This window comes from Pinus tabuliformis, chromosome 7, assembly GCF_031772625.1.
Source record: "Pinus tabuliformis cultivar Carrire ecotype Pingquan chromosome 7, CPIR1, whole genome shotgun sequence".
NCBI classification, from domain to species: Eukaryota; Viridiplantae; Streptophyta; class Pinopsida; order Pinales; family Pinaceae; genus Pinus; species Pinus tabuliformis.
In genome coordinates, this window is record NC_142293.1 from 1,837,004,308 (window position 1) to 1,837,148,486 (window position 144,179).

Sequence of the window (144,179 nt, forward strand, 5' to 3'; positions counted from 1 at the left end):
CCTAGGTGAAATCCTGAACACTTTGTCCTTTTCTTTGTCACAAATGTTTCCAATCAATTACGGTTTGTTGCATATACCCTAAAGGATAAAATTTCTTTCTAAGGGCTTTCAGAAACTTGGTCCATGAAGAAATTACTTTACCCTTATGCTTTAAATCTGACTGAGTATGACTTTCCCACCAAATTAGGGTTGTACCTCCCATCCGAAGGGTAGCTAATTGTATCTTAGTTTTATCATCAATTATGTTTTGTATTTGACAATAAACTTCTATGCTTTACTCAATTATCCAATTTCTCAAGACTCATTTCTCCATTATAAATAGGAAATTCAAATTTAATGTCAAGTTTGAAAGAGAAGTTTTATGAGGCTTCTTTTCTTCACCTGACTCTGAACTGGAAGAAGAAGATGAAGAAGATGATGATGGAGATGACGGCGGTGAAGGAGGTTTATTGGCCTTGCCTTTACCTTTGTCCTTCTTCGATGTTTTTGAAGAAGAAGCATATCTCGTCTTCTTATCCTCGTACAACTCTCCCAAAATTTGCTGCATATTCATGAATTCCTGCTAAAACTGTTCTTCACTCATCTTAGTTTCAGTGTGTTCACCTGCATTAGGCTCTGACATGGTTGATTTATGAACAGTCCTTCGCTTTCCCACTTTGGGATCGCCTTCTTCAACTGTTCCTTCTCCTCGTCGTGACCTTGACCTGGTTAACATTCACTGATTAACTTTGCTATCATAACCTGCTCTGATACAAATTATATGATCTGATTGACTATATTAAAACTTAAGCAGAAGTTATTAGCGCCATATAGTGAATTGAATGAAACCAAATGTGTGTTAAGAGAGAAGGCATAAACAATGACGAAGGATATGCGACAGAACTTAAATCTTTGGATGCATGAGAAATAAATCAATAAAATGTAAAAACACAGTTATACCAGATAGTGAGGTTGATGACGGAGTTTGTCCCTGACAGACTATGTCTCCGGGTCCACTTTCAAGATGAGCGACCATTTTTATTAGGAATGAAAAGAAGGCGATGTTTACACATCAATTCTGTCAGACTGAAATTGAACATAGTAAATTTTGACCTCTATAACCAAAAAGCTCTCTGAACTAGCTTTCCAACACCACTTACGGTTTCTAATTCTGCCTCCAAATGCCCAAGATATGATCAAAACATTGACCGCCTCTTTGTCTCAGCTTCTGAATAACAAGTACAAAAACACTCAAAAATCCTCACTAACTGCTCTCAAGTCTGCAAATGTACATTTATACAGTGGTTAGATGCATCATAACAACTTTCTTTCATTCAGAATGCATCAGCTGACTTAAGGGGTTAATTGATGATTTATTGGTGTGTCACATAGTGACATTACAAGTTTGTTTGAACAAATATTTAATAAAAATCACACAAAATCCATTTTTGGACTTTGGTTTAGCCCACCAATCATTAGCTGTTAGTTAACTGAGTGGAACAGGAATAGTCTACATGTAATCAGGCGCTGACTATTTACCATAGTGGTTGGAGGTGGTGGTTATCATGGCACTCACATAGTGTTGCCACTGCCTAATCATAACCATCCACCGAAACTGTGGAACTAACCCTGGCGGCTACCTTACAGTGTTCACATGTCCAGACACCTCCAATACGGTTTGCTGATGGTTTAGCATTGTGGTGAACTCTAACCTCTGCCCACTGACTCGATCACATGAGCCACGGTCCCGCTGTGGTTAAGGATGGCAGTTTGACTGTTTAACTCCGATGGTCATAACATGTGATGGTCACATGCTTCCCCGATGCAGTTTAGGCAACCTCGCGGTTAAGTCTAATATGTGTTTTGTTTTTATATTGTTTTAACAATGTTTTATTTAATACATAGGCTCGAGAGGTATTAGGTGATAGGTTTTTTGACTTAGGGTTTATGTTTATAGTTTAACACATAGCATGGTGTGTTTTTTTGTTAGGTTTTAGATTAGGTTTGGATTTTAATGTAGGAATACAAGCCTTCTGGGCCCAATACATGAAATTTCAACACCTTTTACCATAAATTATCATTGTGTGACATCACCCATCGACCATATCTGCCACTGACGATGTAACTGGAACCATACTGATCATGTGTAACTGAATCAACAGAATCCTCCTCGATCATACTTCAACAATATTCAATATGATCAGTAGTCACATTTGGAAAAGCCTATGAACTTCACGCAGTGGAGGAGCATGCCTTCTAGGATTTTAACCTGGGTCATTGTTACAACAACTGCTCCAAGTTGCTACTAGACCACAGTCTGGTGGGGATCACAGGCTCATTTTATATAATCCCTCTTGGTGAAACTACACATCAACCACTACTTCAAGGTGATCCCATCACTCTAAGAAAATCTCTCATGGGAATTGAACCTTGTCCAATGGTGAAAAACTCCCTGCTCCTCATCATTGAGTTGAACCCCTTTGGTATTTTCTATAGGTTTATATGATTTGGTTTATTGAATTATTCCAGATATATGGAAGTCCACATAGTTTCACTACATATTTATCCCTTCATATATGCATTTCAAAATGTTCTTGGAATTTATTTCCATTGAATTTTCACCTTAATACATGGAAATATTTGTAGAAGGTCTAATTTGTTTCATAACATATGAACACATTAGTGGAAAGTGAGTTTCACTTGATGATGTTGTGGGTAATAGGTCTAAATGGGTGTTTTATTTTTACTTGTAGGTTTGGCTAAGAAAGAATATTTTCCATACGTAACATATTACTGCCCACACCTCCATGCACTAAATGGTTCACGTCAAGCAATATTTGCTGATATGGTAACTGGTTCAGGAAGCTCTAGTTTAGGGACCAATGGAATTAAATTCAAGGTTGACGAAAATCAATCCCCTAGCAGTGATTGAAAGAATATATCCAATTCTGAAGTCATCAGAAAGTTGGTGAATGCCTCAGTTTCTGATACTTGCAAAGAAACTGAGTGAACAAAGTCCAGAGAGCCGACCAATTGAAGATAACACTTTGTAGGTTGTAAACTTGCCTTGAGCATGAATATATCATTTCACATGTATAGAAAATTGAGGGTTTATTGTTAACAAGAAAGCTTTATTCAATTACGAGTTCAGTTGTGTGTGTTAATAAGGAAAAGCTAATACAGACATGATGTAGGAAACCTTGAATTTGATGATCAAAATTGATTGTTTTGATGTAGTATAACATCTATGACCAAAATATGAATCCAAAGATTCATTTTATCTACTAGATGATATTTGATGTTCAATTTCTAGTTTCTTCAATTTAAGAAACTAGAATGTCTGAAAGCTTTTAGATTTCTTTGTCTATTAAGTTCAATCATGTGTACACTATTTGAGCTTTTAGTGGAGTTGTGATTCATTTATACAGGGAGATGTGTAACAGTGTACTTTATGATCTTTCATTTTTTAATGAAGAGTTCCATGAGTCGATACTTCTTTATACATATATCATAGATGAACTCATGAAACAATATTTCATGTGTAAATTATAGTCCAACCAATATTAAGTTGGAAACTCATATTGTAATAATTGTCATTTAATATAATATAATTTATGTGGTTGATGGAATTTATAGTTTTACATGATATTATTTATAATTGTAATTAACACATGTAACTTTGCGTTTTCATATTAGATGAGCATGCACATTGTATGACATTTTTTTTTTTTTGAAAATTCATACTAATTAATTTATGTTGATTAATCGTGGACACATAAAATCAAACTAAAACTACTAAATTAGTAGTTTATATTGATTAATGATGAAAACAAATAAAATGAATATACAATGACTAAATTAGTCATTTATAATGATTATCAATGAATGTAAATTAACTAAATATAAAATACTAAATCAGTCATTAATATAATGAATATGAAACTATCAAAAAATGACAAATGACTACTATAAATGATAAATTTGTGATTACAAGTGATTACTAAATTTTGCATATATATGACTTTTAGTAGCTAATTTACAGTATCTTATAACTCAACGGAATTTTTGCAATATTTCTTTGGTCATTAATTGGTTTTAAAAAATGATTAAAAATTACATATTTATGACTATTAGTAGCCAATTTATAGTATTTTATAACACGACCAATATTTTGGTCATATTTCTTTTGTGATTAATTGGTTTTCTCAGGTGATCATGTAGTAGTATATTTTGTTGTATATTTGGTCATTGATTGTGACAATAATGACTAAATCAATTACTAAATTAACGACCAAATTTATGACTAAATATACTAGTAGACAATAAAATTGAGAAAGCCAATTAATGATTAAGCTCAATACGACTAAAATTTGGTCGTGTTGTAAGATACTGTAAATTAGCTACTATTGGTCACCGACTGAAGAAATGTTGTTTATATGAAAATTTTAGTTGTTTTTTTAGTAACTAATTAGCTATTTTGTACTAGTGTAGGAAGATCCATTGTTGTTGTGCGAGAAGACCCATTGTTTCTTTTTGCTTGAGCCCTGATTTCTAGAAAGAAAAAAAGTTGACACAATGTGCACCTATGTGTTGAGTTTCACACAACTTCCAAAGCATCTAGAGGATTATTTAAAGATTATATTGGATGGTGGTCATTGATTCCGCCATTCGATGCATAGATCATTGAAGACACAATTTTCATTCCCGTGACATCTAATTTGATTGTTTTCACTCTTAGAAGCCTAAGATATAGAGTGGGCACTGCTGTAAAAAGGAATGAGGTTTATTCCAAAAGTAAATTGTCATGGCACTCAATGAACCAAAAAATATCAACTTATTCTTCTTTTATGAAGGATGTGGCCATAATTGCATAGGTTAGATTAGAGGATGGGCATGTTCATGTGTTAGATCAGGGTTTTAAGCTTAATTACAAATTTTAGGCTCCTAACAATAATATATAGTTCTTTTTGTGGTTGGGTTGGTCAATATACTCAACTTGGGTTAGGTTATGGAGAATGTGAGATGTTGGGAGGTCATGCAGTGAGAAAAACATTCGATGGATAGTAGTCACTAGGTCTAAATGAAATTGAAGCACTCTAAACACCCAATAATCATTGAATTTACTTTAATTTTCATTGTAATGTGTTAATATATTAATATAAAAAAAATACAGGTATAAGAAACCATATCAAATGGATTTCCCTATGACTTTTTCAAGGTACACTCTACTAGTTACAAACATTGTTAAAATTAATACCTCTATTATCATTACTATTTCCATTTGTAACATGGATTTAATTTTTACATTCATTTCAACAATCATATAGATGGACAAGTTGTAAATAAAATAAGAAGCGTGATGTTGGGGATTTAAAAAGAGAATATAATGTTGCAAATTGTTTGGCTCTTACATTCTGAAAATATGATTGAATATAATGAGGATTGTCATGGCAAAGGTTTGATCAATTCTAGGTTGCACCACCAAGCTGAGTATAACATCTCCTAACATGATTTTTGTTGTTACTTTTTTTCATGTTTCCTACACCATAAAACATTAATTATCAATTGAACTTAATTCTATTGTAGCTAATTTTGTATATGAGTGAAGTCAATTGTTTGAATTAGGTCCTTTGCTTTGGATTCAAAAAATAATCTCAAAATTTGTAATAGAGATAAAAATGACATTTTGCTTTTAACATTTGGAATAATTAAGTTATATTGGATGAGAAGAAACCTTATCTACAGTTTCTCTAGAGGCACTGAATTATGTGAATGACGATCTTGGCTTGTAGAAGGATCCCTCAATTTGATAATACCAAAAATTCATCTTCTCCACCTTTAATGGGTTTAACACTACAATGGAAAAGGTTTTTCTATAGATAAGTCTGCAAGCCAACTTCTTAACACTAATAATTGGCTTAATCCAAGAACCATGGCCATATCCTCTAAATTATTCCCATGTGTCCTCAAAACTCAATATTTGGTGTAGCCAAATAACTAATCGATATAGCCAAATCTATGAAATATATATTATGATGGTGCAGTAAATTTTAAGATTTAAATTGAGTGTACTTGTGGCGTAGTTTGAGCACAAATTTCCCCATAACATCCATGAGAAATAATTGCTTTTTGGGATGAGATGCATAATTATCAACTCTCATGACCACATTTCTAGATAAATCAAAGGTTTTGAAGCCAACGTGATTGAAGAGGATAGATCTCTTCCATATGGTGAAGGTAGAGGGAGAGGGGGAGTTCATTTCATAAATTTTATTATCATGGCCAATGGATACTAAAATTATCGTGAGAGAGGAGAAGATGCGAGGATGCACTTGAGACATTGTTATAGCTCCAAAGAAAATGCAAGAAACATCAAAAATAAAAATAAAATCAATTTGAAGTCATAATGATTATTGGTTTTGAAAATACTTTCAAGTTTTTAATCTTCAAAGAAAATATTAACTGATTACTTAAGAAAACCTTACCTAAGAACAAAGGAAATATGATTTATCACCTATATAAAACTTTTTTCATTCTTGATGAGCATTAATACTGTAAAACCAAGAATTTATTTTCTCTACGATACCTCCACCCAAATACCCTGAATGGTTTCACAGTTTTAATCATCATAAAAAAAAAAATTATAACAAAAACCCTTCATAAGATTAGCTATTCAGGAAGAGAGAGTAGTGAAAAAAAATGAAGAAGTATTTACCTAGTAGAAATTATTTAAAATTTGGAAAATGAATGACACTAATAGAGAAGGTTTTCTTCTATCTGTGTTGTTTCCACTAAAACTTGAGAAGATTTCGAGCATAGAAACCCACATTTTACTTGTAAATCGAAGGAACCCTCGTGTTAATTTTTAATTGGAAACTAAAAGATACTATAAGCAAGGAAACCTCTTTAAAGGAAACAATCAAATGAAACCAAAAGACTATTCTTACCAGCGATGTCATAGGATCAAATCCAAGGGGTGGTTGTGCTTCTAAATACTTAAGCAATGAAATCTTGATTGATTAGTAGAGAGAGGATGACACTATATCGATAAAATATTGTTCAAAGGGTAATGAAAAAGAGATTTGTTTCTTTAAAAACCTTAAGAAAACTATGAAAACTCTAAAAACCTTGCTAATACCCATTTGTTGCCCTTTTCTCAACACTCCAAGGTGTTTAAGCCGAGAAATGTGGTGGGTGATGCCAATATTAGTTTAACCTCAGAAAACTAAAGAACATAGAACCATTTTGGGCCCTTTCCTTCACTTCATTCACTGGGTGAGTGAGAAATAAATTGGGGTTCTCATTCTAATACTGAACTCATTCATTCCACTCGAATTTCCACAAATTACTGCATAGTCATAGAATTATCCCTCAATAGCCGGAGCCAATAGCCTAAGTTGTGAGGAACCTAACTTCCTCAACCTCTTTCTCTGGCTAACCTCCTAATACCTCAACCACCTTATTTTTCTTGCCTCCTAACACCTATACCTCCCATGCAAGGTGAGTTCACATAATAGATTTCAACAATGAAGTGATAGATGACTTGAGCTCACCGATGAAAGTAAAAAGAGTTAAACCCACCGATGAAGGTAAAAATGGTTTCTTTGCCATTTTTCCCTATTTAAGACAATTATATAGTACTTTAGCCTTCCATATGAGCTTACAAAATTATTATAAACTATATCACTATTCGGGGGGTGGGGGGTAAATCAATAGTGAATGCAGTTATAATTTTTTCTTTAATTAATTAAACCTTTAAACCATGCATGAACTAAAGCACATAAGCAAATATTATAGCATCAAACACACGTGAAACCATGCAATCATTCAACACAAGATACACAAATATTTCTGGTGGAAAACTCTCCTCCTAGGTCAAAAACCACCCTGTTGTTGTTGCGCTGCTAAATAAATTTTATTATGTGAAGAAAATTCTTTACATAGAGATTCATATGGCTACTATCAAATAGATATCTCTTTCTCATGTGGATCTATTAGACTACCAGCTATTGGAAGGCACCACGCCCATTGCCATATTACTTCTAAACTATCAAAAGTCTCTACAAACTCCTATCTACTGGAAGCCACCACGACCAATGAGCCTCACCCAATTTGTTCCGAACTATCAGATTGAGGAAATTTTACACTTATATTAATTTCACTAGATTCCTCCAACTCCACTCCTCTATGTGGTTCTCATTTCATACATTTTAAGACTGGAACCAAGAACTTCTCAACATGAACAATACAACAACAATATCTTCAAGGAATAAAATCAAAACTCCAAAATAAAATGAATCAACACAAACACTGCATAAAATCTAAAAAGTTCATGAACAAAAACCTCTTTGCAATAGATAACACTGCTCACAAAACAAATGTTTCTCTCAACAACAAACAACAACAATAAGATGCTACTACCAATTACCAAAAAGACCTACAACAATACTCTACACCATTTCCTCGCTCAATGCACAAAATTTTGGTCGAAACATACTTCTTCTATCTACTGCTACACCTGCAAACTGCGTCAAATAAGCTACAACACAACCCTCACACAACTTGCACACCATCTACTGCACTCTCACTCTCACTCAACACATAACTCTTCAAACCAATTTATTTATTTATTTTCATTTTTTTAACTCAATTGAAAAATATCTTCATCAATCTTGAATCCAATACCCAAGGAAAAAATTAAGTTAATACTAATACCAAGTTTAAATACCATGGTAATGATGTTCAAGCAAAAATACCAAATGAAAAGACCATGATAATACAAATACCAAGGGCACCTATAATATGGTAATACTAACACCAAGTGCACTTGTACCGTGGAAATACCAATACCAATGGCACCTGTACAATTGTCAAAGAAACAAGCCAAAATACAATGTGTGAATACCATGGTAATTCTAATACCAAGGGCACTTGTACCATGGTAATACCAATTAGATTCCATACCAAATACCATGGGAACCATCCTTGGTAACATTGTACAACCAAATAATCATATGCATAACCAATACATAGCCAAACACCTCCAAAACTTCTAGCAACATCATCAAGCCATCAAGAAGTCTCCAATACCTATAAAAACATGTCCAACACATGTAGCAACATCTCCAATGATTCTAACACGTGTACACGCATATCCAACAAATGTATCAACATCTCCAACACCTGTGACAACAACATCAAGTCACCCAACTGCTCCAACATCTATATAGGCACCTCCAATACTTGCAGCAACATAAAATTATAATAAGATATAAACATGCCCTGCATCCATATCTACTCAACCTACAAGTCCTGCACTACGTTCGTCACTAAATTTTAACACAACTAAGTTGACATCAATGTCAATCAACAAGCCCAATAATCTGACCACTGCTACAACCCAACACTCATCGCACCCATCGTGAGGAGGACTACCAACATCATCATATTGAAATAATACATATGGAAAGCAGCACCATGACCTTGTTTACATCAAAGCCAACAAGCTGCCCCTTTTCCATTGATTTCAACCTCAACGTGATATCCAACATCTATGGTTTATCTCCATACACGCTCCAACTCTGAAGCTACAACTGTGAAGTTGATCTCCACAATATGAAATATCTCCCCCTTTGACATTAATGCAAAAGGGCCATACCAACAATAAATAACAATGCCAATAATGTTTCATATGAGAGAAGTACTCCCCATTTCATACCCAACACCATGTAAATGCAAATTAAAGAAGTCTCTCTTGTAAGATAAGCATGTAAAACAAAGAAACTAACTGCCAAAAAGTCTCTAACCAATGTCATGAAATCTCTGAAAATTGAACATGCTCCCCCTTTAAAGCATGTAATGAAGCTGTAATCACACACTCTTTGTTGTTGTAGAAACACATGCACTACACCACTTTGATATACAATGATGTACATCAAAGTACTATACAATACAATGTTTCATGGAGAAAATACATGGTTATAATAGGTACATAGGACTGACATATAAATCCTTTATAAACACACCTTTCCCCAACCAATGACTCTATGGACTCATTATTACATCATTCACCCAATGTACTAGGGCTATATTAATGGTATACAAAATTAAATATGACATGGACACCCATTGCCCATACATAGCTAATGAAAATACATGGCTTTTACAAATGCACACAAACATGCTCTCCTCTATGCATGCCCAAAATAATGAAATAACATGAGTACATGGCATATCTATCAAATACAAGGCCTCCATGAGAAATTGCATAAGCTCTATATATAGCAACAATAATAGAAGTACTATCCAAAACATATGCTAGTGCATGGCCACTTAACTGCTTGGCCATCACCATCACAACGATGAAGATCCTATAGCAATATCATGATAATCACTAGAAACTGCCATGCTCCACATAGACATTAGCAACAAAATAAACTAATAGGAGAAAACTGGCAATATGACATAGAAGTAGCGACATATGTATATTCATATCATCACAAAGCATCCATGAGGCTCATCAATATAATAACATCAACATAAGCTCTGAGTGACAAATGAATCAGTATGCATTGTATCCAAGAAGCATCAACTAGGAACTAAATATCAACAACAAAAATATAATATTTGGAAATATAACACCATCAACAACACATACTCATCATATCCTTTACCTCATGTCATCAAAACACACTCTCTCTCCTCATGAGAGCAGAAAGCAATCAGCAATGTATTCTCTCCATGTATGAGTAGCAATATAAATCATCATGGCTCAACCATATGAGTGTATAACATCCAATAAACCATAGGCAACAACATATTCTCTCTCCATGCAAACAAAAATATCACAACTCATCCATCCAAATACATGCCACTAGCAGCATGATACATCTAGAATAAATATCATGAGCAATAAAGTGCATACTCTAGAAGAGCCAACTCCAACACACCATATGGTCTTCATAGTAGCAACACACATGCATGCCAACAAATGATATATATATATATATATATATATATATATATATATATATATATATATATATATATATAACATATAATATTATAAAACTATTTCATGCTATCATATCACCATCCTACTAACAACATGTATGGCGGAAACATCAAAAACTAACTCATCATCCTTCCTGCAACAAACTCATATCAAGTAAGCACAACAATCTCTTCAATGCTAGCACTCATGTCCATTTGGAAGCACTAATTATCCCCTTGAATTTGTGACCCTCCATCACAACTTTACCATGCACATAAGACAAACATGTGGTTGTCATACCTCCCAAAACATCAACAACAACTCAACGTGAAGCTGCTCCAAAATCATCAATAATAATAAAGGATAATCCAACTAAAAACATAACGTAAAAGAATAGATCAGAAATAGAAACAACACTTCAAACCTTATAACCTCCCCTGAACACGTGCATCTCTCAATACACAGATTTGTCTTCATGCACTCTTTCTAATATGGTTGAACATCCAAAAATATTCATGCAACTCAAGATGTAGCCATATGCTCCCCCTAATACCATGCATGCCTTAGTTATTAACTCGATAAACGTATGAATAGGTCCATTTAAATAGAGGGAAAAAAATCCAATAATTGTGAAGTAATAGATATGATATATTCAGGCATCAATGCAATATTTCTTACACATAGAATCTTGGTAGAAAAAATAATATGATGTTTATTAAATAGGAAAATTAGTATGAATTAGTATTCCTTGAAAATTTCAAGATGACTTTGATTGGGTAATAATGGAGGTAAAATTAAAAATTTCAAAATATGAAAATTTTAAATATGTAAATGAGAGCATGTGTCATGTAGGAATTTTGATTTATATTATAACTATAATAGACATAAAACTTTCAGTTAGTGTGTTGTCAATGTTTTTCAACAATCTAAATTTGGTACATTAGAATGCAATGAGAAAAATATTTTCAACACTTTATTTCAGAAAATAGGGGGAGTTCACAAACTATGGGAAAATGAAACCTGTTTCAAGAAATTCAATAAGAACCTTAATCTCATAAACATCCAAACCATATATGGCCTTGATACATGAAAAAATAGAAGAAGAAGACATCAAACAAAGGAAGTATGTTTGGATAATTTCTTGGTATTTAAAGTATTTTTTGAAATGGGATACAAAGTAGCAATATAACTACTGCAAAGAACTCTTTTTTAATATTGGCATGTTTCTTATAATGAAACAATATTATATCCTTGAGTCCAACCCCCTGTAGTTTGCAAAAGTTTTGGTTAATGAACGATACTTTAAGGAAGACGTGTGGCTCTAGTGATAATAAAACATCAATATCATGGGAAAAAAAATGTACATTTCCCAACAAATTCTCAAGAACATCAAGGCTAACTTTAAGGAATCACACAAATGAGAGTTTGGTAACACCTTCTCGGACAAAATGTAGTTGGAAAAATAAGTAGCCTCAGCACAATAGGAAATAATGAACACTATAATAATGGAAATATAAAATGAGGAAAATATGATTTGTGAAGAAATTATAGCTCATAATATTCAAGAAGAATGTTTACGGAGGAAAAAATATATACTCTAACAGTTGAGAGAAGGGCACAAAAATACTAAATTATTTCTCAAACCATTATGCAAGGAAGAAACCACAACAAAATAATCTTTTGTCATGCACAAGGGGGAAAGTTATAGGCATGTTAATGCACAAAAAATATATATATAAACACATGCTTTAGCACCTTCTTAATGGATCCATGTTATAAATCACAAAAAACGTTTGCAAACTAGTTTTGAGAAGAGAAAACATCCATTCTTATGTAATAATTTTCACATGAAGAAGTAAATCATTACCTAACAAACCAAATATATATATACATGCACATGGATACCTTAATGGTATAGGATGTTGTGTTTAAATATCTAAAATCTAAGAAATACATTTGATATAGTGAATACATTGAGCCAAAGTATGGTTGAGCCTCAACAATATCATTGTAAAGATGGTAAGCACGTACTCAAATATCTGAAGGGTACAATCCACTATATCATGAAGTATTCTAGAGGCTTCACTCCTCCATATATCCGGTCACTGATTAGAAACTAGCATAGGTAAGGGGATTATGAGCCCAACAATACGATACAAGGGGATTCTCATCCTAGCAAAAGAAGTATGAGGTAGGGCCTTAATTTCCTTTCCCATGTGGGTTAAGCATTCTAAGATATGTAGGTAGATGGGTGAATGGGTTGCGAGTTCATCCTTGTTTCAAACGGTATTTGAAATTTCCATCCCTCTCCATTAGAAGGAGGAGGTGGTGAATAGAATTCAATCGGAAAAAAACAACTTACCAAACATGCATAGAGAAGGAGAAAGAGGTTGTGTGACTCTGCAACTTGTTAAAATTAATAAACATTTTTCATAGTTGGGACTTAATGTGATAGGTTTCCTTGTCAAAGTAGTAAATTAAAGAGTGAAAGGGTTGAAGCGATGTTCTTGAATGTGAATTTACGGGGACACATTTTGACAAGCCACCAACACTTTTCAAGTCCAGTGTAAGGACGAATGGTCCTATGCATATGAGGTTCAAACTATTATGTTGTTTATTCAGAGTTTTTTGGAGAACCAAATAATCAATCTCCTCTTAATATCCACGCAAAAGAAATATGAAACAATTGAGAAGAGTTTAAAAAGGTGGTATATAAGAAATACGAGGAAGCAGATGAGATAGTTGGTCAATAATTTCAATTCATGCCATTTTGAAGCCTAAGATACCTTTCATTTGGTGCAATCAAATTATGCTAGGTGCTAGTTCTACAATTTTTTTAAGACATTAGATTTACAGGTGTTCAAGAAGGAATGTAGACTTACCATTTCTTAACCTTGATTCCCAAACTTTCTAGCTACTATGGATTCTTAAAGGAGTCCGAAAGTGACCACTCTCCCTTCCCCGAACCCTTTACTGAGGCTTTTTCCTGATCCTATAGGAAGAATACACAATAATTGAATGTAGGGAGGAGCCACCAAGAAACACTCAAGGGAGCTTCGAATTTAATGTATGGAGGAGCAACAAAGAAACACTCAAGGGAATGTCAAATTGAATGTAGTGAGAAGCCACCAAGAAACACTAAAGTTAACGTTGAATCAAATGTAGGGATGAGCCGCTGAGAAACCCTCAGGTCTAGAAGAATCAAATGGAGTGAGCATAGCCACTAAGAAACCCTCAGATCTACAAGAATCAAATGTAGGGAGTGGAGCCACCGAGAAACACTCACGGTCTATATATCTCTATGTCTATGCGATGACATGCCAAAACCACATATTGAGACGAGCTAGGAATTCTACATTTTTGGGTATATGGGTTTTGATTTAATAATATAATTTATATTGTAATTGTTAGTTTCAAAAAAATAAAATCAACAACTATGTGATAGATAGTATTTATTAATTTTATTAAATAATAATTAATTTACACTAATGGCTACATTTAAAAAAAAAAGTCATGTAAGTTGAATTAGTAGAGATAGAATTTACTTGATAATTTTATCAATTGTTATAGGATGTCTTAAATAGCTATCATTAATACACATTCAATCCATATTTTTGTGAGTATAAGAGCATCTTGAAACAGATAATGTCAATTCATGGCATTCAATACTCAGTAGAAGGTGTTAGCTAGCCATAAGAATCCATGAACCATAATATGATAATCTTCATGTATTGTCTTGTGATTTTATATATCAACCTCTACATTAGCTTTCAAATATCAAGATAGTAGCCCTCAAACATATCTTGCATCCAAGCCCTACAATGTATTTTCCAATCATCCTAAAACTCGAAATTCACTTGGATGATCCCTTCTCATTCAATCACAAGGTTGGTTTCCCACGTGGTATAGAATAGATGGTGATGGGATGTATTGTTAAGTCAATCTATGATGTGAAGGATATTGATTAGAAACTCTATGGGAAAAAATCCAATCATGTTAAGCGCTAGTGTGGCCCAGGTTGGGTGCGATCCCGAGTTGATTTTGATGGCTTAGATGCCCATGGGTCGCAGTTTCTCAAGCCACAGGTTAAGCCTAATGTAATCTTTGGAGAACTCAAACCACTTGACAAAAAAACAAACAAAAAACCAAGGTTGGTTAGTGGACAATCTATCAAGATTCTTGTGAATGTAGAAATCCTTTAGAAGAGAAGTCATCTTTACAAATTATAAACGTAGGTTTATTTATTGGAATGCATTATGGGGGAGATTTAACTTGAGGTATTATTTTTTTTATTTTTTATTATTTTCGATTTTAGTAAGATCTAATAGATTGATACAATTTGTACTTTGAAACATTTTTCATTTTGTGGAGTTGAGAAAACAAAGAATTTATATTTGCATGAGTTATAGGCATGCAATATCACAAGTCATGGCATGATAGAATTAAGAATTTTATGCATTTGAAAAAACAATATTAAGGAAAGATCACAAAATCTTTCTTTTAGAAACAGTTTGATGCAATGCATCACAAGCTATTCATTTCAAGGGTAGTATGAAGCCACTACAATGGTATACTCATTAAAATCTCAACATGTCACTTGTAGGAATTGAACATAAGTGGGGTGATAACAATCATGCCTCCTAGCCACTAAGGTAAATCATATTAACAACTAGATTGTTTTAATTTATTGATTCTAAGAAATATTTTGATTAGAATTATGTTTGTAGAATTCCAAAATTGTTGAAGAAAATATTTCTACCTTAATGAATTTCCAAATTCATTAAAAACTTATACACTTTTCGAAAAGTCCTTCTATACATTTTACAATAGGTTTATAATTAATTGCTTGAGTAATTATATACAATTCAATAATTTGATTTTCATTTGATTGTCGAATTGTTTTTGTGAGTCGTATTTGAGTCTCAAAACCCTCCCATATCGTCAATGCATTCATCTACCATAACCATGTCAAATTTCAGTGCATACGAGCACAAACTGAAAAAATTTATGTTGGCTCCATTCTCAAGTCACGTCATGACAATCTCAAGGGACTTCTCTAGCCCTCTAGAAATTGATTCACTGAAAATTGCAAAGAATAGATAGTGCAAAAAAAAAAAATTAGACAATCCACGAATAACAATTTCAATTGATAATTATGGCGATGAGAATAATGGTGAAGCCTCCTGGTAGTAGAGAAACAAATATATTAGTCAACCCAAATCATTAGCTCATCAATGCCAACAGAATATTATCATTTGTTAGTACCATGCCACATAATCAATCAATTATAAACTGACATAAGTAATCAATTATAAACTGGATTTTAACACCTAAACATTAATTTAGTCAATTTTCTTAAAATCATTATGAGACCCTCTTGTGGGAAATTTTTTCATGGGAATTCATGGCCCGTCCTTACTTTTTTTGTGTGGACACCCATTTCCAAGTCAGTTCGACCCACCAACTCATCACATGGGCACCCCTTCCATGCGGGCGTCCCAGCGTTCCCAACACGCTACGACCCCATGGGTTCCTGGGTTCCCCGCCTTCATGCAGACGTGCCTAGGGTGCGAGTGTTTACCCTGTTGTGGAAATAAGTCAACATAAATCATTATCTCATCAATGAAAACAAAGATTTATCATTTTTTAGTACCATTCTACATAATCAATCAATTATAAACTGACTTTTAACACCTAAACATTAATTTAGTCATTTTTCTAAAAATCATTATGAGACCCTATTAAGTCCCTATACTACTAGTGTAACCCCTTATTGTTATTAGTGAAACCCCCTTATTATATTTTTGTGCCCATGTAGTCCCCATATTGTTATTATTGTGTCCCATAGAAGCCCACTATTGTTATTGTTGTGCCCTTACATTATTATTGTTATGTCGACTCTAATTATATTATGACACCTTAGACTGCCATATATAGAAAGGAGGTCTTGTCATTTGTATCATCCAAGGATTGTTCATTTCTATAATGTAAAAGGAGGTTTTCTCCTTGAAGAGGCTGATTTTGAAGTCGTTGATCTATTTTTTCTTCTATTTTTTTGAGCTTGTTACATAACATTTGATATCAGAGCTTTGGATTCTAGGGTTTCGCTGCTCCAAACAAGTCAGCGTGGAATTTTTGCTATAACTTTTTCTATACAAAGTTTCATAAGTGTTGAGTCACGGAAAAGGTATGCATTTACTATTAATCTCATCATCCTTTTCCTTTATTCTTATCTTTCCTATATCTTTTTTTTTTTTTTTTAACTGTAACGGTTGTGGTTTTTATTTATTGCAAAAGGGATAGTGGGTCTTTGCCGTAGCGACCCCTATTACATGTCCGTTTTCCTTGTTTGCAGCCTTTGAGATATTACAATTTCACAGTTTTTGGAAGAAGCTTTCCCCATTTACAATTAAACTCCCTTTCCTGAGAGTGCATCCAATGTTCGCCATCTGGTCCGCTTCGCTGTTGGAGTTTCTGAGAATATGGTAGAGCTTGTATGAGTTGAAGTCTTGTAATACTCTCTTCAGTCTATCCATAATTTTGTTGAGGCCAACGTTGTTGAAGAGTTCACCATTGATTAAATTTTTTATTATAATTTCTGAGTCTCCGAAGACTTGGAGATCTTTAACACCTTTCTCTCTAGAAATAAGACAAGCTTTGAGTAACCCAAGGATCTCAGCTTGATTGTTAGTTTTCAGGCCAAGGCCCCATGCAATAGAATCTCTTTCAGTCCCATCCATGGAATAGATGACCCCACCAGCACCTGCGACTCCGAGGTTCCCTTTGGATGCCCGTCAAAGAATATGGTAGTTAATTTTTGGGCCCTCCACCATTTCTGGAAGATGTCATCTGGTTCTCTTTTTCGCCAGTCCGGATTAGCTTTCTAGGGAGGCAGTAGATACTTTCGGGGATGTGGCTCTAGGGCCAACCACCTCTTTTCTTCCAGCGTGAGTAGAGGATCATCTTTGTAGTATTGCTGTTGGGCCATTTCCAAGAGTAGAGACTTTGCTTTTGCTGCAATTTGAACCGGGGAGTGTTGTATGTCTTTGAAGATCTGCTGGTTACGAGCCAGCCAAAGCTGCCAGTAGAAAAATTTTGGTATCGCTATCCATGCCTTGCACCAAAAGGACTTGGGAGGGATACGCTGAGGGTAGCAGGCACTCCAAGTAGCAAAGAAGTCTGGGACAGAATTCTGAGAAGGTATAGACATCTGAAAACCTTGCAGAATGAGTCCCCACACCTCTTTGGCAAAGAGGCACACCAAAAATAGATGCTGGGCAGTTTCAAGATTATTTCTGCATAGCACGCATCTATGAGGCCCTTCAATCTTCCTCTTTACGAGATTGTCTCCTGTTAATAGTTTGTTGTGCACCAAAGTCCAGAAGAAAAAAATTATTTTTGGAAGAGCTAGCGGCTCCCAGACCTGTTTCCAAAATGTGGGAGGATGATTACTGTTCTTCGATCCTTGAAGTGCTCTATATCCCTCAGCTGAAGTGTAAATACCTGTCCGCCCCCAGCCCCAACTGTCTCTCATGTTTCTGTTGACCGGCGTGGCTTCTTTGAGCAGATCTTCAAGGTGATTCTGTTGGTCAGTTAAATGCGCCGGGGCTCCATGAAGATTCCAACCTGCCCATTCAGCACATCTGTCCCAAATTGACAAATCATAAATGTTGTTTATGCCTGCTATTTCTAACCAGTCCCTGAGCTACAATTTCTTCATTTTCAGCGAAAGGATCACACCCCATTATGCGATCTTTCCACAGGTGCGTGCACTTGCCATTTCCAGGGATTCTGTACAAGTGTTGCTTGAAAAAATTGCTACTTTTGCAACAGAGCCTCCAGACCTGTGTGCATGAAGTTGTGTTGTCTAATTGCATTTTCCTGAGGGTGGCGATGTCTGCGTATTTGGACCGTAGAGTGATGCTGATGGGGTGATAAGGGTCATGGATCATTTTCCACAGAAGCTTGCCTCCCAACGCTGTGTTAACTAGGGAGGGGTCACGAATTTGTAATCCACCCTCAGTGATCGGCCTCTTGACCAAGTCCCAGTTTACAAGATGCATTTTTTTTTCGTTGCCTTTCCCTCCTTGCCATAAGAAGTCCCTGAGGAGTGAAGAGATCTGTTTCATAACATTTTTGGGAGCCAAGAGGAAAGCTGCTTGATAAATAGGAAGGGCTGACAGCTGAGTTTTGATTAGAATGTTTTTTCCACCTTTTGTTAACCAGTGGCCTCCCAAGGCTTTGATTTTCGATTTGATTTTACTGATGATATCAATCCAGAGGGACCTCTTATTTACACCTGAGGATATTGGTAGTCCAAGATACCTGAACTTATCCCATTGTGCATGCCCTTTGAACCCTAAGATCTTCGTGATGTTATTGATCTCATGCTATTCTGTATTCCAGCTGAAGATTTCACTTTTACTCTCATTGACAAGAGCGCCAGATACCCTGCAATAGCTTCTCAGGACTTTGTCAAAGGTTTTCGCTATAATGGAGGAAGCACCACCAAGGAGAAGGGAGTCATCTGCAAAGAGTGCGTGATTCAAGGGGGCTGATCTGTGGGAAGGTTTGAGACCTAGAAGGGAGCCAACATTTCTTTCAGCTGATAGTTTTCTACTAAGGGAGTCCGCCATGAGAATGTACAGAAAGGGAGAGAGGGGGCATCCCTACCGAATGCCTCTCCGAGCTTGGAAGAAATTAGTTGGACGACCATTGATAAGGGGAGCGATCCACGGGGAATCAATACATGCTTTTATGAGCTGAACAAATTGCTGAGAGAAGCCAAAAGACAGCAAAACTTTTCAAAGGAACAAGCGATTAACTCTATCGAATGCGTTTGCCATATCAAGTTTAATCAACATACCTTTCTCCCCTCGTTGTTTGCTTGTGTGGATGGTCTCCTGCACCTGAATGACGTTGTCCAAAATGTACCTGCCTTCCACGAATCCGCCTTGAGAGCTGGAGATCAATCTTTTGAGCAGAGGCTTGATTCAGTTAGCTAAGAGCTTGGCTATAATTTTGTAAGATGCATTGCACAACGAAATAGGCCTAAATCTTGCAAAGGATTCAGGGTTGGTTTCTTTAGGGATTAGAGCTAAATAGGTGGAGTTGGTTCCTCCTCCTATCTTAGCTTTTTTCATGAAGCCTCTTATCATTCTAAGGAGATCAACTTTGACGACTTCCCAGCATGCTTTATAAAAATGGATTATGAATCCGTCAGGCCCAGGGGCCTTATCAGCTTCCATGGACAAGATTACTTTGATAATCTCCTCCTTTGAGATGGGTCTACAGAGAGCTATGTTATCTTCAATGTTAACAAGAAGAGGGATTTTGGTGATGAAGTCGGCTGTTTCCTCATCGCTACCTTGGGTTCCATCATTGAATAAGTTCCTGAAATGGTTTTCAGCAGCGTCTTTAACCTGGTTGAAACCTTTGCAAACTTGGCCCTCTGTGGTTTTGATTTCAGCTATATAGTTCCGGGACAGTCTAGCTCTGTATTGTCGATGGAAAAAAGAGGTGTTCTGGTCCCCAGCCTTTAACCAAAGACTTCTGGATTTTAGCCTCCAATGTTCTTCTTCAGCTCGGAAGGATTGGTATGTGGAATGTTGAGATTTAACTTCCTTATCCAATAGTTCTGTTGTAATGTCTTTATTTTCCATATTTGTTTGCAAGGAGTGCATCATCTGGACTGCCTCTTTTCTTTGATTGGTTGGGGTGGGATCTGGATTTTTGATCCAATCCTTCAGTGCTTGTTTTGTGGCCTTCAACTTTTGTTCCCATATATAGCTGGAGGAGCCTGAGAAGGGTTTAGCCCAGGCAGCTTTCACAGTTTCCATGAATCCCTCTTTCTCGAACCAAAGCGGGCTGAAGCGAAAGGGAATGGGCCCCAGGTCTTCTTCATCTTCCAATAGGAGCTGAATTGGTTTATGGTCTGAGGTTAATTTAGGCAGAATTTTTGTAATGATGATCTTTTTGTTCATCATAAGAACGCTTTGGACCAGGAACCTGTCCAAACAAGCAGCAATATGTTCCATCCCAGCTCGATTATTTGACCAAGTGTACCACCCGCAGATTGGGTTGAAGTCTAGAAGGTCCCAACTCTGGGAGAGCTCCTCCACAAATTCCAGCATGGGGTCTCTATTGCCTGATCCACCCCTTTTCTCTTTTGGTTTTAAAACTATGTTAAGGTCTCCCGCTAAGATAATGTTACTTGGGGAGTGCTGCTCTAGAAAAATTGAAAGCGAATTACAACATTCTCTTTTCTTAGAATAGTTTACAGGAACATACATATTGAAGAGAGAAATATTCAACTTAGTTGCTTTGTTCTTGAGATCTATGAAGATCCAGTGCTGGGTTTCTTTGAAATTTTGAAGTTGGAAGGTGCAGTCTGACCAGAGAGTAGCCAGGCCTCAAAAAGTGCCCCTGGCACTGATTGCCTTGCCTATATTTTTATTCCATTTTGAATTACTGATATCTAGAAGGGCTTGCCCTTCAATCTTGGTCTCTTGGAGCATGAGGATATTTGAGGGTTCTGTTTTGAGTAAATCCTTGACTGCTTCTAGTTTAGAGGGGTTCCCCAGTCCTCTGTAGTTCCAAGAGGCAAACTTCATTATTTACTAAGAGGAGGGTTGGGACCTAATGTGTTAATCTATTAAGGAATTATGGTAAGAAATGAAGGAATTATCTGCAGTTACGACTTAGCTAATTATTACCCTTCTTTATGAAAGAAAACAACAAAAGGGACAAATGTTGTTCCCTAATGAAGGAACAAAAGAAATCGGCAAGCTAAGAAAGGAACGCAGCGGTTGCGGATGAGGCCAAAGCAAATCAAAAGGATCGGCGCGAGAAAGGAAAGGATGGCTGAAGTTAGAAATCTGTTGTGAATCCCTCAAGATTGAGAGATCCTAAGGGATCGCATTTACCATTTATCTTTTACCCTTTCTAATTATAAAAGGAGATGATTGTAAGAAGAAAGGGAGGAATCTCTGTTACTATTGAAATTGTAATTTTAATTACAGACTCTCGCTATCGAGAAGAACATGAATATATTGTAATGCTCATTCAGTTTGATGATTAATATATAAGTGAACTTGTTGTTCCCTCGTGTTATCTGAAGTAGCTTAGCAGTGTTCGCTGGCAACTAAGGGCCCGACCTCTGGTGGATTCAACTTCTTTCTTTATGTCATACATTTCCAATTCTTGCAAGTGTGATGGTTTGATAGTATTCTTGCTTTCTGTGATTTTATCTCCTTCGTTGTTTATTGTTTTCCAGTGTTGACAGAATATCTTTGCTTTATATAATTTACATCTTTGTTGTTGATTCAGTTTACTTTCATTTCAGATCGAGTTACTTAGATAAATATTCCACTTGATGTAATCAACTGTAAAGAGTATTAACTATGATTGTTAGACTCTCAAATTGATATCATTGTTCTCTAGATTATTTACTGAAGAGTAAGTTTGATTTAGATTAAATCAGTTCTGAAGAGATGAGTTATCACTATTGTACTCTCAACTGATGCTGATGTTACTTGAATTGCTGTAGGATTTGATTTCGTTAGAGGATTGAGTTTTCTTTAATTGCAATTGGAATTTAGTAGATGCATCCATTTAATCTTGTATTAAAATATCTATACTGAAATCTATGAAACATTACTCTTTGAATTAAATAGCAGCCACATACTGTGTACGCTCTTGAAATAAGAGGACTTGCCCGGATTGATAATTAATGTGAAGATAATTAGGAGTTTTAAAAGGCACATTTTATTAGTGAACATTTTTGTGTCGTTTCCACAGAGAGTGTAGCAATTTACAAAGAGTGATGTACATTTGATTATTGGTGTTGAAGAATAATTGGGTATTGAAAACGGAAGGTAAGAACCTACATAACGAGCAAGTAAAGTGCTTACTCCTCTGCCTGCTTTTCAGCACAATTACAAAAAACTAAGGTAGGTGTTTGATGCTTTTCTGTTGAGAGAGAACTGGGTATTAAAAACGAAAGGTAAGAACCTGCGTACGGAGCACGTAATGCCTACTCCCCCACCCACTTTCCAGCAGAATTGTTAGGAACCTTCGGTAGAGATAAACATTTGAATTGTTTGCATGAATGAATAAGAAGAAAAAACCCGAAAACAATCCAATTCCACTACCCAAAATTGACAAATCTAAGGGACCAGTGACCCTTGGACGATCAAATTTCATAGACAAAATCTTAAAGAAAGCTAAATCTCAGCCATCAATAGGTCCTTGAAACGTTGCCTCTAGACAACCTATTGTCTCCCGTCGGGCCATAGGCTCACCATCTGTAGCCTGCGCTAAGGTCCACAACAAAACAGTAGAAACTGAGCAGAGTTTTCAAGAAATTGAAAATTTGTGCCCAATTTCCTCACAAGAAGGGAATTCTTGTAATATTTGTGAACGAGGAGGAGAAGCAAGGGAAACAGAGGAGCCAAGATATCCTTAAGTAGTAATTGAGCAAGGAACACCTAGTATCCCAGACTAAGGGAGTGTTGTTAAGATCATTCCCACCCCTTCTAATCACCCTAGGAATAACTCTCTAGAGATCCCGGAAGGGTACTGGCATATATTTGATCAAATGGCCAACAACCCACAAGCACCCCAGACCTCTACATTACAATATCCCATCGTTGACACCACTGTCAATGCACCCATGAAAGTTATCCCTTTACAAAATATTCCCACCTTTCATGGACTTACATCAGAGGATCCAGATGCATTTCTGTTTGAATTTGATGTATTATGTCGGGGTTATGATTATACCACCGATGCCCAAAAACTAAAGTTTTTTTCCCTCTACATTAAAAAAAGCAGCCCTGCATTGGTTTATGGGACTAGGTGGGGGAACCATAAATGATTGGGATCAAATGAAAAATGTTTTCCTTAAGAAATATCAGGATTATTGCAAATTTAGGGAACTGAAAGATGAAATATTCCAAATGGTAGCAAGACCCAGTGAAACATTGGAAGAGTATGTGGAGTGCTTCCAACATAACCTCCAAATGTCTCCCTATGAAAATTTGTCTTTGCTTGATAATGTGCTAAAACCTACACTGATTAAAGGGATGAAAGAACAATGGATAGGGACATGAAATATTATGTGTAAAAATGATATATATCAAGAAGACTATGCTGATATTATTAAATTGTGTATCAGGTGCACAAGAGGCAGTACGAGATTGAAACCAACAGAACACAACATGACCACCAGGGACAACAAAATCTCTAGCAAAAGTATAACTCATGCAGAAATTGGCAACCTGCTAGAGGATTTTAAAATAGATATCTTGGGAACTTTGATGATGCAATTAGACATCATGCAAGCCAAGCAGAAGCAAGATAATGCAGAAAAAAACTTGGTGATATTTTGTCCTAGATGCAGGAAAAAGCATAGTCATAAATAATGCCCACTAGATATGGTACAAACCTATGCCATATGTACTAAAGATCACACCACAGAAAGCTACCCATCACTCCCAGGGTTAAAAGCAGTCTATAAGGAGGCAAAAGAAGAAACAGAACCAGTCTACCTGCTAAATCAGTGTCGCCAATGGCAACCATGAAAAATAGGTACGCCTACTAACCCATCTTCTTTCTTTCAGCCTCACAATATAATTCACAACAATACCCAGGAGCTATGTGGCAGAACCAGCCACCTTTTTCCAATTGATCACAGCAACCATTCTCTATGCCACCTTGGCCCAACCAATTAAATAAAAATAAAAATTGGCCAAATTCCTCTTACTTCCCACCATTCTGGCAGAATAATGCATATCAATCTCAATGGCCACCCTCCACTTCACAAAACCAGGGTTGGCAGTCAAGCTGGCAAAGTCCTACAAACCAGCCAGCAGGAACAATCCCCCTACATCAACATACACTACCAACACCCTACACATTACAACAGAACCCTCAGACCAACCTATGACCATAGCTGCTAGCCCAACCCAATCCAAACCCCAACAATAGACCAAAGCTAGAAACCGAGTTGAGGGAGTGTAATGAGCTTAAATTAAGGTCTGGACAGATAATAGAATCAAATTGAGATAAAAATATACAAATTGAAGATCTGTTACTTGTAGAACAAGCACCACAAGTGGAGAACATGGTTAAACAAAAAACTCACAATCAAGCTATCACCTCTTCTCCACCATTTCCAGAAATATTAATCATACCCTTCCAAATCAAATATCCCGATTTTGATCTTCTGGGAGAATTAAAAAATTTGTGTGTAAAAATATGTCTCCTCCAGGCTATTTAGGACATTCCAATTTATGCAAAAACCACTAAGGAATTGTGTAAGAAAAAGCCGAAGAGAAAAATGAAAACAACCCCAATTGTCCATGTAGTCGGTACTTTGTCTGATTTATTATCAGGCAGAGAAACACTGATAAAATATGAGGACCTAGGAAACCCTATAGTCATGGTACAAATAAATGGATGCTCTTTCCCGAATGCATTAGTTGACCTAGGAGCAGTAATCAATATTCTCACAACAACAACTTGTCAAAAGCTTGGCATTACATACCTGGACCCAACCATGACCTTGTTGGAGTTGGCACATTACAGGATGTAATGGTGTCCATAGAATCTTGGGAATACCCAGCAGGTTTCTTGATCATCAATTCTAGAAACCGGATAGATGGACATCCCCTAATTCTAGGATGACCTTGGCTAGCAACCAAAAATGCTTACATAAGCTGTCGAACAGGCAGCATGACTATAGCAAGAGGAAGTAATGTGAAGAAATTAGCCTTATATCCTCCAGCTCAGCCAAGTTTAAAAATAATAAAAACTAGAAAACAACCTGTATCATATCTAACTGAAAACATTAGATCACCACTAACTATAGAAGATTCTCTTCAATTCAAGGATCAAACAGAAGACGACATCGTTAACACTTACATTAACCAACCAGATGTCATATCCCATCCAAAATGTCACCTGATCGAAGAAGCTCTGGATAACGAAATTGAAGAAGACCCCTTAAAAGACATTAACGACCAGTCAATACCAACAACTCCTGTTTGTAACAGCAAAACCATAGAAATAGAGCCAGGGAAAACCTTAAATATCAACAAAAACCTGACTGATGACCAGGAGTAAAGCTTGTTCAACTTTTAAGAAAATATAAAGAGGCTTTGGCATGGGATTACCCAGACATGAAAGCGATTGATCCCCAATTATGCATGCACCACATCTATACAGAGAAAGATGCCAGGCCTATTCGACAACCTCAACAGAGGTTAAACCCTCACCTTAAAGATATTGTTAAAGCTGAACTACAAAAACTATTAGATGTAAATTTCATATATCCTATATCTGATAACAAATGGGTCTCTCCATTAGTAGTGGTGACTAAAAGAATGGAAAGTGGCGTATATCTGTTAACTATAGAGAGCTTAATAAAGCAACCCAAAAAGACCATTTTCCCCTTCTGTTCATTGACCAAGTCTTGGACACATTGTCACGAAAAAATTTATTTTATTTCCTAGATGGCTTCAGCGGCTACAATCAAATTCAAATTGCCCCTGAAGACCAAGATAATACTACCTTTACTTGCCCTTGGGGGACATTTTCTTACAGGGTCTTACCTTTCGGATTGTGCAACACACCTACCACATTCCAGAGGGCTATACTCAACATTTTTCAGACTTGAAAAATGAAGGGCTCGAGGTGTACATGGATGACTTTACACCTTATGGAGATGACTTCGAGCTGGCATTACAAACTCTAGAGAAAGTTCTGCAAAGATGCATTGCTACTAGGCTCTGTCTAAGCCATGAAAAATACCACATGATGATGACCGAGGGCCTCATCCTAGGTCACTACATCTCAGCAGCTAGAATTCAAGTAGATCCAACAAAAATTCAGATAATTCTTTTAATACCTACCCCCTCTACACAAACTGAGGTACGCAGTTTCCTGGGATTTTCTGGATATTAGAGGAGATTTATAAAGAATTTCTTTCAAATTTTTGCACCATTATATGCATTAACAGGAAATATCGATTTCATTTGGATTGATAAATGTGTCATTGCTTTTGAAGATTTAAAATAGCTTGTATCAACAGCCCCAGTATTACGGGGCCCAAACTGGGATTTGCCATTCCAGATTTCATCCGACGCTTTAGATATGGCCATTGGAGCAGTTCTCAGCCAGGAGGAAGATAAGAAACCTTATGCGATATATTACATCAACAAGAATCTATCTCCGGTTGAGTTGAATTACACTATGACCGAAAAAGAATTTTTGGCTGTAATCTATGCTATTAATAAATTCAGACATTATATAACGGGATGCCCTGTGGTTTTGTATACTGATCACTCTACTATTAAATATATAGCTAATAAACTTGTTACAAATGGAAGAGTGACAAGATGGTTGATCCTTTTGTAGGAATTTGACATAACAATCAAAGATCGACCAAGAAAAGAAAATCCACTAGCATACTTCCTTTCACGTATGGCAAAGACATACGACTCGGTAGCAGTAGAATACCAGTTACCCAATGAACATTTATTTGATGTAACCGTGAAAACATCGTGGTACATGGATGTCGCAAAATACCTAGCAGTGGGAAAATTACCCAAGCACCTGATGCCCAGTGAAAGAAAACAAATAGTACAGTGTAGCACTCGGTTCTCCTAGATCGGAGGATATTTATTTCATATAGGGGCTGATATGCACATTCAAAGATGTGTCAGGGAAGATGAATTCTTCGACATCCTAAAAGCTTGCCATGATGGGCCTTGCGGTGGACATTTTGCAAACCGCAGGACTGGTCACAAAGTCTTACAGACGGGCTATTATTGGCCCACCATTTTTAAAGACGCTAAAAAGTTTTTCCAGGCATGTGATAGTTGCCAAAGAATTAGATGCCCTGGGTAGTCTGATGAGATGCCCCTACATCCGCAGTTAGTCATTGAACCTTTTGAGCGATGGCCGTTAGACTTCATTGGTCCAATAAACCCATCATCTAACAAAAGACATACATACTAGTCGCAACAGAATATGTGATGAAATGGGTGGAGGCAGAAGCATTACCAAGGGCAATGGAGGACTTAGTGATCCAACTATTCGTGTGATATGGCTTGCCTAGAGAAATAATCATGGATGGAGGGCCACAATTTATAGGCCATAAGATTGCTGCGACATTAAAAAATCATCATATCATGCACAGAATCACAACTCCATACCACCCGCAGGAAAATGGCCAGGTAGAAAGTACCAATATAGTAATCGAGGCAATACTCACAAAGACAATTGCATCACATAGATGTGACTGGGCTACCCAATTGCCAGAATCCCTGTGGGCATACCACACGACATGGAGAAATACCACAGGATATTCCCCATATCAGCTAGTGTTTGGCAAAGAACCTATCTTCCCAATCGAATTTGAAATTTAGACATTGAGGATAGCTCAGGAGGTAGGCTTGGACTTAAATGAAGCATAGATTAATAGGCTACATCAAATCAATGAATTGGATGAAATCTGGCTATCAGCTCTTCAGCATACTGCACTGATCCAACAACAAAGAGCGAAATGGCATGATGCCCTTATCAAGAAGAAGATCTTCCACGAAGGTGATTGGGCACTTTTGTATGATTCTAGGTTCTAGGATTTCCCGGGAAAACTCCAAACTAGATGGTTAGGCCCCTATGAGATACAAGAGGTGCGTGATAATGGCACCCTCACATTAGCCACCATTGATGGGTCTGGCTACTCTCTTAAAGCAAATGGACATCGAGTACGACTCTATCACAAACTGCTTACCAGGGAGTCCTTTTGCCAACAATTACGGGAAGATTCCACTATACAAATTCTTGTTGAGGAGGGCAACCCGTCCACAACATCGGTCCTGTGAAAAATTTATTTGTTTTTTAAATTTGTACATAAAATTTCCTTTCTATTTGATTGAATTTGCTTGTATAAATTTTATATAAGTTGTTTTTTCTATTGATGTTCCCTCTAAGGAACAGTTGTTGTTCCCTCTAAAGAACAACAATGTTTGTGTGGATTTTCTTCTTTCCGTTCCCTCTAAGGAACAGTTGCTGTTCCCTCTAACGAACAACAATTTTGTGTGTAAATTTCCTTGTTGTTCCCTCTAAGGAACAATTGTTGTTCCCTCTAAGGAATAGTCGATGTTCCCTTTAAGGAAGGGCAATTTCGTGTGTAAATTTTCTTGTTGTTCCCTTGAAGGAACAACAGTTGTTCCCTCTAAGGAACAGTTGTTGTTCCCTCTAAGGAACAGAGTTGTTCCCTTTAAGGAACAACAATTTTGCGTGCAATTTTTTTCTTTTTTTTGATGTTCACTTTAAGGAAAAATTGTTGTTCCCTCTAAGGAACAGTCGTTGTTCCCTATAAGGAACAACAATTTCGAGTGAAATATTCTATTTTTTTTCTTTTTGTTGTTTCCTTTAAGGAACAGTTGTTGTTCCCTCTAAGGAACAGCTGTTGTTCCCTCTAAGGAACAACGATTTCTTGTGCAATTTTTTCTTGTTGTTCCCTCTAAGGAACAACAATTTCACATCTAGTTTTTTTCTTTTTTCTTGTTGTTCCCTACAAGGAACAACTATTGTTCCCTCTAAGGAACAACTGTCACTCCCTCTAAGGAACAGCCGATGTTCCCTCTAAGGAACAACTGCTACTCCCTCTAAGGAACAACTGTTGTTCCCTATAAGGAACAATAATTTTTATATGTATTTTCTTCGTTGTTCCCCACAAGGAACAGTAAATTTTTGGCGTGTATTTCCCTTGTTGTTCCCTACATGGAATAGTTGTTGTTCCCTCTAAGGAACAACACCTTGTTGTGTGTTTTTCCTTGTTGTTCCCTATAAGGAACTATTCGGTGTGGAGCCTAATTATCTTCTGTATTCAAGGTTTCAGCCGGATGTACACCCCAGGAAGACTATACACCCCTCCACGTTGGGGGGGACTTGTCCCCCAGCGGGGGCCCGAGGGCCAGCGATCCCTTGGCAGGGGTTCAGGGGCAGCGCCCCCGAAGCTAAAAATAGATGTAAAATTGCCTTGTAAAAGTCTAGTAATTTCTAGTCAATTTGGGTCGTTCATTAGGTGGATGATCTGATGGTAGAAGTTATGTTTAATTTAGGGTTTTTTTCCCTAGAAAGCAACCCCTCACTATATATGAGGGAATTGTATTGTGTCTATGTATATCTGTATTTTGAGTGAGGAAGAGAGGAGATTGAGAGCGAAGAGGGTGTTATAGTGGATCTGTTGGAGGTTGTATCTCTTTAGTTTGTTGGATAATATAATAAAACAAGGATTGGCTATTTCTTCGTGGACGTAGCCCAAACTGGGTGAACCACGTATATCTGTGTCTCTCTTGTTTTATGCATTTTCTGTGTTTATATTTATGCAATATTTTATGTGTTCCATCGCTCCATAATATATCATTTTCTAACAACTGGTATTAGAGTCGAAGGTCTATTTGGATAATAAACTCACAGGAGAGAAGGGTTCCTAGTTCGAGTGGGAGCAATGGCGGAAGATGGTAGGTTTAGGGTCGAAAAATTCAATGGCCAAAACTACCAGCTGTGGAAGATGCAGATGGAAGATTATCTGTATCAAAAGATCTGTACCTACCATTGAGTGGAAAGACAAAGAAGCCAACGAGTATGATAGACATAGAATGGGATATTCTAGACAGAAAGACAGTTGGAATAATACGGCTGTGCCTAGCAGCATCGATAGCGTTTAATATTTCAAAGGAAACGACAACACAGGGTTTAATGTCGGCATTGGCCAAACTATATGAAAAACCCTCGGCCTCAAATAAGGTATTTCTTATGAAGCATTTATTTAATATGAAGATGTTAGAAGGTGGATCTATTGTAGATCATTTAAATGATTTTAATACAGTTACAAGTCAGTTAAGTTCTCTAGGGGTAAATTTTGATGATGAAGTTAGGGCTCTGTTATTTCTATGCTCATTTCCAGAAAGTTGGAATGGTTTAGTTATTGCCATTAGTAACTCTGTCTCTGGATCTAGTACTTTAAAGTTTGATGATGTTGTCGGTGCATTCCTCAACGAGGAAATGCGACGGAAAAGCTCTGGTGAGACATCAGGTAATGCTTTGAATGCAGAGACTAGGGGAAGAAAAATGGAAAGAGGAAAGAGCCCAGGATATCACAGTAAGTCAAGAAAAGGCAGATCCAAGTCCAAATCGGGCATAGTGTGCTGGAAATGCGGGAAGAAAGGACACCTAAAGAAAGACTGCAAGTCTCGGAAGGGAAAAGAAGCAGACGCGCAACAAGAAGCTAATCATGAAGCCAATGTAACAGGTGATGTGTTGCAAGATGCTTTGATTCTTTCATTAGAAAATATTATTGATGCTTGGGTGGTAGATTCAGGGGCCTCATTCCATGCCACACCTGATAAGAAATATTTTCATGACTATGTTCAAGGAGATTTTGGACAAGTCCGTTTGGGTGATGATAAACCCTGTAACATCATTGGAATGGGTACAATTTTCATAAAACAAAAAAATGGAAATCAGTGGCTATTGAAGAAGGTAAGGCATGTTCCAGATCTAAAGAAAAATTTGATTTCAACAGGGCAGTTGGGAGGTGAAGGTTGCGCAACTACTTTCACAGATAAAACATGGAAGGTCACTAAAGAATCCCTGGTAATAATGAAAGGAGAAAAGGTTGGTACATTGTATTTATGCAATGGTATTTCTAATTCTGTTAATGCTTTAGCCTCTACAGGAGAAGATACGGCATTGTGGCATCATAGGCTCGAGCACATGAGTGAGAAGGGGATGCAGATACTTCACTCAAGAAATTTGTTACCAGGTTTGAAGCATGTTGATTTAAAATTCTGTGAGAATTGTGTTTATGGAAAATAGAAGAGAGTCAGATTCCTTAGAGTTGGAAAGGAAAAGAAGAGAGAAAAATTAGAGCTTGTGCATACAGATGTATGGGGACCTACTCAGGTATCATCTCTTGGTGGCTCTCGTTATTATGTTACTTTTATTGATGGTGCAACCAAAAAAAACCTGGATTTATTGTATTCGAAATAAATCTGATGTTTTTGATACTTTCAAGAAATGGAAAGCTTTGGTTGAAAATGAGACAGGGAAAAGGTTGAAGTGTCTCAGATCAGATAATGGAGGTGAATATTGTAGAAAAGAGTTTGATAGGTACTGTTCAGAGAATGGAATTCACAGAGAGAAGATAGTTCCAAGAACACCACAAGAAGATGATGTGTCAGAAAGGTTGAACAAGACAATCATGGAGCGTGCAAGGTGCATGAGATTGCATGCATGATTGCCTTTACAATTTTAGGCAAATGCTATAGATACTGTTGTTTATCTAATAAATAGAGGGCCTTCAAGTTGCTTGGATGGTGGTATTCCAGAGGAGACATGGATAGGTAAAAAGGTAAGCTACTCATTTTTAAAGACTTTTGGTTGTGAAGCTTTTTTCCACATTAACAAAGAAAATAGAACAAAGCTTGAGGAAAAATCAAAGAAATGTACCTTTATTGGATATGGTGTTAATGATTTTGGTTATCACTTATATGATTATGAAAATTACAAAATCATTAGGAGCAGAGATGTAATATTCAATGAAAAGGTCTTGTATAAGAATCAGTTACAGGAAAAGAAACAAGAAAAAGAAAACAGAGAATACACAGTGCTTGACAATATCACAGAAAAAGTGATGGTGCATGAAAATCATAATTATCAATAGCTTGAACAACAACCACAATAGCAACAAGCACTTCAAACACCTGAAAGTGGTGTTAGAAGATCTACCAGGATAAGTAGACCCCCTGAACGATACTCTCCTTCATTATATTATGTATTGTTGACTGATTCTGGTGAACCAGAATGTTATGAAGAAGTAGTGCAGGTAGAAACCAGGAAGAAGTGGGAGCAAGCCATGAAAGAAGAGATGGACTCCTTACCACATAACTAGACTTGGGACTTAGTCAGGTTGCCTGCAGGTAAAACAACATTACAGAATAAATGGGTTTACAAGCTGAAGGAAGAAGATGGAGGAAAACAGAGGTACAAAGCTAGACTTGTGGTGAAGGGGTTTGCACAGAAGAAAGGTATTGATTTTGATGAAATATTTTCTCCTATTGTTAAAATGACTTCAATCAGAACTATTTTAAGTCTAGTAGCAGCTGAAGATTTGCATCTTGAGCAGTTATATGTAAATACAACCTTTCTCCATGGGGATTTGGAGGAAGATATATATATATATATGTAGTAGCCACAAGGATATGAGGTAAAAGGGAAGGAGAAACTAGTGTGCAGGTTGAATAAGAGCTTGTATGGCTTAAAACGGGCTCCAAGGCAGTGGTATCTAAAATTTGACAGGTTTATGTCTAAACAAGGTTATACTAGATGTCACTCTGATCATTGTGTTTATCTCAAAAGGAAAAATGATGGCAGCTATATTATATTGTTATTGTATGTAGATGACATGCTTGTTGCAGGTTCTAACATGCAGGAAATAAATGTGCTCAAAAGAAAATTGGCAAACTCATTTGCAATGAAGGATTTGGGTGCTAAAAAACAAATCCTTGGTATGAGAATAACTAGAGACTGGAAGAATCACAAATTAACATTGTCTCAAAGTGAGTACATAGAATAGGTGTTGAAAAGGTTTAATATGCAGAATGAAAAACCAATTGGTATACCTTTGGCTAAACATTTCAAATTAAGTAAGGAGGCATGTCCCAAGACTTAGGAAGAAATGGCTCATATGTCTAAAGTTCCATATGCATCAGCAGTTGGAAGCTTAATGTATGCAATGGTCTGCACAAGGCCTGATATTGCACATGCAGTGGGAGTTGTAAGAAGGTACATGAACAATCTAGGAAAAGAACATTGGATGGCCATGAAGTGGATTCTCAGGTATTTGAGAGGTACCATAGATCAAGCATTATGCTTTGGTGGTTCAAACATTGCTCTACAGGGATATGTTGATGCAGATATGGCAAGTGACAAAGATAACAGGAGGAGCACTATAGGATATGTATTTACTGTAGGTGGAACAATTGTTAGTTGGGTTTAAAAAATCCAAAGTGTTGTTGCACTTTCAACAACAGAAGCAGAGTATGTTATTGCTACAGAGGCTAGTAAAGAAATGATTTGGTTACAAAGGTTTCTGGATGAATTGGGCAAGAAGCAGGAGTTGGGCAGGTTATACAGTGACAGCCAGAGTGCCATACATCTTGCAAAGAACTCTGCATTTCATTCCAAGACTAAACATATACAGGTTAGGTACCACTTCATACAGTCAGCATTGGAAGATGGACAGTTGAAGCTGTAAAAGATACACACTAACCAGAATCCTGCAGATATGTTAACAACAGTTGTAACCAGGGAGAAACTAAGAATCTACTCAATTTCAATTGGTCTTCAAGTATGATGAAGAAGATGAGAAATAGCTAGGTCCAAAGTGGAGTTATTGTCTAGCAAATGAAGCAGCGGTGGAGTTGCTATAATCAGTCTCCAAGTGGGAGATTGTTGGGTGTGGAGCCTGATTATCTTTTGTATTCAAAGGTTTCAATCAGATGTATACCCCAGGAAGACTGTACACCCCTCCACTCGGGGGGGTGCGAGCGGGGACTTGTCCCCCCCACGGGGGTCTAGGGGGGCTAATCCCCCCTGACTGGGGGGTCCAGGGGCCAGTGGTCCCCCGGCGGGGGTTCGGGGGGCAGCGCCCCCAAAGCTAAAAGAAGATGTAAAATTTCCTTGTAAAAGTCTAGTAATTTCTAGTCAATCTGGGTCGTTCATTAGGAAGATGATCTGATGGTAGAAGTTATGTTTAATTTAGGCTTTTTTGCCCTAGAAGGCAACCCCTCACTATATATGAGGGAATTGTATTGCGTCTATGTATATCTGTATTCTGAGGGAGGAAGAGAGAGGATATTGAGAGCGAAGAGGGTGTTATAGCGAATCTATTGTAGGTTGTATCTCTTCAGTTTGCTGGATAATATAATAAAAGAAGGACTAGTTGTTTCTCCGTGGATGTAGCCCAAACTAGGTGAACCACATATATCTGTGTCTCTCTTGTTTTATGCATTTTCTGTGTTTATATTTCTGCAATATTTTATGTGTTCCATTGCTCTGTAATATATAATTTTCTAACAGGAAAAACACTTTTTGTGTGAGGTTTTCTTTTGCTGTTTCCTTTAGGAAATAACACTTTGTGAATATTTGTTTGAGAACATCCTTTCTTTCCTCTATAGGGCACAAGTGTACAAATATATATGTCAGGATACAAATCTAAAGTTTACTGGAACAAGCAAATCGAATATTATCATCTTTAATAAGATTGCTTTGTATTGATCGAAAAAGAAAGGACACAACCATCCATATCACTTCACTGTCCTTATTTCCACTATAAATCAAACTGATTGATTATTTGTACCATGTTGGTTCTCCCCTAACCCCTATAATTCTCTCTTTTCATTATCATCAAATAAGGTTAATGGCATACTTTTTTTTTCTATTGATATGTTCAGACTTCTTCTGCCATTCCTACTCGTAAGGAGTGTTGAGCCACACTCTATATATAAATAGGAAGTGTTGTTCCAAAAAAAAAAATATGAAATAGAAACATATACATATGTTTACTGATAATTCTATGATTTTTACAGATGGAGGATAGGGGATCTCATCACGAGCCAACCTACCATGATCATAAGGAAGCATCGAAGTGGCATTCTGACTATGGCCACTACACCAGGGATATGATCCAATGGATGCATGAACAAATACAAGTCCTTGGAACATGAGGTCTCATTACGAGTTGGCATGCCCACCTTTCCCTCCTTCCCAGTGAATGGCAATGTGTTCATCTGGTTAACAAGCCAGCACGTTGGTCTCTAATTTAATATCATAATGCAGTTCCCCAATTATACATAGAGGATGATGGTTCCAAAAGGTGAAAAAGCAACTCTATCGAGGCTATAGACGCCTGCGGGCAACAAAAGCTCTACTGATGGTATTGAAGTAGTATTTTCAATACCAATAGTTATTATAATTCCCTTTTCTTATTTTTTACCTTTACTACAGAGAGATTATGTTCCTAATCTATTTTTGAACCTTTATGCATGCGATATCTTTTAAAAATCAATCATAATAGCTTTAAGTGGAATGATGATGGCAAAGTATCTTTCTTGTGTTAGTTGTCATTTTTCCTTTTCGAATCACCTCACGGCATCTCCTCACTTATTGATAATTCTTGTTATATGCATTGATTTCAACACTCTGATATATTTTGGGATCCTTTCATTAATATGTGTACCTTGCCACTTTTATCATCCATGTACTTCACTGCCAGCATGTTATTCCTTCACTCATTCGGTCGAAGGTGACCTATTATTTCAAAGGGGGGTGAGAAGCAACCTCTAGTGTACTTATGAATGTGTGTTAGTTCTTTATTTGATTTTGCAGGGCAATACGACATTCCATGATTACGGAGTATGTGGTATAATAGCAAGTCCTAGATAACAGTATTTATGCTTGTAAAGTATCATTCGATATAACCATTATAACAACTTGTTGTTCCATCACTCAACTCTGTCTATTGCTGTGATATCTCTGCTACACTAACTGTTTGTAGAATTCAGGTAGTATGGGAGGAAGAACAGTGCGTAGGGAGCCCCTAATACTGACTATTTCTGATGCAGCTAGAGAAATTCTAGCCCGAGCTAGGTAGATAACATACTTCACATGATTTCAGCAACCCAACGAAGCAATTACCATTTAATTCCTACAAAATTTACATAACAAACAATCCATGATAAGAGGCAGACAAATCACAGTGTCAGATGTTGTGATAGTTGAAGTATCCAAGTTACCAGCAGAAGGAACTGTATGGGCTAATAAAATATTGAAGTTGCAGGATGCTATTGCACTCTTTAAGGATGAAGGACAGGAACTGATCATCAAAGGCAAAGGAGTTCGACCATCATCCCTTGGAGAACCATGGGGAGAGCTAGCCAGATTCATCCAAAATTACATTACATGTGATATGTGAAAAGATGTGGTAAGGCTGCATCAACTTAAACTCTTAGCAGTCTTGAAACAAAAGTGTTCTATGAATTAACCTACATATTTGAATTTTCTACTGCATGATACCGCTGAAAGGATAAAAAAGTCCCAACACATAGAAACCATCATAAGCCACCATTGTTTGATTAGGGTGATAGTTAGTTACAACCTCGCCCAATAGCAATCAAGTTGGGAGGAATTAATATTTTCTATTGAAGGGGGTTTAGCTCTATCTACCCCTAACCCTGTTCTGAAAAGGAAGAGGACTACCCTTACAGCGAACATTCCCCAAAAGCACAGACATTCCACGAGGCTGAGGACAAACTTCGGAGCAGCTGAGAATCCTCAAGGTAGTGTCAGCCAACCCATAGAATTTTCTAGCCTAGGAAATGAACAGCACTTGAAGATAGAAGGCTAGGATAGCCCTGAATCAGATCATGAGGAAGAATCAGGGCATTCTGGAGATGAACTAAGAAATGAATGGGGACTTCCCTCAACACCAAGCACGAGTCCCCAAGCTGATTTACTGCACAATATTGAATTGGCCCAGATCCTGGCCAACATGGATGATTTCATACAGCGCGAAAGCCTGCTCAATTTTAACATTGGAGCAAACCAATCTGTAGAGAACTCTGGCCATGATAGAATTATATCATAAAATGTAAGCTACGAAGCAGAAACAAGGGCAAAGGCCACTCAAGATGAGGTGAACCAACTTGGTGATATGCCTCCAGGAGAACCCATCTAGGTAGGCCTAAATACGAAGAATATATGCCAAACAGAAGAAATAGAAATAAACCAGGAATACGACTACCAATCTAGGGACACGGTTCTTTTAAAATAGAGCCAAGATGAGAAACCAGGATCATTAGGAGCAAAGACGATTAACAAAATAGTTGCTCCTCCTAAAAATCATAGAGACAAATTTAAAAAGCTTAGGAAGGAACAACAAAGGCTATAGAAAATGGTAAAAAGGCTTAGATGAAAGATAAGAAAATTATCAGCAAGGAATGTTCTAGAAAAAACCCCGAAGACAATAAACACAGTAGTTCAAACTGAATTATATGAAACAAAAGCTACAGGGACTCAAACTAAGCCCACAAAATAAAAATTTTACCATTCTAAAACTTATCCTAATGCCTAATATTACCATTTTGAAACTTTTAATGATGCAGTAGTTAACTATCATACATATGACAAGGAATTGTATGCATTGGTGCAAAGTGTTAAAAAGTGGACACACTATTTGATGGGAAAGGAAACTATCATTCACACAGATAATCAACCATTTCAATGCTTGCAATCACAAACTAAGCTACAACAAGCGAGGCACTTCAAATGGATGGGTTTCTTGTAGAAATTCCACTTGGTGATAAGGTATAAGAAATATATCTATAACAAAGTTTCTAACATAATTTCTAGACCAATTGTTAGTGCTTCAATTATTATTCAGCATAATTATATCATGCATGAGAGCTATGTTGAACAATATTCTTTAGATGGTGACTTTAATTATGTATATGCAACTTTGTGTGAAGGAAACCAAGTATGGGAATTGGATTACCATGTGCATGATAAAATTTTGTATAATCTTGGAAAGTTATGCATTCCACATGGTGAAAGATTCAACATCATAAAGGAGACACATACTTCTCTTATTGTTGACCATTTTTATGTAGGGAAGATGATGTCACAATTACAAAGGAATTGTTATTGGCCTAGAATGAATGAAAGGGTGTCATGATATGTAAGAGGATGTCCTTTATGTGCTACAAGTAAGCCTAGAAATAGAAAGTTAGGATTGTATACACCACTTCTAGTCTCTTCTCGTCCTTGGGAAAGTGTTTCTATGGACTTTGTAGGAGGACTGCCTATGTCAAAAAAGAATCATGATTATCTTTATGTTGTGGTAGATCGTTTCAACAAGATGTGTATTTTGATGCCTTGTAAGAAGCAAGTTACAGTTGAACAGACTGCACAAATGTTCTTTCAACATGTATGGGTACATTTTGGGTTTCCCAAACCCATTATTTCTAATCGAGATTCTTGATTTGTTGAAAAATTTTGGTCAATCTTATGGGGACTTGTGGACACCAAGTTGAAAAAGAGTACAACATTCCATCAACAAATCGATGGTCAGACAGAAGTGGTGAATAGAATGATAATACATCTTCTTCATGGTTATTACAAAAAACATCCCAAGCTTTGGGATCAACACTTACACTACACTCCACACACTTATAATTTGGAAAAGAATTCATCGACTCAAACATATCCGTTGAGGCATGATTTGGTTACTTACCAAAATATCCTTTAGATTTATCTTTGGGAAATATGTTGTTATTGATGGTCATAGTGATGTTCATATGGACAAGTGATTCGTTGAACAAGTTTAATTGGTGCATTGGATGCTTCAAGAACAGTTGGAAAAGAGCCAAGCCAAGTACAAGACAAGGCATGATAAGCATCATGTTGACCACAATTTTTAGGTTGGAGATGAAGTTTTGCTTTACATTAGCAAGGAGAGGCTTAAAGGAGAAGGTAAAAAATGAAACTAATAAGGTATGGACCTTTTAAGATTCTAGAAAAGATTAGTAACAATGCCTTCCACTTGAATTTGCCTCCATACATGCAAAGGTATGCAATTTTTAATGTTGATTATTTTATATTTATGAGCCTCCTTTGATTGATGATCAAGATGATCATGTTTAGATTCCTTCAATAGAATATTTCTCTCTAGAATTTCTTGAAGAATTGCAACAGAATATTATCCTTGACACATTGAAGAACTTTCAAATGAGGGAATATGGAGTACCTTCATGTTGGTATCAAAGGCAAAAATCCAAGCAAAGCTAAATGGATTGAGGTTGGAAGGGTGAGGGAATTGTACCCTCATATAATTTTTAACTAAAAGTATTATTTTGTAGGTCCAAAAGCTTCCATTGGGGAGGAGTGATCCAGGGGATCAATTTAGTGATCAAAATTGAAAAGTGCGTGACAGAGCTCGAAACCTGTACCAGTGTGTATATCTTGGTGACCTGAATCCAACGCAAATTGAATAGTTTAGAATTGATATCATATCCTCCCAATATTGCGTTCTGATCAAATTATCAAACAACTAAAAAAATTACAGATTGACAGGTTGACTATGCATTTTTTGGCTAGTGGCAGGTTGCCATTTGGCCTCTTTAAATTCGTTAAAAAAAATGTTGGAATTTTATTGGTTGGAATTTTTTTAATATATTTTAAGGTTGACTGTGAAATTTAGTGACCAATTGTTGGAGGCCACGTGGGCCAATGGAAGGCTACCACATGGCCTCTAGGTGGCATTTAAAATTTTGGGTTAAGGTCTATAAGACTGCACTGAGGTTTGAAGACAAAACATCTTCCAAAGCATCAAGACTCTTCACCACTGCATTGCATGATATGACTTAACCTTATTACATCTTAGCATCAATTTAATGTTGGTACTGTTATACTCCTATACCAATAGGTGTCATATTTCATGATTGACTGGTTGAAATCCCTGATATGTTCATCCTTTCCTTGCTGCAAAGGTTTCTCATATTTTGAAAAAATTTAAAAATCTAAAAAATGTAAAGAGGGTATACTCTAAAATAAAAATCAAAGGGTGAAAAGATAAATGGTCAAAAAGAAAAAAGGAAAAGAAATGAACCCCAAAGAAAAAAGGACCAGGAAAGTGTGCAAGTCCAAATGCCACTACTATTTCATTTCCTGTAAATAAAGTATCATGTGCAGTTTGTTAAACTTCATGCTGTAGTTGATGAATGGCCAAACAGATTAATCTTGGCCAGTTTTTTGGCATTATGATACATATGTTGTACTTGATGGAAACCCACTCATCTCAGATGATAAATTATAGTGCGGAAAAGTTCACGCACTTTCATGCAGAGAAAATTTCACACACTTTCATGTAGAGAAAAGTTAACGCACTTTCATGCAGAGAAACGTTCACGCACTTTCATGCAGAGAAACGTTCACGCACTTTCATGCAGAGAAAAACGACGCACATGGGAAATCTTATGGTTGGTTCATGGTATTAGTCCGATAGTTTTTGATCCTATGGTTTTGGTCCGTGGTATTGCATCCAAAAGAATTGAACCCAAGTATTGGGTCCGTGGTATTGTTTCTCAATGGTTTTGGTCCATGGTTTTGAGTGAGGCCTAGCCTATAAAAAGGAAAGGAGGTCATTTGGCTAATCATAAGTGTTGAAAATATTAAGAAGAGAAAGATATGAATTTTTGATAATCGGTTGGTGAGACATAGTTGAATCGGCGAATCAGGTGTGGAGGTGCGTTGAACAGTAGACAGTGCAGGTGCGGAGTTGCGCAGACTCATCACGGAAGAAGTGTGGATATCCGCAGGTTTCCTTCGGTGAAATTGCAAACCTTTCTTGAAATATATTTTAGCTGTCTTTTATCTGTTTTTGCAGAGATCTGGGTTTAAATTGGTGTCTGGTTACTGGTGTTATTTTCTGGTTACTGCATTCTAAGAAGTTATTTGTTTAAAGGAGATTGGGTGATGCACATGTACATGATGTTTTGGATCCAGTTTGAAAATTGATGAAACGTGGTCCCTGGAAGGAAAGAGAAGGTAGTGGCCTTCTGTAGGTCAGCACCTATGTTTTAGTATTTCAGCTAGTACAAGAGCTAAGGGGGTTGTAGCTCCCTTCCAGAAGAAGCTGGAAAACGAGAGAGGGTTGTATCTCTCTGCAGGTTGCAGTCTGCGTACTGGTAAAAGACTGTACTAGTACGAAATCATTGTAAGAAGAAGTTTCTAATTAAAAGAAGATAGAGACATATTGCAGCAGGTGGTTTTCACCCACATTGGGTTTCCACCTTACATCTTGTGTTCCTTGGTGTGACTGTCTATTTTGTGTTCCTGCCCATTATTCTATGGTTCTCACATACAGATTAATGAAAAACATCTGAAGAATAAATTAAATTATGAGTTTGGAAGGTATATGCAAGTTTCAATTATCAGATCTGAAAATATTTGTATAAATTGATAAGAGTTTGATAATACTGATTCACCCCCCCCTCTCAGTATTATTTCCAACAATTGGTATCAGAGCAGGTCCTTCAAAAGAAACTTGATCGCTTGAAGGAAGATCTATCATCATGAGCAACTACGAGAGAGAAGCATCGATCAGGCCACCAATTTTTGATGGGACCAATTTCGTCTATTGGAAGGTAAGAGTCACTGCCTATCTTCAATCTCTTGGTACAGAAGTCTGGGATATCATAGATACAGGGTACACTTTTCCATCAGCAACTCCCATAGATCCGGCTGAGAAGAAGCAGTTTGAAACAAATGCAAAGGCTATCAATACTCTATTAGGATGTCTATCTCAATCAGAATTTGTCAAGGTTATGCAGTATAAAACCGCAAAAGAAATATGGGACAAGATCGTTCTGAGCTATGAAGGAGATGAACATGTAAAACGAGCAAAACTTCAAACCCTCAAAATTCAGTATGAAAATCTTAGAATGTACAATGATGAAAGTGTGGCTAACTATTTCCTACGAATAGATGAGATTGTTAATTGTATGAAAAACTTGGGTGAAGAAATAAAAGAGGCGGTTGTGGTTGAAAAGGTTCTAAGATCTTTGTCTCCTAAGTTTGAATCAAAAGTTTCTGCAATAGAAGAAAAGGAGAATCTACAGAAAATTACCATGTCACAGCTACACAGAATTCTAACCGCTTACGAAATGAGGAAAGGAGGACCTTCAGATAGGAGAGAAGCTGCATTCAAGGCTTCAGGCAAAGGAGATTACTATGAGTCAGGACATATGTCAGAAGAAGAGGAAGAATCAAATTTTGTCAAGAACCTTCAACGGGGTGCTGGAAGTTTCAGAGGTAAGTTACCCTTCAAATGCTTTGCTTGTGGAAGAGTCGGTCACTATGCTACCAAGTGTCCTCAGAAAGACAAGCTTGACAAAGGTAAGGAACCTATTAGATGGAACAAGAAACAGAATGTAAGTAAGAAAAGCTACTACACTCATGAAGACAGTGATGGACTCTCAAATAGTGATGAAGATGAATAAGGTAATAATTATATACTTTTAATGGCTTTTGAAGATGATGATTTCATGGATGCTATAGATGAAGAAGGTCTTTATGAAGAGATTTCTTAACTCAAAATTTGTTTAGAAGAGAAAAATATGATTATTGATACTCTGTAATTTCAACTAGCTGAAAGGGAAAAACATCATGAAAAGTTAGAATGTGAAATTGTGGGACTTAGAAAAGAGATTGAGAAAACAAAAGCTCTTAATCTTAGATTTTTTAAAGGATCTGAAACTCTAGATGAGATTATCAATGTGCAGCGTTCTCCCATAATCAAGATAGGTCTGGGATATAATCAAGAAACATCTCAAGCGCAGAAACCATCCACCTCCAAAAGTTATCTTGATGCAGCAAGGAGGAGTGAGCAAAGGCCCAATGGAGATCACCAGGTAAATCAGGGACAATTTACCTCAAGAATGAACAAAGACTACCAGGTAAATCGGGGGCAATCCACCTTAAGGATGAACAGAAGCTACAATCAGCCACAGGTAAAATCTTCTCAATCTACGTCAAGAATGGATGACAGTAGAAACTAAAATCATTTGGTTGGTAGATTTGATAATCGCAGGAGTTTCTTCAATGGCCAATGCTTCTCTTGTCATAACTTTGGTCACAATGCAGCTCAATGTGTTGCCTATAAGATAATCATGAATAGAGAAGCTCAAAAACAAAGAAGTATGACTGGGATCATGAAAAGAACCTACAATAACTTTTCTGCTCTTGAAAACGAAATTGAATGTTCTATTTGTAACAACTTCGGTCATGAAGATTCTGAATGCAGGAGCAGGTTTCAGCAAAAAACTCAGAAGGAACAAGCCTCAAGTGCCAAAACATGGAGAATGAAAGAACTACAACCAGAAAGATGTGTATAGCCTTATATGCGGAAGGGCAGGAAAATCAATGGTACATCGACAGTGGATGTTCAAAACATATGACGGGTGATAAGGAAAAACTTCAGTCGTATAGTGCCTTAGAAAAGGAGAAGAAGATCTAAAAGGAAATGACACCCCTGCACTCATAAAAGGTAAAGGTTCTGTTTTGTTGAAAGAAAAGGTCAAAGCTGGAAATGTTATGTATGTTGATGGCTTAAAGCATAATCTATTGAGTTTCAGTCAGATGTGCGATCAAGGAACTGAGGTAATATTTCGATCAAATGGATGTAGTGTTCGTGATCTTGATACAGGAGAAACAGTGATCAAAGGCATAAGAACTCCAAATAATTTATATATATTCAAATAAGGACAGCATCAATGCTATCTAAGCAAGAATGATGAACACTAGCTATGGCACCGGATATTGGGGCACCTAAGCTTCTCACAAATAAGGAAAGCATGCAAATACCAGGCAGTTCGTGGTCTTCCAGACATAAGAATTCCAAACAATACAATATCCAAGTCATGTTAGTTTGGTAAGCAAACCGGAACTAACTTCCCTAAGAAGGAAGGATCAGCTAGCAGGCCACTTGAGCTTGTCCATACTGATGTATGTGGTCCGTCTAGGAAAAGGTCACCTCGGGGAGAAGAATACTTTATATTATTCATTGATGACTATTCAAGGATGGTCTGGATAGGACTTATGATGCACAAAGATGAAGCCTTCGAAAAATTCAAATCCTTCAAAGATTTGGTTGACAACGAATCAGATCACAAAATTAAATGCCTCAGATATGATAGAGGTGGGGAGTTTACCTCAAATGAATTTTTCAATTTTTGTGAAGAACATGGAATAGGAAGAGAATTCTCTGCAGCCATAACTCCTCAGCAAAATGGAGTAGTGGAAAGGATGAACAAAACGGTTCAACAAATGGCTCATGCTATGCTTGATGAGTCTGGAACTCCCGCAACTTTCTGGGGTGAAGCCGCATTTGCTGCAGTTGTTATTCTCAACAAAACAAACGTCCGGGTGAATAGCACTCAAACCCCTCATGAGTTCTGGTATGGTGAGACTCCTTCGGTAAAATATTTCAAAATTTTTGGGAGTAAATGCTACATCAAAAATACTGATGAAAATCTTGGCAAGTTTGAACCCAGAGTAGATGAAGGCATTCTTCTCGGTTACTCTCCCCACAGCAAAGCATACAAGTGTTACAATAAAAGGCTTGGAAAAATTGTTGAAAGTATTGATGTAGTGGTTGATGAAGATGAAAACACTCCTAGGCAAGTAAGATCTGAAGATTTTGAAGATGAAGAGGACTATCCATCTACATCAAATCAGATTCATGATGAAGAAGAAGAGACCAATGAGGCACCAGAAGAACAGATAAGGATAGAAGAAAAGACTCCATCCAGGTACGTTCAGAAGAATCATCCAGAATCTCAGATTTTGGGGCAGAAAGAGGCTGGTATACAAACAAGAAGAGAAATAGTAGAAGCTTCAAGCTATTTGTCATTACTATCCTCCACTGAGCCACAAAATGTAAAAGAGGCATGCAAAGATGAATGCTGGGTCAAGGCAATGGATGATGAAATTGAGCAGATTGAAAAGAACAACACTTGGGAATTGGTTCCTAGACCAAAAGATAAGAATGTCATAGGGACAAAATGGATATTCAAAAACAAGTTGAATGAAAATGGGGAAGTTGTTAGAAATAAGGCCAGACTTGTTTGTAAAGGGTATGCTCAACAAGAAGGAATAGACTTTGAAGAAACTTTTGCTCCCATTGCTAGACTTGAGGCCATCAGAATGTTCCTTGCTCTCTCTAGCTTTCAGAAATTCAAAGTATTGCAAATGGATGTGAAATCTTCCTTTCTGAATGGAGACTTAGAAGAAGAAGTGTACATTGAGCAACCAAATGGATTCATTCTTGGAAATGATCCAAAACTTGTATGCAGACTTAAGAAGGCTCTCTATGGTCTTAAACAGGCTCCAAGGGCTTGGTACTATTGTCTGGACAAATACCTTCATCAACAAGGTTTTTCAAAAGGATCGGCAGATAGCAATCTCTATATAAAAATTGAAGATGACAAATTGCTAATACTTGTTGTGTATGTTGACGATATCATATTTTGCAACAATGAAGAAGCTATGAGTCAAAATTTTGCCTTGGTGATGTAGAAAGAATTTGAAATGTCCTTGATTGGAGAGCTGACATATTTTCTTGGTTTACAAATCCAACAAAATGAAGGCGGTATCTTTTTATCTCAAACCAAGCACCTCAAGCAGATCTTGAAGAAATATGGGATGGAGGATTCGAAACCTGTATGTACCCCGATGGTGGCAGGATGCAGCCTCAGGGCAAATGATGCCTCAGCAGCAGTGAATCAACCAACCTACAGATCTATGATTGGTAGTCTTCTCTATCTAATAGGAACCTGACCAGACATCATGCATGCAGTGGGAATAGTTGGAAGATTTCAGGTAAATCCAAAGGAAACTCATCTTCAGGAAGTAAAGAGAATTTTCAAGTATCTTCAAGGAACTCAAAACTATGGTCTATGGTATCCTAGAGATACAGATCTCACTCTTCATGCTTATATAGATGCAGATTGGGCTGGAAGCGTGGATGACACAAAAAGCACTAGTGGTGGTGCATTCTTTATGGGTTCTAGATTAGTATCTTGGTTCAACAAGAAACAGAGTTCTATTGCTTTATCTACAGCTGAAGCAGAATATGTGGCCGTTGCATCTTGTTGCACACAACTCCTTTGGATGATGCAAACTTTTCAAGATTTTCAAATCACTTGTACTCCACCTATCTCCATCTTATGTGATAATACAAGTGCAATCAACATTTCAAAGAACCCAGTCATGCATTCAAAGACCAAGCACATACCAATCAAGTATCATTTTCTCCGAGAACAAGTGATGGAACAAAAGGTCAAATTGGAGTATGTTCCCTCCAAGGAACAAGTTGCTGATATACTCACCAAACCATTGCCCAGGGAGACATTTGAATACCTCAGACAGAAGCTGGGGGTTGTTGATGCATCATCCTGTTGTTGAATCTTGTCTATTGTACGCAGGTGGATACACGTACATTTGCCGGTCTATGTGGGTCGAATGGGTCTATCAGAGATCATCTGGCATAGGTTCAGGGGGAGCATATATTCTTCTAATGATGCATTGTTGGCATTATCTTAAAAGTCCTTGGTTTGATTTCTCAGGAGTTTTCTGGTGGAGTAGATCAATGTGTGCTGGTTTGAAGGTTGATTCTGCTGATAGTTGTTCTTGTCTCTATATCACGTACTTCTTTTCATATCAAGGTCATGTAATGACCTATTTTGGTTTCCCCACTATGCCTGGGATGAATGATTTTTGTCTATCTTGTGTATTCCCACTTGGATGGGAGATGGATGTATGTATGAGTCTTGATGATAGGAAGGTTACTTATAATGTATGGAGTCATGTTCTTTCTTGTAGAACATCTTTTTGCAGACAACATTTCAGCACAGAGCATATACAAAGGGGGAGCTCGTTCAGAGTTTTCAGCAGGTACTCAGGGGGAGTATGGTAGTCCGCCCCTTTGCCCTTGATGTCAAAGGGGGAGAGTGATTGGTTGTTGTTGCCATCAAGTCCAAAGGGGGAGATTGTTGGCATTATGATACATATGTTGTACTTGATGGCAACCCACTCATCTCAGATGATAAATTATAGTGCAACAAAGTTCACGCACTTTCATGCAGAGAAAAGTTCACGCACTTTCATGCAGAGAAAAGTTCCTTTCATGCAGAGAAAAGTTCACGCACTTTCATGCAGATAAAAATGCACGCACATGGGAAATATTATGGTTGGTTCATGGTATTAGTCTGATAGTTTTTGATCCTATGGTTTTGGTCCGTGGTATTGCATCCAAAAGAAATGAACCCAAGTATTGGGTCCGTGGTATTGTTTCTCAATGGTTTTGGTCCATGGTTTTGAGTGAGGCCTAGCCTATAAAAAGGAAAGGAGATCATTTGGCTAATTACAACTGTTGAAAATCTTAAGAAGAGCAAGATCTGAATTTCTGATAATCGGTTGGTGAGACATAGTTGAATCGGCGAAGCAGGTGCGGAGGTGCACTGAACAGTAGACAGTGCAGGTGCAGAGTTGCGCAAACTCGTCACGGCAGAAGTGCGGATATCCGCAGGTTTCCTTCGATGAAGTTGCAGAACTTTCTTGAATATATTTTAGTTGTCTTTCATCTGTTTCTGCAGATATCTGGGTTTAAATTGGTGTCTGGTTACTGGTGTTATTTTCTGGTTACTGCATTCTGAGAAGTTATTTGTTTAAAGGAGATTGGGTGATGCACATGTACATGATGTTTTGGATCCAGTTTGAAAATTGATGAAAGGTGGTCCTTGGAAGGAAAGAGAAGGTAGTAGCCTTCTGTAGGTCAGCTCCTACATACTAGTATTTCAGCTAGTACAAGAGCTAAGGGGGTTGTAGCTCCCTTCCAGAAGAAGCTGGAAAACGAGAGAGGGTTGTAGCTCTCTGCAGGTTGCAGCCTGCGTACTGGTAAAAGACTGCACCAATACAAAATCATTGTAAGAAGAAGTTTCTAATTAAAAAAAGATAGAGACATATTGCAGCAGGTGGTTTTCACCCACATTGGGTTTCCACCTTACATCTTGTGTTCCTTGGTATGACTATCTATTTTGTGTTCCTGCTCATTATTCTATGGTTCTCACATACAAATTAATGACAAACATCTGAAGAATAAATTAAATTATAAGTTTGGAAGGTATATGCAAGTTTCAATTGTCAGATCTGAAAATATTTGTATAAATTGATAAGAGTTTGATAATACTGATTCACCCCCCCCCCCCCCCTCTCAGTATTATTTCCAACACAGTTCATATTAGAATTTCCTATTTTAGAGATAGAGGGTAATATCTGTCCAAACTGTTTAAACTTGGAAAATAAGTAGATAGGTAGAGAAGCAAAGGAGCTCAATAGTCAAATCTGAGCCCTTGGAAGAAATAAGTGCAGATTTAGGTAGGCTTACAATGTAAAGAAAATAAAATTGATGAGGGTCTTCCAGTCTAAGTGCACCCAAGGAAAAGAAGAAAAAATGTCAGGTACAGTAGGCTGGGTAGGAACTTTTGGTGTTGTAGAAAGAAACTTGTGATAGGTCTTGTCTCTCAAGTTGTTCATCTTACTATTATCACAAGTACCATGGCAGTTTTATATTTTGGATACAGGTCAAGCAAAGCATGATTAACTCCCCTCCATCCTTTCCCAAAATCACTTATTAATCTCCCCCAGAGATATTGAGATCTGCTCAATATTCCCAGATCACTCCATCTCATTTCATAAAAAGCCTAAGTAAAGCCCTTTTTTACTTAGGAAAATGTACAAATATCACAGAAAACCCCTCTTTTCCCTATAGCTAAGTTTATAGCTTAGCGCGTCCCATTTCATAAATCATATTAATTAAACTCTAACTTTATTATATAAATCCCTTGTGAAATAGTACCCTTCCCCGTAAAATTGTATATATAACAAAGACCCTCATACTTTAATATCCCCCCCGATTTATTATAACCATAAAATTGTTAAATCGCTGTTCAAATATGGATTAGTAGGTTTATTCGAAACCCGTTAAGAACCATAACCCACCGCGCGCAAATCATGGGATTAATTAACCTCACGTTAATTAATAACAAATCACCCCGCCAACCAATAAACATAGCCCCGATATGGTTTATTAAATGTATTACATCGGGCCCCTCCACGCATTAACCCTCTGTCACCTCCAACGAGCACCCACTGCCCGATCGGTGCCCTCCCATCGGACAACCAATATACATATTGCGACCCCCTCCACCGTAGCAATTTAAAGCCCAGGGACTTTGCGGTATTGCTCCCATACCGTGGACGCGTGTCGATCGCCCGCGCTGCTCGTGGCCCTCCCCACCAAAACCACTTTAGCCCATAACCGATGTGGGGTAAACCACTTACCGCCCTCCCGCTGACCCTTCACTGACATCATCCCCCCATGTCACTGTCCCGTACCCCCCGCTAAACGACAAGGTGTCCCGTCATGCTGACGTCATCTGCTCAATAAATGCCAAAAATTACCCGCCAAACCGAATTTTGTTAAAAAGCGACGGAATATCATTTTCGCTATAATTCTCTTCATTCACAGTCCCATGCAAAAGAATGACTGAAGCCACTGTACCAGTTTTTCAACCACTACCCGGCCAAAGAGACCACAACAGCGCGTTCTGCACTCCAACATCCACCTACAGTTACTCAATTTGCCTCCGTAGTCCAGGTATTTATCCATTTTACTGGTAACCCTGTAAATTCCACTTTTTCACTGAAAGTTCTACCTGTGAAAACCAAATTCGAGTCAAGAGTAGTCTGTTTAGCCCACAAAAACACTCCTAGACCTGTTGTTCAATCCAATTTTCCACAATAATCCCAAAATTCAAGTTTGAAAACACAAGAACCAAACATGGAAGCCCCCGCAGCCCTGAATGTCGCGCCTGTAAATGCGCCTCACAAAGACTTGAATTATTTACCTCTTGCAGACAAGGACTTTCAAATAAAGGATTTAACCACTGATTACAATCACCTTCAGGCCTTCTACCAACTTAGTGATAGTCATCTAAGCAATTTTGATATTTTTGGACTGTGGGAATCAAACCTTCCCATGTACTTCCTCCCCTCAGTCCATGTTTTCCCAGATATCATCCACCAATGTTGTGCTAACTATGACCCTATCCTTAGAGCAGTTATGTCACCTTCCCAAAATGTTCTTTTCTCCATAACTGCTGAATCCATCAATGAGATGTTACAATTTTATTCCACTGAGCCTTTGGGTCCTCTTTCCATGGGATTTTTGCTGGAAAATATTCTCAATTGCCTAGCTCAGAGATAACCCGAATTACTCAGATGTTCATGTCACCAAAGCACCAACCTAAAGACCCTCCTCCTTATCTGCATGCTTTTTTCACTGAAACCGGTAAAATCATTCTGGACATGATATCCTCAGTCTTGGGATTTAGGTCCAGTGAATATGTGGATGATATCACACTGGTTTTATTATCAATATTTACTCCAGGACATCCCCCTGCTGTCAAATATGACTATGCCACATTCATTTCCAACAAAATCCATGCTCAGTTCATGAATTTGGAGAGGGAAGGAGTGTTCAAATACACATCTTATATATACCATCTGTTGTTATATTATCAGCCAGACAGCTTTCCATTTCCCATCAGGAAATTAAATTCAAAAGGAAATCGGAGATCTGTAATCTTTTGGAGCTCAGTCTTCCATGATACTTATGAGTGCCCTTATACTTATAGTGAATTCATTGACTTGTTTATACACCCAGCCTCTACTCTATTGATAGGAGCTCCTCCTCCTAGAATTACTGGTGATATGAGGAAGATTTTGCAGCTGTCTAAGAACTATAGAATAGGTGATTGGTACCTCTACCAGAATCACACTGAAATCAGAATATATGGACGTGAACTATGCCCACTCAAATTGCCCAAATATGTGCCTATGAGGTTATTCGCATTAGAATATTTTAGGCAGATCATCAATGCAGATTTAACCCATTTTTGTAATGTAAATAAGAAAGCTCAGCTAAGAATCAAAAACCAGTTAGGCCCTTATGTTATCCATGATAGGGATGTGTGGAAAGACGCTGAGAAGATCTTAGAAGACCACCTTAGATTGAAGAAGAGTTTTGGGTGGGTGCCATATGACCCATGTAGTTTCATAAGTGATATAAGGGTAAAGTACAGGTTGTCAGTGTACATACATCATAGGATCCCAGAAATTGAGCAATATGCAAATCAAGAAGAATGGGTAGAAGGGACCTTGATAGAAGAAATTTGTGAGCAAGAAAAGATGGAAAAAGTTATGAAAGATCTTGAAAAAACCTTTGACCTGGACTCTTTTGGACAGGTACCTTTCAAGCTACCTCAACAATCAGTAGTTGGAACATCTTCTGCTAGAACTTCTCAGCAGCCTGCACAGAGAACCAGCACACCAATCACAGGGACTACAAAGGGAAAAGAGGTAGAAACTACAGAGAAACCAATCATCACAGATCAACCGGGGGGGTCCAAAGAATAGGAACAAGTACAAATTCCTCCTGCTCAATCTAAAACACCATAAATTCCAGCACTACAAACTCCTCTAAATGAAGACAGAAGCAAGAAAAGAGACTGAGAAGAGGCTACACCTATTAGTGGACCTGCAGAACAACCAGGTGCCAAGATGCAAAGATTGACTCCTTTGTTAGAAGAGGAAATCATTGAAGAAATGACAGATAGCCTAAGAGGTGAGAGGGTAGTTAGCCACCAAACTTCCCCAGTGGTAGATACATCAACTAGCTCACACAGGCAAGAGCTAGAAAGGCAGCATAGTGTTGAAGTATCATCTTCCAAGTCACAAAATAAACAGCCCTCTGACATTAAACGGACTTTCACAGAAATTAAGGCCAGAAATGATCCCGTGAGAGTTCAAATGTACAATCAATACTTGAAGATGGCCCCCTCAAATCAGTAAAGGTTAATGTCTGCCTATGACATTAAAGAATGAAAAATGATAATGAGTTACTTTAAGCCTAAAGTACAACAACACCAGTCTGCAGTAGATTATATCAGAACAAACTTGGAGGTCCTATCCAAAGACATTCATTCAATGGACCAAATTGAACTTCACAAGCAGACTGGGGAAATGGTTTACTCTACACTGGATAACAAAGCAATGTTGGCCCATTAGTTGCAAAACTCCTTGGACAACACAACTGCTCAGTTAGATTGGGAAAAAGATTCTTCCTTGGCCAAGGATAACAGAATCAAATCTCTAGAAGAGATTATCATGGAACTGGGACATGACCCCAAAGATGCCAAAGGCATAAAGGCCCTAATCAAGAAGAAGGAAAAGGACATTGTTTCCCTGAGGAAACAGCTAAAGCTTCCTCCTTTAAGGCACCCTCAGACTGCAGAAGTCATAGAGCAAAAATCAGAGGAAGACATGATGAACCTGCTCATGAAACTCAATGAAAGATTAACCGAGACAGAACAGGCACTTGAAAAGGAGTTAAAAGAGAAGCAGGGAGAGTCGACATCCCAGCCACCTGAACTGATCCCTACAGTCACGACTACAGTCCCCTAAACAACTGGATCAACACTGACCCCAAATGTCCCGGCAGCCACAACTGAAGTAATCACAGGTACAACATTAGCAGGAGCAGCACCAAGCAGCAGTATAGGTATGAGCACGGAAGAATTGATAAAAGCCATGGATGAATTGAGACTTCAAGTCTCAGAGCTGAAGCAAGTAAAGGAAAAATTGGTAAAAGTAGAACAGATTATGATAAATCCAAAATAAGTGTGGTAGAGAAAACAACAGAGGTTAAAGCATTACAGAACAAAGTCAAAACATTGGAGAAAGATCTCACTATGGATAAAACTCTGGCAGAAATCAAAGGAATTATTTGGACAAACATCACTCAATCATTAAGTAATGTTTGACCATCTATCCAGGCAATTTATGAGCAGATTGACTTGGTAAATGCAGCACATGGTGAAATCCAAAAGACAAGAGATTTACTAGGACAAATGCCTAATCAGGCCAACCAGCTCATACATTTTTTGAATTACAGAAATAGAGAACAGCTGGAACAACTCGGCATCTCAGACAGAACAGGCACCATTTTGGATATCAAAAGAGTTCTAACCAAGAAAACTTTAATGCAGAATTTGGAAAAAAGATGCCAGGATATGCAAGTGGAAATAAATTCTTTCATGCAAAGATTTACAGTTTTGCAGAACAAAGGGCTGCCAAGTCTTTTAGGAAATAATGATAGGCTTATGAAACATGCAGATTATGTACATAAGTTGAATACATATGCTGTTGATCAGGTTAATTCATCAACAAGTGCTTCAGGAGAAAAATCACTCCCCTCAGGCCAAAATCTCTATGATAATTTAGAGAACTTATTTTATATTGAACATGAAGCAAAACATCTGTTTCACCTCCAGCCTAATTTTGTCAGATATACAGAAGCTGATGAAACCCTGAGGAAACTTCAAAGACATAAGTTGCCAGATCAACAATGGTGGGAAGACATGCTGCGAATTTTGTAAGTTTCTCTTGAACAAAGCAGAGATTTTGGGTTATTGTTCCACGATAAGATAAACGGAGATGAACGAGGATCAAACAGGTCAAAATGTATTGAAACACGATTGAAAAACATCTAACTGAAGACGGAACAGCCAACACACAGTATCAGAGAAAGACAACTGTAAACCGACTTACAGAACCTAGCCCCAGTATGTCTAATAAAGGAGCGGCCAACACATTGTTAAATTTATTATCTCCCTATTTCCAAGACTCTTCGTCTCTATCTTTGTAAAAGAAGCATTAATTATTACTAGATATTATCTCCATCAGATATTTTGTAAAATATTTTAACATTTTATATAAATACCCCCAAAACGAAGTATTTGGGGTTGGTTGATTAGGAAGTATTCTCAGACTTTTCTGTAATATAGAATTTTGGAAATTGAAAAGGCTGCTAGAACCCTTTTTGTCTAGCTTACTGGATGACGAATTGATGCTGAGGACCTGTTACAGAATTCTTGAATCATTTTATGGATCAATAAGTCCCTTCTAACTTGTGTTTTACAGTTTCTACGTTTAGTATATCATCTATGTTTCATGATCTAAATAATAGAGAGAAATAATAACTCAGAATTTGCTTGATTGCACTCTGTGTTCAGTCTTTGTTATTATCAATGTTTTCTTCAGAATTAGAATAAACAGTGAATTCTTAATTGCTCTTGTTTCCCCTAATTTTTTCATCCTGAATATTTGCTAAGGAATTCTTAATTGCTCCTTAACAGTAATCAACCATTTTCCCTCTGTCAACATGATGAAGGATTCTTAATTGCCCTTCATCCATTGACTCCATTCCATCTTATTCCAGCTTATGAATTGTTACATATTTGAGTACCTTGCTCTGTGGTGCCATCCTCAGTCAGAAACCGAATCCAGGAAGCTATCCTTCTTTGACTCCATCATGCCCAATGGACTGAAACTCTTTAGTTTTACCTCACTGTTCTATTGAATCTCCATCTCTCCAACCAAACATAAAACAAAACCCTTGTACTTCATAACTAGCCTAATACATCTCAAAACAAAGCTGAATTATAAAGAGAAAGCCCTCTCTGGATGTGAATTGGCTAGAATCTGTATCTAAAAGATTGGTCTGTGGTTATCTCGGCTGTATTCCCTTTCTTACAAATTTAGGGAACAACTTGAGTGATAACATCATTGGCAACTCCACTGGGGAGCTGAATAATTGTTTGTTATTGTTGTTTATTTCATAAGCTACAGATGGAGCCTAAATTTAGCCAAGTACCCTTTAAAACTGCTATTGCTATGTAATTGCAAAAGTAAATAAATGCTGCTTCAGTCTATCTCCAGCCTAGTTTATGTTTTGAACATTCATTTCAATCTTTGATCAGTCCCTTGTTTCAATAAGTCCTTAAGAAAATTCAAAGCCCTTACATCTAAAACTTCCTAGAAGATACTATCAAAGTTGTATTGTTAAAATATTCCAAGAAAAAACCAAAAAACATACTCAGAAGATGGCTCCGAAGAAAAGGATCTATTACACCAGATCAAATCCTGATCCAGATCCCCCATCCGTGTTTGAAAATCCTAATCTGATTTCTAGGATCCTTAGAAGCCAAGAGAGCCAAGAACATTCTGCTAGTTCACACCTTGACACGCATCAGCATAACCCTACCCAATCTGAGCTTACTTCTGGAAAATCACCAATCCTTTCTATCATTACTGCAGCTTCTCGAAGTTCACCATCAGAACCTCAAACCATCCTTCCTACTCCTCCATCTACAACATACATTTCCACTGTTATCCATGCTCTTCCAGCTGTCACACTTGTCCCTGCAATCATGGCAAACCGATATGCTCCCCTGTAATTACCTGCAAATCCAGGGGCTATGCTTCAGGATTATCAAAGTAAAATCACCTATTTTGATGGTATTGATACTTACACAACTCAATAACACACCAAGAAAATGACAGACTATTTTGAAAATTATGAGATTGATGTTGATGATGTGAGAATGAAAGTCTTTGTGTAAAGTCTAACTAGAGAGGTTAGGACATGGTTTAGAGCACTCCCTGCAAACAATATCGCCGACCCAGAAGCCCTTTATCAAACATTTTTGAACAGATGGGAAAAGAAGAAAGATCCTCTTCACATTTTATCAGAATATGAAAACTTGAAAAGAGTCCCACAAGAAACTATTCAAGATTATTGTACCAGATTTAACAATGTATACAATGTTATTCCTCAGAATCTCATACCTCCTCCAGATTTGGCCTTAATAAAATTCCCTGATGCATTTGATTCTGATATGTCATTTCAGCTTAGAGAAAGAGCTCCTCGTAACTTAGAAGAGATGCAGAGTATAGCTGTCAGCGTTGAAGCCAACCTGATTTCTAAACGAGCTCAAGCTAGAGCTGAAAGGAGGACAACTTTCAAATAAGAACCTTCTGCATTTGAAAAGAAATTAGATGCTATTATCAAAGGAATGGATAGACTGGGTGATAGAGTAGAAACAATTGAGAGAAAATCCTCTTGGGATGGTCAACCGAGCAACACTGGGAGAAATCCAAATTTCAGAAAAAACCAGAACCCTAATACTGGAAAGGTTAGTCCTGACCAAAACATTAGGCCCCCATTCTAGGAAAATTATGTTGAAGCTTCAACTGCTAGTGAACCAACAGAAGATACTCAAATTAACTTAATGGGTCTCAATAGTGAACAACAGATTTTCTTGCCCCAAGATGACCAAGAAGCTCACACTCTCAATCAATTCCAAACTCAATCAGGTGAATCATTTGATTTTAGGGAAGGATATGATACAACCATTTATGAAGTCCACAAGAAATACAATCTTAGGAGTAGAAGAATAGATGTCCCAGAAATCCATAAACAGAAAGATGCCAAGCAATCTAACAAAGCTAAGATCAAGAACCCTCTTGTACAAGCCTTTCCTAGAACTGGTCCTAACCCTAATAATCCAACAGTTGAAGATGTATCATACAATCACCAGCCTAGTAAACAACCTTCCACTTCCAATCCTCCCAAAGGAAATGTGGAAGAACCTCCAAAAATTGACTTAGAACCAGCTTCAGCCCATAACACCACTCCTAAAAAAGAGAAATACACAGAAATACAACAGAAAATGAGAATCTCACTATGCGAAATGCAAAAATTCAAACTGAAAAACCTTTCAATCTTGAGACTGAAATAGGTAAACTAAAGATAGCCATTCCATTTTCAGAATTGGCTAAGCATGATATCTACAGAGATCAAATTGGCAGATCACTCCAAATTTTAGAGAACAAAGATTCAGTAAATGTCCTTGATGACCAGCCTGAATTAATTTTTGGCCCTGAGGTAAACAGAAAGTCAGTAGATGGGGGGGTCCCTCCTTTCTATGTAAGTTTGAACATTCATGATAAAATACTTCATAATGCTACGTTTGATTCTGGTGCTTCCCATAGCTTAATGCCTAAATCTGTAATGGAGAAGTTAGACCTAGATATCACCAGACCATACAAAGACTTATTCTCTTTTGATTCAAGCCAAGTCAGATGTCTAGGATTGATCAAAAATTTATGTGTATCATTAGTTCAATACCTTGCCAAGACCATTTTAATGGACGTAGTGGTAGCTGATATCCCACCAAAATATGGCATGTTGTTTTCTAGATCTTGGGGTGCAAAGCTCCAAGAATCTTTACGGTTGGACATGTCCTATGCTACCATTTCTGTATTTGGTCAACCAAAGAGATTGTATCGAGAAGCTCTAATGAAGTATGTGGTAAGTAGCCATGAGAAACCCCAGAATTTTCCCATCTACTCCATGCATTCTGACATGGACTCTTTCATTCTCTATAATGCTGAAAATGATCCTCCAACTGATATCAAGGTCTTAACACTTGAACCAGAAGAAATAATAAACAAAAAGTCCACTGTTCAAATTCAAGAAATTTCTGAGAACAATAATATATCAAACACTCAAGAAAAACCAGATGAAACTAAAGAAACATATTTTCCTATCAACCAGATTACTCAAACTCCTGATACCAATTATAAACATGACATTCTCTGGTACTTGGAATTTGATGGTTCAGTTAATAAATTAGGGGCTGGAGCAGGAATTTGGGTACACAATCTAGAAAATGATCATGCTGAAGGACATGCTTACAGATTGAACTTTAGATGTACCAATAATATGGCTGAATATGAAGCCTTGTTGCTAGGACTTAAATTGATCAAAAGTTTAGGGGCAGTTAGGGTATCAGTTTTGGGAGACTCTGATTTAGTTATTCAACAGATAAAAGGGAACTTCCTCACAAATGATTCCAGGTTAAGATCGTATAGAGAAGCAGTGATTGAGATCCTTAATTCATTTCTGGAAACACAGCTTGCCAAAATTCCTAGAAAACATAATCTGCATGCTCACAGCTTGGCAACATTTGCTAGCACTTGTAAATTGCCATTTGAACCCAATCATTAGTTTATAGCTGAGATTAGACACAGGCCAACCATACCTGACAATGTTAAGAACTGGCAAGTGTTTGACAATGATATTCATATCAACAATTTCTTGACCCTTGCAGAAGATTTTTGTAACACTAACATAGACACAGACACTGTTAGTGAGGTGGATCAAATGGATAAAATTGAAATAGACATTTCAGCAGAAAGTGCAACTCAAATACTACACCCAACAACATTTACCAATGAAAAGTTGCAAGATCTTAGAGAAGTAGACATCGATGAGGTTATTGAAGGAGATTTTGAAGTTATTGATTTAAAAGACAATTATTTACCCACGGGATTAACTCCTTTGGAAGATTCCTTTGACTCTAATGATATTCCAAACAAACCCAAGATGCAACCTCCAAAAGCAGACATTGAAGATGTTAACATAGGAACTGAAGAACATCCGAAAATGATAAAACTATCCAAAACTTTGCCACCTGATCAAAAGCTCAAATATGTTGAACTGATCAAAGAATTCCAAGATGATTTTTCCTGGAGCTATGAAGATCTGAAATCTTATGACACTTCTGTAATTCAACATACAATACCCCTTAAAGAAAATCAAAAACCATTTAAGCAAAAGCTCAGAAGAGTAAATCATGTACTACTCCCCTTAATTGAAAAAGAAATCAAAAGAATGTATGAAGCAAGGATAATTGCACCTATCAGGTTTTCAGAGTGGGTGTCTAATTTAGTACCTACTAGGAAGAAAACAGGAGAAATTAGATTGTGTGTTGATTTAAGGAATGTGAATAAGGTCTCTTTGAAAGATCACTACCCCTTACCTAAGATGGACCACATTTTACAAAGGGTAGTAGGTGCTTCTAGGATTTCACTTTTGGATGGCTTTTCAGGCTTTAACCAAATTCTAGTCCATCCTGATGACCAAGAAAATACTGCTTTTACAACACCATGGGGAACTTTCAAATATGTCAAAATGCCATTTGGACTTAAGAATGCAGGGGAAACCTTCCAACGAGCAATGGACATAGCTTTTGCAAAAGAAATTCATGATTTTCTAGTCATATACCTAGATGATATTACTGTGTTTTCCAAATCAGATCAGCAGCATTTAGATCATCTGAGACAAGTGTTTTTAACATGCAGAAAGTATGGTATCTCATTAAACCCTAAGAAGTCGTTATTCGGCCTAGAGGAAGGCAAACTGTTGGGCCATATAATCTCCAAAGATGGCATCAAAATTGATCCTGACAGAATAGAAGCCATTCTGCAAATACCCCATCCCAGAAATACCAAAGAACTTCAAGCTTTTTTAGGGAAAATTAACTTTTTAAGAAGATTCATACCCAATTTGATTGAATTGATTAGATTGTTAAACAATATGCTGGAAAAGGATTCCAAGGTTAAATGGACATTAGAAGCCAAACAAGCATTTGAAGAAATCAAAATGGCTTTGACCAGAACACCAGTCCTAACAGGTCCTAAGTTTGATAGGGATTTCATAATATTTTCATTTGCATCAGAACACATCATTGCTGCTGTTTTACTACAAAAAGATGATCAAGGATGTGAAAAACCCATAGCCTTTTTTAGTAAATCACTTAGAGATGCACCACTAAAATACCCAATCATGGAAAAACAAGCTTATGCACTTGTGAAAGCTATTAAAGACTTCCGAGTCTACATATTGTACTCCCATGTAATAGCTTATGTTCCAAGCACTGTTGTCAAAGATATCCTGACCCAAGAGGGGATTGAAGGCAAAAGAGGCAGATGGATAGCTAATATCTTGGAGTATGATATTGAAATAAAGCCCACAAAGCTTATAAAAGGATAGGGATTAGCCAAACTCATGATTGAAACAAACTTTCAAGCCCTAAATATCAATGAACTGGATAATGAACAGGAGATGGCGACTCCACAAATCAGCCAGGCCTTCCTAGAATCACCTTGGTATGCCGATATATGCTATGTATTATTAAACCTGCAAGCTCCTCCAGGGTTATCCAGAACAAAGAAAAGGTTTTTAAAAATGAAAGCTTCAAAAAAATTTTATTTTAGATGGTGCTCTTTTTTGGAAAAATCATGAAGGTATTCTATTAATTTGCTTAATAAAAAATGAAGCTGACAAGGTACTCAAAGAATTTCATGCAGGGGACTGTGGTGGACATCTTTACTAGAAATCAATGATAGACAAAATCCTAAGGGCTGGATTCTACTGGCCAACCTTGTTTGCTGATGTCAAAAAGTTTGTTACTGCTTGCCACAAGTGTCAAATTTTTTAAGGAAAGAGGAAACTTTTACCTCTACCCCTTAGACCAATTTCCACTGAAAGACCATTTCAACAATGGGGTTTAGACTTCATTGGGGAAATCCATCCTCCCTCCTCTAGCCAACATAAATGGATCCTTACTGCCATAGATTATTTCACCAAATGGATAGAAGCCATCCCTTGTAGACAAGCCAATGATACAGTGATCATACAATTCTTAGAAACCAACATCTTGTCTAGATTTGGCTGTCCTGAAAAGATCATAACTGACAATGCTGCTGCTTTCAAATCTAAGAAAATAATAAGTTTCTGTCACAAGTACCACATTACCTTAGGCCATTCCATAGCTTATTACCCTCAAGGTAATGGTCTAGCTGAGTCCTCCAACAAAAGCCTGATCAATATTATTAAAAAACTGTTGGAAGAGAACAAGAAAAACTGGCACAAGAAACTTACTAATGCACTATGAGCAGACAGATTAACTACCAAGAGATCCATTGGAACTAGTCCTTATGAGCTAGTCTATGGTATGGAGGTTGTATTTCCCTCATCCTTAGGGGTCCCTGTGATGAAATTACTGCAAGAAGCTCAGGTGGAACCAAATGACATTCAGAGAAGAATTAATCAGACCATCCACTTGAAGCAGACTAGGGAAGAAGTATACCAAAGATCCCAAGTGTTACAAGAAAAACTCAAGAAGATATTTGATAAGAGGACTAAGGCAGAAGATTTTTACATAGGGGACAAAGTTTTAAAATGGGATTCCAGAAGAGAAGACAAAGGAAAAAATGGGAAGTTTGACTTCCTATGGAAGGGGCCTTTTATTATCCAAGCCTCACAGGGCAACAATACTTACTTTATCAAAAGCCTCTATGGTACAAAAGCAGAGGAATGGCCAGTGAATGATCGAATGTTGAAACACTATTTTGATCCAGTTTTTTGATATATCATGACTTTGACTTGTACATAAGAAAGTTCAGTTTCTACAGCTTTTTACAGCAAAAGGAATGAGGAAGAATGTGCAGAAAATTTTGAAAACAGTGGAGAGACTTTACCATTTGTGTTATGCCTTATTTCAGTTTATCAGAAATTGCAGAAGAAGACTTGGGAGCAGAAAAAAATAAGAGCAAAAATCCAAGCAGATTATCGAAGACAACTCTACAGTTGTTTGAAATCAGTTCAAGAATAATGTGTATGTTTTACATGATCCTTTTTGTACAGTTTTCAACTTTCAGCAAAGGAAAATTCAGAGCACAACAAGAGTTGTTCATAAGGCCATCTGACCTGTTGTTCTTGACTTTCCACCAGGGAAAGCCATCCCCAAGTGGAGCCAGTGTTATGCTCCTATTGTTGGAAATAATACTGAGAGGGGGGGGGGTGAATCAGTATTATCAGATCAATAAAAATTTTTCATTTCTATATTCAAATTCATATATGCTACTTCATTCAATTAAAATCGTGTGTATACGCAACTATGATTAATGAAACCTGCGCATATCCAGTAACCTTATGTTTCAGTTAATTGATCCTTAATGAGTGCATCAGAACATTATTAACCATTTGAACAGTAACCAGAAGCAGTAAATAGAGCAGATCATCACACACAAGAAGCACACATGAACACCATGATATAAGGTGGAAACCCAATGTGGGTGAAAACCACCTGCTGCAATTCGTTTCTATCTTCCTTTATTAAGAAAATTCTTTTATAATGTATTGGTGCAGTCCTTTACCAGTATGCAGGCTACAACCTGCAGAAGGCTACAACCTTCTCTCGTTCTCCAGACTCTCCTGGAAGGGAGCTCCAACCCCCTTTGCTCTTGTACTAGCTAAGATACTAGTACGTAGGCGCCGGCCTACAATCTTCTCTCCTTCAGGTACCACGTTTCATACATTTTCAGACTGGATACTCCTAAAGCACAACACTACAATCTGAAGACCACGATTCATCCAATTTTCATACTGGACCCATAAAGATCATTGAATCACAAAAACAATCAATACTAGCATCATCAATCTTTGAATCACTGAAACACTGAAACCCCATCAACAACCCAGTCACCAGAACACAGAGCAGACTACAGAACTCTGCAAAAACAATCAGATCCAACTGCAACTTCAAAAGGTATACGCTACTACAATGAATCAAACCCGTGGGTATAAGCTCTTTTTCCAAGGCCAACCTGCGCACAGATCTAAAAATATTTTCTTATAACTTTGCAGTTGTATCAGACATCAGTCATACTCAGAACATAACATGCGTCAGTATGCAGATCTAGAATAAGCATAATCAACCATATAAAGATAGTTCATTTCAAACCATTTGATCCCGATCTATCCTTAGATCTTGTCTTCCATCAACCGGTGAGATCCCTTCTTAGCTCAGATCAAGCTATGCATCATCAACCCAGAACCTGCATCCTAGATCTCTTTCTTCATCAGATATTCAAGACTTTTTCAATACTCTTGCCTAATGATCTTCTTCTCCTTTTATAGCCTTAGGCCCTTCACAATACCACGGTCCAAAACCATAGTAACACAATACCATCAACTCAATACTAGGGATCAACACGTTTGTCGAGATACCATGGTCCAAAACCATAGGTTCAAATTCCAAGGACTAACTACCATGGACCAAAGGTAAGTTTTCCAACATATATGTTCTTTTCCTTGCATGAAAGTGCGTGTATACGCATACGCACTTTTATAAAGTCCAACCTGCGTGTATACGCGACTTGATCTTAATGAACCTGCGTATATGAATTTTCTCTTCATTCTTGTAGTCTAAACTGAGATCTGTCATCAAAGAGAGTTGCCATCAAGGACAACACTTGTACCATAGCGCCACACCTGTGCCAAAATGCCAACAATCTCCCCCTTTAGACTTGATGGCAACCCCAAGATCCTCAAAGGCATTCTCCCCCTTTGTCATCAAGGGCAAAGGGCTGTGCTCCCCCTGAGTACATGCTGATATCTCTACTCTGTTGTGCTCAACATGCTCCCCCTGACTGTAGGCAAGCTCTGCAAAAAGATGTTCTTCAAAAGAACCATGACTTATTATAAAAGACCTTCCTATCACCAAAAGACTCAATACATACATCCATCGCCCACTCAAGTGGGGATCATCCACCCAACCAAGTGGGGATACATTAGAAATTTACATATGACAACCAATTACATTACATCAATCATCCCAGGCATAGTGGGGAAACCAAAATATGTCGTTACATGACCTTGACACAATAAAAGAGATACCACAAAAGAGATATGTGACATAGAGACGAAATATCTAGACCAAGACTTATGAAAGTCATCAGCAACATCTGTTAATCACCATTTAGATCAGCAACCAAGATTTCCTTCTATGCTCCTTCTGCCTCTGCTCTACCTGAAACCAACAACAGTTGTGAACTAGAACCAAAAGCTTCTAAGGTAATGCCAACAATGCATTATTAGAAGTTAATCTGCTCCCCCTGAAGCTGTGCCTGATGGTCTCTGACAGACCCATCTCAGACTCTCTCCAACCAGAGTCTGCCCTTGCTGATTTTCTTCAGAACTCCATATACGCAACTGCACCTGCATAAATCGGCGTATGTACGCGAATATCCCTTATCCAACTCGCGTACACCAACTTTTCTTTAGAACAGACAAGCTTCAATAGCAGGATGAAGCATCAACAACTCCCAGCTTTTGTCTGAGATATTCAAAAGTTTCCCTGGGCAGTGGTTTGGTGAGAATATCAGCAACTTGTTCCTTAGAAGGAACATACTCCAACTTGACCTTTTGTTCAAGCACTTGTTCCCGGAGAAAGTGATACTTGATTGGTATGTGCTTGGTCTTTGAATGCATGACTGGATTCTTTGAAATGCTGATTGCACTTGTATTATCACATAAGATAGAGACAAGTGGAGTGCAAGTGATTTGAAAATCCTGCAAGATTTGCATCATCCAAAGGAGTTGTGTGCAACAAGATACCGCAGCCACATATTCTGCTTCAGCTGTAGATAAAGCAATCGAACTCTGTTTCTTGCTGAACCAAGATACTAATCTGGAACCCATGAAGAATGCACCGCCACTTGTGCTCTTCCTGTCATCCACGCTTCCGGCCCAATCTGCATCTGTGTAAGCATGAAGAGTGAGATCTGTATCTCTAGGATACCATAAGCCATAGTTTTGAGTTCCTTGAAGATACTTGAAGATTCTCTTGACTGCCTGAAGTTGAGTTTCCTTTGGGTTGGCTTGAAATCTTCCAACTATTCCCACTGCATGCATAATATCTGGTCGGGTACCTGTCAAATAAAGCAAACTCCCAATCATGGATCTATAGGTTGGTTGATGCACTGCTGCTGATTCATCATTTGCACTGAGGCTACATCCTGTAACCATGGGGGTACATACTGGTTTTGAATCTTCCATGCCATACTTCTTCAAGATCTGCTTGAGGTACTTGGTTTGAGACAAGAAAATACCTCCTTCATTTTGTTGGATTTGCAATCCAAGAAAATATGTCAATTCTCCAAGTAATGACATTTCGAATTCTTTCTGCATCACCAAGGAAAAGCTTTGACTCATAGCCTCTTCATTGCTGCCAAAGATAATATCATCTACATACACAACAAGTATTAGCAATTTGTTATTTTCAATTTTTATATAGAGATTGCTATCTGCTGATCCTTTTGAAAAACCTTGTTGATGAAGGTATTTATCCAACTAATAGTACCAAGCCCTTGGAGCTTGTTTAAGCCCATAGAGAGCCTTTTTAAGTTTGCATACAAGATTTGGATCATTTCCAAGGATAAAGCCATCTGGTTGCTCAATGTACACTTCTTCTTCTAAGTCTCCATTTAAAAAGGCTGACTTCACGTCCATTTGAAATACTTTGAATTTTTGAGAGCTAGAGAGGGCAAGGAACATTCGGATGGCCTCAAGTCTAGCAACCGGAGCAAAAGTTTCTTCAAAGTCTATTCCCTCTTGTTGAGCATATCCCTTACAAACCAGTCTTGCCTTGTTTCTAACTACTTCCCCATTTTCATTTAATTTATTTTTGAAGATCCATTTTGTCCCTATGACATTCTTATCTTTTGGTCTAGGAACCAACTCCCAAGTGTTTTTCTTTTCGATCTGCTCAAGTTCTTCATCCATAGCCTTGACCCAACATTCATCTTTGCATGCTTCTTTTACATTTTGTGGTTCAGTGGAGGAGAGCAATGCCAAATAGCTTGAGGCTTCTGCTATTGTTCTTCTTGTTTGTACACCTGCCTCTTTCTGTCCCAAAATCTGAGATTCTGGATGATTCTTTTGAACATACCTGGATGGAGACTTCTCTTCTATCCTTATCTGTTCTTCTGGTGCCTCTTGAGGTTCTTCTTCTTCATCATCAATCTGATTTGGAGGGTAGTCTTCATCTTCTTCGATATCTTCATGATTTACTTGCCTAGGAATGTATCCTTTTTCATCAATCACTACATCAATGCTGTCAACTATTCTTCCAAGTCTTTTATTGTAACACTTATATGCTTTGCTGTAAGGAGAATAACCAAGGAGAATGCCTTCATCTGCTCTAGGTTCAAGTTTGCCAAGCTGTTCATCAGTATTCTTAATATAGCATTTGCTCCCAAAAATTTTGAAATGCTTTACCGAAGGAGTCTTACCGAACCAGAGTTCATGAGGAGTTTGAGTGTTGTTCACTCGTACATTTGTTTTGTTGAGAATCACTACCGCGGCATATGCAGCTTCACCCCAGAAGATTGCGGGAGTTCCAGATTCATCAAGCATGGCATGGGCCATTTGTTGGATTGTTCTGTTCATCCTTTTGGCCACTCCATTCTGCTGAGGAGTCCTTGTTGTAGAGAATTCCCTTCTTATTCCATTTTCTTCACAGAAATCGAAAAATTCATTTGAGGTAAACTCCCCACCTCTGTCGGACCTGAGGCACTTAATTTTGTAACCTGATTCATTTTCAACCAAGGCTTTGAAGGATTTGAATTTTTCGAATGCTTCGTCTTTGTGCTTCATAAGTCCCAACCAAACAAACCTGGAGAAATCGTCAATGAATAATATCAAGTATTCTTCTCCTCGAGGTGTCCTTTTCCTAAATGGACCACTTACATCTGTATGGACTAGCTCAAGAGGCATGCTAGCTGATCCTTCTTTCTCCGAAAAGTTAGTTCTCGTTTGCTTTCCAAACTGACATGATTTGCATATGGTGTTGTCTGGAATTTTGATATCTGGAAGACCACGAACTGCCTGGTATTTGCAAGCTTTCCTTATTTGTGAAAAACTTAGATGTCCCAACCTTCGGTGCCATAACCAGTGTTCCTCATCCTTGCTCAAATAGCATTGTTGTTGTCCTTCTTCAAATATGTACAGATTATTTGGAGTCCTTCTACCTTTGATCACTGTTTCACCTGTATCAAGCTTACGAACGCAACATCCATTTGATCTAAATATTACCTTGGTTCCTCGATCGCACATCTAACTGACACTCAGAGGATTATGCTTCAATCCATCAACATACAAAACATTTCCAGCTTTGACCTTTTCTTTCAACTGAGCAACGCCTTTTCCTTTTATAGCTACAGAGATATCGTTTCCAAAGGAAACTTTCTTTCCCTTTTTTAATGCAGTATATGATTCAAGTTTTTCTTTGTCCCCGGTCATATGCTTCGAACATCCGCTGTTGATGTACCATAGATTTTCCTGTCCTTTTGCAAAAAAAGCTATCCCACATCTTTCTGGTTGCGGTTCCTTCATTCTCCATGTTCTGGCACTTGAGGTTTGTTCCTTCTGTGTTGTCTTCCAAAACCTGCTCCTGCATTCAGAGTCTTCATGACCAAAGTTATTACAAATAGAACATTCAACTTCATTTTCAAGGACCGAAAAGTTGTTATAAGTCCTTTTCGAGGTACCAGTCATATTCCTTTGTTTTTGAGCTTCTCTAGTCATGATTGTCTTATAGGCAACACATTGAGTTGCTTTGTGACCAAAGTTATGGCAAGAGAAACATTGGCCATTGAAGAAACTCCTGCGATTATTAAATCTATCATCCAACCGATTGTAGTTTCTATTGACATCCATTCTTGAGGCAAATTGGGAAGATTTTACCTGTGGCTGATTGTAGCTTCTGTTTGTCCTTAAGGTATCTTGTCCCCAATTTTCTTGATAGTCTTTATTCATTCTTGAGGTAAATTGTCCCTGATTTACCTGATCACTTCTATTAGGCCTTTGCTCGCTCCTCCTTGCTGCATCAAGATAACGTTTGGAGGTAGAAGATTGAGATGTTTCTCCATTATATCCCACACTTGTCTTGATCAGTGGAGAACACTGCACATTGATAATCTCATCCAAAGTTTCAGATCCTTTAATAAATTTAAGATTAATAGCTTTTGTTTTCTCAATCTCCTTTCTAAGACAAACAATTTCACATTCCAAGTTTTCAAGATGTTTTTCCCTTTCAGCCAGTTGACCTTGCAGAGAATCAATAATTGCATTTTTCTCTTCTAATCAAACCTTGAGATTAGTTATCTCTTTATAAAAACCTTCTACATCTATAGCATCCATGTAGTCATCATCTTCAAAAGCCATTAAAAGTTCATATTCATTACCTCATTCATCTTCGTCACTATTTGAAAGACCATCACTATCTTCATGAGTGTAATAGCTTTTCTTATTTGCATTCTGTTTCTTGTTCCATCTAACAGGTTCCTTTCCCTTGTCAATCTTATCTTAAACGTAGCCCCGATATGGTTTATTAAATGTATTACATCGGGCCCCTCCACGCATTAACCCTCCGTCACCTCCAACGATCACCCACCATCCGATCGGTGCCCTCCCATCGGACGTCCAATATACATATCGCGACCCCCTCCGCCACAACACTTTAACGCCCAAGCACTTGGAGGTATTGCGGCCGTACCGTGGACGTGTGTCGATCGCCCGCGCTACTCGCGGCCCTCCCCACTGAAACCACTTTAGCCCATAAGTGGTGCAGGGTAAACCACTTACTGCCCTTCCGCTGACCCTTCGCTAACGTCATCCCTCCACGTCACCGTCCCGTACCCCCCGCTAAATGACAAGGTGTCCCATCATGTTGACGTCACCTGCTCAATAATGCCAAAAATTACCTGCGAAACCGAATTTCGTTAAAAAGCGATGGAATGTAATTTTTGCTGTAATTCTCTTCATTCACAGTCCCATGGAAAAGAATGACTGAAGCCACTGTACCAGTTTTTCAACCGCTACCCGGACGAAGAGACCACAGTAGTGCGTTCTGCACTCCGACATCCACCTACAGTTACTCAATTTGCCTCCGTAGTCCAGGTATTTATCTATTTTACCGGTAACCCTGTAAATTCCACTTTTTCACTAAAAGTTCTACCTTTGAAAACCAAATTTGAGTCAAGAGCAGTCTGTTTAGCCCACAAAAACACTCCTAGACCTGATGTTCAATCTAATTTTCCATAACAATCCCAAAATTCCGGTTTGAAAACACAAGAACCAAACATGGAAGCCCCCGCAACCATAAATGTCGCGCCTATAAATGCACCTCACAAAGAATTGAATTATCTACCTCTTGCAGACAAGGACTTTCAAATAAAGAATTTAACCATTGATTACAATCACCTTCAGGCCTTCTGCCAACTTAGGGATAATCATCTAAGCAATTATGATATTTTTGGACTGTGGGAATCAAACCTTCCCATGTACTTCCTCCCCTCAGTCCATGTTTTCCCAGATATCATCCACAAATGTTGTGCTAACTATGACCCTATCATTAGAGTAGTTATGTCACCTTCCCAAAATGTCCTTTTCTCCATAACTGTTGAATCCATCAATGAGATGTTACACTTTCATTCCACTGAGCCTCTGGGTCCTCTTTCCATGGGATTTTTGCTGGAAAAAGCTTCTCAATTGCCTAGCTCAAAGATAGCCCGCATTACTTAGATGTTCATGTCACCAAAGCACCAACCTAAAGACCCTCCTCCTTATCTGCATGCTTTTCTCACTGAAACTGGTAAACTCATTCTGGATATGATATCCTCAGTCTTGGGATTTAGGTCCAGTGAATATGTGGATGATATCACCCTAGTTCTATTATCAATATTTACTCCAGGACAACCCCCTGCTGTCAAATATGACTATGCCACATTCATTGCCAACAAAATCCATGCTCAGTTCATGAATTTGGAGAGGGAAGGAGTGTTCAAATACACATCTTATATATACCATCTGTTTTTATATTATTAGCCAAACAACTTTCCATTTCCCATCAGGAAATTAGATTCAAAAGAAAATCAGAGATCTGTGATCTTTTGGAGCTCAGTCTTCCATGATACTTATGAGTGCCCTTATACTTATAATGAATTTATTGACTTGTTTATACACCCAGCCTCTACTCTATTGATAGGAGCTCCTCTTCCTAGAATTATTGGTGATATGAGGAAGATTTTGTAGCTGTCCAAGAACTACAGAATAGGTGACTGGTACCTCTACTAGAATCACACTAAAATTAGAATATATGGATGTGAACTATGCCCTTTCAAATTGCCAAAATATGTGCCTACGAGGTTATTCGCATTAGAATATTTCAGGCAGATCATCAATGCAGATTTAACCCACTTTTGTAATGTAAAGAAGAAAGCTCAACTAAGAATCAAAAACTAGTTAGGCCCTTATGTTATCCATGATAGGGATGCGTGGAAAGACGCTGAGAAGATCTTAGAAGACCACCTTAGATTGAAGAAGAGTTTTGGGTGGGTGCCATATGACCCATGTAGTTTCATAAGTGACAGAAGGGTAAAGTACAGGCTATCAGTGTACATACATCATAGGATCCTAGAAATTGAACAATATGCAAATCAGGAAGAATGGGTAGAAGGGACCTTGATAGAAGAAATTAGTGAGAAAGAAAAGATGGAAAAAGCTATGAAAGATCTTGAAAAAACCCTTGACCTAGACTCTTTTGGACAGGTACCTTTCAAGCTGCCTCAACAATCAGCAGTTGGAACATCTTCTGCCGGAACTTCTCAGCAACCTGCACAGAGAACCAGTGCACCAATCACAGGGACTACAAAGGGAAAAGAGGTAGAAACTACAGAGCAACCAATCATGACAGATCAACCGGGGGGGTCCAAAGAACAGGAATAAGTACAAATTCCTCCTGCCCAATCTAAAGCACCATAAATTTCAGCACTACAAACTCCTCTAAATGAGGACAGAAGCAAGAAAAGAGACCGAGAAGAGGCCACACCTATTAGTGGACCTGCAAAACAACCAGGTGCTAAGAGGCAAAGATTGACTCCTTTGTTAGAAGAGGAAATCATCGAAGAAACGACAGACAACCTAAGAGGTGAGAGGGTAGTTAGCCACCAGACTTCCCCAGTGGTAGATACATCAACTAGCTCACACAGGCAAGAGCTAGAAAGGTAGCATACTGTTGAAGTATCATCTTCCAGGTCGCAAACTAAACAGCCCTTTGACATTAAATGGAATTTCACAGAAATTAAGGCCAGAAATGATCCCGTGAGAATTCAAATGTACAATCAGTACTTGAAGATGGCCCCCTCAAATCAGCAGAGGTTAATGTCTGCCTATGACATTAAAGAAGGAAAAATGATAATGAGTTACTTTAAGCCTAAAGTACAGAATCCCCAGTCTGCAGCAGATTATATCAGAACAAACTCGGAGGTCCTATCCAAATACATTCATCCAATGGACCAAATTGAACTTCACAAGAAGACTGGGGAAATGGTTTATTCTACACTAGCTGACAAAGCAATGTTGGCCCATTAGTTGCAAAACTCCTTGGACAACACAACTACTCAGTTAGATTGGGGAAAAAATTCTTCCTTGGCCAAGGATAACAGAATCAAATCTCTAGAAGAGATTATCATGGAACTGGCACATGACCCCAAAGATGCCAAAGGCATAAAGGCCCTAATCAAGAAGAAGGAAGAGGACATTGCTGCGCTGAGGAAAAATGCTGAAGCTTCCTCCTTCAAGCCACCCTCAGACTGCAGGAATCATAGAGCAAAAATCAGAGGAAGACATGATGGACTTGCTCATGAAACTCAATGAAAGATTAACCGATACAAAGCAGGCACTTGAAAAGGTGTTAAAAGAGAAGTAGGGAGAGTTGACCTCCCAACCACCTGATGTAATCCCTACAGTCATGACTACAGTCCCCTCAACAACTGGATCAACATTGGCCCCAACCAGTTATTATAAATCCAAAATAAGTGTGGCAGAGAAAACAAGAGAGGTTAAAGCATTACAGAACAAAGTCAAAACATTGGAGAAAGATCTCACTATGGATAAACCTCTGACTGAAATCAAAGGAATTCTTTGGAAAAACATCATTCAATCATTAAGTAATGTTTGGCCATCTATCCAGGCAATTTATGAGTAGATTGACTTGGTAAATGCAGCACATGGTGAAATCCAAAAGGCAAGAGCTTTACTAGGACAAATGCCTGATCAGGCCAACCAGCTCATACATTTTTTGAATTACAGAAATAGAGAACAGCTGGAACAACTCGGCATCTCAGACAGAACAAGGACCATTTTGGATATCAAAATAGTTCTAACCAAGAAAACTTTAATGCAGAATTTGGAGAAAATATGCCAGGATATGCAAGTGGAAATAAATTCTTTCATGCAAAGGTTTACAATTTTGCAAAACAAAGGGCTGCCAAGTCTTTTAGGAAATAATGATAGGCTTATGAAACATGCAGATTATGTACATAAGTTGAATACATATGTTGTTGATCAGGTTAATTCATCAATAAGTGCTTTAGGAGAAAAATCACTCCCCTCAGGCCAAAATCTCTATGATAATTTACAGAACTTATTTTATATTGAACATGAAGTAAAACATCTGTTTCATCTCTAGCCTAATTTTTTCAGATATACAGAAGCTGATGAAACCCTGAGGAAACTTCAAAGACATAAGTTGCCAGATCAACAATGGTGGGAAGACATGCTGGGAATTTTGTAAGTTTCTCTTAAACAAAGCAGAGATTTTGGGTTATTGTTCCACGATAAGATAAATGGAGATGAACGAGGATCAAATGGGTCAAAGTGTATTGAGACACGATTGAAAAACATCTGACCGAAGATGGAATAGCCAGCACACAGTATCAGTGAAAGACAGCTGTAAACCAACGTACAGAACCTACCCCTGGTACGTCTAATAAAGAAGGAGTGGCCAGCACAGTGTTAAATTTATTGTCTTCCTATTTCCGACACTGTTCATCTCTATCTTTGTAAAAGAGACATTAATTATCATTAGATATTATCTCCATCAGATATTTTGTAAAATATTTTGACATTTTGTATAAATACCCCCAAAACGAAGTATTTTGGGTTGGTTGATTGCGAATTATTTTCAGACTTTGCTGTAATACAGAATTTTGGAAATTAAAAAGGCTATTGGAACCCTTTTTGTCTAGCTTACTAGATGACGAATTGATATTGAGGACCTGTTATAGAATTCTTGAATCATTTTATGGATCAATAAGTCCCTTCTAACTTGTGTTTTATAGTTTCTACGTTTAGTATATCATCTATGTTTCATGATCTAAATAATAGAGAGAAAGAATAACTCATAATTTGCTTGATTTCACTCTGTGTTCAGTCTTTGTTATTATCAATTTTTCTTCAGAATTAGAATAAATAGTGAATTCTTAATTTCTCCTTAACAGTAATCAACCATTTTCCCTCTGTCAACATGATGAAGGATTCTCAATTGCCCTTCATCCATTGACTCCATTCCATCTGATTCCAGCTTATGAATTGTTCCATTTTTTAGTACCTTGCTCTGTGGGGCCATCCTCAGTCAGAAACCGAATCTAGGAAGCTATCCTTCTTTGAATCCATCATGCCCAATGGATTGAAACTCTTTAGTTTTACCTCACTGTTCTATTGAATCTCCATCTCTCCAACCAAACATAAAACAAAATCCTTGTACTTCATAACTAGCCTAATACATCTCAAAACAAAGCTGAATTATAAAGAGAGAGTCCTCTCTGGATGCAAATTGGCTAGAATCTGTATCTAAAAGATTGGTCTGTGGTTACCTCAGCCGTATTCCCTTTCTTACAACTTTATGGAACAACCTGAGTGATAACAGGTGCAAAACATGTTTAGAGTTAGGGACAGGGCTAAGCACCAACCCTTGTCATCGCGCACTCAAAACCAAGGGGTGGTACCATAGTCCAAGGCTTAGCCCCATCCCACAGGTGACAACCCAACACCCCGTTGTAATAAAACCACAAGCGGGAACTTAAGGTGGGGACTAGCCCCTAGGGCGCCAGCTCTAGGGGACATGCGCCCTAATATGACCACCAACCTTCAGAAATTTGGTCCGTGTGGAAATATTGACACCAAGCTCGGTCATATGCGCCATTATATGACTCTTATCTAATTTGTTGGAGGTAAACCAATAGGGGTGGGCGGTTAGCCCCAACCCCTGGGCATGTGCCCCCATAAAAGAAAAAAATTTGGAAAATAGGGGTTAGTGGATATTTTAAGTGTCCGATAATTTCATCGGATAGGCATGATTGTAGGCCAGATTTGCATGTCGGTTCTACATTTGGGGCACTAAAGCTAGGTTTGGGTCGAATTGGAGGGAAATTAGTTGTGGAAAATGGGGAAAACTTGATAGAAGCATAAATTTCTCAATTTTTGGCCAAATGAGGTGCTAAAAGATCCCAGATGAGGTTTTCTATAGTTCTTGATCCATTGGAGACATTTTTTTGTGCATTTTGAACCTTTTAAAGACATGAAAACACAATTTTGGGCACTTAATGAAAGAGGCCCTACATTGGAAGGTGGACCAAGAGATGTAGCCCTAGAGAGGAGTGAACTCCTTTATCATGTTTTTTTTTTATTTGTTTCTGATATGATATTTTGTCTTTCTTTTGGCTATTAACTAAGTTTAAAATTCATTTGTTTATGTGTTTTGTAATTTGATCCATTACCCAAAATACATATAGTTTTCACTTGCAATTTGTTCAATACTTTCAAGTTTCCATTACATATCACCTACACAATTTCCCTCTTCCAATCTACATTTGAAAAACATCATAACTCTATAACAACCCACATGTATCACATTGAATCCTCATGCCTCGACTTGAACATGCAAACCCAAGTTCTCATACTTGAAGAAGATTGTGAAATTCATCAATGTTAATGCAAATATGACCTTCTAATTGGTATTTATCACTATAAAAAATAACAATATAAAATTGTTACTAAAAAACATAAAGTTTTATGAATTTGGTGAATCGTGTAGAATGAAATTAAAACCACATTGAATGTGTCCCATGACACACATATGCAAGGAAAAGGACAATATTCCTTTATCCTTTTGTTAGGTTAAGCTTAACTCAATGAAAGAGTCAAATTTGTTAGGTCAATAGTGGTGGTTTTGGAAAAATAGTTTTGGTAGCTCATGGTATTAGAACCCATATATTACATGTGATGAATCCTTTAAAAGGCTTGAGGATTTTCCCTTGTCATGTGTCAAAGTTGAGAAAAAGGATCACTTAGTTGGGGCCAAGGTGTTAGTCACCTTGGTTGCTTTTAAGTCAAGGAATATCTTATTTTTTTGAAATAAAATAATAATCTGTTGGATGGTTTTTCCCTAGCAAGGGTTTTCCAAAATAAATTGTGTGTGCTGTCACTACTAGTGTAATTTTCTTTTAATTATTTTTTTCTCATGTCAATTTAATTATTAAAAAGTGGTATCAAAGCTAAATGAAGGGTAGAAAAGGAAAGGGTGATAGCTGGTGAAGAAATAATTGTACTATTATCAAGCTACAAAGGGGAAGAGTACCAAGCAAGGATGACCCACCTGCAGATGATATGAGCTAATTGGTGTAGTAGGGATATGCAAAGACAAATACCAAAGTCAAAATAAATGGTAACCATATTAATATGTTGGTTACGATGAAGTGGCATGAATGTTGTTGAAATTATAGCAAGAAAAGACTTCATTTGACTAGTGCCTTAGTCAAATGGAGAAAATTTGATTTTCCACATCAGTAGGATGTCTTGGGTTGCAGTTAGCTATATTTACATGGCCTTGTCTACTAGTTAAGTCAGTAAATTTGAGTTTGTAGGCTAGAACTATATTTGGCCATGAGTTGATTGATAAGATCTAGAAATCTAGTTGAATAATTGTTAGTTGAACTCAATTAACTGATCTCTAGTCATTAATTGAATCAATTGAAGTTCATTTGAGTAGTTATAACAGTTGTTAACTCACTGATCTCTTAGTTAACTGATCAAATTACTAAAAATAGACCTCGCCATGCATGGAATTTGAATTTCCTAGTTGAGTGGATGTAAAAGGCTCATTTGTATTTATAATTGTATACTGCTGAGTGTACAATGTTTTTGCACTATGTAGGTGATCAATTCCCCTTCACTTTGCGCAAGGAAATAGGGAAATTCCTTATTTTTTAGGAGCTTAATTCCTACAGAATTGCACAAGGAATTAGGAGGTTGGTTGAGGCTTAAATTGGTTGTGTGTTGGCCAGAACAGGTCAAGAAGTAGAAGAATAGCTTTACAGTGCATGGTGTGCTTCAGAGTGGAAGCAAGACATTGTAATTGTTTCTATTTATCATCTGAATTAATGCAAAGTAGTGGAGGGGTTTTTCCGAGTTGGTTTGCCCTACAAAATCATTGTGTTCCTTGTGTTTTGATGGTTTCATGTTATTGCATTTGTTTCTATTGTGTTCTTTCCTTTCCACAGAATAGTAGAATAAATTTATGTCTCTTGATTTCAGTTTGCTTTCATTAGAACTAGAGAATTTATTACATTTTTTGCATGGTATCAAAGTTTCAGAAGACTACATAAAAACCTTGTTCCAGATATTTTCTCATAGAAATTTCAATCTACATAATTTTTGGTGTATATTCTCTTTAGTGTAGGAAAAATGTTTTTCAATGAATTGAGGCTTGAGTATGCATTAGAGGGAACCTCAAATTTTTGTGCTTGGAAAGACAATATGGACGTTGTCCTGGATGATAATGGAGTATGGGGATGTACTCAAACTAATATTCCAAAACTAAAAGCATCATATCCACAAGCACTCACTTAGTGGAAGAAAGACACAACAAGAGCCAAGAGGATTATTCTAGATGGTGTCAGAGATCACGTGGTTTCAAACTTGCATGGAAAGGGGACTCCTTTTGCAATGTGGAAAAATCTCACATATCTATTCCAGAGCAGTAGTGATTCCAAGAAACTAGCTTTGAGAAATAAACATAGGAGCATTCAAATGAAGAAAAATGAAACCATTCCTCAGTCCCTGTGCAGATTCATTCCTGTTTGAGATTAACTTGGAGACGTAGGAGACAATTTTCCATCATCTAAACTTGTGAGATTGGAACTCCTTGGCCTTCTGAAATATTGGCACAACTATCAGGATTCAGTTAATGGAAGAGACAAGCTACCAGATTGGGAGAGACTTTGGTATAATTTGGTGTAGGAGGAGATCAAAAGAAGCATTAGAGATGGTGTCACGTCCATTGCAGATGAGGAAGAAGACTATGCTCTAGTTGGCAGAGGAAATAAGGACAAAGGCATGAAGGCCCAAGGTGAGGTAGAATCCATCCAAAACAATGGCAAGAAGAAGAACCTCAGTAAAATAAAATGTTTTCAATGCCATGAATATAGAGACTATGCAACCAAGTGTTCGTATAATAAATCCAGCAAGGAGCCTACAACAAGAGTAGGAGGATTGTTACACTAAAAAATGTCACCATGACTATTTGCAGTTAGTATGGCTCCATCAACTGTCATACTATCCTCCTTGGCAAGTCTCATGCCTCTGCTTTCCATGTCAAACTCCAAGAAAGAGAGAAAAGTCATTTAAAGTCAATTATCTCTGGTACGCAGTTTCTCTTAGCCTTACCTGCGTGTACGCAACCCAAGTTCACAATACCTGCGTACTTGTATGCTCTGTCTGTAAAGAAATGGGTGCATACTCCTGTAAGGGTCAAAAGGCGCAAGTTTCACTCCAAAAAAGTTACTTGTGGTCATTTGTAGAGCATTCTAGAAGCTTGTTTGACGTGTATGGAGCGCCTCCAGATGGTTCATGTATCCCCATGAAAGAGGAACTTATCCCATCAAGAGGGGAGCTAACCCACCCAAAGAGGGGCTTATCCCATTGATGGTGGACCTGATTAACTTCCTCTACAACACTATAAATACATGCATTGGGCCAGAGGGAGGGGAGGTTGAAAGCTAAACATTCCTAAGGGTAGATGCTGCTGAGATTAGGACTTCCTTGTAGAAGCTTGTGAGGAGAGATTTTCATCCTTTCTTGTTTCATTCGGAAGTGGGTGAGCTGGTCAAAGTAAAGGAAAACTCTTGCTGGACCCTGGGAGGAACTTGCACAACACCAAGGCTCAGGTTGTAATGGTTTCTTTTGTTTCCTATTAATACAAATAAGTCCATTCTTCTCAACAATTTGTTATTTATGAGTTGTTTCATATACTCCTTGGTCTGTATGTTAAATATGTTTTATTTTATGAGATATTCAGGTGCTATTTAATCGTTTGATTGTTAGTGAATGCAGGTTTCGAAGAGAAGGAGGAGCTCATCCGAATCGACGAGGCTGGACTACTACAACAGCGTTGGACTACAGGTAGGATCTAAACACTTGATTTCTTATATGGTAAATGCATATTTAGAGAAGGATTGTTCTTAATTGTCTTGTTTGTCACTAGAAAGCCTTAAGCTTCTAGGGAGGTTGGTTTTGTCCACAAAATTGACTCTTTCCACATGACAAAATGGCGACTCCACTGGGGAACTCCATTGATGTGAATGTTTTTTCCTTTGTCTGAAACTTTGATCTGAGAAAAGTCTTTTTCTTTCTGGTTTTTGGTTGTATGACTGTGTGTTTGGGTGGGCTAGCTTAGGGTTAAATTAGATTTTAGTTTTTCTTAGTTTTTCTAGAAGTACGCAGCCTCTGAGTTCAAAACAGTGCGTACTTGTACGCACTGTGACTGTGTGCACAGAGCGTACCCGTAGCTGTGTAAACAGGTTGCCTGCGTACCCTATCAAAATTGAAAAAATTTCAATTTTCTCCTTTTTGCCTCTTAGATTTTGCTTTTAATTTGTTTTTTACACCCAGATCCACTGGTTACCTACCAGAGATCTTCATCTGAACTTGTTTCGTCAGTGTCAAGTGTTTTAGTGGAATTCATAGAGATTTTGACTTAGGGTTTGATTTTTGCATTGGTCCTGTAGTGATTTTGGCTTTAGAAGTCGCAAAACCTTAGATCTCCCTGGTATTTGCAGTCTTCTTAGGAGTCAGACCTTTCATAGAATCTACCCTTGTGAGACATTTATATTTGTTTTGTCTCTTTGCCGAATCTCGGAAAAGTTTGTTGATTGAACTGTGAATTTCATTTTACAAAAAAGGACAAAAGATTTTATGTTTGTTTTTGACTAGTTTTTTATTCTGCATTGACTAGTCCTTAGTTAAATCACGACTGAGTAAAACATCCTGGGATCATACTTTGTAGGTTTTGACCTCATTAGATTTGCTTATTAGGTGAATTTCTTTTGATTTGCTTTTAAGTAGCTTTGATTTGATAGATTTGTAAAGGTTTGTTTTTAGATTTTTAAATGCTTTGTTAAGTAGGAAAAAATCGAAAAATCTCCTTTGCAAGAAAAGTTTGCTTAGTGGCATTTGAGTCTTTGAATGAAAAGGGAATTTTTGCAAAATAATTAGTGGTCATGAGTTGCATGTTTTGGAAAAGATAAAGAGATTGTTTCTTTGATTTTCATTGCCAAGAAAGTTGTTTTTATATACATTTTGCATTCTCCAACTCTCTTAGCTAAGGAATTCATAGAAAAAGAAAATTAGTATAAATCATCCTAAGTGCATCTTTGTAGTGGTTTGAGTCGAGTCTACACACCATCAGTTTCATCTCTGCCACCTTTTGTCTTAAAGAAAAGCCATAAAAATTAACACTTAAAGTAAAATCAACTTAGTAACTTTTTATTTACTAGGGCTCTGAAACACCAATATAGATCAGGCTAGTGTCTTGGAGTAGGAGAGTAATTAACTCTCCAAGACAACAAAACTAAACAAGTAGCTTATCTTGTGGTAGGATAAATCCAACTGTTTCATTTGTACTCTGGAAAAGCTCCTCTTAAAGGAGAAGCACGAAACCGTGTCCGAACCAGTGAGGGGATCAATCCTCCTTCATTGGGAAAGACGCTAGATACGCACGTATTACAAACGGTAAACCTCGGATTATTGTCGAGGAGCCTGGGGTCACTTGTCGGTAAACCTTGGATTATTGTCAAGGAGTCGGCAAGGGGATTGAGCTTGTTACTCTGCCCTTGCATGCTATCGGGTCGTAGACTGTTCCCCCAGGTATATTTGTTGCTGTTGGTAACCTTAGTGACCATTATCTTTAGGATTCTACCCGAGGTGACGGTGGAGGGAAGATCCCACTGTACCTGGAGCAGACGTCGGCTAGACTCACTTGGATTTTCCGGGGGGTTCACTTCACTCGAGACGGTTAAAGTGGAGGAACTTGTGCCGGTCTATTCATTAAGCAGGTTGCCAGGGTAACTGTTCCACCCACCACTTCTGTACTGAATTCGGCGATGTTGGGCTTCATCACCAACTAGTGTTTTCGGTCCGGAAGGCTACTGTTTGTGCATGGTTTGACGCCCTAGATTCTTTAGGCATGTGATTCAAATTTGTTTGGTTCTTTAGAGACTTTAGGTGGTTTGTTTTGAGATTTTTACTTTGTTTGCGTGTGCAGTAGTTAAAAGTTTTTAACTGTGGCAGAATTACCGAGACAGTCCCATAGACTTCGGGGCCAGTCTCCTGAGATTGTTACCGTGGCCGATTTGTTGAGGAAGTCCCGTAGACTTCGGGGTGACCCTCCTGAAGACGTCCCGGGTCATTACGAAGGTTTGAAAGTCCTTGTAACTCCTCCTAGTGGCAGTAAAGTAGGTTCACCTGAAGAAGGAGAATCTTCGTTGGTAGTCCATCCAGATTACCAAAGTCTAGAAACAGGTTATAATCCTGAAGCTGTTGCAGTTTCTGAGCTTGCTGGTAGTTTTTCATCTACTAGTGATATAGGCGAAGAACCTGAAATATCTGAACCTGTTACTCCAACTTCTAGTGTTCCTGATTCACCTAGGGTAGAAAGAGTCATCACCGAAAATATTCCTTCTGGTTTGATAGCTATTGAAGAACTTGCTCCAGAAAAAGAAGTAGGCCCTATTCTTGAAGATCAACCTACTATTGATCTAAGAGAGCGTGAATCTATCTTTTACAGTCCACCTAGAAGTACTACTTGGTATCTTTCGTTAACTAATTACTTAGACAACTCAGGCATAAGTTTTTCTCCACCTTGTACTCCTTATCCACCCGGAGGTATTTATACTCCTGTAAATATGTCTAGTCAGTCGTCCGTGTTTAATCAAACCCCTGAATCTTTCTTGTATGGTGGTCCTTCTATTCCTGTTGGGTATCAGTCACTTTCTGGCACTTTTGCAGGAGCATCTCCTCAACCCATTGGACATGGGTCATTAGCTGGAAACAATGGTAATAAACCGTTGGGTGTAGGAGACATTTATATGATGTCAGGTTCAATTCCCGGTTCTCAACCTCAAGGTGGTCAATTACCGCCTGGGGGGCAGCCTCAGTTAACGCCTGGGGGGCAACCTCAAGGTACACAAATTGCGTCTGGGGGGAAACCTCAAGGGCAGTATGTACCCATGGTACAGTACATTCCTCAAGGTCAACCCCAGCCTCAATATGTACCCCAGGGTCAACCTCAGTATCAATATATGCCTCAAGGTCAACCCCAGTATCAGTACTTACCTCAAGGGTATCTACCCCAAGGTCAGTACTCGAGTCAAGGTTATCAACCACCTCAAGGTAAATCTTATGTTCAAGGTACGTGAAATGTACCTTTCAATTATCAATCCTACCCTCAATCCGGTTATGGATCTCAAGATCCTCAACCTGTCATGGGTCAATACCCCGGAATGAATGTAGTGTGGGATCCATCGCAAGTTCAACAAGTGTTGCAGCCAAGCGTACAGTTGTCATCCCAAACTAGACAACCTGTGGTTTCTGGTCAACCCCAGCAATCATTCCAGTCTAATGTTCAAACTTCTGTACCTTCGGTAGTTACTCAGTCGCCAATTGCACCTAGTACTCCATCTCAAACGACTGCTGCAACTACCGCAACATCTGTTCCTTCCACCACACCTACTTCTGGAGTATCGACAGCTCCGGTTTCTACTGTCTTTGCCACGATTCAAACTACGGTTCAGATGCCTGTGGGGCAGCCAGGTTTAAGTACGGTTGTTACTTCTCAACCACAATTTGTTTATCAACCGTACCAGGGACAGTACCAATATGGGCCTGCTGTCCAACAACCGGTTTACCAGTATCAACCGTATCCTGGGTACACTTATCAACAACCACAACAACCCCAGTACGGTCCGGTTAATCCTGGTTTTCCGGGAGGATACAATATCCCGAATGCGATTCCTGTTCCAAGTTATCCTGGATATCCTCCTCCTGGGACTGGTCTTGTGACTCAGAGTTTTAGGGATCCTAATCGGAAATTGCCGTTTATCGCAACTTTGCATTTACCAGACTTGACGCGCCTAACGAACGATCCAATAAATTATCTTCCGTTCTGGCCGCCAATTCCAAATAAGTTGCCCAGCGACATACCCAAGTTCGAAGGTAAGTTTGGAGAGGATCCATCAAATCACGTGATGACTTACCACCTCTGGTGTGCTTCAAATTCTATCTCGGATGATTCGATCCGTTTACGTCTTTTTCAGCGTACGCTCATTGGTCTCGCGGCCAAGTGGTACATTGAGTTACCACGGGCCTCTTTTTATAATTTTAGTCAGTTAGCTACCTCATTATTAACATATTTTCAGTTGCCAGTCAGATATGATAATGGCACCGAGTTATTAACTTCATTGAAACAGTCGACGTCTACTTATATTTCCGACCATATTCATGAATGGAGACGTCGAAGGCGTTTAGTGAAAGTTTTTATCCCGGACCAAATCTTAGCTGAATGGTTTGTTAAATCATTATTACCGAATATTACTGAAGATGTAGGTAAGGCCGGAGTAGTTACTGAAGAGCAATTCATTGCTCAAGCACAGTACCTTGACTTAGTTTATACTCAGTGGGGTACGTTACACGAAAAGATCCCAGATCTTCCAAAGACGAATCAAATCGCTGCTGCTCCTTCGGGATCTCATGCTGCTGATGGCATGATTGGTACGGTGAATACTAAAAGCAAGAAGAAGTCTTCAAAGAATTCTTCGCCCATTATCACCTTACCAGATTCCCCGACAGGAGAGTCTTCTTCTGAAGTTTCCGCTGATATCCACGCTGTAGAGACATCTATGGCCAAATCAAAGAACGGTGGGAAGAAGAAAGGCAAGGAGAAGAATAAAGCAGACAAAGCTCCAAAGGAGAAAACAGAAAAGTCGGAAACCAATGACGAAAAGCACAAGCCCCGTTATCCTTGTCTTATTTTTGAAGAAGATCATTTTACAAGAGATTGCCCTCATCGGGCCAAGGTTGCAAAATTAGTCAAAGGTTCCCAAATTCCTACTGTTTTGAAGGATCCATTTCCGAAAGATAGCAAAATGATAGGTTCTTCCTCGAGTGCCGTCGAAGAACCCATATTGATGATGTCTCATGTAAGGATTGCGACTCGGTCACACGATTATGGTAGTAAAAGTCCTGTTGATGGATCGAAAGAAGCAAAATCTTCTCAGTCAAATCCATCAACCTCAGCTCTCGGTTTCGATCCACTGCAGATCGAGAAACCTAACCCTGACTTAGTAATTAAATCGCCCGCCAAGGGTGTACTTCGAAGGTCTGCTTTCAATCCACATGCGAGAGCGGCCCAGAATTACAACATTGTTGAGGATTTAGATGTTTCACCCTCAACAATGTCGGCTTTGGAAGTGCTACAATCATGTCCAGCACAACGAAAATTACTTTTGTCGGCTATAGGAGCTGTTGATGTTCAGGACCCGAACCTGATAATATTTGATCTAGAAAATAGTACACCGCGTTTACCTCATCAGATGGCTTTCCAGATTCCAATGATAGTAAAAAACAGGCCTATTCATCGGACTGTAATTGATGAGGGAGCTTCCACGTGTATTATGTCGATTCAGTGTTGGAGATCGCTTGGTTCTCCCTCACTTAACTAATCCCCGACAATTCTTAAGGCCTTTGATGGCCGTGGGTTCCATCCGTTTGGCATTCTACAGGATTTGCCTATAGGGGTTGAAGGAAAAACTGTTAGTCTGGATGTGGAGGTGGTTGATGCCCCTCTAGACTACAACCTTCTCTTGGGTCGAAGTTGGTCTTACGCTATGATAGCGGTCGGCTCATCGGTCTTCAGAGTAATAAAATTTCCACATAATGGCAAGATCGTGACCATAGACCAGCTGGCTTATTTTTCATCCGACCCAGCCTCTTCAGAGAGTATCCAGCATGTCGGTAAAACGACTATCCCTTATAAGGATGTTGGTGTAGGATTAGTTAAAGATGCCGGTTTACTGGGAACTTTTCCTTTTCCTCCAATCAACGCCGTGTCTTCGTTCGCATCCATTCATATGATTACATCAGATACCATTGTTTATGACGATCCTTGGATCGTTCCTTCCGAATCTGAAATAGACTCATTTGGTGATGCTATGCCTTTGAGTCCGTATGAAATTGCTTACGAAGCCGTGCAGTCTTTTACCGACTCGCGTTCAACCAAAATCGACCAAATGAATGTGGTCCGTGAGGAATCACTTTTCACTTCAACCTCGGAGTTAATAGCGTTTCCCGAAGTTGTGTCATCTAACAAACAACTTTGTGAAGTCCTGTGTGTAGACGATTTACCATGGGAAGATCTCCATCATAGATCTTCGTTTTTACCTGAGGATGATCGCTTTGAAAATGATTTCTCATTAGTTTTTACAGCTGAATATGTCAAAGAAGCTCAGAGTCCACTGAAACATCTTGATTCAGAGCTGAATTTGGGAAACATCTCTCGCACTGTTCCCATTGACATTTCAGTCAAGCCCGGAATCATTAAAAACATTCATATAGGTGCCTCATGTTCAGATGATGAGATTCAAACATACAAGGCCCTATTTCAAGAATTTCGCGACGTGTTTGCCTGGTCCTATGAGGAAATGCCAGGAATTGATCCCTCAATTGTTGTCCATGAGATTAAGACTTACCCGGACACTAAACCCGTTCGGCAACGTTTGCGTCAGATTCACCCTCGAAAAGCAGCTGCAATTAAAGCAGAAGTCGAGAAGCTGTTGAAAGCAGGTTTCATTTATCCGATCCCCTTAACGGATTGGGTATCGAATATTGTTCCGGTTAACAAAAAACAAGGAACAATAAGAATATGTATCGACTATAGGGATATTAATCGTGTTTGTCCCAAAGACAACTATCCAACGCCCTATATCAATCAAATAATTGATGATTGTGCCGGCAATGAAATATTTTCCTTTATGGACGGTTTTTCCGGTTACAATCAAATCAATATTCTACCTGCCGATCAACCAAAAACGGCTTTCATTTGTCCATGGGGGACATTTGCTTATTGCAAATTACTTTTTGGGCTTAAGAATTCCGGAGCCACTTTTAAAGGGCGATTTCTTATGCGTTTCATGACATCAAACACATTGTGCAACCGTACCTCGATGATTTGCCTGCTCATTCATTACATCGAGCTGAACACCTTGTCCATTTACGAGCAATTTTCATGAGGTGTAGGCATTATCGTATACGTTTGAACCCACACAAATGTGTCTTCTGTATAGAAGTGGGATGATTGCTGGGATTTGTAGTTTCAAAAGCCGGCATTCGCGTCGATCCCTCGAAGGTTGAAGCTATCATCAAATTGCCTCCCCCTTCGAGTCTTCGCCAAATCCAAAGTTTGCAAGGGAAAGCAAACTTTCTACGCCGATTCATTCCTAACTACGCCGAGATTACAAAAGGCTTTACACGGTTGTTGAAACAGAACGCTCAATTCTCTTGGGATGAGATAGCTCAGCAATCTTTTGATGCACTTAAACATGCGTTGACCCATGCACTGTTGTTGCATCCTCCCAACTACAACCAAGACTACTTTTTGTACCTCGCTGCTTCTTATTCCACGATTGGGATGGAACTAGTTCAGGAAGACGAATTCGCAACGGAACATGTGATATATTATCTTAGTAGGACGTTAAATCCCACTAAGCTAAAATATTCGCATGTGGAGAAATTGGCCCTGGCAGCCGTTCAGGCTGTCCAACGTTTTCGTCATTACATTCTTCTCCGTAAAACTATAGTCATTTCAGATTGCAACCCTATGATCTACATTTTGACTAAACAATTGCTAGGGGGCAAGTACTCTAAATGGATCATTATCCTGCAAGAGTTCGACTTAGAGTTTGAAAAGTCTAAGTGTAAGAAATCTTTAGTCTTTGCAGAGTTGATGTGTGACTTCCCGCGTGCTGACACAGAAACTGTGTAAGAAGAGCCCATTGCGGACGAATCTTTGTTTCTCATCAGCACTTTATATCCATGGTATGGGGATATAATCATCTATCTCCAAACCCAATCCTTTCGGCCCGAAGCTTCTAAGACGGAACGTCGAAAAATTCGATTCCAGTCCCAACAGTACAAAATTATTGGAGATACTCTTTATCGCCGTGGGGCGGACTTGGTTTTCCGACGTTGCTTAACTCATGAAGAGGCAGAAAGGGTTTTGAATGACTGTCACTCTGGGGCATGTGGCAGTCATATGTCTGGGTATGCCACAGCTCAGAAGGTGTTGCGTGCTGGCTATTTCTGGCCGTCCATGTTTAAATATTGCATCATTGCGGTCCGAAAATGCCACAACTGTCAAGTGCTTGATCGCAAGATGCATGCACCACCAGCTCCTCTCCACCCTATAATTGCCGTTGGTCCTTTTGCCAAATGGGGTATCGACTTTATTACATGTAACCCTCACTCGGCCGGGGGGCATGCGTATATCATCCTTGCGGTTGATTATTTTACTAAGTGGGCCGAGGCGATGCCTACATTCGAGGCAGACGGCAAGACCGCTGCAATTTTCGTATTCAATCACATTATTGCTAGGTTTGGTGTCCCACAAGCGATAATCACTGACCATGGGCGCCATTTTCGAAACATTATGATGACAGAACTTACAGGCCAGCTTGGTTTGCACCACGATAGCTCAACTCATTATTATCCACAAGCCAATGGTCTGGTTGAGTCCATCAACAAAGTTTTGGTCATCATGATCCGACGAATCATTGGGATTCATCGGTCGAATTGGCACAACATGTTATTTTCCGCGCTTTGGGCATATCGAACTTCGGTGAAAACATCAATAGGGTTCACTCCTTTCCAACTAGTTTATGGTTTGGAAGTCGTGCTACCCATTGAATGCGAAATCCCATCACTTCAAATGGCTGTTGAATTACTTCCATCTACTTCCGAAGAGGAGAAGCGTTTATTGTATTTAGCTCAATTAGATGAGACTCGATGCGATGCTGCACTAGCAATCGAGACTCATGCAAAATGAATGAAAGCTCAGTATGATCGAAATGTGACCCCTCGAAATTTTTCGGAAGAAGACCTAGTGCTATTGTATGATCAAGCTAATGATAAATTAGGTGCTGGAAAATTCATTCCTATGTGGCATGGACCCTACATTGTTAAGCGAAAGCTAGCAAAAGGGGCCTATGAGCTGGTTGACTTTGATGGGGACTCTTTGGGTAAACCCAGAAATGGACTTTACCTAAAGAGGTACTATGCTTAAATGGTGGGTGTGAAGATTTTCGTTAGGATAGTTAGGTTAATTTTCTCTTTCTAGCTAGTGTGTTTGTTAGAATAGACAGTGTGCTTAGTTTAGAAAGTGTGTTTTTCGTCGTTATTCTGCTTATCTTGGTTTTACCCTTGATGTTTGCAGATGTCGATGCCTCTCCAAACGTACATTGGATTTGCTGATGGTGCTTGTCGTAGTACACGGAATATCTCTTCCGCAGCTTGGGTTATCTATTCGCCCTCTGACGAGTTAGTTTCTATGCATGGGGTGAGCCTTGGTCAAACAACAAACAACATTGCAGAATACAGTGCAGTGATTGAATTATTATCTGAATCCATTTCATTTGGGATTCGGAGTTTGATAGTGAGGTTAGATTCTGAACTCGTTGTATTACAGCTTAATAGAGTTTATGCCATTAGAAATCCAGTGTTATTAAGGTTATTTTTGAGAGTTTGTCTTTTGGAACGTGAATTTGATTACATCGAATATCAACATATTCCAAGGTCTTTTAATACATTAGCAGATGCAATTGCTTCTCGAATGTTAGACAGACATTTGCGATAATCATACATGTAAATTTAAAAACATTAACATTTAATCACACATGTTTAACAAGATAAGCCGGTAATAATGATATATATAAATAGGAGTGTGTCAAAAATACATCGTCTTCGATCATAGGTTGTAAAACACCTTATGATCGGCAAAAATGATAAGTATAAAAAACCAAAATGTCACATGTGTCTACAAAGTGACCATCCAATCACTGGTGGTGCTCCCTATACGACACCACTGCACGGGCTACCCTACATAAAAACCTCCTAAAAGGTCCTGGGACTGCGACTACATAGCGCTGAAGTCTGATAGGAATATCATCTATAGTAGTCTCTGGTATATCCGCCGTCAGACGCTCTAGATCCTGCTCCAACTCAGCTAAGGTCTCTGCAGCCGCATCCTGTGGGACTGGTGCCGATGCAACTAGTTGTCTCCTCTCGAAAGGGCAGAGATTGGCTGGACGCCGTGGACCCACATCTGCATTTTGAAAATTTTTACTGTCAGTTTTGAGACGATATATAAAAACAAAAAAAAATATAGATAATTTAAAAACTTGTGAAAAATGAAGTACCTCTGTCGTCCCATTGTTCTCCCTGTGGAAGAACCATGTCCGGATCACCGCGAAAATCTACTCCGGCATAAGGAAAATCCTGGTTCGCAAAGACCTGGTCCTCCAACCAGTGAAAGTAACCCGCAGGAAATCGGACAACTCCCGCTCCCTCATCAGGATGCCAGGCCATCACCGCAACCCATCGCATCAACTTTGGCTCCCGAGGTGGCCCAACCACAACAGTGAGATGCTGAGGGATAAGCATCAGAACTCTCTCTAGGGCAAAGCTCACAACTAAAGGCCCATACCCAAAGGTCTTTAATTGCCCGTTCTTTGCCCTAATCGGTTGGCCCTTCATATTGGCCAACACAGCATCGCACCAGTTGAAAATGGTGCCTTGAAAGCAATCAATCGCCATCCGCATTTGGGACCCGGTGGCAATGTGCAAAGCGGCTGCGCCGCAGAGTCTGGTAACTGTAAAGGTAATTGCCATAAGTTCAGGTCGAGATATGTATTTGATTTCTATCCCCTTCTCCTGGTTTTGATTGTTGCACCACTCTAGCCAGAGACTAGCAAGGGATTGGTCACCTAGTCTAGTCCCGAACAGAGACAGTTGCTCGCCCCTATTAGGCAAACCAGTGAGAAAATATATGTCTGAGGGCTCTATCTCGAGCTGGTGCCCTCCAATGTAAAAACATTGTTCCTGGATGTTCCACCTTTCAACCAGCCACTCTAAGAATGGTACCTGGGCCCTCATGCCAGGTATGGCCCAGTATTTGTAGAGACCGCATGCCTTCAAAGCATCAATGGAAGGTTGATGATCTATTGCGGCCAAATCGACATCTTCGTGTTCTCTTTCGCGCCAATCAAGCATGGTGGGCAATCTACACACCAGAAAACACCCATTAGAATTCATTAAATCAAAAAATAATGGTTTAGTTTTAAGACTTGGGGTTTTGAAATTACTTTGCGCGGAGTACGCACCCCGCGTTCAGAAACAGACCGGCGGTACGCAGTTGTTCTGAAGGTAGGCTGCGTACTCCGGCCATTTTCCCATTAACGAAAATGTCAGGGTACGCAGGTCTCCCATGGGGCACCTGTGTACCCTGAAAGGCGTATCTTAAAACCCCAAAGCCCCCAAAAAATCAAACTAGGGTTTAAAATGAAATTCTAAACGGATGAAAACAAAGAGGAGGATGTTGTGGAATACCTGAAAGAGACGGCGCTCGATTCCGACGGTCGGATTCTCTGCAAAGTCCACGAGAAGTTTCTTGCCAAAAGCCCTTTTCTCTCCCTCAACAGTAAAATGGTAAAAATGACATGGTAAAAAGTCTTTTTATAGGTTTTTTGGATAAATGAATGCTAGGTTTGTTTATTTTTCACCATGGAGAGATGTTTTTCAATGTATTTTTGCCTATCTTAAACAGGTATGAGTAATGTGTTGTTTTTGTGCAGGTCAAAAGAACTTTCAGAGAAAATTATCATTTTTCACGAACCGAAACATCAGAGTCATCTTTTAAGCCATTTTCTGACTCCTAAAACATGAAAAGATTGCCGAGCGTTTCTTTTACACTCGTTAAAACGGAATTAAAAGACGGTCCCCTTATAGCCCTTTTCTGACCGTAAAAACAGGAAAAAATTGCCGGGTTTTTGTCGTTTCAAACTCGATACTGGAAATAAAACGACGTGTCCTTGATCGCTTTTTACGTTTCAGGTCAGAGGCACTAATCATGAAAGTACTCCTTGGTCGCAAGATCAAGCGGTTCTCTCAAGTATTATTTTATTCTTTTTCGGGCTTGAGAGACACAAATTTACGAAAAAGGTTCAACCCTGGAGTCTTCTTTAGTTTTTTTAGACTCTCTAAAATTGAAAAACGCCGAGTTTCTCCTATACTGGACTTGTTAAAATTTCACAGTAAAGGACCTGTTCGATTACAAACAGGAACGAACCACTCCTTCTTAGGGTTCGAATCTAAACTAAGTTGGACTCATCCGAAGGATGAGCTTATAATCAAGCATATGTTATCCTCCTCAAGCTTGTAAAAAATAAAGAGGTACTTGCCAGAAATGGCCGGGGAAAAGAGAGAAGAATGAACCTATTTGTTATCCTTTGTCACAGAAGAACCTTACTACCACTCTTGAACATGACACTTTTCATTCACTTGGGTTGGGAAATCCTTTGTCTTAAAGTTGATTAAAACCGCATTGAAAGTCTTCAACCGTTTCTAGGTATTAACTTTGGGTCAATCATCGCCAAGCCATCTGTCGTGTCGTTATGTGTTCAAGAGGTCTCTGCAAATAAACCATTCATATGCAAAATACTTGTCATCCATCTTTGGCCATCCCTAAGTCAGTCCTTACAGCAACATTTCTTCAACTTGAACTATGATTTCGAGTTGTGGGCTTGCCTGCAACAGGTCATTTTCTATCGACATCAACACATTATCTAGAGAGATGACTTAGAAATCGTCAGTACCTTGAAGTCTACATGCAATAATGGCAGGTTTCTCGCCTTTGATGACAGTTTACATCATTGACTTTCGATCAAGTGATTCCGTGACATGTTCGACATCAACTCATTCATTCACATCTCATGGATTGTACTGGGTACTTTGAGAACCATTGACATCACTGGTGGTCTCTCTCACACTTGTTAACAGTTTACATCATTGACTGGTAATCAAGTGGTTTCTACCATGTTCGACATCAACTCATTTATTCGTATGGATAGAATCGTACCAATTCGGGAAGTAGAAATCAAGACCCTGGATCTAGTTTCCACCATCCAGGCTGCGAGGAGTTTTGTATTCATTGTATAGTAGACTAATCATAAACAGATGGTTGCGTCCATACTGTGTCTACATTTGTCTATGATTATAATGTACTGCGAAATCATTCCTGTATCAGAGCAGTAGTTTATTTTGTTAGTTAAAGTTCTCAATCTGAGTATGGGAATGCCTACCTCAGCGATGATATCATCTTATATATGTATTTTGTGTTGAATATTTGCAGGTTCTGACCAGGCTCTCCACAAGATAATCCTTGAAATGATAAAGTACTTCACCCTTCCTAGATGATTTGAAACCCTAAATCTATTTCAGGCTTCGCACTTTAGGGGGTAATCTGTTACACTAAAAAATGTCACCATGACTATTTGCAGTTAGTATGGCTCCATCAACTGTCATACTACCCTCCTTGGCAAGTCTCATGCCTCTGCTTTCCATGTCAAACTCCAAGAAAGAGAGAAAAGTCATTTAAAGTCAATTATCTCTGGTACGCAGTTTCTCTTAGCCTTACCTGCGTGTACGCAACCCAAGTTCACAATACCTGCGTACTTGTACGCTCTGTCTGTAAAGAAATGGGTGCGTACTCCTGTAAGGGTCAAAAGGCGCAAGTTTCACTCCAAAAAAGTTACTTGTGGTCATTTCTAGAGCATTCTAGAAGCTTGTTTGACGTGTATGGAGCGCCTCCAGATGGTTCATGTATCCCTATGAAAGAGGAACTTATCCCATCAAGAGGGGAGCTAACCCACCCAAAGAGGGGCTTATCCCATTGATGGTGGACCTGATTAACTTCCTCTACAGCACTATAAATACATGCATTGGGCCAGAGGGAGGGGAGGTTGAAAGCTAAACATTCCTAAGGGTAGATGCTGCTGATATTAGGACTTCCTTGTAGAAGCTTGTGAGGAGAGATTGTCATCCTTTCTTGTTTCATTTGGAAGTGGGTGAGCTGGTCAAAGTAAAGTAAAACTCTTGCTGGACCCTGGGAGGAACTTGCACAACACCAAGGCTCAGGTTGTAATGGTTTCTTTTGTTTCCTATTAATACAAATAAGTCCATTCTTCTCAACAATTTGTTATTTATGAGTTGTTTCATATACTCCTTGGTCTGTATGTTAAATATGTTTTATTTTATGAGATATTCAGGTGTTATTTAATCGTTTGATTGTTAGTGAATGCAAGTTTCGAAGAGAAGGAAGAGCTCATCCAGATCGACGAGGCTGGACTACTACAATAACATTGGACTACAGGTAGGATCTAAACACTTGATTTCTTATATGGTAAATGCATATTTAGAGAAGGATTGTTCTTAATTGTCTTGTTTGTCACTAGAAAGCCTTAAGCTTCTAGGGAGGTTGGTTTTGTCTGCAAAATTGACTCTTTCCACATGACAAAATGGCGACTCCACTGGGGAACTCCATTGATGTGAATGTTTTTTCCTTTGTCTGAAACTTTGATCTGAGAAAAGTCTTTTTCTTTCTGGTTTTTGGTTGTCTGACTGTGTGTTTGGGTGGGCTAGCTTAGGGTTAAATTAGATTTTAGTTTTTCTTAGTTTTGCTAGAAGTACGCAGCCTCTTAGTTCAGCATGGTGCGTACTTGTACGCACTGCGACTGTGTGCACAGAGCGTACCCGCAGCTGTGTAAACAGGTTGCCTGCGTACCCTGTCAAAATTGAAAAAATTTCAATTTTCTCCTTTTTGCCTCTTAGATTTTTCTTTTAATTTGTTTTTTCCACCTAGATCCACTGGTTACCTACCAGAGATCTTCATCTGAACTTGTTTCGTCAGTGTCAAGTGTTTTAGTGGAATTCATAGAGATTTTGCCTTAGGGTTTGATTTTTGCATTGGTCCTGTAGTGATTTTGGCTTTAGAAGTCGCAAAACCTTGGATCTCCCTGGTATTTGCAGTCTTCTTAGGAGTCAGACCTTTCATATAATCTACCCTTGTGAGACATTTATCTTTTTTTTGTCTCTTTGCCAAATCTCGGAAAAGTTTGTTGATTGAACTGTGAATTTCATCTTACAAAAAAGAACAAAAGATTTTATGTTTGTTTTTGACTAGTTTTTGATTCTGCATTGACTAGTCCTTAGTTAAATCACGACTGAGTAAAACATCCTGGGATCATACTTTGTAGGTTTTGACCTCATTAGATTTGCTTATTACGTGAATTTATTTTGATTTGCTTTTAAGTAGCTTTGATTTGATAGATTTGTAAAGGTTTGTTTTTTGATTTTTAAATGCTTTGTTAAGTAGGAAAAAATCCAAAAATCTCCTTTGCAAGAAAATTTTGCTTAGTGGCATTTGAGTCTTTGAATTAAAAAGGGAATTTTCGCAAAATAATTAGTGGTCATGAGTTGCATGTTTTGGAAAAGATAAAGAGATTGTTTCTTTGATTTTCATTGCCAAGAAAGTTGTTTTTATATAAATTTTGCATTCTCCAACTCTCTTAGCTAAGGAATTCATTGAAAAATAAAATTAGTATAAATCATCCTAAGTGCATCTTTGTAGTGGTTTGAGTCGAGTCTACACACCATCTGTTTCATCTCTGCCACCTTTTGTCTTAAAGAAAAGCCATAAAAATTAACGCTTAAAGTAAAATCAACTTAGTAACTTTTTATTTACTAGGGCTCTGAAACGCCAATATAGATCAGGCTAGTGTCTTGGAGTAGGAAAGTAATTAACTCTCCAAGACAGCAAAACTAAACAAGTAGCTTATCTTGTGGTGGGATAAATCCAACTGTTTCATTTGTACTCTGGGAAAGCTCCTCTTAAAGGAGAAGCACGAGACCGTGTCCGAACCAGTGAGGGGATCAATCCTCCTTCATTTGGAAAGACGCTAGATACGCACGTATTACAAACGGTAAACCTCGGATTATTGTCGAGGAGCCTGGGGTCACTTGTCGGTAAACCTTGGATTATTGTCAAGGAGCCGGCAAGGGGATTGAGCTTGTTACTCTACCCTTGCATGCTATCGGGTCGTAGACTGTTCCCCCAGGTATATTTGTTGCTGTTGGTAACCTTAGTGACCATTATCTTTAGGATTCTACCCGAGGTGACGGTGGAGGGAAGATCCCACTGTACCTGGAGCAGACGTCGGCTAGACTCACTTGGATTTTCCGGGGGGTTCACTTCACTCGAGACGGTTAAAGTGGAGGAACTTGTGCCGGTCTATTCATTAAGCAGGTTGCCGGGGTAACTGTTCCACCCACCACTTCTGTACTGAATTCGGCGATGTTGGGCTTCATCACCAACTAGTGTTTTCAGTCTGAAAGGCTACTGTTTGTGCATGGTTTGATGCCCTAGATTCTTTAGGCGTGTGATTCAAATTTGTTTGGTTCTTTAGAGACTTTAGGTGGTTTTTTTTGAGATTTTTACTTTGTTTGCGTGTGCAATAGTTAAAAGTTTTTAACTGTGGCGGAATTACCGAGACAGTCCCGTAGACTTCGGGGCTAGTCTCCTGAGATTGTTATCGTGGCCGATTTGTTGAGGAAGTCCCGTAGAGTTCGGGGTGACCCTCCTGAAGACGTCACGGGTCATTACGAAGGTTTGAAAGTCCTTGTAACTCCTCCTAGTGGCAGTAAAGTAGGTTCACCTGAAGAAGGAGAATCTTCGTTGGTAGTCCATCCAGATTACCAAAGTCTAGAAACAGGTTATAATCCTGAAGCTGTTGCAGTTTCTGAGCTTGCTGGTAGTTTTTCATCTACTAGTGATATAGGCGAGGAACCTGAAATATCTGAACCTGTTACTCCAACTTCTAGTGTTCCTGATTCACCTAGGGTAGAAAGAGTCATCACCGAAAATCTTCCTTCTGGTTTTATAGCTATTGAAGAACTTGCTCCAGAAGAAGAAGTAGGCCCTATTCTTGAAGATCAACCTACTATTGATCTAAGAGAGCGTGAATCTATCTTTTACAGTCCACCTAGAAATACTACTTGGTATCTTTCGTTAACTAATTACTTAGACAACTCAGGCATAAGTTTTTCTCCACCTCGTACTCCTTATCCACCCGGAGGTATTTATACTCCTGTAAATATGTCTAGTCAGTCGTCCGTGTTTACTCAAACCCTTGAATCTTTCTTGTATGGTGGTCCTTCTGTTCCTGCTGGGTATCAGTCACTTTCTGGCACTTTTGCAGGAGCATCTCCTCAACCCATTAGACATGGGTCATTAGCTGGAAACAATGGTAATAAACCGTTGGGTGTAGGAGACATTTATATTATGTCAGGTTCAATTCCCGGTTCTCAACCTCAAGGTGGTCAATTACTGCCTGGGGGGCAGCCTCAGTTAATGCCTGGGGGGCAACCTCAAGGTACACAAATTGAGTCTGGGGGGCAACCTCAAGGGCAGTATGTACCCATGGTACGGTACATTCCTCAAGATCAACCCCAGCCTCAATATGTACCCCAGGGTCAACCTCAGTATCAATATATGCCTCAAGGTCAACCCCAGTATCAGTACTTACCTCAAGGGTATCTACCCCAAGGTCAGTACTCAAGTCAAGGTTATCAACCACCTCAAGGTCAATCTTATGTTCAAGGTACGGGAAATGTACCTTTCAATTATCAATCCTACCCTCAATCCGGTTATGGATCTCAATATCCTCAACCTGTCATGGGTCAATACCCCGGAATGAATGTAGTGTGGGATCCATCGCAAGTTCAACAAGTGTTGCAGCCAAGCGTACAGTTGTCATCCCAAACTGGACAACCTGTGGTTTCTGGTCAACCCTAGCAACCAGTCCAGTCTAATGTTCAAACTTCTGTACCTTCGGTAGTTACTCAGTCGCCAATTGCACCTAGTACTCCATCTCAAACGACTGCTGCAACTACTGCAACATCTGTTCCTTCCACCACACCTACTTCTGGAGTATCGACAGCTCCGGTTTCTACTGTCTCTGCCACTACTCCGCAGACATCTTTACCATTGTCGGGATCCACGATTCAAACTACGGTTCAGATGCCTGTGGGGCAGCCAGGTTTAAGTACGGTTGTTACTTCTCAACCACAATTTGTTTATCAACCGTACCAGGGACAGTACCAATACGGGCCTGCTGTCCAACAACCGGTTTACCAGTATCAACCGTATCCTGGGTACACTTATCAACAACCACAGCAACCCCAGTACGGTCCAGTTAATCCTGGTTTTCCGGGAGGATACAATATCCCGAATGCGATTCCTGTTCCAAGCTATCCTGGATATCCTCCTCCTGGGACTGGTCTTGTGACTCAGAGTTTTAGGGATCCTAATCGGCAATTGCCGTTTATCGCAACTTTGGATTTACCAGACTTGACACGCCTAACGAACGATCCAATAAATTATCTTCCGTTCTGGCCGCCAATGCCAAATAAGTTGCCCAGCGACATACCCAAGTTCGAAGGTAAGTCTGGAGAGGATCCATCAAATCACGTGATGACTTACCACCTCTGGTGTGCTTCAAATTCTATCTCGGATGATTCGATCCGTTTACGTCTTTTTCAGCGTACACTCATTGGTCTCGCGGCCAAGTGGTACATTGAGTTACCACGGGCCTCTTTTTATAATTTTAGTCAGTTAGCTACCTCGTTCTTAACACATTTTCAGTTGCCGGTCAGATATGATAATGGCACCGAGTTATTAACTTCATTGAAACAGTCGACGTCTACTTATATTTCCGACCATATTCATGAATGGAGATGTCGAAGGCGTTTAGTGAAAGTTTTTATCCCGAACCAAATCTTAGCTGAATGGTTTGTTAAATCATTATTACCGAAGATTACTGAAGACGTAGCTAAGGCCGGAGTAGTTACTGAAGAGCAAGTCATTTCTCAAGCGCAGTACCTTGACTTAGTTTATACTCAGTCGGGTACGTTACACGAAAAGATCCCAGATCTTCCAAAGTCGAATCAAATCGCTGCTGCTCCTTCGGGATCTCATGCTGCTGATGGCATGATTGGTACGGTGAATACTAAAAGCAAGAAGAAGTCTTCAAAGAATTCTTCGCCCATTATCACCTTACCAGATTCCCCGACAGGAGATTCTTCTGCTGAAGTTTCCTCTGATATCCACGCTGTAGAGACATCTACGGCCAAATCAAAAAACGGTGGGAAGAAGAAAGGCAAGAAGAAGAATAAAGCAGACAAAGCTCCAAAGGAGAAAACAGAAAAGTCAAAAACCAATGACGAAAAGCGCAAGCCCCGTTATCCTTGTCTTATTTGTGAAGAAGATCATTTTAGAAGAGATTGCCCTCATCGGGCCGAGGTTGCAAAATTAGTCAAAGGTTCCCAAATTCCTGCTGTCTTGAAGGATCCATTTCCGAAAGATAGCAAAATGATAGGTTCTTCCTCGAGTGTCGTCGAAGAACCCATATTGATGATGTCTCATGTAAGGATTGCGACTCGGTCACACGATTATGGTAGTAAAAGTCCTGTTGATGGATCGAAAGAAGCAGAATCTTCTCAGTCAAATCCATCAACCTCAGCTCCCGGTTCCGATCCACTACAGATCGAGAAACCTAACCCTGACTTAGTAATTAAACCGCCCGCCAAGGGTGTACTTCGAAGGTCTGCTTTCAATCCACATGCGAGAGCGGCCCAGAATTACAACATTGTTGAGGATTTAGCTGTTTCACCCTCAGCAATGTCGGCTTTCGAAGTGCTACAATCATGTCCAGCAAAACGAAAATTACTTTTGTCGGCTATAGGAGCTGTTGATGTTCAGGACCCGAACCTGATAATCTTTTATCTAGAAAATAGTACACCGCGTTTACCGCATCAGATGGCTTTCCAGATTCCAGTGATAGTCAAAAACAGGCCTATTCATCGGACTGTAATTGATGAGGGAGCTTCCACGTGTATTATGTCGATTCAGTGTTGGAGATCACTTGGTTCTCCCTCACTTAACCAATCCCCGACAATTCTTAAGGCCTTTGATGGACGTGGGTTCCATCTGTTTGGAATTCTACAGGATTTGCCTATAGGGGTTGAAGGAAAAACTGTTAGTCTGGATGTGGAGGTGGTTGATGCCCCTCTAGACTACAACCTTCTCTTGGGTCAAAGTTGGTCTTACGCTATGACAGTGGTCGTCTCATCGGTCTTCAGAGTAATAAAATTTCCACATAATGGCAAGATCGTGACCATAGACCAGCTGGCTTATTTTTCATCCGACCCAGCCTCTTCAGAGAGTATCCAGCATGTCGGTAAAACGACTATCCCTTATAAGGATGTTGGTGTAGGATTAGTTAAAGATGCCGGTTTATTGGGAACTTTTCCTTTTCCTCCAATCAACGCCGTGTCTTTGTTCGCATCCATTCATATGATTACATCAGATACCATTGTTTACGACGATCCTTGGATCGTTCCTTCCGAATCTAAAATAGACTCATTTGGTGATGCTATGCCTTTGAGTCCGTATGAAATTGCTTACAAAGCCGTGCAGTCTTTTACCGACTCACGTTCAACCAAAATCGACCAAATGAATGTGGTCCGTGAGGAATCACTTTTCACTTCAACCTCGGAGTTAATAGCGTTTCCCGAAGTTGTGTCATCTGACGAACAACTTTGTGAAGTCTTGTGTGTAGACGATTTACCATGGGAAGATCTCCATCATAGATCTTCGTTTTTACTTGAGGATGATCGCTTTGAAAACGATTTCTCATCAGTTTTTACAGCTGAATATGTCAAAGAAGCTCAGAGTCCACTGAAACATCCTGATTCAGAGCTAAATTTGGGAAACATCTCTCGCACTGTTCCCATTGACATTTCAGTCAAGCCCGGAATCATTGAAAACATTCATATAGGTGCCTCATGTTCAGATGACGAGATTCAAACATACAAGGTCCTATTTCAAGAATTCCGCGACGTGTTTGCCTGGTCCTATGAGGAAATGCCAAGAATTGATCCCGCAATTGTTGTCCATGAGATTAAGACTTACTCGGATGCTAAACCCGTTCGGCAACGTTTGCATCAGATTCACCCTTGAAAAGCGACTGCAATTAAAGCAGAAGTCGAGAAGCTGTTGAAAGCAGGTTTCATTTATCTGATCCCCTTAATGGATTGGGTATCGAATATTGTTCCGGTTAACAAAAAACAAGGAACAATAAGAATATGTATCGACTATAGGATATTAATCATGCTTGTCCCAAAGACAACTATCCAACGCCCTATATCGATCAAATAATTGATGATTGTGCCGGCAGTGAAATATTTTCCTTTATGGACGGTTTTTCCGGTTACAATCAAATCAATATTCTGCCTGCCGATCAACCAAAAATTGCTTTCATTTGTCCATGGGGGACATTTTCTTATTGCAAATTACCTTTTGGGCTTAAGAATGTCGGAGCCACTTTTCAAAGGGCGATGTCTTATGTGTTTCATGACATCAAACACATTGTGCAACCGTACCTCGATGATTTGCCTGCTCATTCATTACATCGAGCTGAACACCTTGTCCATTTACGAGAAATTTCCATGAGGTGTAGGCATTATCGTATACGTTTGAACCCACACAAATGTGTCTTCTGTATAGAAGTGGGACGATTGCTGGGATTTGTAGTTTCAAAAGCCGGCATTCGCGTCGATCCCTCGAAGGTCAAAGTTATCATCAAATTGCCTCCCCCTTCGAGTCTTCGCCAACTCCAAAGTTTGCAAGGGAAAGCAAACTTTCTACGCCGATTCATTCCTAACTACGCCGAGATTACAAAAGGTTTTACACGGTTGTTGAAACAGAATGCTCAATTCTCTTGGGATGAGATAGCTCAGCAATCTTTTGATGCACTTAAACACGCGTTGACCCATGCACTGTTGTTGCATCCTCCCAACTACAACCAAGACTACTTTTTGTACCTCGCTGCCTCTCATTCCACGATTGGGATGGAACTAGTTCAGGAAGACTAATTCGCAACGGAACATGTGATATATTATCTTAGTAGGACGTTAAATCCCACTAAGCTAAAATATTCGCATGTGGAGAAATTGGCCCTGGCAGCCGTTCAGGCTGTCCAACGTTTTCGTCATTACATTCTTCTCCGTAAAACTATAGTCATTTCAGATTGCAACCCTATGATCTACATTTTGACTAAACAATTGCTAGGGGGAAAGTACTCTAAATGGATCATTATCCTGCAAGAGTTCGACTTAGAGTTTGAAAAGTCTAAGTCTAAGAAATCTTTAGTCTTTTGAGAGTTGATGTGTGACTTCCCGCGTGCTGACACGGAAACTGTGGCAGAAGAGCCCATTGTGGACGAATCTTTGTTTCTCATCAGCACTTTAGATCCGTGGTACGGGGATATAATCATCTATCTCCAAACCCAATCCTTTTGGCCCGAAGCTTCTAAGACGGAACGTCGGAAAATTCGATTCCAGTCCCAACAGTACAAAATTATTGGAGATACTCTTTATCGCCGTGGGGCGGACTTGGTTTTCCGACGTTGCTTAAATCATGAAGAGGCAGAAAGGGTTTTGAATGACTGTCACTCTGGGGCATGTGGCGGTCATATGTCTGGGTATGCCACAGCTCAGAAGGTGTTGCGTGCTGGCTATTTCTGGCCGTCCATGTTTAAAGATTGTATCATTGCGGTCCGAAAATGCCACAACTGTCAAGTGCTTGATCGCAAGATGCGCGCACCACCAGCTCCTCTCCACCCTATAATTGTCGTTGGTCCTTTTGCCAAATGGGGTATCGACTGTATTACATGTAACCCTCACTCAGTCAGGGGGCATGCGTATATCATCCTTGCAGTTGATTATTTTACTAAGTGGGCTGAGGCGATGCCTACATTCGAGGCAGACGGCAAGACCGTTGCAATTTTCGTATTCAATCACATTATTGCTAGGTTTGGTGTCCCACAAGTGATAATCACTGACCATGGGCGCCATTTTCGAAACATTATGATGACAGAACTTACAGGCCAGCTTGGTTTGCGCCACGATAGCTCAACTCCTTATTATCCACAAGCAAATGGTTTGGTTGAGTCCATCAACAAAGGTTTGGTCATCATGATCCGACGAATCATTGGGATTCATCGGTCGAATTGGCACAACATGTTATTTTCTGCGCTTTAGGCATATCGAACTTCGGTGAAAACATCAACAGGGTTCACTCCTTTCCAACTAGTTTATGGTTTGGAAGCCGTGCTACCCATTGAATGCGAAATCCCATCACTTCAAATGGCTGTCGAATTACTTCCAGCTACTTCCGAAGAGGAGAAGCGTTTATTGTATTTAGCTCAATTAGATGAGACTCGACGCGATGCTGCACTAGCAATCGAGACTCATGCAAAACGAATGAAAGCTCAGTATGATCGAAATGTGACCCCTCGAAATTTTTCGGAAGGAGACCTAGTGCTATTGTATGATCAAGCTAACGATAAATTAGGTGCTGGAAAATTCGTTCCTATGTGGCATGGACCCTACATTGTTAAGCGAAAGCTAGCAAAAGGGGCCTATGAGCTGGTTGACTTTGATGGGGACTCTTTGGGTAAACCCAGAAATGGACTTTACCTAAAGAGGTATTATGCTTAAATGGTGGGTGTGAAGTTTTTTGTTAGGATAGTTAGGTTAATTTTCTCTTTCTAGCTAGTGTGTTTTTTAGAATAGACATTGTGCTTAGTTTAGAAAGTGTGTTTTTCGTCGTTATTCTGCTTATCTTGGTTTTACCCTTGATGTTTGCAGATGTCGATGCCTCTCCAAACGTACATTGGATTTGCTGATGGTGCTTGTCGTAGTACACGGAATATCTCTTCCGTAGCTTGGGTTATCTATTCGCCCTCTGACGAGTTAGTTTCTATGCATGGGGTGAGCCTTGGTCAAACAACAAACAACATTGCAGAATACGGTGCAGTGATTGAATTATTATCTGAATCCATTTCATTTGGGATTCGGAGTTTGATAGTGAGGTTAGATTCTGAACTCGTTGTATTACAGCTTAATAGAGTTTATGCCATTAGAAATCCAGTGTTATTAAGGTTATTTTTTAGAGTGCGTCTTTTGGAACGTGAATTTGATTACATCGAATATCAACATATTCCAAGGTCTTTTAATACATTAGCAGATGCAATTGCTTCTCGAATGTTAGACAAAAATTTGCGATAATCATACATGTAAATTTAAAAACATTAACATTTAATCACACATGTTTAACAAGATAAGCCGGTAATAATGATATATATAAATAGGAGTGTGTCAAAAATACATCGTCTTCGATCATAGGTTGTAAAACACCTTATGATCGGCAAAAATGATAAGTACAAAAAACCAAAATGTCACATGTGTCTACAAAGTGACCGTCCAATCACTGGTGGTGCTCCCTATACGACACCACTGCACGGGCTACCCTACATAAAAACCTCCTAAAAGGTCCTGGGACTGCGACTACATAGCGCTGAAGTCTGATAGGAATATCATCTATAGTAGTTGTTTAGTCAATTTAGTGTTCCTAAATTGATGTCATTAATTGTCAACCCGAGGCTCGTAAGCTGATGAAGTGAAGGTGTACTATATGTACTTAAGCAACCTCTTAGATCTTTTTGTCGTTTGGGGGTGTTGTTTGTGGTCAATTTATCTTCCTAAGATGGAATGGAGGTTTTATAAACAGATGAGTGATAGTGTGTGTAAGGTGATTTCTAAATGAGTGAGTGTGTGTTACTGGTGGTTTCTAACTACCTTCTAAACTTGCAAAGAAAAAGCTTGAAAGAAATAACTGGAAATGAAACTGAAAGCAAAGCATAAAAGAACCACTTTTTAATGGCACTAGTCACTACTCATGCTGCTGTAAATAAAAAGGTAAGAAAAACCACTTTAAAGACCAATTATAATGTTCAACTCTTCCTAACTCTCTTCTTCCAACATATAGTACTATGTGAAACACGATTAAGAAGTAGTTAGAGATGAGTCTAAAAAGTAATCAAGCTAAAAGATGACAAGTAAGAAAAACCACTTTAAAGACCAGTTATAATGTTCAACTCTTCCTAACTCTCTGCTTTCAACATATAGTATTATGTGAAACATGATTAAGAAGTAGTTAGAAATAAGTCTAAAAAGTAATCAAGCTCTAAGATGACAAATTATAACACCACTGTGCCTCTCTTCAACATTCTGCTTCCAACATACATTGTAATGTGTAACAAGTGAAGAAAGAGTTAGTGATATAAGTCAAAAACTACTCAAAGCAAGCTGTAATCTATTAGTATTCTGATCTCTTAAAGATGAACAACTTATGATAAAGAGATCATCAGTATGTTAGCATACAACTTGAGAAACTAAACTAGAAATCAAGCTAGAAAAACAGAGTAAAGGCAGCAACTATGAATATGACAACTGAAAATACCATTAGAGATAAAGAAAATACACAAATACACACAATCCCGGGCTAACACCTGCATAAAACAATCCTGATCAGTTTAAAGTAAATGCTGGAAATGAAATGACAGCGAAAGTAAATCAAATCTATACATGTGTAAAAGAAAAGGAAAATTGATGAATTCAAAAGAAGGAAATGGCAAGAACATAAAGGAAAATTTATTGTACAAAGGCTGTTATGAATGGGGGCCCTCCATCCACAAAACCCAAGGAAAGATCAGCTACGTGAAGGAGTCAAAACAGCAGTCTTCTATTAATTCATAATGCAGAAATTACAGTCAAAAAGTGCTGAAACAGCAGCTTCAAAACAGAGTTTCTGTGCTCACTAAAAGCGTAGCAATTACATAAACAAAACAACTAAAGACTAATCCTTAAGCGTGCGCAGACGCTGGATTTTATAGGCGTATGAACAACTGCCTACTGCGTAAAACATGAAACTGGAAATTAACTGACAAACATGCTAATTAAATGGTTCAGCAACACGTAAACAGGTCCGTGGGTGATCTGGAAGGTACGGTCGTCATGGAGGTTGAATCCAAGGTTGGATCCTGTCTCCCATAACCTGCGTAGAGTGGAGGAGTCGCCATCTGGAGTGACGTGACCTTTCAGCTCACGCAGCACCGTTTGAGCTGGCTTTGTTGACCGAAGTTTGATCCTCGTTGACCGGAGGTATGCGTGGAGTTGCTGACCGAACTGATAGCACAGGAACCTTCAACACCTTCATTCCCACGTGCCCATGTGATTCGTTTTTCAAAATGACACGTGGAACATAGAGATCAATGAAAAGGCTGCGGAATGACCAGATAGCTGCGGAATTGCTGAATGGCTACGGAATTGCCAGACAGCTGCGGAAACTCTGTGCATATGTCAAAAATCTAGACAAACAGTCAAACATTAGCAAAGTTAACCAATCATGCTTAAAGACATCAAATGTAATGATCTGGGTAGGTTTATGACGAAAATAGGGCAAAAGAGAGTGATAAGTGAGGAAAAGCTGTAGGTAATGATGGATAATTAGGTGCAAGTTAGAGGCTCTACATACCCCCACTACGAGGGTGTTGCATGTCCTCATGCAACGAAAACATTGTTTAATCCACCTGCTGAGATGCCTCTACTAAGACATCTAGTTTTCTCCTCTTCCTCTGTGTAGCCACATTGACTCTTGGTCTTTTCATCAAGCATCTGAATTTTAAATTGATCAAAGCTCTGCTTAGCTTCCTGCATTTCTTCTTTAGCTTTTTGTTTTCCTTTTGCCAGAGGCCCATATGAAGCATTGTATTATCGTGAACCATCTTGTCCACATTGCTCTGTTCCTTCAGTTTTTCATTTTCCTGTTTGATGTGGCGATTTAGTACCTCTAGCTCAAATACTTCTTGCTTCAGTGATTGAACCTGCTATTCAAGAGGTAGAACAGTGCTTGGACCAGCAGCAGCTTGTTCTAATGTCTCCAAGTAGTTATATACTCTCTGCTGATCTGGGTCAATCTCTGGTGACCTCTTTGGACTAGGCTCATGCTCAATTTCAGGTTCATGCTCAAATTCAGGTTCATGCTCAAGAGGACTTTCCTCACGTGGAGGACTAGTCTCAACCTGCTCAACATGTGGAGGGCTTTTCTAGAAGTCAAGTCTTGTAGCAACCTTTTTAGGTGTGCTCAAGTCAATAAAGAATGACTCTTTGTTCTTTGTGGCCCCCATTTTGCTTTGTAACCTGCTGCTCCTCCTCACAGTGGTGATGCTCTGTTTTTCCTTTTGTTGCTTCTACTTTTGTTTTTGCATCTTCTTGGAAAGGACAGCCTCATGAAGTTGGGCCAACCTATGTGCCAATGGTTGAGTGTCCTCTTCACTGGAATTTTCAGGAGTAAGGTAGGTTTCTTGGGCTATAGCTTTTCCTTTATCTTTCTTTTGTTTCTTCCTACTCTCATTTTTCTTTTGAGCAGCCTCTTGTACAATTTCTTGCAGGGTTTCTGTAATAATTTCTTGGGCTGTTTGGTCAATGTCTACAGCAGGCTCAGGGTCAATTTCTTCTTCAGAATGATGGGCAGCATTTTCTTCTTCAACAAGGTCTTGGACAGTTTCTTCTTGGACAGCAATTTCTGGGGTAACCTCTTCTCTTTTTCTTCTACTCTTTCTAGGCACAGAGGCTTCTCCTGCCTCTTGGAAGTGGTTCCTCACAAGAAATCTTTCCCAGGTATCCCTTTTGGCCTTTAACTGTTCTTCAATTAGTATTTTGACAAGCCCATGATGGTATAAATGTGGCTCAATGTTTCTTGGGTTTCTTTGGACTATTGAGCACATTTTTCTAAGGCTTGAGAGTAAAAAGTATGGAAGGTTAATGTCATGCTCTCCTAAGAAATGCATCATAATTTTGGCATGATAAACATATAGAACTCCAAACCTTCCCTCACATGTAAAGAATTTTTGTACTAGTAGAAGCAAAGTTGTCCATTCTTCTTTGACAAGATTAACAGGGATTCCCTTTGTAAAAATGCTAGTGTCCATACCTGGATTCTTCAGAATTTGCTTCCATTGCTGGTCTTTTACTGATCGGTTTTTGAACCATCTCTCCCCAGTTTGTGGTTGTGAAGTGGCCTGCGCTAAACTGCTCTCGGTGACTGTAAATTTCAGATCTCCTATCTCCACTTGGTTGTCTTTGTCTTTGAAAGAACGTGCAAAAGTCTTTGTGACCTCTCTATGGTAACCCTTGAATTTTTGGATGCACTGGAGCCAATTTGCCTTCTGCAAAGCGTCCTTGATTTGGGGATATCCTTCCAGAAATTTGGAGCCCTCTGGCTCTGCCCTCAAAAGTTTACCCATCAGCTCTCTGTCTCGTCTTACGGCTCTGTTTTAATACTTTGGAGAAAGGGTTATAGGGCTTCAACAGTGGCTTCAACACAACAGATTTACGGCTTCAACAGTGGCTTCAACACAATAGATTTACGGCTTCAACATAACAGCCGTAATACACTCACAACAGTGGTCAAAGTTTAGCAGAGGAGAAAAACGAAACAGAGTATGGTTACGGTGGCAGAGTAGTGAACAAGGCAGAGCAGTGGAAAACAAGGGAAATGCGGAAGTGAATCAACAGCGTGAATGAGATTATACATGCGTAGGAGGGTTATGAATGATGGGAAGAAACGATTAAGTCCCTTAGCTATCGGTCATGAGTGTACATTTGGCTGCGGAATCATAACGCAGAGAGCCGTAGTACAATTGTCTACGTCACTTAGGTACAAAAATTTTAATGGAAGAGCAGTAGTGTGTGAGCTTTAAAACCGTGATGAATAGGGACCGTTAAGGCTGAGAGATACGGGGATTTCTGGTCGAGTAATGGAGAGGATTGGCAATCATTACATTAAATGGCAGAAAACACAATCCGTAAACCATGCAAAATGTTATAACCGTAGGTTTAGAAATTAGATCATACCTTAGGTATCCGCGCTTTGATTCCTTTTGCTCGTCTGATACTAACCTTTCATTGTTTTTTGCTGCTACATGACCTTTTTTCAATTTTTGCTGATGACCTTTGGACTGCAGATTCTTTCTTAAAACAGACTGTGTTTTTTTTTTTATGCAGGTGCAGAAAGTGTATCGGCTGCGGAATTGGGATGTTGGCTACGGAATTGCTCCTCAACTGCGGAAACTACAGTGATACTCTTCTGTTTGCACAAAACAACTTTAGCTGTGTGAAATAAATCTGACAATGACTTTATTGGTGAGATGGAATGTAATGGATGGATGGATGGAAAGAAATGAGGTGGAGTGAAAGTGATTGGATGAATGAGATGGTGAATGAAGTGGATGAAATGGTGAAATGAGATGGAAGAGAGAGAGATTTTTTTATTTATTTTTATTTTGGAAAACATGAGGTGTCAGGTGACCCTGATTTTCACCTCAGATTTTCTGCATAAGACTGCCAATCAGATATTGGTTTTCAGGCTTATACATTTATTCTCTTTTTTTTTTTTTTTTTTTTTTTTCTTTTTTTTTTTTTTCCTTTTTCTTTTTCTTTTTTTTTTTTTTTTTTTTTTTTTTTCAAAAACCAAAGATTAGGCTGATGGAGGAGAAGAATCCTTCTCCACCAACCTGATTGCAGAATCTTCTTTAAACAACTTGACAAATTCCTCTTTTGAGAGTGGCTTCTGGTAGACTTTCAATCTATGGCCATTCACAATAAGAGGGGTTTGAAGCTCATCAATGGTCTTCACTCGAACTGCTCCATTTTTAAAGACTTCATCAATCTCATATGGCCCAAGCCAATGAGTTTGAAATTTTCCTTTGAAGTCCTTAAATTTTGAATCAAACAATAGTGCCCAATCTCCTTTCTGAAACTTTCTTTCTTTGATGTGTCGATCATGCCATTTAGTTCTTTGGTGCTGAACTAGATCGGTCCTTAGAATTGCATCTTGTCTTATTTCATCTAGCTCATTTAGCTGGTCCATTCTGTGTTTTTGGGCTTCCGAGAGGCTCATCCCCAATTGGACTGCCATCTTGAAGGTCTTGATTTGGAACTCAATGGGGAACAGGACTTCCTTCCCATAAACAAGTTCATAGGGAGAATGTCCTGTTGTGTTCCTCCATGTAGTTCTATAGGCCCATAAGGCTTCAGGAAGCCTTTCCGCCCAATCTCTTCTATGAAGATGAACAGTCTTGGTGATAATGCCTTCAAGAACTTTATTGGTAGATTCCACTTGGCCATTTGATTGCGGATGGTATGGAGTAGATGTTCTGTGCTTGATCTTATATTCCTCCATCAGCTTCTCCATCAATTTAGATGTAAATTGGCTTCCTTGATCTGTTACAATTTCTCTTGGGACACCAAAACGAGTAAAAATATCCTCAAAAAGAAATTGAACAATTGAATTTTCAGTGGCAGAAGGCAAAGCTTTTGCTTCTACCCACTTAGTAACATAATCAGTACAAACCAATATATACTTCTTTTGCTTTGATGGTGGATTAATAGGTCCAACGAAATCTAGAGCCCATTTCTCAAAGGGTTCGATGCATACCTGTGGCTGTAGTGGCATTTCATTTGAAGGAGTTGGTCTCCCAACTCTTTGGCAGCTGTCACACCTTCTAACATACTGCTTTGCATCTTTAAAGAGAGAAGGCCAATAATATCCTAGAGAAAGGATTTTATAGGTTGTCCTCTTGTCAGCAAAGTGTCCGCCGCATGGTTCATCATGACATGCCTTAAGGATGTCAGGCATTTCATTTTCCCGAACACATCTTCTGATTATACAATCTGGCCCTGTTTTGAACAATTCATTAGAAATCCAAGAATAATGTAAACTCTCCTGAATGATTTTCCTTTTCTCATTAGGAAATAAGTGTAGAGGTAGCTTCCCTGTTACTAGATAATTAGCAATATCTGCATACCAAGGAGTCTTGGTAGTTACTGCAAACAAGTATTCATCTGGAAACTTATCTTCTACTGGAGAATCTTCATTAGTGTTTTGGATTCTAGACAAGAAATCAGCTACTGTGTTTTGTTTCCCAGGTCTATCTAACACAGTAATGTTGAATTCTTGTAAAAGTAAAAGCCATCTTGTAACTCTGCCATTAGTAACAGGTTTGTTCATTAAATATCTTATGGCAGAGTGATCAGTATGGACAAAAGTTTCATAGCCGGTTATGTAGTGTCTAAACTTATTGATCGCATGTACCACAGCTAAGAACTCTTTTTCTGTAACAGTATAATTTAACTCAGTGGGAGTCAAATTTTTACTGGTGTAATAAATGGCATAAGGGATCAAATCCTTTTGTCCCAAAACAGCTCCTAGAGCTGTATCTGAAGCATCAGTAGAAATGTGAAAAGGGAGTTTCCAATTTGGCCCCCTTAAGATGGGTGCTTTAGATATTCTAGTCTTTAAAGTTTCAAAGGCAGTCTGACACTCAGGATCCCATTTGAACTCACAGTCTTTGGTAAGCAATTTGAAAAGAGGAGATGCTATCTTAGTGAAGTTTTCAATAAATCTTCTGTAATATCCAGTAAACCCAAGAAAACTCCTAACATCTTTCTGGCAATTTGGAACAGGTAATTTGGAGATGACTTCCACTTTGGATCTATCAACTTTAATTCCATCTCCTGAAATATGATGTCCTAAAACAATTCCTTCAGTAAACATCATAAACCACTTTTCATGACTTAATGAAAGATTTGTTTCTTTACATCTAATTAGTACCTTTTCCAAATTTTCTAATGCTTCTTCGAATGTGTTACCATAAACTGTGAAATCATCCATGTAGACCTCTACACAATCATGAATTAGATCTGAAAATATTCCTAGTAAAGCCCTTTGAAATGTAGCGGGTGCATTGCACAATCCAAAAGGAAGTACTCGGTAAGCAAAAGTTCCCCAAGGACAAGTAAATGTGGTTTTGTCTTGATCTTCAGGTGCTACCTGAATTTGATTGTAACCACTAAAACCATCCAAGAATGAGAAGAACTTTTTACCTGCTAAAGTATCTAATACTTGATCAATAAAGGGCAAAGGAAAGTGATCCTTTAAGGTTGCTTTGTTTAATTCTCTGTAATCAATGCAAACTCTCCATTTACCATTCTTTTTGGGCACTATAACCAAGGGAGAAACCCATTGGCTATCTGAAATAGGGTAAATGAAGTTCACATTGAGTAACTTCTGGAGCTCTTCTTTCACTATCTCCCTAAGATTTGGATTCATCCTTCTTTGAGGTTGTCTGATTGGTCTACTATGTTCCTCAATATAGATGTGATGAATACAAGTCTTAGGGTCAATACCTTTCATGTCGGTATACTCCCATGCAAAAGCAGTAGAATGTCTTTGCAAGACTTTGGTTAGCTCTTCCTGTTGAAATTTTTCCAAGTTTTTGTTAATGTTTAATGTTTTTCCTGGAAAGATCTCAATGGCGGAACTACCAAATTATTCCATAGAGAAAAGAGACATTTGTCTAGATGATAGACACTCTATGTCAGAATCCAACTGAAATTGTGTAGAGTCATATTCTGAAGATGGTTCAAAATTTTCTAATGTATTCAGAATTTGACTATCTTCACTAATCTCAGAAATGGTAAAGACAGGTTGTATAGTATCTTCATCATCAACCCATTCATCTTCTCCTATTTCTGTTATTGCCTTTGCTGGAGGATACAATTTGAATTTCTTGGTGGAATTACCATCTGATATATACATGTCCCCAGACCTACAACTTATGAAAGCATCAGCTGTGGCCAGCCAAGGTCTTCCTAAAATAAGAGGATGTCCTCCTAGATTGTTCTTGGGAGTTAAAATCATAAAATCAACTGGATATTCCCAAGAATCTAGGGAGACTGGAATGTCTTCTAATACACCATCAGGTTTAATGATTGATCTATCTGCAAGCTACAGTAAAGTAGGTGTAAAGAGAAGGTTAGGAAGCTTTAACTGATCCATGGTCTGTCTACTCATGATGTTGATAGCGGCTCCTAAGTCAATCAAAGTATTTGGGATTTCAACCCCATTAATATGAGTTTTGACAATAGGGCTACCGGGATCCACATATTTTTGCATGGTAATCTTCCCCATCATAATGTCTGCAATTTTTCCAACTAGATGTATTCTTCTGGTATCTCTGGTTCTTTTTCCTGTTTTCTTTAAACTCAACTCCTTTATTGTCTTTGCTAGAATGGGAATTTCCTTAATGGCTTGTAACAAGGGGATCTTGATACAGACATTCTTCAATTCATCTAGAAAATTATAGTCAGGCAACCAAATTTGCTTTTCCACTCCTTTGTCAATTTGTAATCTTTCAGGAAAAGGAGGTGTAGCTAAAGAGGTAGGTTGCTCAACTATGGGAGTTGTGGGGGTTGATTCTTTTTCTTTTTCTTTTTTTGTTTGAATGTTTGGGCATTGAAGGGATACTTCAGAACCCTTATTAGCTCTAAGAGATTCTTCCTCAGAAATGCTTGGCTGTTGAACATTTATAGAAGGTTGATCTAGGATTCTACCTGATCTGAGTTGTACTTCGTTAAGAGGAACAATCATATAGGTAGGGAATGGTTGACCTTCCATCATGTAAGCATTTTGAGGGTTCCTATTATTGGGGTTTGGCAATGGCTGAGAGGGAAGTTGATTTGACTTTTGTTGAGATTGGAGCAAGAGTTGAGAATTTTGATTTTGTGGAGGAGGTTGTTGTTGTTGAGGGTATGGCAATGATAGTTGTTGACCTTGATTTGGAAGTTGTGGAGCTTGCTGATTCTGAAAAGATGGAGGATATTGATAGAATTGAGCAAATCTCCCATAAGGATTTTGCATGCTTTGCATCCATGATTGAAAAGGATTTTGTGGTTGAGGCCAAGGTTGTTGCCAAGGATTCCAATTTGGTTGGGGTTGAAAATTCATAGAGTTGTTAAACCCTTGATTCTGTTGCCCCTGCCAAGGTCTCCTTGCAACAAAACAGAGAGATTCAAGTGTGTTTGGATCTTCTTGAAAGACTGCTTTGAGGCCAGGAATTGAAGGACAATCCTTGGTCTCATGAGTTTCCGAGCAAATTACACATGTTTCCACAACTTGTGCTTCCAAGGGACATTCCCTTAAAGCATGTTTCTTTCTACATTTCGGGCAAAAGATGGCCAAGGCCTCGGTTTCTGCTTTCTGTTTATTGTGGATCTTAAGGGTGTCTAATTGTTCACTAAGACTCCCTAAGATATCAGTTTTGAATTCATCAATCATATTGCCGATTTCAGCCCTACTTACTGATCCGGTTGCAGATTTATTTGCCCTAAGTAGAGAAGGATCTCTAGGCCCTTTTTGAGTTTTTGATTTTCCCCTTGAGAGATGGACACATAATTCTGCTATATCAGAAAGTGGAAGCTGAGATATATCTCCCTTCCCCATCATATTCAAAAGATCTATGCATTCATCTATAATGGCTTTTAGTAAGAGGGCTTTCAAGGTCTCTTCATCCAAGTTACTCATTTTTGCTCTTTTCAAATTATATTGAAATCTTTCAATCAGTTCCCCTAAGTTCTCATCTTCTCCTTGTACCATTTTAAATACCTCATCCTTGTGATTGGTGGGCATACAGTAGTCTAGGTACCTATCCAAAAATGTCTGTTTCATTTCATCCCAAGACCTAATGGACTGAGTGACTAACCCCATGAACCATTTCAAAGCTTGTCCTTTCAATGTGGAAGGGAACAATTTGAGTTTTTGAGTATCATCTAAATAGTCATAAGTTCTACATAAGACTTCAAACTCAAATAAGAATGTTTCAGGATCCTCAGTTCTTGACCCGAAATTTGGGAGGACAGATGGCGATATGTTTTTCATAGTAGCCCGGGAATCCTCATTAACAATAGGAAACCCAAATGAGTTATCCCCATCTCTGTTTCCTCCTCCAAGGGGACCTCTACCTCCTCCATTGTTGTTTCCTCCTCCTCCTCTACCTCTACCTCTACCAAATCCAGGTGCTTCTTCTTCTGCCATGGTAGTTTCCCCAGAGACTTCAAAGTCTTCAGGTTCTTCTACTAAGGGTGTATGAGAAGGATTTCCTCCTTCTTCTTCAGATGTCTCTACTTCTTCAATTATAATTTGCCTTTTTGGAGAAAGAAGGAAAGGATCTCTTTCTAACTCAGACTCGATGGAAGGTATGGGAGAGTCGACTCCTGCTTCTTGAATTCCGGGAACTCTAGGGCTAGGAGTGTCAGTTGGAGATAAGGGAGGTGTCTCTTGTCTATCCCTTGAAGTAGATGGACTTGTGAAAATCGAACTCTTTGCTCTAGCTAAAAACCTTCCCCTAGAATCTCTAGCTCTATGCATGTCATTTTTTTTTTATTTTTTTTTCTTCAAGTCAAGTTAATAGTTCTTTTTCTGATCTTCCAGGTCACTCTAGGTGCAAGAAGAGAGCATACTCAAGAAACTACTAAATCAATAACTTTCTCTTTTCTGATCCTCCAGATCACTTTGAAGTGCAAGAGGAGAGCATACTTTGGTAGGTTATCAACTTCTTTTCTTGAAATTTTATGTTTTTTTTTTCTTCTAAGAATATGGCTATTTAATTTCACTTCCCCGGCAACGGCGCCAAAATGTTTAGTCAATTTAGTGTTCCTAAATTGATGTCATTAATTGTCAACCCGGGGCTCGTAAGCTGATGAAGTGAAGGTGTACTATATGTACTTAAGCAACCTCTTAGATCTTTTTGTCGTTTGGGGGTGTTGTTTGTGGTCAATTTATCTTCCTAAGATGGAATGGAGGTTTTATAAACAGATGAGTGATAGTGTGTGTAAGGTGATTTCTAAATGAGTGAGTGTGTGTTACTGGTGGTTTCTAACTACCTTCTAAACTTGCAAAGAAAAAGCTTGAAAGAAATAATTGGAAATGAAACTGAAAGCAAAGCATAAAAGAACCACTTTCTAATGGCACTAGTCACTACTCATGCTGCTGCAAATAAAAAGGTAAGAAAAACCACTTTAAAGACCAATTATAATGTTCAACTCTTCCTAACTCTCTGCTTCCAACATATAGTACTATGTGAAACACGATTAAGAAGTAGTTAGAGATGAGTCTAAAAAGTAATCAAGCTCTAAGATGACAAGTAAGAAAAACCACTTTAAAGACCAGTTATAATGTTCAACTCTTCCTAACTCTCTGCTTTCAACATATAGTATTATGTGAAACACGATTAAGAAGTAGTTAGAAATAAGTCTAAAAAGTAATCAAGCTCTAAGATGACAGATTATAACACCACTGTGCCTCTCTTCAACATTCTGCTTCCAACATACATTGTAATGTGTAACAAGTGAAGAAAGAGTTAGTGATATAAGTCAAAAACTACTCAAAGCAAGCTGTAATCTATTAGTATTCTGATCTCTTAAAGATGAACAACTTATGATAAAGAAATCATCAATATGTTAGCATACAACTTGAGAAACTAAACTAGAAATCAAGCTAGAAAAATAGAGTAAAGGCAGCAACTATGAATATGACAACTGAAAATACCATTAGAGATAAAGCAAATACACAAAGACACACAATCCCGGGCTAACACCTGCAGAAAACAATCCTGATCAGTTTAAAGTAAATGCTGGAAATGAAATGACAGCGAAAGTAAATCAAATCTGTACATGTGTTAAAGAAAAGGAAAATTGCTGAATTCAAAAGAAGGAAATGGCAAGAACATAAAGGAAAATTTACTGTACAAAGGCTGTTATGAATGGGGGCCCTCCATCCACAAAACCCAAGGAAAGATCAGCTACGTGAAGGAGTCAAAACAACAGTCTTCTATTAATTCATAATGCAGAAATTACAGTCAAAAAGTGCTGAAACAGCAGCTTCAAAACAGAGTTTCTGTGCTCACTAAAAGCGTAGCAATTACATAAACAAAACAACTAAAGACTAATCCTTAAGCGTGCGCAGACGCTGGATTTTATAGGCGTATGAACAACTGCCTACTGCGTAAAACATGAAACTGGAAATTAACTGACAAACATGCTAATTAAATGGTTCAGCAACACGTAAACAGGTCCGTGGGTGATCTGGAAGGTACGGTCGTCATGGAGGTTGAATTCAAGGTTGGATCCTGTCTCCCATAACTTGCGTAGAGTGGAGGAGTCGCCATCTAGAGTGACGTGACCTTTCAGCTCACGCAGCACCGTTTGAGCTGGCTTTGTTGACCGAAGTTTGATCCTCGTTGACCAGAGGTATGCGTGGCGTTGCTGACCGAACCAATAGCACAAGAACCTTCAACACCTCCATTCCCACGTGCCCATGTGATTCGTTTTTCAAAATGACACGTGGAACATAGAGATCAATGAAAAGGTTGCGGAATGACCAGATAGCTGCGGAATTGCTGAATGGCTGCGGAATTGCCAGACAGCTGCGGAAACTTTGTGCATATGTCAAAAATCTAGACAAACAGTCAAACATTAGCAAAGTTAACCAATCATGCTTAAAGACATCAAATGTAATGATCTGGGTAGGTTTATGAGGAAAATAGGGCAAAAGAGAGGGATAAGTGAGGAAAAGCTGTAGGTAATGATGGATAATTAGGTGCAAGTTAGAGGCTCTAAAGTAGTCTCTTGTATATCCGCCGTCAGACGCTCTAGATACTGCTCCAACTCAGCTAAGGTCTTTGCAGCCGCATCCTGTGTGACCGGTGCCGGTGCAACTGGTTGTCTCCTCTCGAAAGGCCGGAGATTGGCTCGACGCCATGGACCCACATCTGCATTTTGAAAATTTTTACTGTCAGTTTTGAGACGATATATAAAAACAAAAAAAAATATAGATAATTTAAAAACTTGTGAAAAATGAAGTACCTCTGTCGTCCCATTGTTCTCCCTGTGGAAGAACCATGTCCGGATCACCGCGAAAATCTACTCCGGCATAAGGAAAATCCTGGATCGCAAAGACCTGGTCCTCCAACCAGTGAAAGTAACCTGCAGGAAATCGGACAACTCCCGCTCCCTCATCAGGATGTCGGGCCATCACCGCAACCCATCGCATCAACTTTGGCTCCCGAGGTGGCCCAACCGCAACAGTGAGATGCTGAGGGATAAGCATCAGAACTCTCTCTAGGGAAAAGCTCACAACTAAAGGCCCATACCCAAAGGTCTTTAATTGCCCGTTCTTTGCCCTAGTCAGTTGGCCCTTCATATTGGCCAACACAACATCGCACCAGTTGAAAATGGTGCCTCGAAAGCAATCAATCGCCATCCGCATTTGGGACCCAGTGGCAAAGTGCAAAGCGGCTGCGCCGCAGAGTCTGGTAACTGTAAAGGCAATTACCATAAGTTCAGGTCCGGATATGTATTTGATTTCTATCCCCTTCTCCTGGTTTTGATTGTTGCACCACTCTAGCCAGAGACTAGCAAGGGATTGGCCACCCGGTCTAGTCCCGAACAGAGACAGTTGCTCACCCCTATTAGGCAAACCAGTGAGAAAATATATGTCTGAGGGCTCTATCTCGAGCTGGTGCCCTCCGATGTAAAAACATTGTTCCTGGACGTTCCACCTTTCAACCAGCCACTCTAAGAATGTTACTGGGCCCTCATTCCAGGTATGGTCCAGTATTTGTAGAGACTGCATGCCTTCAAAGCATCAATGGAAGGTTGATGATCTATTGCGGCCAAATCGACATCTTCGTGTTCTCTTTCGCGCCAATCAAGCATGGTGGGCAATCTACACACCAGAAAACACCCATTAGAATTCATTAAATCAAAAAATAATGGTTTAGTTTTAAGACTTGGGGTTTTGAAATTGCTTTGCGCGGAGTACGCACCCCGCGTTCAGAAACAGAGCGGCGGTACGCAGCTGTTCTGAAGGTAGGCTGCGTACTCCGGCCATTTTCCCATTAACGAAAATGTCGGGGTACGCAGGTCGCCCATGGGGCACCTGCGTACCCCGAAAGGCGTATCTTAAAACCCCAAAGCCCCCAAAAAATCAAACTAGGGCTTAAAATGAAATTCTAAACGGATGAAAACAAAGAGGAGGATGTTGTGGAATACCTGAAAGAGACGGCGCTCGATTCCGACGGTCGGATTCTCCACAAAGTCCACGAGAAGTTTCTTGCCAAAAGCCCTTTTCTCTCCCTCAACAGTAAAATGGTAAAAATGACATGGTAAAAAGTCTTTTTATAGGTTTTTTGGATAAATGAATGCTAGGTTTGTTTATTTTTCACCATGGAGAGATATTTTTCAATGTATTTTTGCCTATCTTAAATAGGTATGAGTAATGTGTTGTTTATGTGCAAGACAAAAGAAATTTCAGAGAAAATTATCATTTTTCACAAACCGAAACATTAGAGTCATCTTTTAAGCCCTTTTCTGACTCCTAAAACATGAAAAGATTGCGAGCGTTTCTTTTACACTCATTAAAACGGAATTAAAAGACGGTCGCCTTATAGCCCTTTTCTGACCGTAAAAACAGGAAAAGATTGCCGGGTTTTTGTCGTTTCAAACTCGATACTGGAAATAAAACGACATGTCCTTGATCACTTTTTACGTTTCAGGTCAGAGGCACTAATCATGAAAGTACTCCTTGGTCACAAGATCAAGCGGTTCTCTCAAGTATTATTTTATACTTTTTCGGGCTTGAGAGACACAAATTTACGAAAAAGGTTCAACCCTGGAGTCTTCTTTAGTTTTTTCAGACTCTCTAAATTTGAAAAACGCCGAGTTTCTCCTATACTGGACTCGTTAAAATTTCACAGTAAAGGACCTGTTCGATTACAAACAAGAACGAACCACTCCTTCTTAGGGTTCGAATCTAAACTAAGTTGGACTCATCCAAAGGATGAGCTTATAATCAAGCATATGTTATCCTCCTCAAGCTTGTAAAAAATAAAGAGGTACTTGCCCGAAATGGTGGGGGAAAAGAGAGAAGAATGAACCTATTTGTTATCCTTTGTCACAGAAGAACCTTACTACCACTCTTGAACACGACACTTTTCATTCACTTGGGTTGGGAAATCCTTTGTCTTAAAGTTGATTAAAACAACTTTGAAAGTCTTCAACCGTTTCTGGGTATTAACTTTGGGTCAATCATCGCCAAGCCATCTGTCGTGTCGTTATGTGTTCAAGAGGTCTCTACAAATAAACCATTCATATGCAAAATACTTGTCATCCATCTTTGGCCATCCCTGAGTCAGTCCTTACAGCAACATTTCTTCAACTTGAACTATGATTTCGTGTTGTGGGCTTGCCTGCAACGGGTCGCTTTCTATCGACATCAGCACATTATCTAGACAGATGACTTAGAAATCGTCAGTACCTTGAAGTCTGCATGCATCAATGGCAGGTTTCTCGCCTTTGACGACAGTTTACATCATTGACTTTCGATCAAGGGATTCCGTGACATGTTCGACATCAACTCATTCATTCACATCTCATGGATTGTACTGGGTACTTTGAGAACCATTGACATCACTGGTGGTCTCTCTCACACTTGTTAACAGTTTACATCATTGACTGGTAATCAAGTGGTTTCTACCATGTTCGACATCAACTCATTTATTCGCATTGATAGAATCGTACTAATTCGGGAAGTAGAAATCACGACCTTGGATCTAGTTTCCACCATCCAGGCTGCGAGGAGTTTTGTATTCATTGTATAGTAAACTAATCATAAACAGATGGTTGCGTCCATACTGTGTCTATATTTTTCTATGATTATAATGTACTGCGAAATCATTCCTGTATCAGAGCAGTAGTTAGATTGTTAGTTAAAGTTCTCAATCTAAGTATGGGAATGCCTACCTCAGCGATGATATCATCTTATATATGTATTTTGTGTTGAATATTTGCAGGTTCTGACCAGTCTCTCCACAACATAATCCTTGAAATGATAAAGTACTTCACCCTTCCTAGATGATTTGAAACCCTAAATCTATTTCAGGCTTCGCACTTTAGGGGGCAATCTGTTACACTAAAAAATGTCACCATGACTATTTGCAGTTAGTATGGCTCCATCAACTGTCATACTATCCTCCTTGGCAAGTCTCATGCCTCTGCTTTCCATGTCAAACTCCAAGAAAGAGAGAAAAGTCATTTAAAGTAAATTATCTCTGGTACGCAGTTCTCTTAGCCTTACCTGCGTGTACGCAACCCAAGTTCACAATACCTGCGTACTTGTACGCTCTGTCTGTAAAGCAATGGGTGCGTACTCCTGTAAGGGTCAAAAGGCGCAAGTTTCACTCCGAAAAAGTTACTTGTGGTCATTTCTAGAGCATTCTAGAAGCTTGTTTGACATGTATGGAGCGCCTCTAGATGGTTCATGTATCCCTATGAAAGAGGAACTTATCCCATCAATAGGGGAGCTAACCCACCCAAAGAGGGGCTTATCCCATTGATGGTGGACCTGATTAACTTCCTTTTAAAGCACTATAAATACATGCATTGGGCCAGAGGGAGGGGAGGTTGAAAGCTAAACATTCCTAAGGGTAGATGCTGCTGAGATTAGGACTTCCTTGTAGAAGCTTGTGAGGAGAGATTGTCATCCTTTCTTGTTTCGTTTGGAAGTGGGTGAGCTGGTCAAAGTAAAGGAAAACTCTTGCTGGACCCTGGGAGGAACTTGCACAACACCAAGGCTCAGGTTGTAATGGTTTCTTTTGTTTCTTATTAATACAAATAAGTCCATTCTTCTCAAAAATTTGTTATTTATGAGTTGTTTCATATACTCCTTGGTCTGTATGTTAAATATGTTTTATTTTATGAGATATTCAGGTGCTATTTAATCGTTTGATTGTTAGTGAATGCAGGTTTCGAAGAGAAGGAGGAGCTCATCCGGATCGATGAGGCTGGACTACTACAACAGCGTTGGACTACAGGTAGGATCTAAACACTTGATTTCTTATATGGTAAATGCATATTTAGAGAAGGATTGGTATTAATTGTCTTGTTTGTCACTAGAAAGCCTTAAGCTTCTAAGGAGGTTGGTTTTGTCCGCAAAATTGACTCTTTCCGCATGACAAGGATATTCTCTAGCATCTCGATTTTAGTTAGATTTCACCCTCTTTTCTTGTGTGGAAAGCATAGTAATAGGGAGTGAGTGGTACCTAGATTTTGGTGCTTGATATCATATGACAGGAAACAAGGAATTATTCAGTAGCTTAGAGGAGAAGGATCTCAAATTTCACACAGAATTTAAAGATGATGGGAGATATAGTACCAAAGGAATTGGTATTGTCACCTTTAAGAGGGACTCATGATCCCATATTTACTTGAAAATTTAATATATGTTCCTGGCTTGAAGAAAAAAATGATTTATGTAGCTGTATTTGAGGACAGAGGTTATGATGTTGTGTTTAATAAGGGAAAATATTTTCTGAAGCATATTGCTACTAGAAAAGTAAAACAACTTGGATTTAGAGTGAAAAATATATACAAGATAGAGATATATTTCGCCATGTATGCATCCATACCTCTAGGAGTGAGATGGGGTGATGTGGAACCTTAGTCTTAAAGTTACAAAGATTTGGGTAGGGTCCATCGAAGACGAGTAGAAGTTATAGTATAATCTTGTCATGGATTACTACCCTTGCTATAGGGGACCACAATATTCAGTAGCGGGAGGATTGATGTTAGTTGGAGCAGTCAGATACTAAGGAGCACAGAGCAATGTTGACAATAAAGAAGGAGACTTAGTATTAGAGTCAACAACAACACATATTTCCCAGTAGATAGCGTAGAGACTAGTAGTAGCTAGAATGGTGCAGCGAAAGCGTGGTGGGCCCATAACCCCGAAGCATCCAATACCATGGACCGAAAACCATCGTGTCCAAAACCATGGACCGAAAAAAATCGCATCCAAAACCATGTACAAAAACCATGCACAAAACCATAGATAGGTCCGCCCAACCTAATATAGGGTCCAAAAAAAAAATTTCCCGGAGCGCTGCCCCAGACTCTGTAGAGGGGGGCTACTCACCCCCCTCAAACCCCTCAAATAGGGGGGGATGCCAACCCCCTATAACCGCCCCGCTATGCAGTCAGCACAAAAAAGGGGTGAATCCACTCCCCCTCTAACCCCTTGGTTAACTAAGTGGGCTAATCGTGGAAAGAATATAACACAACCCAACATTCTCCCACTTCTTGTTTTCTTTCCACAAGGGGCCACAAGAGAGCTTATCAAAGCTCATAGATTTTTTAAATGCATCTGTCATATTATTTAAATTGTCCACCTTTACCAGTAACACCTTTTTGTCTTCTATCATATCGCTCACAAAGTGATACTGAACATCAATGTGTTTTGTCATTGAATGGTAAGTAGGGTTCTTTGCCAAGAAGATTGCAATTTGGCTGTCACAGCCTATCCTTATAGCTCCCTGTACTAACCCCATACTTGAACACAATCCCTGCAACCAAACTTCTTCCTTTCTTGCATGAGTGGCTGCCATGTATTCTTCTTCTGTAGTTGATAGTGCCACTATAGATTGTTTCTTACTCATCCAACTGACTGCACCTCCAAATAGGTTAAACACATACCCACTTGTAGATCTTCTCTGATCCATATCTCCAACCCAATTTGCATCAACAAAGCCATGAATATCCAACACTCTGTCCAATCCTAGTCTTCCTTGGTAGCACAAACCATAATCACTAGTGCCACACAAATACCTGAAAACCCGCTTCAATGTTGTCCAGTGATCCTTCCCTAGTTTTGACATAAACCTGCTAAATACTCCCACTGCATGTGTAATGTCTGGTCTAGTACAAACCATTGCATACATCAGGCTACCGAATGCACTATCATATGGAACACGAGACATGTCCTCTTCCTCTTCTTGTATCTTGGGACACTTTTCAGAAGATAACTTTACACCTACAAGTATAGGAACCTTCATCGATTTACTATCCTGCATATTAAACCTCTGCAGTATTGTCTCGACATACTTCCTTTGGTTTAAATATATCTTCCTCTTTGCCCGATCTCTTTCAATTTCCATTCCCGAACTATAGTTTGCAGCACCAAGATCTTTCATGTTGAATTTGGAGGACAATTGGGTCTTCAAATCCTGGATAATTTCTTTGTCATTTCCAACCAGCAACATATCATCCACATACAAGACTAGATAAATAACATGGTCACCAATTAATTTAAAATACACACAATGATCTTCTTTGCTTCTGGTGAAGCCAAGTCCCTGTATAAATGTATCAAATTTCTGATACCACAACCTTGGTGACTGTTTTAACCCATATAGAGACTTCTTTAACTTGCATACCAATTCTTTCTTACCCTTCACCATAAAACCTTCAGGTTGCTTCATGTAGATCTCCTCTTCCAGATCCCCGTGAAGAAATTTTGTCTTCACATCCATCTGTTCTACCTCAAAATCAGAAGCAGTAGCAATAGATAAAAGTAATCTAATAGAAGCTACCTTGGAAACAGGAGAAAAAATATCGCCAAAATCAATTCCTGGCACCTTGGAATAACCTTTTTCTACCAACCAAGCTTTGTATTTCTCCACCTTTCCTTTTTCATTTCTCTTCTTCTTGAACACCCATTTTCTGTGATGGGTTTCCTTCTAACCGGCAACTCCACCAGATCCCAAGCCTCATTTTTTTGCAAAGATGCCATTTCATCAACCATGACCTCTTTCCAAAGTTTTCCATCCTATGAATCTACTGCTTCCTTCACAGTTCTGGGATCATCATCAGTAATAGATAAAGAAAAATTTGAACAAAAAGAAAATGGAATATACCTTTCTGGCTGCCTTCCTTCTCGAACTGATCTTCTAACACCCAAAGTTTGGGGCTCTTCATCTTTTGATTCCTCTTCTGATGTAGATTTTGATTTTTCCTCCTTAAGCTCAAACTCTATCTTCTCAGGTTCCTTTGGTTGGACCTCATGTTTAATGGCATCTTTCACCTCTCTGAACACCACATCTTGGCTATACACCACCTTCCTTGTTAATGGGTTCCAAAGCTTATAACCCTTTAAACCATCCTTATACCCAATAAAGTTGCACTTTTCAGATTTACTATCCAACTTGGATCTTTTCTCCTTTGGAACATGTACATATGCATCACATCCAAATACCCTCATATGTGAAAGAGAGGGTTTCTTACCAGTCCATACCTCTTGTGCAGTCTTATCCTCCAACGTTGATGAAGGTGATCCATTGACCAGGTAACATGTTGTCTCCACTGCCTCTACCCAGAATTCCTGTCCTAACCTGGCACCACTGAGCATGCATCTTGCCCTTTCCATCAACATCTTGCTCATTCTTTCTGCAACTCCATTTTTCTCAGGTGTGTATGGAGTAGTCTTCTGTCGTGCTATACCACACTTCTTACATAATTCTTAAAATTTCTTACTGCAAAACTCTCCACCTGTATCTGTCCTCAACACCTTTATCTTCTTCTCTGTCTAGTTTTCCACTAGAGCCTTAAATTCTTTAAACCTATCAAAGACTTCAAATTTAATCTTAACGAAATATGTCCATGTATTCCTTGAGAAGTCATCTATAAATGATACATAGTACATAGACTTACCCAGTGATGGAACATTCATAGGTCCAAGCACATCACTGTGCACAAGTTCCAATATATGTTTCTCCCTCTTACCACCAGATGGGAAACTCACCCGATTCTGCTTCCCGTATACACAATTTTCACAGACATCAAAATCCAAAGAGTTATTACTCATACCTTCTACCATACCCTTACCATGAAGTATTCGAAGGCCCTTCTCTCCAATATGTCCAAGCCTTTGATGCCATAGCATGGTCTTCTCTCTAGAAACCACTAGATTTTCTTCTCCACTGTCAGGAACCACTGAACTATTGCCCCCGTCAACAACAGTGCTAACTTGCATCTTGTACATAGTTCCAATCCGAACTCCTCGCATCAATACCAGTGCTCCCCAAACCATCTTGTAGGTATCATTTTGAACACTGTTTTTACACCTACATCATCCAGCTTGCTTACAGAAATCAGATTTCCGGCCAATGCAGGAATATGCAGAACACCCGGAAGTGTTCTAACCCTTCCACCTTACAACTTCAACTTTACTTTTCCGTGACCAACGATTCTAGCTTTCCTGTCATCCCCCAAGAAGACATCACAACCATCATATGGCTCATACTCGCAGAACCACTCTCTATGGGGAGTGAAGTGAAAGGATGCACCTGAGTCAATCAACCATGCCTCATGATCTACATGTGTACTTGAAGAAGCCAGGTACACATCTCTACCTTCATCTGAGGTGGTTTTCGCCTCTGTAGAAGGAGCATCATCAGATCCCTTTCCTTTGTTAGGAGATTTAGATTTATAGCCCCTTTTTTAGTGCCCTTCCTTTCTGCATTTCCAGCAAACCACCTTTACAGGTTTTCCTGGAGACTTAGATCTCCCTCTAGATTTAGATCTCCCACTCGATGACTTATTTTTGTTTCTGTTCTGGGACCATCCTTGTACAGACAAGGCATCACCATTCTGGCTCTCCATATTTTTCCGTCTCATCTCCTTTATCAGCAAGGATGAGACTATTTCATCAAACTGAAAGGCAGTTGAATTGCTACCTATTCCAATAACCAAACTATCCCATGAATCTGGTAGAGAACACAGCAAACTGATGCACTTATCTTCATCTGAAATTTTAATATCAACAAATAATAACTGACTTACCGCAGTATTAAATGTGTTCAGGTGCTCTGTCACCGAGTCTCCATCTTTCATCCTCAGGTTATACGGCTTTTTCCATAGGAATAGTTTATTCACCAAAGACTTCGATTGGTACAAAGTCCCTAACTTGTCCCACAAAGCCTTCATCATAGTTGCCCCTCATACATTCACCAATACTGAATCTGAGACACACAATCGTATTGTGCTTTTTGCCTTCCAATCCAACTTCTTCCATTCTTCATCGGACACTCTCGTTGCTTTACTACCTAGATCTACCATGATCCATTGATATTTATCCATCAATAGATCCTCCATCTTGAGTTTCCATAACTCAAAACTCTGACCATTAAATTTCTCAATCTCTATCTTTCCGTTGCTTGCCATCTTCTTGCACCACCAGAATCGATCCTGTAGATCTCCCACTGAATAGGGTCTACCACAGGCCAAACGAAACCCCTCAGCAACAAAGGCGTCCCCTTGAAGCCAAAACAACTCTGATACCAAATGTCGGATTTAACCCTATACAAAAATTACCTGCATACAAATTCTAAAACATAGAAAATAAACAATGCAAGAGCATAACACATAAAACACATATACACAGAGATTTTCCCCTGAATCCCAAAACCGAGACTACTAGCTTGATTTCTCATTATGTTCCTTTCAATGTTATAATACATATATATACATGTCGAAGCATCCAATACCATGGACCGAAAACCATCACGTCCAAAACCATGTGTAAAAACCATGCACAAAACCATAGGTAGGTCTGCCCAACCTAATATAGGGTCGAAAAAAAATTTCCTAGGGCGTTGCCATGGACCCCATAGAGGGGGGCTACTCGCCCCCCTCAAACCCCCTATGACCCCCCCGTTGTGCAATCAGCGCAACGAAAGGGGGGCTCCGCCCCCCCTCTAACCCCCTAGTTAACTATGTGGGCTAGTCATGGAAAGAATATAACACAACCCAACAATGATCAAGGGATAGTTGCATCTTAGAGACATAATTGATTCAGTATTTTGGATCCTTCTCAGTTGCAGTTTTTACAAAAACGATAGTGAAAGGGATTTTCGTTACAGTACATTCCTAGAGGATCACAATTGGGGTTGTGAAACTCTTTTCTTGCTAAGAGGGAGTATTGAAATTGTATCAAGAAAAGCTTTCATTTGACTATTTCCTTAGTCAAATGGAGAAAATTTGATTTTCCACATCAATGTGATGACTTGGATTGCAGTTAACTAGAGTGACATGGCCTTGTCTACTAGTTAAGTTAGTAAATTTGAGTTTGTAGGCTAGAAGTAGATTTGTGCATGAGTTGATTGCTAAGATCTAGAAATATAGTTGAGTTATACTTAGTTCAACTCCATTAGTTAAGTCAATTGAAGTTTAGATGAGTAGTTAGAATAGTTGTTAACTCACTAATCTCACATTTAAATGATCAATTTACTAAAATTAGAGTCATGCATGCATGGAATTTTTATTGCCTATTTGAGTGGATGGAAAATGCACATTTGTATTATAATTATATACTACTGAGTATACAATGATTTTGTATTGAGCAGGTGATAAATTCCCCTTGTATTTATGTGAGGAAATAGGGAATTTTCCTATTTTTTAGGAGCTTAATTCATCTAGTATTGCGCAAGGAATTAGGAGGTTGGATGAGACTTGAATTGGATAAGTGTTGGCTAAATCATGTCAAGAAGAAGAAGAACAATTTTTCAATGTAAGGTGTGCTTTAGAGTTGAAGCAGGACATTGTAATTATTTCTCTTTCTCATCTGGATTAATGCAAAGTGGTGGAGGGGATTTTCCCAGTTGGGTTACCCTATAAAATCATTTTCTTCCTTGTGTTTTGATGGTTTCATGTTATCGCATGTGTTTCTATATTGTTTGTTCCCTTTCCTATAATAGTAGAATAAATTTATGTCACTTGATTTCAGTTTGATTTCATTAGCAGTAGCAAATTTCTTGCAATTTCTACAAATGTCGGCATAAGTACGACAAAAATAATATACTTTAGAGATGAAATTTGTTTAAAATACATGTATATGGGCATACAACTATAACACCTAGTTAGGTATACAAGTTATAGAGGAGAGAAGGTGGATTTCTTCAGTCAAGTTTAAAGGGGGGATGTTAGATTAAACTTCACTCAGTATAAGAATCAAAGTTTTTAGGTCAACAACGGTTATTTTAGGCACATGATTTTAGTATCTAATAATATTAAATCCCATGGATTACATGTGATGAATATTTTTAAAGGCTCGAAGATTCTCCATTGTAGTGTGTGAGTGTTTCGCAGAAGAATGTGTCAGAGTTTGATAGAAGGCTTAGTCAGTCAAGGGTAGTTTGACTACATTTAAGTTAAAGAATGACTATTTTTAAACTATAAAATAATAATAGAACTATATTTAGTGGATTTTTTCTTGATCTAAATTTTTTCAAGTAAATCATATATATTGTTTCTATTTGTATAATTTCATTATATATATATATTTTTAAATCAATTTAATTTATAACCATTCCATAATAAAATTTAAAAAATACAAAAAAACTCTAACTAGGAAACATAACCCAAGTAAAACTTTAGATATCATTTTTGGGATTCAACTACGTTAAGTAAGTCATTCATGTATAACCATTTCCATGAGGGGTAGTCGTAACTGTTTCTCATGATTTTTGAATAGTACACTTAGCATTCATCACATGGGTGATGCTAACAGGGGTGAAGAAGTGGGATTGAAACTAGTGAAATGAATCACATAGCATCAATCATCACTTCCATGGCTTGCACCCGGTAACCAGGACTTCCCGTGACGTCACCCATCCTAGATCGCCTTTGGCTCAAGCATGCTTAACTGTGGAGTTTTCCCCCCAATCAAGCCCACTTAGCTTGCTACCCCATTTGCAAAACCTTAGCAAGTATCGTGCCTCATGAACCATTCAAGTAGCGTTCCCTTCACTCTTTTCAATTTAAGTATAGGGGTTTCCGTAGTGCATTATATCATATATCATTTTCGGGATTCAACTGCATTAAGTAAGTCATTCATGCATGACCATTTCCATGAGGGGTAGTCGTAACTGACTAATTTCTCATGATTTTTGAATAGTCCACTTAGCACTCATTGCATCGGGTGATGCTCACAGGGGTGAAGAAGTGGGTGATGCTCACAAGAGTGAAGGGAACTCTACCTTAATGGTTCACGAGGCACGATACTTGCTAAGGTTTTGCAAATGGGGTAGCAAGATAAGTGGGCTTGATTGTGGGGAAAACTCCACAATTAAGCGCACTTAAGCCAGAGGCAATCTGGGATGGGTGACCTCCCAGGAAGTATTGGTTACCAGGTGCAAGCCCCAGAAGCGATGATTGACGCTATGTAATTCATTTCACTAGTTTCAATCCCACTTCGTCACCCCTTTGAGCATCACCTAATGCAATGAGTGCTAAGTGGACTATTCAAAAATCATGAGAAATTAGTCAGTTACGACTACCCCTCATGGAAATGGTCATACATGAATGGCTTACATAACGGAGTTGAATCCAAAAAATGATATCTAATATAATGCACTGCGTAAACCCCTATACTTAAATTCAAAAGTGTGAAGGGAACTCTACTTGAATGTTTCATGAGGCACGATACTTGTTAAGGTTTTGCAAATGGGGTAGCAAGCTAAGTGGGCTTGATTGTGGGGAAAACTCCACAGTTAAGCGCACTTGAGCCAGAGGCGATCTGGGATGGGTGACCTCCCATGAAGTCCTGGTTACCGGGTGCAAGCCCCAGAAGTGATGATTGACACTATGTGATTCATTTTACTAGTTTCAATCCCACTTCTTCACCCCTGTGAGCATCACCCAATGCAATGAGTGCTAAGTAGACTATTCAAAAATCATGAGAAATTAGTCAGTTACGACTACCCCTCATGGAAATGGTCATACATGAATGACTTACTTAACGGAGTTGAATCCCAATAATGATATCTGATATAATGCACTATGTAAACCCCTATACTTAAATTTAAAAGAGTGAAGGGAACTCTACTTGAATGGTTCATGAGGCACGATACGTGCGAAGGTTTTGCAAATGGGGTAGGAAGCTAAGTGGGCTTGATTGTGGGGAAAACTCCACAGTTAAGCACGCTTGAGCCAGAGGCATGGGATGGGTGACCTCCGGGAAGTCCTGGTTACTGGGTGCAAGCCCTGGAAGTGATGATTGACACTATGTGATTCATTTCACTAGTTTCAATCCCACTTCTTCACCCATGTGAGCATCACCTGATGCAATGAGTGCTAAGTGGACTATTCAAAAATCATGAGAAATTAGTCAGTTACGACTAACCCTCGTGGAAATGGTCATACATGAATGACTTACCTAATGCAGTTGAATCCAAAAAATGATATCTAATATAATGCACTGCGTAAACCCCTATACTTAAATTCAAAAGTGTGAAGGGAACTCTACTTGAATGGTTCATGAGGCACAATACTTGCTAAGGTTTTGCAAATGGGGTAGCAAGCTAAGTGGGCTTGATTGTGGGGAAAACTCCACAGTTAAGCATGCATGAGCCAGAGGCGATCTGGGATGGGTGACCTCCCGGGAAGTCCTGGTTACCGGGTGCAAGCCCCGGAAGTTATGATTGACGCTATGTGATTCATTTCACTAGTTTCAATCCCACTTCTTCACCCCTATGAGAATCACCTGATGCAATGAGTGCTAAGTTCACTATTCAAAAACCATGAGAAATTAGTTAGTTACAACTACCCCTCATGGAAATGGTCATACATGAATGACTTACTTAACATAATTGAATCCAAAAAATGATATCTAATATAATGCACTGCGTAAACCCCTATACTTAAATTCAAAATAGTGAAGGGAACTCTACATGAATGGTTCATGAGGCACGATACTTGGTAAGGTTTTGCAAATGGGGTAGCAAGCTAAGTGGGCTTGATTGTGGGGAAAACTCCATAGTTAAGCACACTTGAGCCATAGGCGATCTGGGATGGGTGACCTCTCGAGAAGTCCTGGTTACTGGGTGCAAGCCCTGAAAGTGATGATTGATGTTATGTGATTCATTTCACTAGTTTCAATCCCACTTCTTCACCCCTGTGAGCATCACCCGATGCAATGAGTGCTACGTGGACTATTCAAAAATCATGAGAAATTAGTCAGTTACGACTACCCCTCATGGAAATGGTCATACATGAATGACTTACTTAACGCAGTTGAATCCAAAAAATAATATCTAATATAATGCACTACATAAACCCCTATACCAAATAACATTATAAATATAAAAATAACTACTAAAATAAAAAACATTAAACTTAATAATTGTAATGGTATGAGTAAAGTAAAAATTCCTTCCTCCACTACTTCTCTAGGTTATTTTATTTTTTCTATTTAAAACTAAAATTTCCTTTTCGAAAGTATCCCATACTTGTAATTAATACTTATTTATTATTTAATATTATCCGAAATTTAATGTGTACTCATTTGGTAATCCAAAAAAAGAGGTGATAATTATTTCCCCTCTTTTCTTTCTCGACATTTTTATCATTCTTATTCTAATTGTGCGGATAGGTTTTTTTTGTGGGGTTGGGATGGACAAAATTGTGCTCTCAACCAATTATAGAGCGTCATTTTCATATATTCCCTCCCATGGAAATATGACACGTGGAATTGTCAAGGTCAAATTCTCCATAAACATGCACAAAAATGTTCGAGAGTTCAAGTTGCTCAAACATCGTCAAACTATTTTATCAAATGAACTTGAGGGGTGAATTCATGCTTACATTTGTAAACAAATTATCTAGAAGCTCTAGATGTTTTAGGAAATAAGTTGAATGGAAGTTATCTTGCAATTTAGTAACTTCTCTTCTCTGAAGGTATTGAATTTAGCAAATAATAATTAGGAAGGACAAATACCAGTGGAACTAGGAAAATTTAAGAAACTCCAAGTATTTCACATTAGTGACAATGGGCTATGTGGGCATATTTCCTTGTCCCTGCAAAATTGCAAGATGTTGGAAATTTTGGATTTGAGTGGAAACAATTTATTGGGAAAAGTGCCTGCATGGATCAATTTCTTGACTTGGAAATGCACCATTTGTCAGGGTCGATACCACTACATCTATCAAACTTATCAACATTGACGGATAGAACATTCACAAGTTCAAGGTTGAGTGAACTTAGATACATAAATTACTACAAAGGAGATTCACATGGTGGTCAAAGGTCAAGAGTGGGAATATAAATACATCTTCTCTTTTGTGACTTCTCTTAATCTCTTGGTAAACAACTTTACTGGTCACATCCCCATCGACATGGGATGTCTCAAGGGATTATTGTCTTTGAATCTATCACATAATCATCCTAGCGGATACATTCCATATGAAATTGGGGAAATGGAGAATTCAGAAGCTTTAGATCTTTTGTGCAACCAGTTAGTAGGAAGAATACCTAAAACATTTATAGATCTGAGCTTCCTAGGTTATTTAGATCTACCATATAATACTCATTCTAAGAGGATTCTACATCTACCCCATTCAGATACATTTGATTTGTCTTAATTCTTAGGCAACCTTGACCTTTGTGGTCCTCAATTTCATAAAAATAATGAAGGTGAGAGCACAACACAGAGCAAATGCAACTATGACTACTAACAAAAACCATACATAAGTTTCTGTATTCAAGCTTCTGTGATCCATAATGAATTAAACAAAGTATTTCGGTAGAAATCACATGAGAGAATTTTTTGGCCGACGCATTTCGAACCAACAAGTGTGGCTCATCATTAGGACCAGGTCATGTTGGTTCGAAACGCGTCGGGCAAAAAATTCTCTCATGTGATTTCTATTGAAAGACTTTGTTTAATTCATACATAAGTTACTGAAGATGAACACATCAAAGTAGCTACAATTGCATTACAACACTAGAGGTTTATCTTATTATCCATGATTATCTAAATTTATACAAAAATTTATGGTGGAAATTCCCCCTTCAGATTGATAAATTTATGGCGGTGGTGCCCCTTCGAAGCTGAACAAGCTAAGGTGGTGTTGCAACAGTGAGGCAGTCGAGGAGGTGGGGGAGGGGGGGTTTATGTCAATGAATACTTTATTTGTATAATGGGAGTAATTATCTCCAACACTCTCCCATAATTATGACTAACAATATTAGCCATGACTCAAGAAAACTTAAACATGCATGTTGGTGTAAATCTCAACTAGGCTTACAATGACTTAAAAACTTTGACATCAACTATTGGGCTAGATTTTTTTTCCTTTTCTTCCAGATCCCATATCCTCTAAATTGCTTCATCTTTTTATTTTATTTGTAGGCTCCAAATTTCAATTTCTTCATTTGTTGTTTCAAGTCATCCATTGTTTTATTTTTGTTTATCACAAAAACATAGAAAATCATTTCAGATTGTCCATGCATGTCCTCTAGTTCTTCAAAAATATTTTTGTATGTGGAATGCTACCACATGTCATCTTCTATAGTTTTGCTCTTCATCATCAATCTTTTGATTATCAATTTACTACAACATAAGTCCATAACAGAATTTTATTTCTTCTTGGCCTCATTGCTTAAAACTTTGTTCAGCATCTCCTTCTTTAATTTCTTCAACTTCTTCCATGTCATTTGCTTTATGATCTCATTTTCCTCCAGTTGGGAGACGATTTTCCTATTTACCTGCACACTCAAAATCGATTTTAAGTTTATATCACAAAACATATTCAGAACCATATTGGTTGTCTTCATTCTTCTCTAGAATGAGAGCTTTATTCTCTTCTTCTTCCTTCATTGACTCTGTCAATTCCTCATAACCTTGATTCTCCACTTTTTTACCAACCTCTACTTTTGAAAATAGGTTGTCTTCCACTTGGCTTTCAAATACAAGTGGGCTTCTCTCAACAAATAATAATGTATCAATAAGATTTTTTTGTTTCATCATCTACAACCAGTCATCACTAGCTAATTGTTCTTCATCATAGATAACATCAACAATTTCAATTGTTGGATCCACCAAACCACTTGCTACTCCATTAATATCTTTATCTATACCAAACTCAACTTTTGTTGGTAACTCACCATCATCATTATCGTCAACTTTCAAGTGGGATTCACCAAAATCTTCATATTTATGTAGATATGTTGCTACAAATCCACTTTCCTTTTCGCCTTCAAGCACTGCTACAACAGGTTGTACAACACTACTATCTTTGAATTGATTACTCTCCCTTACACCAAAAGTCCTCTCAAGGATATCCCAAGCCTCCTTTGTTCTCTTTGCATATGAAATGAGGGTAAGAATGATGTCATCTATGTATTCCTCTATGCATTTTAATACCAACGAATTATTTTTCTTTTTTGTTTCCAACTCTTTCGACTTCAAACAACTCTTGTTGTTGCTTTTACTTTCTCAACCTTTTGGCTTTTCCATTTATTTAATCACTGTAAAATTTATAATTTTCACCGAGCAACAAACTACAACTCTTCGACACCTCTTGAGTACTCCAGACTGGTTGTTCAAAACTATACCAAAGTTACACTAATAGAAACTCTCTCTTCTTGACACACACACTTCATGTGGAAAACTCCACGCAACATAGTTCACTAGTCGATGCACAGATCCTCATGCTTGGAATACACACCACTAATTTTGAAACTTAGACAAAACGTTCTCCAACTTCCATCATGTTCAACATTCCATGCTACAAAAATCAAATGGGGTGATACGAGCTCTTAGCACTCTTTGTCAATGAATGGTGGAATTACCTCCACTACATCTGAGTGGTGTATGATGACTCTGGTACCAATGAAAAGTGATTTCTCTATTCCAAGTCAATGTTATTCAAGGATGTATGGGTCACTGAAACCATCCAAATTACAAAATCATTAATAAAATAAAATAACAGTATGTGGCTTCCAAAATTCAAACCAAGAGAAGGAATTTTAATTTGGCACTGACTAGGAGGGCACAAATAGAGTTATTTCCCTTGCATGATCACTAGTTTTATTGAGTTCTAATCTCTATGACTCCAACTCCTTACAACGATTAGCACCCACAGTTCTTCACTCATGGCTTGACTTCTCTTTTATAGTTGGTAACAAACAATGTTGGTTCTTCACATGTGCACTTCAAAAATATCTTCAAAAAAGTTATATATGGTCCATGGAGGCTCAATCTACAATGTCAAAGAATATGCTCCAAGACGACAATATGCAACGGTGCTGAATTAAGGCAACAATTAATATCGAGGGTTCACATCATGATGGCCAACCCAAACTACAGCGCGAAGGTATACACTGACAATGCATGCAACCAAAATAATAGAAAATAATACTTTGTTTCCAATTTTCTGGCTTGATTCATGACAGTAAAGGACGAGTGGCCAAACATAATTCGACTACCGAATGACAATTGTGGCAGGGCTACGGCCCTTTGAAAAAATACCAGTTTGAAAGGATGAGAAGTAGAAGCAACTACAACTTCTAGGACAATTTTTCACTTGAGACAGATCCAAACGCACAACTTTTTCCAATGAAATCATTAACAATTCTTTATGTAACAATTTTCTCAATATTCAAATAGAAGACAATGCATAACTCCACATTCTCACAGCACCAGTTCACATTCACTCAATACATTATGGTTTTTGGGCTCATCTGGCTCTTCTTTGAAGTATCTCTCAAAATCATATGGTGGGAATCTCTGAATGAGAAAATAAAAGAGATTAATAGTAAAAGAAATAAGATTTGTAGAATCTATACCTAATCCATATCTAAGATTTGTGGAATCCCTTCTCTATAATATCTATTATCGGAATATGAATGTCATACAGGGGGTCCAAATGAAAAAATTTTAAACTTTAATAGAAAACACATTGAATATGAAAATTGCAAAATCACATAAAATGTAGAACAATCACATAAAATGTGCACAAGGCATCTATGTCAAGTGAAAGAAGACATAATTCATTAAGTTACATAGAGTATATTTCATATGTTGTTAGTTAACCATTTACAAATGAACAAGTTGGTTAAGACAAGTATTACTATCATGATGAATTGTTGTGCTCGTTTTACTTACAATTTTTGTATTGCATTTGGTTGATGTAATTAATGTTTTTGTTCTTGTTTTTTTAAACATCTAAGCTTTTATTATTAAAATTTAGTAATCAAATCATATTTATAAAAAAATTGTATTATTTATTTTAAAGTATAATTAATGGATTTTTTTATTATCTTTAAAATTTTCAAATTAAATTACTATCACATTTACAACATTGATGATAATTAACCAAAAAAAATCATGTTACAATATTTAGAAAACAAAAAATGACAATATAGAATATCTTTAAAGAAAAAAAAATATATATAATATGATGTAATATAGAATATCTTTAAAGAAAAAAGAAAAAAACTAAAATATAATATGACATAACATGTGTAAGTTGGAAAAAATGAAAAAAAAACCAGTATTAGGTCATTTTTATTTTTAAAGATAAGAGATAAAACAAAACAAAAAAAATACACATTAATATGTTATTCCTACATGTTGGAAAAAAATAAAAAAAAAATAATAATAGAAGTAAAGTCTTCGTCATAGTTTGGATTTTACATAAATTTACAATATTTCAATTGACAATTCATTTTAGATACATTTTATATCTTACATAAGTTAGACAATAATATGGTTTTTCCATGAGTATCTTATATTAATTTACAAAATGATATACCATTTACATTATGGAAGAGGTGGAAAAAATAATAGAAGTAGTAAATATATTTTATTCCTTACATAAATTTACATTATTTTAATTAAACATCGATGGCCTTCTAATGATGAGATTCAATTAATTTCATTTGGTGAGAATATTAGGAAAACTTATTAGACAAAATTTTTATTATTTAAACCTAAAAAAAATGTACGAATAATGCATAACTCTAATCATAAATTAGGTTGCAATTTATTTACTCGAAATTTCTTCAAAAAAAATAGATTTAATCAAATGGATGAAATTTCACTTGGAAAATTCATCATTAAATATATTGGTTCAAAATTAAAGCAAAGATTGTAACAATATTGTATGGAAGTGTTTTGTATGCAATTCTTTTAAGGACAATGCATGTATGAGTTGGATCTTTCACAAAGACATCAAAACTCAAAATCCATTGAAAATATGTAAAGGATTATGATGGTTAAGTTCATGTATATAGCTATTGGTTGGTGATTCCAAAGGCATACCACCAAAAATAATGCACCCAGAATTATGATGAATTAATATTTCATAAAATATCCTTAAACAATGTCCTGATAATAATTGCAATTCAAATAAATGTAAATGAATTGATGAAACAGGATACACAATTAATGTGATGAATCAAGCCATAATGGAAGAAATCTCGGTCCAACCAACTTTAGGGTTTGAGGTCTAAAAATTTAGGAGTATCATTGAGAAGGAACCATAGTGGTGCTTCTAAATAAGCCCAACCACAAAAGACGATTCATGACATTACGTGCATGCAAATCTCTAAAAAACAACATGGGCTTACGTATGTGTGTGTGTGTGTGTGTGTGTGTGTGTCTATATATATATATATATATATATATATATATATATATATATATTTATTTATTTATTTATTTATTTATTAGTTGTTGGAATGCAGATGTTAAATATAATTGCATGCTTCCAAATATTAAATATACATATGGTTTCGTAATATTAATATAGGTAACTATTATTTCCAAATTCCAAATTTGTTAATTTTCTTTTCGCACAATATGAATTTTTTTGTCAATATTATGTTTCTATGAATAAGGAACACCACATATACTCAAAATATTGCAAATATTTTCATTATCGTGAAGTACATAAATATATGTATCACGAATGACTTTTTATATCTCAATAATTTTTGCAGACAACATAAATAACATAAGGAGTTGTGCCACAATATGTTTTCTTCAAACTAAGACTACAAAATAAAATAGTGGAAACCATGATACTTGGAGATCAATTTAAATGAGTAAGGTGTCACATTTCTTACTTGTTAAATATGATGAATGTTGGTATCAAATTATGACTGTCCATTTCACTTAAAATTCCTCTTTTGTTCATCATTTTTGACCATATAACCTTCATATTTCATCCATAACCCTTAGAAACTAAATGATATAATGTCATTATCATTATTTTTATCTTCAAATTAATTTTGAAATTATTGGGTTAAAAATGACATTTTCCAGAAAATTACAAGATGTTGTAACTTCCTATAATTGCTCCATGGTTTGACATGTTGCATAACAGGTTGGCAAATTCAAAGATTGTGGGCATGAAGCTAAATGTACACAGATGGTGGATTACCTATCCACTTTTGGATTTGAAGAAGAAAGATTTTTGTTCAACGTTGGTCAAACCCAGCCACTTCAGCAAAATTTCCAGATTTTGTGAACAGAATTTCTATTTTCTTTGATATTTTTGACTGAATGGAGGATTTGAACCAATTTCAACCTCCTTTGATGTAACTGATAAGATTTCATTAGGATATTGGGGAGGATGAATAGTTTCTTTTTGTTATGGAAATTGGTGATAAATAGCTCAAAGGGAGAACTAGATGGTTAGCTTTTTGATTTATGAGAAACTTGGAACAGCCTATGTGTGACTTTTGATTTTCGAATTTCAATTCAGAGCTATAGCATTGAGTTTAGCCTAGGCTTTCAAATCCAATAATCTTCTTCACTTGAGTTAGCTTACAATGTGCTTGCGAAGTGTGGAAGGGCCTCCACTACGGAGCTGGTACACTCCTTATTTAGTTTTCTTTCTAAATTACATTGATAAATCTGATATTTAGAGATTTCTATTTCATTTATGTGCTGCAAGTTTATGCCATTAAAAGTTGTTAATTGAAAGATTTGTATTTGTTGTGAAAGATCCTTGTAAAAGGACTCAACCAATATCCATCTTAAGGGTTAACAAACATTCTTGTTATCTCACGATTTTGATTTTAGAGTTAATTCATAATTCATGATTTGGAATGCAGAATTCAATTAGTAATTAGCTTAATGAATCTTGTAAAATAATCACTTGCTATTTGATTTCTATAACTACTCATCTTGCATATTGCTTTGAATAGTTAAGTCTTAGAAATTGTTTTGAAAGGGACTCTATAGAACAAAATTCTTGTAAAGGAATTGTAGAACCCCTAACAAAGGAATTAATACTCTGTTTTTGTTACCTAGGCAATCAGAATTTCATTAGATTTTTTTTCATCTAAATTGATGCTTAAGTGCTTGAAAAGACAAGGAAGGACCTCTTGTAAGAGAGCATTGTTAATTTCATTTCACTAGGATATCACTAGAACCCTAGATCCTTCTAGATCTATATACATTAGATGAGTGCCTCTAAGTGTACTTTCTCGAGTTGATAAAAGAATTAGAGCTTAACTTACCTTAGTAAGTAAAGTCCAAACATTTTGGTGTTGTTGCCGGGGAGGTGCAACTAGGAAGATTTAGGAAAAAAATCTAAAAAAACTTAAAATCAAAAGAACAAAAAAAAAATATTTAAATTAAACTTTTAGTCATGTTTATTTATGTCTAGATTTAGGGATAAGAAAGGAAGATTCACAAAAACCCCTGACCCAACAACTAACCCACCATTAGGAGTAGAACCATTAGAAAGGATTGTATTCAAAACACCAACCGGAAAAGTCGTTGTAGAAGAACTTGAGGAGAAAGAAAGATCAGGTCCGAGACTTACTCTTGTTGAAAGAAAAATCCTACTAGCTCATGAGTCAAAGAAAAGATATATACCTAAGACTTCTACAGTAGGGAAAATAAAAGAGAGTAGTACAAGAATCCAACAGCCTATCCTTGAACAGATTTTTCCTCAAGAACCAAAATAGGAAGAAGAGATAGAAACCTTAGACAAGTCACATATCATAATGGCTGAAGACAGAGGATCTAGAGGACCTACTGTAGAACAACTAAGAGAGTATGAGAGACAAATGGAAGAAAGGAGAAGACAAAGAGAGAATGAAGAAAAACAAGTAAATGATACTCTGTTTGGAGGGAATCAAAATCCACCAGAGGCAGAGGAATCCACATTTAAATTTCCAATTCAAGATAGAGGATAATACATGGATGAGGAAATTAAAATGAAAAATATCTCGCCATCTGTATTACCAAACTTTTATGGTATGGCATCTGAAGACCCTGATTTGTTTTTGTTTGAATTTGATATAGTATGATGCCAAACCTATGGATATACCGATGATGCACATAGACTTCAACTTTTTCCTGCCACATTAAAAGCGACAGCACTTAGGTGGTTCATGGGTTTAGGTGAACACACAGTCACTAATTGGGATAACATGAGAAAAATCTTTTTGAAAAAATATCAACCTTACTGTTGGTCAAAAGACTCTAAAGATGACATCTTTAGAATGAATCAACAAGAAGACGAGACCTTAGAAGAATACTTGGAAATATTTTCATACAATCTGCAAAAATCAAAACATAGAACCATGTTTGTTGATCTTATTCAAACAATATTTCTTAAGGGCATAAGGGACAAATATTTAGATGACCTCAATCTCATGGGTAAAGGGGACATTTCTAATTTACCTTTAGAAGAGATTACTGACTTGTGTCAAAAGTACTCCAGAAGTAGAGCAATAAATGGAAGAAAAGCTATGACATCTAAGATCACTAAATCTGCCACAGGAAATATCACTAGAGCTAAACTAGGAAATCTATTTGAAGAGTTCAAAACAGACCTTTTAAGCACTTTGGGGAATCAAATAGACACTCTAAAAGCGAAGAAAAGATAAGATGAACAAGAACAAGAGTTATCTATATTCTGTCCCAAATGCAGACGAAAACATGCATTGAAAGAATGTCCTTTACATAATGTGCAGATTTGTGGGTTTCGTACAGAAAATCATGACACTAAGGATTGCACAAAGATGAATGTTTTGCAAAACTATAATTTGGAAGCCAACGCAGAGATAGAGAACATGTACTTCATGGGAGCTCAAAGGGCATGGAAGCCAAGACCTCTAGGTATGTTTCAAAGCCCAAATCCAGCAAGTTATAACATGCATGTTCAAAATTCTTGGAATGTTCCTATGCCTTGGGAAAATTGGTTTAATCAACAGCAGCAAAAGTATCCATAACAAGGATGGAGAGGATATTCCTACCCTCAACAATTTTCTCAACAACCATTTTCTCAGCCATATCCTCAACACTATCAGCAACAATATTCTTAGCCATATCCACAACAATACCTTCAGCAACCAGTTTCTTATCAATAGAAAAATCCTCAGCAAATATTGCCTCCTCCTCCACAAATAAATTCACCACAGCTACAATTACCATCCAATCATCCTCCTAAACCCACGCAGCTACTAGCTCAACCCATAGCTAACCCAAACAACCAAATAGATAGACCAGCTTACAGTGTGGATGAGGGACCATTGTACCCAACTCTACCACTGCAAAACATTGAACTAAGGTTAGGTCAAATTCTACAAAAGGAACCTCCACCTGTTCCAACACAATCACAAAAAGAGAGTCAAATTGATGAACAAGAAATACCAACACACAGCAAACAAAATGATCCAACACATAGCAAACAAAATAATCCAGAACAGGGTCAACAAATCAAAACAGTACAGTCACCTCCATTTCTAGAATGGTAACTTCAACCAAAATTACCCACACAATTGCCACAATTTGATGTTCTTAATGAATTGAGAAATGTGTATTTCAAAATGCCATTACTCCAGGAAATCAAGGATATTCCAATTTATAGCAAAGCCATTAAAGAACTCTGTCTCAAAAAGCCTGCAAAGAAAAGATTTGATCCACAAACAATACATGTTATTGGAAATTTTACTTGCTTAATGTCAAATGTCATTTCCATGGAAAAATATGTTGACCCAGGCATACCTAGAATAATAGCAATTATCAACAAAATTTCAATTCCAAACACTTTAATTGACTTAGGTGTTGGGTTGTGTTATATTCTTTTCACGACTAGCCCACGTAGTTAACCGGGGGGTTAGAGGGGGCTGGAGCCCCCCCTTCGTTGCGCTGATTGCGTAGCGGGGGGGGGGGTCACAGGGGGTTTGACAGGTTTAGGTAACCCCCCTCTATAAAATTTTGTTTTTGGACCCTATATTAGGTTGGGTGGACCTACCTATGGTTTTGTGCATCATTTTCGCACATGGTTTTGGACGCGATGGTTTTCGGTCCATGGTTTTGGATGCGATGGTTTTCGGTCCATGCTATTGGATGCTTCGGCATGTATAAATATGTATTGTAACATTGAAAGGAACACAATGAAAAATCAAGATGGTAGTCCCAGTTTTGGGATCCAGGGGAAAATCTCTGTGTATATGTGTTTTATGTGTTATGCTCTCGCATTGTTTATTTTCTTTGTTTTAGAATTCGTATCTAGGTAATTTTGGTACAGGGTTAAAGCCTACATTAGGAGTTGCAATAAATGTTATGACATTGGACACAACGAAAATTTTACATCTAACAAATTTACAGTCAACACTGATTGTTTTGGAATTAGTAGATCGCTCAAAATTCATACCTGAAGGGATACTGGAAGATATAATTGTGTCACTAGACTCTTGGGAGTATCCAGTTGATTTCTTAGTATTCCAGCTAAAAACAAACTTAGGGGGACACCCACTCATACTTGGCAGTCCATGGTTGGCAACAGCTAATGCATTCATTGGGTGTAGATCGGGTAACATGATTATTTCTAGAGGCACGGAGAGAAAGAAACTTACCTTGTACCCATCAGCTCAAGCTCCAGTAGTAACACAAAACATATGGCTTGATGATAAATACAATGATAGGGAAGAAATATACTCTGTTTTAAGCATCAATCAAATGTATGATTTCAGGGAGAACAATAATGAGGACTTAGTGGAAATTTTTATCTCTCAACCTGATGTTTCAAAGGAGTTGAGAAATGAACAATACACTATTGCAGATCAAATATTGGCACAAAGCTTTAAGGAAACTTGTACCATGTATTGTCTGAAAACATTATTTGAAGATATTTTTCCAATCAACTCCATTACAAACACACAAAGCAAGACTATAGAAATCAGCCCAGGAAAAACACTGAACATTGGGGCATTTCTAGAAACATCTCAAGAACATAAATTGCTTGACATGCTGAGAAAATACCAAAAGGCATTTTCTTGGGACTACACTGACATGCAGGGAATTCACCCAGAAACTTGCACTCACCATATTTACACAAATACTAGCATTCAACCAATGAGGCAGCCACAGAGAAGGATGAATCCCATGCTCAAAGAGATTGTAAGAGATGAACTGCAAAAGCTACTGAAAGTCAATTTCATTTACCCCATCTCAGACAGCCAGTGGGTATCTCCGCTAGTGATAGTCCCCAAGAAAACTGGTAAGTAGCGAGTTTGTTTTGACTACAGAGAATCGAATAAAGCCACCCTTAAAGATTACTTCCATTGTCATTTATTGATCAAGTTTTGGATACATTGGCTGGAAAAATATCATTTTCCTTCATGGATGGTTTTAGCAGTTACAATCAGATCAGCATAGCCCTAGAAGATCAAGACAAAACAACATTTACTTTCCCCTGGGGTACATATGCTTACAATGTTCTACCATTTGGCTTGTGCAATGCTCCAGCAACATTTCAAAGAGCAGTATTAGCAATTTTTGCTGATCTAGTCCATGAGTGTGTTGAAGTATACATGGATGATTTTTCAGTATATGGTGATTCCTTTGACCATTCTTTGCAAAATCTTGAGAAAGTGTTGAAGCGATACATTGAAACCAACTTGTCTTTAAGCAATGAAAAATTTTAAATGATGTTTAATGAGGGAATAGTCTTAGGACATCATGTTTACTCTAAGGGAATCGAGGTATATCAAACCAAAATTCAAATTATTGTCAAATTCCCAATTCCAACAAATCAAAAAGATGTAAGAAGCTTTCCTAGTTATGCAAGCTATTATAGGATATTCATTGAAAACTTTAGTAAGATAGCTTTGCCTTTGTTTAAGCTTCTTGCAAAAGACATAACTTTCAATTGGAATGGTACCTGTCAAACTGCTTTTGAGAAACTCAAAGAAAAATTATCCACTGCTCCAGTTTTGAGGGGACCTAATTGGACTTTACCTTTTCACATCTCAACTGATGCATTCGATACAGTAGTAGGGGCTTCATTAGGCAAAAATAAGGTGCTTTAACTTATGCCATTTACTTTATCAGTAAAAATTTTACTCCTGCTGAACTCAACTACACAGTAACTGAAAAGAAAATTCTTGCAATTATACATGCGGTGAACAAATTTCATCACTACATAACTGGGTATGAAGTTCTCGTTCACACTGACCACATCACCATTAGATACTTAATGAAAAAACATATACTAATGGGAGGATCACCAAATGGTTACTCTTACTACAGGAATTTAATCTCACCATGTTAGATAGACCAGGGAAAGAGAACCAGGTAGCAGATTACTTTTCTAGACTACAAAATCCAGGTGAAGCTGTTCCAGTTGAATATTCATTTCTTGATGAACACTTGTTTGCAATTTCAGTGTTAACTCCATGGTGTGTTGATTTAGCTAATTACTTGTCCACAGGAAAAGTACCTCTATATTTCAGCTCAAAGGAGAAGAAAAGACTCATCAAAAAAAGTGCAAGTTATCAATGGGTTAATGGCGATTTGTTTTATACTGGTTATGACATGATTATTAGAAGATGCATTAGAGAGGATGAAATTATTGACATACTAAAATCTTTCCATGATGAACTTTGTGGTGGTCATTTTGCAGCTAAGAGGACGGCACACAAAATACTTAGCCTTGGCTACTATTGGCCATCAATATCCAAGGATTCAAAGAAGTATGTGAGGAGTTGTGATAGTTGCCAACGCATGGGAAAACCAACCACCTCCAATTAGATGCCACTACAGCCACAGGTACATCTAGAACCATTTGAAAAATGGGCTCTAGACTTTGTTGGACCCATCAATCCACCATCCAAAGGTAAGAAGTACATCCTTGTGTGTA